Source organism: Oncorhynchus nerka, linkage group LG2 (genome assembly GCF_034236695.1).
Source record: "Oncorhynchus nerka isolate Pitt River linkage group LG2, Oner_Uvic_2.0, whole genome shotgun sequence".
Lineage (NCBI taxonomy): Eukaryota > Metazoa > Chordata > Actinopteri > Salmoniformes > Salmonidae > Oncorhynchus > Oncorhynchus nerka.
In genome coordinates, this window is record NC_088397.1 from 27,859,274 (window position 1) to 28,003,452 (window position 144,179).

The window sequence follows — 144,179 nt, forward strand, 5'->3', positions numbered from 1 at the left end:
GTACTGGCTACTGTCTATTGTGTCGACTGTCTCCATGTTCAGTTTTGAACCAAGGAGTGGGAAATACAACAACGTACCATTTATATTGTGGCGGGGATTTCTGTACTTTACTTTTCTAGGTAAGTGTAACATGAATTTACAGGCCAATTTGAATTCAAATCGGCCTGGCACTGTATATGAGAGAGCTAAAACAACGCAACCTCATTTCAAACATGTCATATTCCACGAGAAAAAACACCCACGGTTTGAAATAACTCACCAGACAGCAATTCTGTAAAAAAAAAAAAAAAACAATATTGTATTTCATAAAAATGTACAAAATATATATACATATCCAACACAACAGAGTTGCATGGAAGTATACAAAAAAACTTTGATTCCTAATACTCTATGATATCTTATTATCGTCGTCATCATCAAGGACTGGAGAAAAAGTCATTTGACACTGAAAAGGAGGATCCTTTTTCCCTTTTCGATTTTATCCTAATTCATCACCAAGCGTTAATGGCAATGTTATCACCCCCAGAATACGTATCATATCAAGTATTTGCATATTCTTTTGAAATGGTTGCTTAATTCCAGTCACAACTTGTCCCCGACAATGAGACGTCACTGTTCATCTCAATAGTCCAACTCAACCAAACAGACAAATAAGACAATGGCTCATATCGAAGACACTGTATGGAAATAGACCTGACATGACTAAATAGATTAGAAATAGATTTCTTCTGACTCTATTGAATTATTTAATCATTTTTCTCCCATATTTTTTTTTTTTTTTTTTGCAATTTCACCGACAGAATGTTTTTTAATGAGTTTCAAATAAGATCTGAAAGAAAGAATCAAATCATTTTAGATCAAGTCATTTACACTATTTACATATATACGTGTGTCTTTAAGATCGAAAAATCACAAATCCGTATCATACAGAAGGACTTGGTTGCGTTTCAACGTGAACTGTGTCATATGCTCGTCTTGCATATTCTGCGGCATAGCCAGGCACTTGGTAAACTTGTTTTACTGCAGAACTGCACACTATCTCATGTACAACATTAACAGAATTGTGCTGTGGATTACATTATACTTACTTACTCATCTAAGGCAAAATATGGCTTCTCAATAGATATGAAATCGCCATATTAGCTTCATAATGATACTGTACAGGATAATACAATAAGTAGCACAAACATAGTGGTGTTTCAGCATGAAGTCTTCAGAATCTCAGAGGTTCCTTAGTCTCTGGTGGTCGTCAAAGTTCTCCAATGAGGTGCTTAGTGTTCAATCACATGGTCAGGAGGACCTCTGCAACAACTAGTAGGTCCCCCTCTTGTCATTCATACAGTCAGTTTAAACTCTTGGTGGTAGATATACTATCGTTCATAGAGCTTGGGTCACAATAGGTCATTTCTTTTAACATACGTCCTGGGCCAAATACACCAAGGTAGGTACCCTGGTTTTACCTGTGTCTGCCTTCAGTGTATTTGGGATCGTCCTTATGACATCATGTTGAGGAACTTGTTCTCTTCTGCAAGCGCGGTGAGCAGGGAGCTCATATCGCCGATGGCCATGTTGCTTCCCCCTGCAGGGAGGGGCAGGGAGGGCAGGGTGACAGAGTTCCGGGGGGTGGTGAGTCTGGAGGAGGTCTGGGACAGACTCTGGAGGATACTGGGGCTGATGGTGCCTGACATCAGGCTGGAGTGGTCCCCGTCATCCAGCATGGTGTCAAAGTCAATCTGGGGCTCCTCTGCCCCTGTCCCATTGGACGAGTCCACCGTACTGGAGACCTGGTTGCTTACTCCCGGTGAGGTCATGGCGGTCTCAGTGCTGTCTGAGGGACATTGAAGAACGTCCACTACTGATGATGCCATCATCTGCATGTTGACGTTTCCGTTTGGCTCAAACACGTGTATCTGTCCTGTGTAGTACATAACATTGCTGTCCTTGTTGTTGCCATTGCTGCAGTGATTGCCAATTGAGCTTTGTCGCTGCATTGTCATTGACCCTGAATGCTGTCTGCTTAGAGACTTAGGTTCTGTGGGTGGCCTTGGCTGGAGGAGTATTTGACCTCCATTTTGGATGGGATGCTGAACCTGGGACGCTATATTATACTTCTGTGAGATCATCCGTGAAGAATTCACACCGATATCCTTAAATGTGACTTGAGACAATTGACTCCCCCCTGGCTGTGCCCCCAGCCGGCTGTTCTGCTTCATGTCTACAGTGTGCACCGTCTGTTGTTGTTTACTGTTTTGGCTCAACATACCCAGAGTGCCACCAACTGCCATACTACTACAGGAGGACCGCTGGTTAGCGTTAGCGGTAGCATCGCTAGGACCAAGACCCTGGTTAAACCCATGCCCGAGACTCACTGGTTCATTGAGGTTAGCATTAGCGGGCTGCTGTTGCTGTAGGCTCTGTTGCTGGACACAGCTCAGCCTCGAGTCCGCCTTCTGCAGCTCTATGTATCTCCCCTGCTGGGCTGCATGAGCCAGGTTGTGGATCATCTGTGCAATGTGTTGGTTGGAGTTAAGATTCTGATTCTGGAACGAGACAAAGTTCTGTTTCTGTTGGACCATGGCGAGGTTTGGGTTGCTTCGACCGAACGCCAGCTGTTGACTTGGGTTGTGAAGAGCTTCCACAGTACCTGAGCTGACCTCGTTCCACTGCACCGGCATGGTGCTCGTCTTACTGGGTAAGGAGGGGAAAGATTGCTGCGGATGGCCTGAGCTTAGGGCACAGAAGAGGGGCATGGTTTGTGGTGCAGACGAGGGGTTCATATTCATATTGGTGTCCACCACAGCCATCCTTTGCTGGTGGTAAAACTGCTGTTGCTGCTGGGGGTTAGGGTTTATTGTGTTTCCATGGAAACCACATTGTGCTTGTCGGTTGTACCCGTTGGCACAGTCTGACTCTCCAGCTCCGCCCTGAGAGGTGATGTAGTGAACGACGTCATCCGGAAGTACCATCATCTCCTCCTCACTGTTGTTGCGACTACCGCTCATGTCGCCGGCCATGGTCTCCATGGCCACGTTCTCAGAGATGCTGGGCGGCCGGGGGCAGTAAGGGTATCGCTGCAGACTGCTGTCGGAGCGCGGCTGGTGGCTCTGGGGCGCCAGGTGGCGCCGCTCGGCTGCAGACGGGGCCTGGTTGGGCTGGGAGGCGTGTGGGTGGAGATTCTGCATGTTGCCCGTGCTGTTGTAGCGCTGCACCTGAGGCTGATGGGACAGCGGGTCCAGGGGCGGCGGTCGGGGGACGGGGTCGCTAGCCCGACGGGGAATGTTGGACGGAGCTTCGTGGGGCATCATGCTGCGGCCGTTATAGCCTCCCATATCGCCGCTGCAGCGCCTGGGAACACCACTGGGGGCAATGGGGTTGAAGGAGGAGTAACCAGACGACGAGTCTCCCTGGGAAGCATCCCTGTAGAGGGCCATGCAGGTCTTGAGACTCATCCTCTCCATGTTGGGTAGAGGTGTGGGTGGGGCTCCGCCTGTAGCCGCTGCATATTTAGCCTTGAGGTGGTAGTGCTGGGCAGGGGTGAGGCTGAGGTGACTGGGCAGCCCTCCCCCTCCTCCACTCTGGCTGGCGGTGCTGGACCTCCGGGACAGGTCTGTAGAGATGGGGTCGTAGGAGCCGGTGGAACTGATGTTGTGGTGGCGGTGGCCACTGAACGTGGAGGCGTCGCTGGAGCGGCGGCTGTAGTGGCAGGGGGAGATGCCAGAGGAGCGCCGGCTGATGTAGGCAGAGGAGACGGTGCTGGTGGCGCTGTCCCTGCGCTCCATCAGATGGTCCAGCTGGTCCAGGACAGTCACCTTACTGGAACACAGCTCACTGAGGCTGAGGAACGATCCAGGCCCACCATCCATATTTCCTCTCTCCAGAAGGGACCCTGAAGAGAAGAAAAATGGATTTCACACAGGAGAAATATAGTCTGAGTGGTTTTCTGAATGTACTGAATACTCAAAAAGGATAATTATGAGAACACTGGTTACTTCTTTCTTTTTACGGTCACTCACCGCTTACTGGTATGGGCGGTAGCTTGGTGTTCTGGACTGGAGGAGATGGATGATGATTAGCCCACTGGCAGGAGTCCCTCACCGTCTTCAGTTTCTCCTTCTTCAGGTGTTCTAGTCTGTGGATGTGGCTGAGGCCTAGGTGTTGACGGAGGTGGAGGCCCACCCCGACCCCTGCTGTCCCAGACCAGAGGCCAGAGAAGGAGGAGTCCATGAGGGGCCCTGAGGGGTCGTCCAGCCCAGTCAGGTCCCCCATGCTTCCCCCGCTGCTGTGGAGGGCCATCTCTACTCCACTGTCATGGTTGGTGGAACTGCCAAGTGGCGACGGCTCGCTGCTACATGACGACTGACCACCAGGGCTGGACTGATACATCTAGAGAGAGAGAGAGAGAGAGAGAGAGAGAGAGAGAGAGAGAGAGAGGAGAGGGAGGGAAGGAGAAAGAGCGAGAGAGAGAGAGAGAGAGAGAGAGAGAGAGAGAGAGAGAGAGAACATGTTTATAAACTATCTAAAAAGGAAAGGGATCGCCATCTAACGAAGAGAAAGTGGAACAGTGATAACAGAACAACATAAGGAGATGTACAGTGAATCATGCAAGTTCTTTTCTCCACAACTTTAATTGTGAATAACGAGTGTTGGTTGGGGTGGCTACAGATTACAGCTCCCTTAAGACCGTCTGTGAATTAGAAATGGGGGAGATGAAAGGATGCTTGAGTACGTGCTAAGCCAGCACAGAGGGCTATGAATCTATGGCTCTCCGGGTTGTTGGGTTCCCCAGTCCCTCTTTATGGTGTACAGTACGTGGGACTTAAAATTCTGTAATAACTATTATACACATTTTTGGACTGTGCTCCTTACTGGCTGTGGCTTGTCATACAGCAGTAGTGCATGAAATGATGAAAGATATTCTGTATTGAACTGAAGCTCAAACTGAAGCTGTGCTCACCTTAGTAATGTCTGTCCTTAAGGAAAAGTTAAAAGAGAAGAGAAATGGAAAGGAAATGTGCAGAGAGTGTTAAATAGGAAGGATAAAAGTTTGTTCGGTAAGATTTGCATGCCATTGTTAGTAGGGGCTCAGACTGAGAAAGTAGAAGGGCATTATCTGACTGCACAAATCTATAAAGTGGCTTAACCATAGATTGGGAGGCACACATTTTTTATTTAACAAGTCAGTTAACAACAAATTGTTATTTACAATGACGTCCTAGGAACAGTGGGTCAACTGCCTTGTTCAGGGGCAGAACGACAGCTTTTTACCATGGCAGCTTGTGGATTCGATCTAGCAACCTTCCGGTTACTGGCCCAAATCTTTAACCACTAGGCTACTTGCCGCCCCCGTATGGTAAACATAACCGTATGGTAAAACTGTCTGTTTCCTGAATTATACTTCTACTCCAAATGATCTCTCATTGGATGATAGCCTGCAACACCAAATGATCTCTCATTGGATGATAGCCTGCAACACCAAATGATCTCTCATTGGATGATAGCCTGCAACCCCAAATGATCTCTCATTGGATGACACGCTGCAACCCCAAATGATCTCTCATTGGATGATAGCCTGCAACCCCAAATGATCTCTCATTGGATGACACGCTGCAACCCCAATTGATCTCTCATTGGATGATAGACTGCAACACCAGATGATCACTTACCACAGAGTTCTCTGTCTTGATAGACGTGGCCTGGAGGTAGTCCTCCGTACCTCTCGAGGTGCTGTCCATTTTCTCCTCCATGCCCCGGCCTGTCTCGTTCTCTCCATTCTCTTTGGGTGGCATGGGTCTGCTGGGCGGCAGGTCGCTGCGCTGTTTCTTGGTGACGTGGGCCTCTGGTCCGTGGACTGTCTTCACGTGCTTCCTGAGAGAGCTGGGGTCCGTGTAACGCTTCGTACACCCGGGGACTTTACACACGTAGGGTTTCTGTGGACACAAGTGTATTTATTTCACCTTTATTTAGAAAGGTTATACTCAGAGAGATAAAATACATTACAATAGAGACATGTCATGTACATCTACAGTTGAAGTCAGAAGTTTACTTACACTTAGGTTGGAGTCATTAAAACTTGTTTTTCAACCACTCCACAAATTTCTTGTTAACAAACTATAGTTTTGGTCGGTTAGGACATCTACTTTGTGCATGACACAAGTAATTTTCCCAACAATTGTTTACAGACAGATTATTTCACTTATAATTCACTGTATCACAATTCCAGTGGTTCAGAGGTTTACATACACTAAGTTGACTGTGCCTTTAAACAGCTTGGAAAATTCCAGAAAATGATGTTATGGCTTTAGAAGCTTCTGATAGGCTAATTGACATCATTTGAGTCAATTCGAGGTGTACCTGTAGATGTATTTCAAGGCCTACCTTCAAACTCAATGCCTCTTTGCTTGACATCATGGGAAAATCAAAAGAAATCTGTACAAACAATAGTATTCAAGTATAAACACCATGGGACCACGCAGCTGTCATACCGCTCAGGAAGGAGACGCGTTCTGTCTCCTGGAGATGAACATACTTTGGTGAGAAAAGTGCAAATCAATCCCAGAACAACAGCAAAGGACCTTGTGAAGATGCTGGAGGAAACAGGTACAAAAGTATCTATATCCATAGTAAAACGAGTCCTATATCGACATAATCTGAGAGGTTGCTCAGCAAGGAAGAAGCCACTGCTCCAAAACCGCCATAAAAAAGGCAGATTACGGTTTGCAACTGCAGATGGGGACAATGATCATACTTTTTGAACAAATGTCCTCTGGTCTGATGAAACAAAAATAGAACTGTTTGGCGATAATGACCATCGTTATGTTTGGAGGAAAAAGGGGGAGGCTAACAAGCCGAAGAACACCATCCCAACCGTGAAGCACGGGGGTGGCAGCATCATGTTGTGGGGGTGCCTTGCTGCAGGAGGGACTGGTGCACTTCCAAAATAGATGGCATCATGAGGGAGAACAATTATGTGGATATATTGAAGCAACATCTCAAGACATCAGTCAGGAAGTTAAAGCTTGGTCGCAAATGGGTCTTCCAAATAGACAATGACCCAAAGCATACTTCCAAAGTTGTGGCAAAATGGCATAAGGACAACAAAGTCAAGGTATTGGAGTGGCCATCACAAAGCCCTGACCTCAATCCTATAGACAATTTGTGGGCAGAACTGAAAAAGCGTGTGGGAGCAAGGAGGCCTACAAACCTGACTCAGTTACACCAGCTCTGTCAGGAGGAATGGGCCAAAATGCACCCAATTTATTGTGGGAAGCTTGTGGAAAGCTCCCTGAAACGTTTGACACAATTTAAAGTGAAATGCTACCAAATACTAATTGAGTGTATGTAAACTTCTGACCCACGTTGAATGATTTTAAATCTTTTTAAGCTGAATTAAATCATTCTCTCTACTATTATTCTGGCATTTCACATTCTTAAAAGAAAGTGGTGATCCTAACTGACCTTAGACAGGGAATTTTTACTAGGATTGAATGTCAGGAATTGTTTAGAGTTTAAATGTATTTGGCTAAGGTGTATGTAAACTTCCAACTCCAACTGTATTTAATCTGAAGCGATTTACAGTTCAGTGAGTGTATACATTTAAATGTGGCCCCAGCGGGAAGCAAACCGACAACCCTGGCGTGGTTACCACCACACTCTTACCAAGTGAGCCACACAGGATCCAGAGGGAGATTAATATCATGCAGTTCATATTCTGTTTAATAACATTCAAATACATGACTGGGAATTAGAATATCCATCCCCTCCTACTTACTCAGATTAGCTGTGACTAGCAGTAGTTGTAAACACGCAATTAGAGTGTATAAATTATGTATGTAAGACCAGTGACTTGTTGGTTCTGCTTACAGCCACGGAGTATCACTAAGATTTATATGGTTTCCAGTAATAAAGTTAGTTATATTGGTGGGATGGATCCAGTCTTATTTTTCATCCCGAGGGGTAGTGTGTGTGTGTGTGTGTGTGTGTGTGTGTGTGTGTGTGTGTGTGTGTGTGTGTGTGTGTGTGAGTGTGTGTGTGTGTGTGTGTGTAGATCCATGGGATGCTGTGCTCTCCCCCTACACCTCCCTCCTCTATCTCCTGATGGATAGGCCAGTAGGAGGCTTGAAACGGTTCCAGGGTTCATTTTGTATTGGTGATCTGCAGGTGGTCTGGGTCTCCATTAGGGATGCCTACGCTTGATTCACACTAATCCGTTGTGGGGCTGCCACGCTCATTAGTTCTGTACATCATTATTTACTCATACACACGCCTGCATACACACACACACACACAAACACAAACACTTAGGAACACACGCACGGCCGTGGTTTAATGCGGCAAGTATAGACATCCAAGAACAATCACTGTGCGTGATGAGAAAAAGTCCACACATCTCATTTCAGCCTGAATATGTAAAAGGCTAGCAGACAACAGATTGAAGATATCTACGTCCGTTCTCATTTTCTTGATGCCACAATCTTTTGGCCCAGGACCTTACAGTAAGTCACAAAAGGTAGAAGAGTATTGATCCTATGGATGTCTGTCTAAGAGAATATCTAATGGGCTCTATAAGTGAGTCTGTCTGAAGTCTTGGCAGGGCAGAATGGAGCTGCAGTGCCGTGTAGTGTGGGAACGTGTCTGCATCCAAAATGGCACCCTATTGTCTGCATAGTGCGCAGTTTTTGACCAGGGCCCTGAAAGTAGTGCATTATGAAGGGAATATGGTGGTGTTTGGGAGGCTGCCCCAGTAGGACCTCAATGAAGTGTGTGTGTGCGCGCGTGCACACCTCGTTGGAGTGTGTGCGGTTCTGGTGCTTGGCTCTGTCCGAGGCGTTGGAGAAGGCTTTGTTGCATCCCTCGTGGTCACACACATATGGTTTTTCCCCGGTGTGAGATCGCAGGTGGGTCTTCAGATTCTCCAGGCGAGAATAGGCCTTACAGCAGCCCTCAAACTGCAAGAGAGAGAAAGGAAAACACCAAAGCAGTCAAACACAGGATCTTTGTACAGTTTATTTCACATCTATCCTTGTTTTCCATTTCCGTTTCATTTCTATAAAGATGTCCTTTGCAATTATTGTGTAATGAATGACACTCTGGTGTGGAGGCATGTGCAGCGCATTCAGAAAGTATTCAGACCCCTTGACTTTTTCCACATTTTGTTACATTACAGCCTCTCAGCTCCTCTTCCTGTTCGGGCGGCGCTCGCTCGGCGGTCTACTATCTGCCACCGATTCCCTTTTCTTTTTTCTGTTGGTTATGTCTTTATTGGTTTCACTTGTTTCGGGGTTATTGCAGGGCTATTTTAAGCCTGTTTGGGGGCTATTGAACATCCTGTTTCCATTGATCATCCTTGAGATGTTTCTACAACTTAATTGGGGTCCACCTGTGGGAAATTCAATTGATTGGACATGATTTAGAAAGGCACACACCTGTCTATATAAGGTCCCACAGTTGACATGGCTTGGCTTGTCCATAGAGCTCAGAGACAGGATTGTGTCGAGGCATAGATCTGGGGAAGGGTACCAAAAAATGTCTGCAGCATTGAAGGTCCCCAAGAACACAGTGTCACGTCTGCTCTCACGTTCCTGCCGGTTCATTGGGCTTCCATGCCCCAAACGGCTTGCCCAGCGCCCATGACTCGGCCGGTTCGCCCCTAGAAGGGGGTGTACTGTCACGTCTGCTCCCGTATACATTTGCAAAAATGTCAAAAAATCTGTTTTTGTTTTGTCATTATGGGGTATTGTGTGTAGATTGATGAGGGGGGGGAACTATTTGAATACATTTTAGAACAAGGCTGTATCGTAACAAAATGTGGAAAAAGTGAAGGAGTCTGAATATTTTCTGAATGCACTGTACATAGTCACCAATCCAAACTTCAGAAACAAATCTCCCCTTGACACCAGTGCATGATTTATGTGAAAAGTTAAGGATTTGGCCTGAAGAGAGAAAATCTTAGATGTTGTACATGAGGGACTTACAATACAGTACCGTAGAGGATATATCTAGGTCTTACTGTAAGAAGGACCCATTGCCCTTACATGATATAATGGTAATAACAGCTGGAACTACTAACATACACCCTACTAACCAGCTTAGGGACATCCTCTATGCGAATATGTAATGTAATCAAACTGTGAGCACATTTTTCCTTCTTTTCTAGAATGATCACGTGAAATATTGAGAAAAGCCCAAACGGCATTTCTATATTTGTGTGTGTGTGACGGTACACTCTGCAAATGTTTAGAGAGGCAAATGCGAAAGGCCGAGCCTGGCGACGATCAGTTACTCACGGTACACTTGTGTGGCTTCTCCCCCGTGTGTCTCCTCATGTGAACCACCAGCATGTACTGGGCCTTAAAAGGCTTCTGCTCCCTGGAACACTCATCCCAACGGCACACAAACTCCTTCTTCTCCCCGTGGATGTGGTCGTTGTTGATGTGCTGTGGGGGAGACATGCCCGGATGAGACTGGATCTCTACAGCCTGTGAGACTTGCGGACCTGTCCAGTAACCACCCCTAGCCCCTAAACACTTGTGTCGATCTAAGGGATTGGATAGGTGTAAAGCAACAGTCATTCGATTGTAGTAATTATTTTACATCAACATAAGTGCCTAAGGGGAAGGGGGCGGGGTTTTCTTTCTGTGCATGGCCTGCAACTTCTCCTGTTGTTAATAAGGTTTACATAATGTGGACATATTTTTGCATTACTCATCTTATATGTACAGTTGAAGTCGGAGGTTTACATACACCTTAGCCAAATACGTTTAAACTCAGTTTTCCACTATTCCTGACATTTAATCCTAGTAAAAATTCCCTGTCTTAGGTCAGTTAGTATCACCACTTTATTTTAAGAATGTGAAATGTCAGAATAATAGTAGAGAATTATTTATTTCAGCTTTTATTTTTTTCATCACATTCCCAGTGGGTCAGAAGTTTACATACACTCAATTAGTATTTGGTAGCATTGCCTTTAAATTGTTTAACTTGGGTCAAACGTTTCGGGGAGCCTTCCACAAGCTTCCCACAATAAATTGGGTGAATATAGCCTATCAGAAGCTACTAAATCCATGACATAATTTTCTGGAATTTTCCAAGCTGTTTAAAGGTACAGTCAACTTAGTGTATGTAAACTTCTGACCCACTGGAATTTTGATACAGTGAATTATAAGTGAAATAATCTGTCTGTAAACAATTGTTGGAAAAATGATTTGTGTCATGCACAAAGTAGATGTCCTAACCGACTTGCCAAAACTATAGTTTGTTAACTTGTAGAGTGGTTGAAAAACAAGTTTTAAATGACTCCAACCTTAGTGTATGTAAACTTCCGACTTCAACTGTGTATATGCCATATTCTATTCTACTGTATTTCAGTCTATGCCACTCCGACATTGCTTGTCCAAATATGATATATTCTTAGTTGCTTTACTTTAGATTTGTGTGTATTGTTGTGAAATTGATAGATATTACTGCACTGTCGGAGCTAGAAACACAAGCACTTCGCTACACCCGCAATAACGTGTACGTGACCAACACAATTAGTTTTGTTTTGATTGAGCGTTTCTCTCCCCACAGAAGTCCCTCTGAGGTTGTCTTTTTTTACTAGGCCTCTAGTTGTGTTCTGTTCTGTCTGTCATTGCATTTGTACTACTTCGAGAGAACACACTATCACCTGGAGACAGAGGTTTTCTCCGTGACAGAGGTCCGTTAGAACAAGTCCGTTTCAGCTTGTGACAGAGGCGGAGCAGCCATTTGCCTTTCGAAGAAATTAGGAGTAAAGCCATCAATCAAAGTTTGCCGGTAAACTTTCCGTTTTGTCAGACAGTGAAGAAAGACGACGTGATTGTGTTGGTGGGTACGCACTATTTGCAGTGTGGCTCCGTTAGTCTTTGATAGATGAGTTCCACTGGTCTACACTCTTTCCACAAGAGGGGTTCTACGGTTAGGGAAATGAAATCAGTCGTCAAACGGGCAAATGCTCTTTTGCTCCACTCTGTTTGTATGTGTCTAAAGGGGCAGCCTCTCAACACTATAATTTAATGGAATTGCCCCGTGACAGATTTCCAACTCTCTTATCCAAGATTGATGTGGCATCCCGCTGGCTGGCGTGCATAGCCTAGAACAAATGGGTCTGGACAGGAATTGTGCTCTTCCCTCATTAGGGCTGTAGTTTTTAAGTGCAGGGGCCCAGTGAGCGTGGGGGGATTACATCTCAAACACCACCGTTTCCTGGGATCCCTTGATGAGCACATCTGCAGAAATAGACCCAATACCCTGAGAACATCAGGAATTACTAACAACCAGGTAACCAATAGGAGGCGTGGGTTTCAACCATGCAAGCTTATAGAGCTAACAAGCATGTATGCATTCACACACACACACACACACACACACACACACACACACACACACACACACACACACACACACACACACACACACACACACACACACACACACACACACACACACTTCAGTGCCAAGGACCATCATTGTGGTAGCTACTCTCTCTACTTGTTAGTTTGATGTCTGGCCCATGATAATTAAGCCAAAGACACGGTTGAGCGTGCGTTGACTGCTCTCTCAGACAAGCAGCTCTTTGTCCGTAACTGCCTAACCTAAACCATCCTGGCCTATCATTAGGAAGGTGTTTGTGTGTGTGTGTGCCTATCATTTAGGAAGGATCTCCGAGAGGTTTAACGTTCAGCTGGAGTGTAACTGTTGGTGACTGAGGGAAACAATGAGGACAGATAATGGAGGCCTTAGTCTGAGCTCTGCGTCACAGTGCCCCCCCCCCTCTCTCTCTTCCTCTCTCTTTTATCTCTCTCTCTCTCTCTCTCTCTCTTCATCTTCTCTCTCTCTCACTCCCCCCCCTCTCTCTTTCTCTCTGCCACCCCTCTCTTTCTTTCTCTCTCAGTCTCTCTCTCCGTCTGTCCCCGTCTCTCTCTGCTTCAGTGACGGCCTGGAATGCCCCTGCTCGTCCAAAACCCTACATGCCAAAAAGTCCAATCGAGTAAAACAATCCCAGTCTCATGGAAGCTAAACACTTAGCGAAGCTTACTTTATGTGAACAACCAATGAATCATCTGACTCTCAGTATCTATCTGGAGGAACGCATAATAAAACAGGAGCCCAGTTGAAGTCCATTGACAAGCCTCAGTCTTAGAAAGCACTGAAATATGGACTCTTAAGGATGTTAGAGGTTACTGTGGAGACAGGGAAATCAGGGAGGGGTTAAGGGTTTAGTGTTCCTGGCTGGACGGCTTTATGTTGGGCTTCAGAGGTCAGAGGTTAGGGAGCACATATAGACCAAGAGGTCAGTGGGATTTATTCTGCACTTATTCCAGCTGCACTGAAAGGCAGACCTCCTCTCTCTCACCACACACTGATCAGATAGCGACCTTCCTCTGCTCTTGGCCCAGGGCCTGGTTTCTTCATTAGAACCACAGGTAATATACTTAGCCGTAAGGTGCTTTTAGGAAACCGGCTCCAGGTTGGTTGATTTAAAACAGGCAGGAACATTTTCTGAGCTAGTTAAAGATAAGGAAATTCCTGTCTGATGCCTGTCCCCTGTCCCGTGTCCCTGTCCCCTCCTGTCCCCCGTCCCCTCCTGTCCACCGTCCCCTCCTGTCCACCGTCCCCTCCTGTCCACCGTCCCCTCCTGTCCCCCGTCCCCTCCTGTCCACCGTCCCCTCCTGTGCACCGTCCCCTCCTGTCCCCCGTCCCCTCCTGTCCACCATCCCCTCCTGTCCCCCGTCCCCTCCTGTCCACCGTCCCCTCCTGTGCACCGTCCCCTCCTGTCCCCCGTCCCCTCCTGTCCCCGTCCCCTCCCCCACCGTCCCCTCCCGTCCCCCGTCCCCTCCTGTCCACCGTCCCTCCTGTCCCCGTCCCCTCCTGTCCACCGTCCCCTCCTGTCCCCCGTCCCCTCCTGTCCCCGTCCCCTCCCGTCCACCGTCCCCTCCCGTCCACCGTCCCCTCCTGTCCCCCGTCCCCTCCTGTCCACCGTCCCCTCCTGTCCCCCCGTCCCCTCCTGTCCCCCGTCCCCTCCTGTCCCACGTCCCCTCCTGTCCCCCGTCCCCTCCTGTCCACCGTCCCCTCCTGTCCCCCGTCCCCTCCTGTCCCCGTCCCCTCCTGTCCACCGTCCCCTCCTGTCCCCCGTCCCCTCCTGTCCACCGTCCCCTCCTGTCCACCGTCCCCTCCTGTCCCCCGTCCCCTCCTGTCCCCCGTCCCCTCCTGTCCCCCGTCCCCTCCTTACATGGACCAGTTGTTCCTGCGTGTCATACTCCTTGGAGCATCCTTCCCAGTGGCAGTTGGTCTCATACACCATCTCTGGCTCATGCTTGCATTCATCTTTATCCAAGTCCTCCTTCATGTCCAGCATCCCACCTAGATGATCCTGTTACGAGAAAAGAAAAGAGGAAGACTTTATAGTCCATTCTATCTTACTGTCTAGGAAATGTGTATTTCATTTTCATTTTAACCCAACACAAGCCATTAACACTATTAACTGTTACTGATGTGGGGAGGGGACACTCTGGCATTATCTGAGAGAGCCCAGATTGACTTGACTGGAGGAACAGACCGATGTGTTCATTTTGTTTCTGACCAGGCAGGGATTCGTTGACACGGCTAAGACAGATCCCAGGCCTGCAGGCCGTGTGACGTGCAGCACATCCCCTAGTCTCTTCTTTCCCTCTCCACAGCGCCAGCCTCCCACCCTTCCCTGCTCCAATGTGCTGACTGCAGCATGTTTATCTCTCCACCTCGCCACTATCTTCATCAATTCTACTGGCCCCAAGACGACTATGTACACCGCCATCCCCATGCATCAAACCTGCCTCTGAGTCCAAGAGGAGGGCTCCGCAAATTTGTCAAAAGAGAGAGAGAGAGAGAGAGAGAAAGAGAGAGCGAGGGAGAGAGAAAAAAAGCACCTCAGATGACAATAACGTGGGGCCAATATTTCATTGAAATGAAGTGCTGTGGCACAGTTTACAGCGGCCAGGGAGAAAAGAAGAGAGGGAGGAACAAACGAATGGATGCAAAGCTCTTATCACACAGAGTTTTTCTTCTTTCAGCCGTAGCAGAGAAAGAAACGGGGTCAGGGGACTGGCTGGTTCCCAGGGGTCTGTGTCAATTCAGGACAGAGGAGTATTTGGGCAGAGGAAAGGAAGTAAAGGAAACAGTTATTTTTTTCTTGATCAGTTGCAAAGGATTGATCGTTTTTTAATTTTTTAATTGAGGGCAATTAAAAAACGATCAATCCTTTGCAACTGATCAAGAAAAAAATAACTGTTTCCTTTACTTCCTTTCCTCTGCCCAAATACTCCTCTGTCCTGATCCTATCAGCCCGTACGTCTCACTTCCTGTACAGGGCAACAAAGTTCATCATGACAACTGATTTATAAAGTAGTAGATCCTAATCCCATTCTTACCGGAGAACATGGGGACAGTGGCCTCGGACACTCCACCTCTGTCTTCACCTTTGACCTCTTGGTGATCATGGGATTGACTGTACTGCTCACTGCCGAGTCCCCACTTGTGTTCTGGAGTAGAGGAGCGGAGAGAATAGGAGAGGAGACGAGATGAGAGGAGTGGAGAGAAGAAAAGAAAAGAGAAGAAAAGTTAGGGGTTAATACAGGGCTCGAGTCAAATAGACATTCATATATCAGAGTTGAGTCACCACAGAGACTAAACAATTTCAAGTGTTTTATGATGAGAGGGTGGAGTACAATATGAAAACATCCCATCCATCTACAGAGTGAGACCACTGCCCGGGGCTTCAGTGTAAACCTCAGGTGACTCCTGGAGAAACGAGAGTAGGCACACCCCACCACCTACACAGTTGATGCTTCACAATAAGCTGACATTGGCCGTATCTGACAGTTGACTTTAATAGTCATGCTAGACTGTGATTCTGGGATTGCACTAAACCACAGCAAAGTGTTCCTAATCAAAGGAAGACTTTGCTTCTCCTCAGCATCCCACTGTGTTTACTGTGGTCTGTAACAGAACCGTGGGGTTGGGATCGTGTGTGTTTGGAGAATGAGGGTTTAACGTCCCCAGTCCCCTTATTCATGGGTATGGAGTTTACCTTACGGAGGGGCATTTCAGTGAATGGTATGATAAGAACCACAGAGACGACCACAAACCACAGTGGATGTATACAATGGGATGAGGGAAAGGGACAGCAGTATTTATGTTTTAAATCATCTTAAAACAAGTTCACTGACAATGCAAACAAACAGAAGAAAATTGTACGGCTATAGATGTCATGCTGGTTTGATTTGAGCGTCCCACACACTACCAGGATTTCCAGAAGGCCACAGGGCAAGGCTCACATTTGGCGGTTATGGATAATGAGAAGATCTACCTCGTACCAGACAATTTAGGCACAGTTCAGGAAGAAGATTGACAAACTGGAGGACAAAGTCTACGCACATCAAAGCTGGTTTGCATACCACCGTTACCAAAGAAGAAGAGCAGTCTCACCTTTGACTGTGAGCCATTGTTGTGGTTGTGTGAGGCGGGGGGCAGAGAGGAGAGACCCAGGGCAGACTGGCGACTGGAGAAGGTGGGTGGGGGCTGGATGAGAGGGGGGGTGTGGCCGAACACACTCAGGCCTCTCTGCTGGGACAGGAGCTGCTGGTAGGCCATGGGGTTGATGTGATGGGGGAAGGTAAAGGACGGACTGGAACACAAGACATTAACGCACATGAGAGATGTGTCTCTTATCTCCAACTGTGACACAAAATTCCACTTTCAACCCAGGTAGCCTAGAGGTTAAGTCTCTTGGGCCAGTAACTGAAAGGCTGGTTTGAATCCCTGAGCCAACTAGGTGAAAAATATATCAATGTTCCCTTGAGTTAAGGCACTTAACCCTAATTGCTCCTGTAATTCAAGTGTCTGCTAAATGACTCAAATGTAACTCACACGTCACAAACCTTTCACCTGAACCCAATGTTAGTCATGTATAAGACTGTGGCAGCCGTGAAGTTCTGTCAGCTGGTGATTGTCAAGCAAATAACTGTCGGTCTCACGGTAATTGAACATGAATTAACATAAATACTTTTAGCATCTCCTGGCTTCCACACGCAGCCTACAAGCCACTGATGCAGACCTTTGGAACATCTACATTTTAAAATGTCTAATACACCCATGTAATATAGTGTACACCTTCACAATAAATCCATTATTTATTTTAGACAGGTCTAAAGAAACATGATATTATCAAGGAAAAGTAGTCTATTTCAGAAGAACAGAATAGCATACTCTGAGTTGTCCTGATGCTAGGCCCTGATGGCTCTGGGCTACACTAGTTCATTTAGCAGACAAGATTTGCTTAGAATTCCATAGCATTTTTTATATTATTTTATAGTATGAAGAATACAATTGAACATAGCTGAATAAAATAGAAATGATAGTTTCTCCAAACAATCTGAGGGAGTGCAAAAGTGGCTATTCTGTGTTGAGTTGTTAACAATGAAACAGGTCCTCCCATATGCTTAATTTAGAGTTACATTAGTTGTGATACAAACATTGGGCTTTATGTTTGGATTTTTAATACATTCTAAGGCTGCATGATGCAACTCTAATGATGATTTGAAAAAACTTGCATGAAAGGCATGAGCTCGGCTTTGTTTTTTTTACGCAGGTTGTACACACTTCATCAGTCTCTCGTTCACAATTTGACAAGAACTTGATAATGCCTTACATTTCCTGGCTGCATCACCTTTGTGTGGCCATAATGCCCCCTAACAAATCCATGCCTTTTGTGGCCGTTGTGCCGTTGGGCTGAATATAATAATTATAATCCCCTTCTCCCGGCTCCTTGCTGAAGCACCTCTCACTCACATGGCTCTCTGTCAAGTAATCAGGTCTTTCTCACAGGCTACAAGTGAAGACAGACACATCGGGGACTCAACTACGCGCGTCCTTATCCAATTCCGAGGCGCATATTGAAGATATTGGAAGAACTGTCCACATTTACTTTTCGTCAGCCTAACGAGTACTGAGTAGGCCTAACAAACAGCAAAAGCACTAGCCTATGTCAATCTACTATCCCCCATAGTACAAAAGTTTACATTCTATTCTGTGCGAGAAATAAATATTCCAAACATAGTCTTGGACATTAGCATAAAGAAACTGTTTAAGCAATGAGCATTATGCAACAGATGAGAACGTTAGCCTAAAAAAGGCAATTTCTTCACATTATAAGCGCAGCAATATGCACATGGCAGTAGGCTATAAGCGCGAATGTTCCATAGGCAGGAAAACACCATTCTCAAAAGTGTCCACAAATGCCATTATGCATGTAATGCTTTTATCATCAAGGTGCATTGTTATGGTGAAAATTATCTTCCCCAAACTTGAAACTATGCCAGTTAGGCTCTACACCCATTGTAAAGCGGATTCATGTGCTTCATTTTATGACGTTATTTGGCCACTTTAGTTGTGATACAATCTTTATCAAAATACAGTGCTTTGCGAAAGTATTCGGCCCCCTTGAACTTTGCGACCCTTTGCCACATTTCAGGCTTCAAACATAAAGATATAAAACTGTATTTTTTTGTGAAGAATCAACAAGTGGGACACAATCATGAAGTGGAACGACATTTATTGGATATTTCAAACTTTTTTAACAAATCAAAAACTGAAAAATTGGGCGTGCAAAATTATTCAGCCCCCTTAAGTTAATACTTTGTAGCGCCACCTTTTGCTGCGATTACAGCTGTAAGTCGCTTGGGGTATGTCTCTATCAGTTTTGTACATCGAGAGACTGAAATTTTTTCCCATTCCTCCTTGCAAAACAGCTCGAGCTCAGTGAGGTTGGATGGAGAGCATTTGTGAACAGCAGTTTCAGTTCTTTCCACAGATTCTCGATTGGATTCAGGTCTGGACTTTGACTTGGCCATTCTAACACCTGGATATGTTTATTTTTGAACCATTCCATTGTAGATTTTGCTTTATGTTTTGGATCATTGTCTTGTTGGAAGACAAATCTCCGTCCCAGTCTCAGGTCTTTTGCAGACTCCATCAGGTTTTCTTTCAGAATGGTCCTGTATTTGGCTCCATCCATCTTCCCATCAATTTTAACCATCTTCCCTGTCCCTGCTGAAGAAAAGCAGGCCCAAACCATGATGCTGCCACCACCATGTTTGACAGTGGGGATGGTGTGTTCAGGGTGATGAGCTGTGTTGCTTTTACGCCAAACATAACGTTTTGCATTGTTGCCAAAAAGTTCAATTTTGGTTTCATCTGACCAGAGCACCTTCTTCCACATGTTTGGTGTGTCTCCCAGGTGGCTTGTGGCAAACTTTAAACAACACTTTTTATGGATATCTTTAAGAAATGGCTCTCTTCTTGCCACTCTTCCATAAAGGCCAGATTTGTGCAATATACGACTGATTGTTGTCCTATGGACAGAGTCTCCCACCTCAGCTGTAGATCTCTGCAGTTCATCCAGAGTGATCATGGGCCTCTTGGCTGCATCTCTGATCAGTCTTCTCCTTGTATGAGCTGAAAGTTTAGAGGGACGGCCAGGTCTTGGTAGATTTGCAGTGGTCTGATATTCCTTCCATTTCAATATTATCGCCTGCACAGTGCTCCTTGGGATGTTTAAAGCTTGGGAAATATTTTTGTATCCAAATCCGGCTTTAAACTTCTTCACAACAGTATCTCGGACCTGCCTGGTGTGTTCCTTGTTCTTCATGATGCTCTCTGCGCTTTTAACGGACCTCTGAGACTATCACAGTGCAGGTGCATTTATACGGAGACTTGATTACACACAGGTGGATTGTATTTATCATCATTAGTCATTTAGGTCAACATTGGATCATTCAGAGATCCTCACTGAACTTCTGGAGAGAGTTTGCTGCACTGAAAGTAAAGGGGCTGAATAATTTTGCACGCCCAATTTTTCAGTTTTTGATTTGTTAAAAAAGTTTGAAATATCCAATAAATGTCGTTCCACTTCATGATTGTGTCCCACCCCACTTGTTGTTGATTCTTCACAAAAAAATACAGTTTTATATCTTTATGTTTGAAGCCTGAAATGTGGCAAAAGGTCGCAAAGTTCAAGGGGGCCGAATACTTTCGCAAGGCACTGTATATATATGTTTGAAGCCTGAAATGTGGCAAAAGGTCGCAAATTTCAAGGGGGCCGAATACTTTCGCAAGGCACTGTATATAGGATAGGCCTATGGGATAGGCCTTATGGGTCTCCCGGTCAGGACACAGCCTGAGATAAAAACCTGGGTCTGTAGTGACGCCTCTAGCACTGCGATGCAGTGCTTTAGACCACTGCGCCACTCCGGAGGCATGTATAACTTTATATGACTTAAATGGAGTTTATAATCATGTGACCAGTATATCAGTTAACCCTATCCAAACATCTTTATATCAATAGTTTGAGCAATCAGTTATTACTACATATTGACTAGTTACTGGCTAGGGTACCTGATGCCTCCAACAGAGAGGTGTCCGTAGGAGCTGCTGGCTGCAGAGCTGGAGCGTGAGTTGTTGATGTAGGCCACCAGAGAGTTGGGTGAGGTACGGATCATGGTCTGCAGGTCGATGCTGGCATCCGAGAGAGGAGAGATGGACAGGGCTCGCTTTCTGTTCAGCCTGGGGGTCAGTCTGGGACTGGAGAACCGTGACACTGTGGAAAAGAAAAACACACAGACATATACAGACCGTTAGTCTGACAACCTCTGAACTTCTCCTCTCAGCTGGGCATAGTTGCATTTGATTCACGTATGCAGAGACTTATTGTCATAGTTTGCATATACTGTATACATACGTACATGTGTGACGCACACAAAATGTATGGTCACATTTGTGTTTATGTATTGTTTCTTTGTATTGGGGAAGAATACTTTTACTGAATTGTCAGTCCTCCAAGGTTTCGCCATTGCTATGCGTTGATACTACTGTTGGCCAGTAGGGGGCAGTGAGACGTGTTCGCTTCGCACTGGAACTATATGCGATCCTGCACCTGTGTGTTCTAATAATCAGAGGTGGAAAAAGTACTAAATTGTCATACTTGAGTAAAAGTAAAGATACCTTAATAGAAAATGACTCAAGTAAAACTGAAAGTCACCCAGTCAAATACAACTTGATTCAAACTCTAAAAGTATCTGGTTTTAAATGTACAGTGGTGGAAAAAGTACTGAAGTGTCATACTTGAGTAGAAGTAAAAAGTAAACGCTATACATCAAATTCCTTATATTAAGCAAACCAGACGACAAGGTTTCCTTACTTGTATTTGTTTTTTGACAGCCAGTGGCACACTCCACCACTCAGACATCATTTACAAACTAAGCATTTGTGTTTAGTGAGTCTGCCAGATCAGAGGCAGTAGGGATGACCAGGGACGTTCTCTTGATAAGTCCGTGAATTGGATAATTTTCCTGTACTGCTAAGCATTTCAAATTGTAACGAGTACTTTTGGGTGTCAAGGAAAATGTATGGAGTAAAGAGTCCATTATTTTATTTAGGAAGGTAGTGAAGTAAAAGTAAAAGTTGCCAAAAATATAAATATTAATGTAAAGTACAGTTACCCCCCAAAAATGACTTAAGTAGTACTTTAAAGTATTTTTACTTAAGTACTTTACACCACTGTTCATTATTGAGAGAACCTTTGAAAGAGAAGCCACGTTCTCCTGTTTCATAATTTATCCTGTCAGTAAAGTGCAAAAATACACTGAATATCACAATATAGTTTTGTAACTTGTCCGTTGAAGTGAATGTAATGATTTTGAACAACATAGTAATTGTGTAACTTTGTACAACTTTGTACTAGATAGAAAACGCATGTTGAAGTGAAATGATGGCGGGGAATTCCTTTGGTCTAGAAGAAAACAAATAGTTAACTCCTGAACATTTTTATATAAAAAAAAGACACTCCTGACAATATCCTAAGGATTTAGAGAATGTAATGTTGCAACTGTGAGGTTTAATAAATTTGTAATTGTTGTACTGTAAATGTTAGAAAAGCTGCTAGCTTAGAGCTAGCTCCGGTTACCTTTTGGCTAGTTCCGGTTAGCTGTTTGCTAGCTCAGGTCAGTTGGTTGCTAGCTTCTAGCGCTGTGCTAGCTTGTTCAGTCATTTTTCAATAATTAGCATTAATCTCAGTTGCAATAGTATTGTCTTTCTATTATCCCTTCTTACACTTGGGTGAATGTATTTTGAGCATGGATATAAAGTAACTTCTAATGAGTTATACCAGTCTTTAAAAGTTGTCATGCTTTAGAGTCTCCTATGGGGCTATAGTGAGCAACAGTCAACCACATAATTATAACCTAAACAAGTGAATTCCAGTTAAGAGTAAATGTGTGTGGGGTATAAATGTAAGGAATTTTTGGATTGAAATTCGATTGGAATGTAATCATTTATGTGTGAATTTATGTATTTTTGACATGTTTATGAAATAATATGTCAGGGATTTATGAGACAAATTATTAAATACACCTTAAAGAAAACAAAAAATGTAAATGCAATGAAAAGACAGAAAAAGACGATTTGTACTTGAGAAAATGTTGAATAAGATAATTGAGAGAACCTTTGAAAGAGAAGCCACGTTCTCCTGTTTCATCATTTATCCTGTGTTACAGGAACGATTATCTGCTCCACCAGTCCCAAAACTGGGACCTGTAACACATGCATTACATACAGTATATATACAGTACCAGTCAAAAGTTTGGACACACCTATTCCTTCAAGGGTTTTTCTTTATTTTTACTATTTTCTACATTGTATAATGATAGTAAAGACATCAACACTATGAAATAACACATATGGAATCATGTAGTAACCAAGAAAGTGTTAAACAAAGCAAAATACATTTTAGATTTTAGATTCTTCAAAGTAGTCACCCTTTGCCTTGATGACAGCTTTGTACACTCTTTGCATTCTCTCAACAAGCTTCACCTAGAATATTTTTCCAACAGTCTTGAAGGACTTCCCACATATGCTGAGCACTTGTTGGCTGCTTTTCCTTCACTCTGCGGTCCAACTCATCCCAAGTCATCTCTATTGGGTTGAGGTTGGGTGATTGTGGATGCCAGGTCATCTGTTGCAGTACTCCCATCACTCTCCCTCTTGGTCAAATAGCCCTTACACAGCCTGGAGGTGTGTTTGGTCATTGTCTTGTTGAAAAACAAATGATAGTCCCACTAAGCGCAAACCAGATGGGATGGTGTATCGCTGCAGAATGCTGTGGTAGCCATGCTGGTTAAGTGTACCTTGAATTCTAAATAAATCACGACAGTATCACCAGCAAAGGACCCCCACACCATCACACATCCTCCTTCATGCTTCACGGTGGGAACTACACATGCGGAAATCAGACCAAAGGACAAATTTCCACTGGTCAATGTCCGTTGCTCGTGTTTTTTGGCTCAAGCAAGTCTTCTCTTCTTATTGGTGTCCTTTAGAAGTGGTTTCTTTGCAGCAATTCGACCATGAAGGCCTGATTCACACAGTCTCCTCTGAACAGTTGATGTTGAGATGTGTCTGTTACTTGAACTCTGAAGCATTTATTTGGGCTGCAATTTCTGAGGCTGGTAACTCTAATGAACTTATCGTCTACAGCAGATGTAACTCTGGGTCTTCCTTTTCTGTGGAGGTCCTCATAAAAGCCAGTTTCATCATAGCACTTGATGGTTTTTGCGACTGCACTTAAAGAAACTTTCAAAGTTCTTGAAATGTTCTGTATTGACTGGCCTTCATGTCTTAGAGTAATGATGGACTGTCATTTCTCTTTGCTTATTTGAGCTGTTCTTGCCATAATATGGACTTTTACCAAATAGGGCTATCTTTTTTACCACCCCTCTACCTTGTCACAACACAACTGATTGGCTCAAACGCATTAAGAAGGAAATAAATTCCACAAATGAACAAGGCACACCTGTTAATTGAAATGCATTCCAGGTGACTACCTCATGAAGCTGGTTGAGAGAATGCCAAGAGTGTGCAAACTGTCATCAAGGCAAAGGGTGGCTGCTTTGAAGAACCTCAAATATAAAATCTATTTAGATTTGTTTAACACTTTTTTGGTTACTACATGATTCCTACATTATTCCTTATGTGTTATTTCATAGTTTTGATGTCTTCACCATTATTCTACAATGTAGAACATAGTAAAAATAAAGAAAAACCCTGGAATGAGTAGTTGAGTCCAAACTTTTGATTGGTACTGTACACACACACATATACATATATATCCCACACCATGCTTGATCTATAATGGCTATCAGTTTAACCTTTTATGCCATGTATGTAGCCTGCTTACTGCTCCTCCCCCTATCACTCACTCCAAGCCAATTTAAAAGCCCAGTGTCTCTCTCTCTCCCTAAGGGAAGGCACCCACTTTACCACTGTGAGATATTACGAATGTTTGCAAATATTTGTGTTTATTTCATACAGGCAGAAATAATTATATCGAGTCAATATTTTCTTTTCCTCACTATCATTGTGTCATTTCCTATCCTGCCCAACTCTGTGCTATTTCTGGAGCTCCAGCGAGAGAGACAGACCTAGAGGAATGCTCCAGCTCAGCCTAGCCTCTAGCTCAGCCTGGGACTGGGTGATGGATGCTAACGCAGCCTCCCTCCGACACCCAAACCCCCTGGTAAAAGAGCAGCACTATCAATAAGTGCTCAAGATTGATTCCCAGCTAATACAGTAAACAATTTGTCTGAGGTGATGGAAACCGAGCCTGGCAGAAGATATTGTTGCAGTAAAATAAACTCATCTCTTATCCGGTGCTGGAATTATAGCAGGGGAAGGAAGTAAAGCAGAGGACGGATACTGGGATGGAGATGAAAGATGAAAATAAAAAACCTAAAACAACAATCCTCAGACAACTTTAATGTGCCCTAGTGACACACATTTTCAGCGTACACGGTCTAAAATTTCAATAATACAAAATGCTCCAAACAAACGGCTTCTATTCTGTTTGAAAAGATCTTAGCTCTGTTGTCTTTCAAAATCGATGCATCGTAAATGGCAACCTATTTCCTACATAGTGCACCACTTTTGACCAGGGCCTTATGAAGGGAATAGGGGGTTATTTGGGATGCACCCATAGGCCACAGTGACCTCATTAAGATTCAGTGTAAAGGATAATACATCTAAGCCTAAATAATGTACTTTAATTAAAACAGATAAAAATCTCACTGTGATCGAAATAACATTCTGTACTTCACTTTGGTAAATGAGGCCAATTTAGAGAATTGATTTCAACTGAAATGCATGCAAAGTGTTTTTGATCGCTCTTATGTTCATGGTTTATAATGTGCATTTTGTCACAGTTTATTTGTATACGTCTCTAAGCTACCTGGTCATACTTTGAAAAATGACAAGGTAGGATAATAATTACATAATAACAATCCAATAATTACTTAATGAAAAAGTGCCACTGTGTTTAATTTGCTACTAGCCAGGTACAGCAGTTACTGTAACCAGCTGTTTAAACATATTTTAAGAATAAAAGCCTTAAACTGTATCGGTAATGTGGCATTTTGTAAAAATAAATAAATAATTAAACCCCCAAATCACAGGTGAAATTCATAAAGCTGGTTATCCTCTAATTTCCTATGATATGTAACCGGTGTGCTTCTGGAGTCCGTTGCTCTAGGGGGGCCAGTGATGTCAGCAGGAGAGCCAGTCAGCCAGTTGTTCAGGGCTCAACAGGTGCTAGACATTAGCAGTGGTGTTAGTGGAGCCAGTCCAGAGTAACAGTGTCATTAGGACCTGTGGGATAATAACCAAAGACACTGCAACCGGACGTCCATAATGGCTCTATAACATGTGTTGCCAACACCAGGCACTGCACCAGCAGCTCTACACAAACAGTGCCTCGGCTGATTAAACTCAGGCTACTGTACCACCACAGAGAATAACATGCTGAGCCATTATTCTTAGCAGAAGCTCTAATGGCTAGCTGTCATTTTTACATTTGATCTCCAATACAGTAACACACACGTGCTCAGTTTGAGTGTTTTGGGACTTTCGGAAATGTCCTGGGACATAATGACCAGGGCTGGGGTCAATTCGAATTGAAGGCAGTCAGTACAGGAAGTAAACTTGAATAACAACATTTTTTTTTTTTAAATGCATCTATTTTCAATGACTTCTCAATAAACAGATGAGTAGAAGATATTTATTTTTAAAATTTACCATTTACATAAAAATAAAAATAAATCACTTTTAAATTAAAATGGATCTCAGCCCTGAAAGGGACTCCACCACTGTCTCTCAGGGGATATTTCTGCTGTCAAACGTAGTATAAAAACATTTCTCACATGAGCTGTTAAAGACATTGAGCACACGATCGAGGGAGGGGGTTCGCATTGGAGAATACGTGTTGTAATTTAGCGGTAGTTAACTAGTTAATAACTCAGGTTCATCCTAAAAAAAAAAGCTGAGGTGAATTTAGCCCTTAGTATTTACATTGCATTACTGGCTCTATAGTTTCAGTGACTGGGACAAGCCATTCAGAAATGGCAGCCTTATTTATCTGTGTTAGCGGCTCACCTCAGGGGAGATGTGTTTATTAATGTGCCACTTCCCCTGATAAATGAGGTAATGGAAAGCCGGGCCTGGCGCTCACCACACCTCTCCTCGTCCCCCCTCCCCTCGCAGCACCTCGCCTCCCTTTTCCCCTGTGATTTATGTCAGCAAGCCAGGTACCAGGCAGCGACCGACCGACTGCTAGGCTGTGTGTGTGGACAACCGACTGCTAAGTTGTGTGTGTGGACGACCGACTGCTAGGTTGTGTGTGTGTGTGTGAAGTGGACCCCTCCTCCTCCAGAGGCTGAGCTGGCCTTGAGTCCTGAGTGGCCATGTCACTAAATAAGGCTGGCTCTCACACTCACAGCCTGCTCTGGCCAGGCCTCCTGGAGAAGCTGTGTGAGCCAAAGTGTCTGTGGTCTTACTTAAACTTTTTCTTCTCCTGGTAGTTAAGGTCCATTGTGTCTCTGTGTAGCATAGATATTACACTACTAACAAGCCAAATGCATCATACAGTACACAGCATTTGTCTTGGGAGCTGGGCTACAGAGAGGCCTGCTCAGTGTATTTCACTGTTTGGGAATTAAGTTATGACAGTTTTTATACGCACAGCAAGCTGAGGCCTTTGGCTGCGTGCCCCTGGTTGGCCTGAGCAAGCAGAAGCTTGGCCCAGACACAATGCAGCACAACAGCTCATTCAGAACCCCGGGCCTGCTGGATGCTGTACAACTCAGAGACTGGAGGACAATGTTTACTCTCTCACAGTACACCCAGGTAGACCGACTAGCCTCAGAGCAATAATTTAACTTGTACAGGACAGGTAGCAAAACTCACTGTCTGTGTGTCAAATCAAACCCTACCCTTCACCTGGGGCAGGGGCCCGATCTCTCTTTCTCTGAGTGTTTGGAGCGAAGTGTGAGCTGCTTGAGGCGACATCTATGGGGTGAGTTGTGTGTTTTATCGGAAGAGGAAGCAGTAGTGGTAGTAGCTACCATAGCAACACCGGTAGCAGTGAGCCTCATATGGTGACGGATCAGGGCCGACAGTGTCTCCTATTGCCTTAACGTCTTTCGGGATTCCTGTAAATGTCACGCAGCGATACAGTAAAAGGCAAGTGAATATCAGTGGCTGTGCTAATCTGAACCCATCTGTTATATAGACACAGTCAACTCGTTTGATATCCACGCTTCTGTATCGGGTGGTTTTTATTGTCGTGTTCCCTCACACCACACTACAGCCTAATGGGTAACGCCACTGCACGGTAACACTATCCCTGTGTATAATAGTCCGTCTCCCCCTTAGACACCACTACCCTTTAAAGGTGACAGAGGTAGTTGAGGATGAAAGTAGGCATTCATTACATTAAAACATATTTCTGACTCAGGCGCCCTCTGCCTCACCCCTCCTCCCCCTGTCCCCCTCCTCCCCTCTGAATGAGCAACCTCCTCCAGTAAATGTCGTCTCGGTACAATCAGGTCTGTAGTTTATGGAATGTCCTGGCACAGACTTGAGAGAGGGAAAATACTTACTGAAGCTATACTGTGGTTACAGTACCTGAGGGCTTCTTGCCCGCCCTTTGAAGTTGTTTGTAATGAAAAATGTATAAAAGCCTCTTTTTTTTTTTAATGTTCTGCTGCCTACAGTTCCATTGATCTGGGGTTTCATCATTCTCCTAAGGTGAGGTCGTTGCAATCTCAGGGTTGCTTTTAAAAGGTAAATACCTTCCAATACAAATGCCACCATATCATAGTCTTAGAGTACACACCGGTACCAACAGAGGAAGGGGCAGGGGACACAAAGAAAATCGTTCCCCTAAAATGAATGTTACAATTCATACCCACACACTTCCACGGGTGGAAGTCTGGGAACTGGCGAAGTCTGAGAACTCCCCACTGTAAATCAGGAATTGAGTGAAAAAATACTCGTAAAAATGTTTCCCCTTTTGTTCCCATGCATTCCAGCCCTTCCCACACAGACAGTATCAACCTGTTGTGTAGATACAACAGATATACGGTAAAGAGGAGTGGGCCTCTGTGGTCCCAGTCTAACTCACCATCCATGGGGGTGATGTAGTCTGGCAGGTGTGCAGCTGCCGCCCCACCCCCCTGCATCAGCAGCTCTCCGTAGGGGTTACGGTGGCTGGCCATCAGGTGGTAGTACTCAGCAGGGCTGGCTCCAGGAGGGGGAGGGGGCAACCCAAACAGACCCCGCTCTTTCAAGTGTTCATGCGCCACTGCAGGGGGAGAGGAAGGAGGAGAATGAGGGAGGGAAGACCGACATTAAAGGAGAGGAAGGAGGAGAGGAGGGTGAGAGAGTGAGTGAAGGGAGGAAGGAGGAGACGAGGGAGAGAATGAGTGAGGGGAGGAAGGAGGAGACAAGGGAGAGTGAGTGAGGGGAGGAAGGAGGAGACCAGGGAGAGAATGACAAGACAAGAACATTGCAGGGAGAGGAAGGAAGGTTTAGGGGGAATGAATGAGATGAAGAGAGAGAGATAATGAGTGAGGGGGGAGAAAGACATTCCAGATTCCAGCCCCGGTTGGTCTACTTGGTCTCACCACATGCTGCCAGAGCAGTTTGAAAAGGGTTAGGGTTAGGATTGGCGACATCGTGGCCCTGTCCTAAGGAGACATTATCTACATCCCAAATGGCACCCAATTCCCTATATAGTGCACTACTTTTGACCTGGGCTCTGATCAAAAGTAGTGCACTATATAGAGCATATTGTGCCATTTGGAATGCAGTCATTGATGCAGGACAAGAGGAACGGGAGGGAATGGGAGGGCTAGGCTGGCTGGGCAGTGAGGTTAGTGATGTGCAGTGAGGCGTGTCAGAAGTCCTGCAGATTAAGGAGAGAGAGAGCGAGAGAGAGTGAGAGAGAGTGAGAGAGAGAGCGAGAGAGACAGTGAGAGAGCGAGAGAGAGAATGAGAGAGAGCGAGAGAGAGAGAGAGAGAGAGAGAGAGAGCGAGCGAGAGAGACAGCGAGAGAGAGAGAGAGAGAGTGAGAGAGAGAGTGAGAGAGCGAGAGAGAGAATGAGAGAGAGCGAGAGAGACAGCGAGAGAGAGAGCGAGAGAGAGAATGAGAGAGAGCGAGAGAGACAGCGAGAGAGAGAGAGAGAATGAGAGAGAGCGAGAGAGACAGCAAGAGAGAGAGAGAGAGCGAGAGAGAGAGCGAGAGAGACAGCGAGAGAGAGAGAGCGAGAGAGAGAGAGAGAGAGAGACAGCGAGAGAGAGAGAGAGAGAGTGAGCGAGAGAGAGAGAGAGAGAGTGAGAGACAGCGAGAGAGAGAGAGAGGGCCCCACTCAATATTCCTGCACATTTCCTCCAACTCAGAAACAAAGTAGTGCTGGGGTTTCTCTCTTTGAAAACACACACACACACACACACACACACACACACACACACACACACACACACACACACACACACACACACACACACACACACACACACACACACACACACACACACACACACACACACACACACACACACACACACACACACACACACACTGAAGGAGCACCCTGAATCCTACAGTGACAATGGTGTTAGTCTGTTAACAACTACACCCAGTAAAGCCCTTTTAAAAGTGTCAGGGGCAATAAGAGTGGGATATGGCCTATAGCTGCTGTTGAATAGCAGCACTCTGTCCCAGAGGCTTCCAAAGTCCATCTGTTTCTCCAGGAATTTAGAAGGAAATATCTGCTCTGTTTATAGTTTGGGTCAGGGTCCAGAGGAGGAAGAGGACCAGGACTCCCCTCTTTTTCTCTCCCTCTCGCTCCCCTCTCTCTCTCCCCTTAATGTGTCACCTCTTCCACTGTAAGTGATCTTTCAGAGACAATTAGGCCGTGCTGCGCTAAAAGAAAACAGACATGTGCTTGTACTGACTTCATATAGCAGAACCAGACCGTTATTTTCTCCTTCTCTCTCTCTCTCTCCTGGATCACATAACCACTTAAATGGAGGGAGTCACTTTGGATCAGCACAATGAGGAACATATCTTTTGAAGCAGTCCGATGAAGGCCCGAGCAGAGCTGAGCCGTCCCTGCAGTGCAACTGTTCTTTTTTTCCCCAATCAAATGAACAGAAAGTCCATAGAAAGAGAATGTGAATGACGAATAGAACACAGCAGACTGGGCCCAAAGGAATCCTGAGGCCTGTCAATGCTAATGTCATGCTAATGGGATGTAGCGCAGGAACGGCAATAAGAAAAGAGCAGCAGAAACTCTGCCTGTTCTACCCCTGTTCTACCCCTGTTATATGCGTTGGCCAGCAACTAAGAAGAGATTTTCCTGAACCCATTTCATTTCTATGGGTAGTGTTCTATATTAAATCAGTTTTAATTGAAAACTAAAGGAACAAAATCCAGACTGAAACACGGTTGCCCTATTCTAGAAGATATAACAGTTGTTTTTGAAATGGCTCACATAGGAACATCAAACGTCAAACTAAATGTCCGCCGTCTCTCAATGAAATCCAAGGCCGTCTCTCCTCTCTCTCCAAACCACCTATTTGCGTCCCCTCAACTGAAAATAGCCTCCTTCATTTGCTCCCTCTTTCCCATGGCTTTATCACTGCGAGATCTCCAACCCTGCACTGCTTATTTAACTTTAAAAGCAGGACCACATTACTGTTGACAGACTGTAAAAGGTGATTTATTTCCTATTCTGGCTCCTCGCCTCCACCCGTTATTGTAATTCAGCTCTGAGGTAAAGGGGGAAAGTTGGGGGGAGTTCCATTGGGACTGTTTTGTTTGATCAATTTCCATGGCTTTCCAATAACCCCCTTGTTATATTGAACACGTGGTGAGAAGAGGGAGGTCAGAGCTTCACAAAGAGCAATATGTAGCATATATGACTAATTTATGCAACGATGTAGCACCGTCTCTATGTGTCTAACCTAATCTGAATGCCCACTCAAACATGCTGTTTACTGACAATCACAACAGCAAATCCCCTCTCCGCACTGAAAACAATTGCGTAACTCTTCAGAAGTGAGAATCCTTCAATTCTCCACCAAGCTTTCAGTAATAGATCAATGACACAATTCCTTCTGTTGGGATCCACATTGTAAGGTGATGCTCATGGCAGTGAATGACCTTGGATGTTGCACAATCTAGGCATGCAGTTGAACTCACAGTCTGCAGGGCTGAGTCCGCGGGCCGCAGAGATCATGGACAGGGTTGGGCTGCTGTGAATGGAGCGGAGGTAGTGCCCCATGTGAGGGTTGAAGTAGGGGTGAGCGGGGCTGAAGGGGGACTCCCCCGTTCCGGCTGCGTGGGGGGACAGACGGATCAGAGAGATGTCTGACATGACCGGGCTGCCACCTAGTCCAGGACTGGAGAGGAAAGGAGAGGAGAGGAGAGGAGAGGAGAGGAGAGGAGAGAGAGAGAGAGAGAGAGAGAGAGAGAGAGGAGAGAGAGAGAGAGAGAGAGAGGAGAGGAGAGGAGAGGAGAGAGAGAGAGAAAGAGAAAGAAAGAGAGAGTGTGTTATTATCTTAGTTCACGTACACTGTGGTTCATGGCGTATTTAGACGGAAACTATTGAACAGTTTCTTGTATCTCAAGTTCCTGTGATTTTCTTTAAGTTACAATGGAAATAAAAACAGTTACAAATGAAAGTAAAACAACGGGACCCTCTGCTGCATCTCACCTGACCTAAGTCCTTACATGACATAGCCTAAGGCCTAACCATTTCCCCATCTGATACTACAGAGCGGTGCAGACCGCGCTGCGCGATGCAGTCAGAGCACTCGTTCACACACACACCTGAGACGTTTGTATAAGTGTATCAGCCAGCCAGGTCTAAGCCTGAATAATGAATCTAAGGTGAATCTGATACGCTCTGTCTCCTTGCTCTGTGTCTATAGACTGGAATGAGAATGAGATCACGTCTAATATCATGGCCTGCATCCCAGATGGCACCCTATCCCCTAGTGCACTATAGGGCCCTGGTCAAAAGTAGTGCACTGTATAGTGATTAGGGTGCCATTTGGGATGCAGGTCATTCCACATCCTATCAGGGCTTTGATCTGGAAATACGTTGCAACAGAGGTTTCCTGTGAGATGGGGTCATGGAGCAGACTGTGTGTGTGTGTGTGTGTGTGTGTGTAACGCAGCCATGCAATGTAATGATATTACAGCCCTACGGCATTACCTGATGTCGCACTAATTTACCTCATCCACAGACAAATATACTGTAACATCAGGCAGACAGGCAGGCAGTCAGGCAGGCAGACAGATAGACAGATAGACAAAAGGTTCAACCCTCAACATTAAAAGACGTTGGTCTGGCTCTGGCACTGTAGCTGGTTTCAGCATTTCACCTGTTATTGATCCTTTAATCCCAGACAGGGATGATATTGAAGATATATCAGACACAGTGTGACTGATATGAGTTCTAACCTGACCCGGAGAGGAGAAAGTGAGGAACTCATGGCATGTCAATGAGAGGTGTGTCTCCTGCCTGGTTGCTGCTAGCTGTACAGATAGATCCTCTGACAGGCTGAAGATCAGAGGATACAGTAGCACACACCAGGTAGTCTCTTCCCATAGCCACTGTATGTCTGAACCTCTGGGGTTGGAACCATGAGTCTGGAAAGCCAGACTACGCACTATGCAGGAGATACCAGACTCATTTTCCTTCAGCACACCAGAAACTAGTACATACTACCTCCATTCAAATATAGATATACCCAGACGGAAGACTTAAAGCAGGTTGAGTTTCTAGAGTTTCTCTAGTTACCCTATGAGAAATGAGTGTACAGTTTAGTGTCTGAAGCTGGAATCTTTGTCTGTTTGTACTCTTTCTCTGAGACGCTTTTTGAATACAGACCCATATTGACCTCAATCTCTCAGTTATCCCCAGTACTGTCTGTCTCTAGGGGCCGGTTGGTCTGTGCTTGACCCAAAGTGAGTCCACTCCGTTTCCAGTAAATGCCCCCCAGACGACCAAGGCTTGTCTCAAAGCCAACTTTCTGCCATGGGACTTAGCTAACAGATGACCATAAAAGGGCTCTGTCGTTGGCCTGAGAAGAAACAGATATTCCATACACAGAAAGCCTTTAGATTACTGGGCAACTTAAAACTTCAACTTGATATTATCTGCCTATAGCTCAGTCAGTCGCTCTAGCCACAGACCTTTTCATCTCCCTGAGTCTACCTGTACCATGGGAAGGAGTCTACTAGGTCCAGAGAGTAAAAAGGAATCACCAAAGTATGTGGACACCCCTTCAAATGAATGGATTCTGTCACGCCTGCTCCCGCTCCCCTGCTCTGGTGCTCAAAGGTGCCAGGCTGCCCATCATTGCTGTCACGATCGTTATAAGGAGTGGACCAAGATGCAGCGTGGTATGTTTCCATCCTTTATTATTGAATAGAAAACTTAAAGAACAAAACAACACAAACAACCGAAACGTGCCGCTAATAATATGCTCAACAGGCAACTATACATAGACAAGATCCCACAAAGCACAATGGGAAAATGGCTACCTAAATATGATCCCCAATCAGAGACAACGATAAACAGCTGCCTCTGATTGGGAACCATATCAGGCCAACATAGATACACAATTCCCCTAGATAACCCACCCTAAATCACACCCCGACCCAACCAACATAGAGAATAAACAGCTCTCTATGGTCAGAACGTGACAATTACGCACACCTGTCACCATCGTTACGCGCATCAGCACTTCTTTGGACTCACCTGGACTCCATCACATCTTTAATTGCGTCCCCTATATCTGTCACTTCCTCAGTTTCTTCCCCGTGTGAGCATTAATGTTGTTTTGTTTCCCTTGGCCAGACGCTGGCTGTATTTTGTTTCATGTCCGTTATTTATTAAATATTCACTCCCTGTACTTGCTTCTCGTCTCCCAGCATCTGTCCTCACAGATTCGGCTATTACAGCCATACCCGTTGCTGACAGGTGTATACAATCAAGCACAGAGTCATGCAATCTCCATAGACAAACATTGGCAATAGAATGGCCTTACTGAAGAGCTCAATGACTTTCAACATGGCACCGTCAGAGGATGCCACCTTTCCAACAAGTCAAGAGGTCAAATTTCTACCCTACTAGATCTGCCCCGGTCAAATGTAAGTGCTGTTATTGTGAAGTGGGGCAACAACGGCTCAGCCGCGAAGTGGTAGGCCACACAAGCTCACAGAACGGGACTGCCGAGTGCTGAAGTGCGTAGGGCGTAACAATCGTCTGTCCTCGGTTGTAACACACACTACCGAGTCCCAAATGGCCTCTGGAAGCAACGTCAACACAAGAACTGTTCGTTGGGAGCTTCATGAAATGGATTTTCATGGCCGAGCAACCACACACAAGCCTATGCTCACCAAGCGCAATGCCAAGCATTGGCTTTAGTGATGTAACGATTGCTGCCATTGGACTTTGGAGCAGTGGAGACGCGATCTCTGGAGTGATGAATCACACTTCACCATCTGGCAGTCCGACAGACAAATCTGGGTTTGGTGGATGCCAGGAGAACCTGCACCAATGCATAGTGCCCACTGTAAAGTTTGGTGGAGGATAAATAATGGTTCGGGGTTTTTCATGGTTCGGGCTAAGCCCCTTAGTTCAAGCGAACGGAAATCTAAATGCTACAGCATACAATGACATTCCAGATGATTCTGTGCTTCCAACTTTGTGGAAACAGTTTGGGGAAGGACCTTTCCTGTTTCAGCATAATATTTCCCCCGTGCACAAAGCAAGGTCCATACAGAAAAGGTTTGTCGAGATCGGTGTGGAAGAACTTGACTGGCCTGCACAGAATCTTGACCTCAACTCCATCGAACACCTTTGGGATGAATTGGAAGGCCGACTGCAAGCCAGACCTAATCACCCAAAATCAGTGCACTAATGCTCGTGGCTGAATGGAAGCAAGTCCCCGCAGCAATGTTCCAACATCGAGTGGAAATCCTTCCCAGAAGAGTGGAGGCTGTTATAGCAGCAAGGGGGGGACCAACTCCATATTAATGCCCATGATTTTGGAATGAGATGTTCGACGAGCAGGTGTCCACATACTTTTGGTCATGTAGTCTATGTAACATTGTGACTCGAGAGAGAAGCCAACGGTCGTATTCTATTGCAGCAATACAGTGTGATTGCGTCACGAGTGAAGCAAGACCTATTGTTGGATTTGAAGGAGATAACGATCTGATTGATAGTTAAAATGCCTCAACGTCATTAACCCTCGCAACATCATGAACTATTAACACGTCATCTGCATGAACTGACAAGACCTTGTCATAGAATACCCCGGGGTTGCCGGGGTTACAGTAAGCTATTTGCATAGGACCTGAGATGTTTGAAAATCATAACAATAGCAAGCACCTACATCAGGCATCAGTCCCTTCACAAGATCATAGACCTGAATAGATTTAACTGACTTTTAAATATGAATCACATAAATATTGATTTCTTTAGCCAGCAGTCATGCAAAAAACGAGAAATACTTAACTTAAACAAAACCCTCGTCCACAAAGAAGAGTAAGGCCTTTACTTAAAATGATACAATGTAGAGAGAGCAGCACCCTAAATAAGTAATACAATATTCAAATGTTAAAGGCCCTCCCGTGGAATGGTTTCATCATTACTCTGCGGAGGCCTGGGCTTCAGAAGCGACGGGAGCTTCAAACATACAATGCCAGGCTGTGGAGCGTATCTGGGCCTGGCGCCCGGTGGGTGTGAGATCAGGGAGGTTGTGGGGTTCTCAGTCGCTCCTCCAGTCCTACCCTGGCTGTTAGGACTAGACCAACGAGTTGCTAGCCTAGCCTATACAGTTGTATACTTGTTCTAATTTGTCCACTTAGTGTTCTGTCTGAAACACTTTGGGTAATTGAACAGTGTATGTTATCCCCCCCGGCTGTTCAGTTGACGGTGGTTTTATATAGGCTGTCTGGATTTAAAAGTGTGCTCAATATGAGATATCAGTTGTATAATGAGGTGTGGATAATAATGTGTGTGTGTGTGTATGCTTTGTGTGTGTGTGTGTGTGTGTGTGCGGGTGTGTGTGGTGCATGTATGGCTGGTGTGTGTGTGTTTGTGTGTGTCATCACCCTGCGCTGGGCCTCTGCGGTGAGCGACACTAGAGATGAATTACACTGTGACGGTGTCTCCTCTGTAGCTACCTCAGGGCTGGAGATGTGATTTAGATAAATCACATCGTCCACTTCAGGGCTGGAATGAACTACTGCTGTGGATTTATATGGGCCTGGACTGCAACATAATATGGATGATTTGGGCTTAAACTTAGCATGCAATACTTTCAGCAGTTCCAAGAGGGGGGGGAATTACTTACAACAAACAGTTGGATTGTGGGGTTTGAAACAATGGAATGTTAACATATCACTATTTCTGTGGACACAACCATCCTTTGTTGACTCGGGTCAGCACGGTATTGCTCCCAGTGGCGGTCAGTGCCGTTTATGATGAGGGAGGACAATTTGTATATATTATTTTTACAACATAGGTGCGCACAGGTCAAGAGAGCTTATCTTCGGTGTAATCATTAGTCCAACAGATGCAAACGAGAGTTTCTATTGGACGAATTCAGTTGTTTTTTTTTTGCTTCCGTTTAAAAAACTTTTTCCAACAGAATCGGTGTAATGAGTACACCCCTGATTACACGTAAACACAGTTCACTTTCATAGCATTCAAGGTGTATTCCTTGGATGCTATGCTTTCAGTACTAGATTCATTCTGTGATCCTTTGATTGGGTGGACAACATGTCAGTTCATTCTGCAAGAGCTCTGAAAGGCTTCCTCTGGAAGTTGTCATAATTAGTGTCTATGGAAGGGGGTGTATTGAAGTCAATGGACCCAGAGAAGGAAGGAAGCAAGCTCTCCTCCAGCTACACCATGGTGCTATCCTACAGATTGCTGTTGAAGTTACAGTAGACCTTCATTACAAAACAGAGTGTTTTAATCAACTATTTGTTGACATGGGTATATATTTTGCATAGTTGTATCTAAAAAGTAACTTTTTAAATGTTTTAAAAATGTTATTTGTATTAAATTCACTGAGGAGGATGGTCCTCCCTTTCTTCCTCTGAGGAGCCTCCACTGACTTCTACCTACTAGGAAAGCTGGCCAACCTGTAGCATTATTTGCCGATTGTTAAAACATCTACTAATTGTTGTGTTTAAAACTAGAGCTGACAGGTAAAACTGTAGAAACAGTACTGCCGTAATAACATTAGAAATAGTCTTGCTTGCCTGACTCATAGCGATCCACTGTGGGAAGAAACTACACGATTCGCCCTTTTTAAAAATGTACCTTCTGGGCTGACAACACTTTACCAATCAACCAAACAAGTCATCTCTGCAGAGTTGTTCCTGACAGCTCTAAACAAACAGATGGGAAATGGGAATGAGACAGCGATTATAGAGTCGTTAGAACTGAAGTCACAGAGCAACAGAGCCAGAAGCTACAGTCTTAGGATATTAATGGGAGTGTTGCACTCACTGGCAGCCTCTGTCAATGACTTGATCTGATCTTATAGCCCTGGGCAGTTTAGTAGACGCAATCCGCCTCATAGATAATAATGGGCAGACTGAGACACTGTTATTCCCCCCCCCCTGGTCTGGGATACTCAGGATGGGAGCAACAACATCTAAAGAAACTGAACCACAACTTGTGCACTTTGTTTTAATGATCATATTGATAAAGGTTAAAAAAAATAATAATTAAATTCTCTCTGGGAATAATGCGTGTTAAAATGATATCATATTCTCTCTGGGAATAATGCGTGTTAAAATGATATCATATTCTCTCTGGGAATAATGCGTGTTAAAATGATATCATATTCTCTCTGGGAATAATGCGTGTTAAAATGATATCATATTCTCTCTGGGAATAATGCGTGTTAAAATGATATCATATTCTCTCTGGGAATAATGCGTGTTAAAATGATATCATATTCTCTCTGGATTGTCCTTCGTTGGAAAGTACCTAACTATGCTGTAGCTGTGCTCAGATCTTACAACAGGTCTTCGGGTGAAAAACTACTCCTAAAAAGTTTTGGGAGGTTTCTAGAACAGCCATGATTTGTCATAGTGTCATGAATGCCGGGACAGCTTGTGTCAACGCACACACTCCATGCGGGTGGTTTATATCACAGCTTCAGTCCAAGCTCCTGCATAGCTACCCGGCACAGCAAAGGAGGTTAGTATCCCCATCCCTACTGTTCTCGGTCTCTAGCTGAACCACTGCTTTGAGCCCAGGACTGCTCCTGTCCTCTCATTTGACAGTGATTAAAAATCTCTCCTCCATACAGTAGAAAAACCCCAGAAGAAGAGACTCTTCCCACTTCCTCCCACTGCCGCCGCTTCCTCCCCACTTTATGACAGCTGTGACAAAATAACCAGCCCTCTCATTATGTTATATGCAAACAATGATAAAGGGGACTGTATGGAGATGTCATGTTCGACAATCAAGCAGGGGACCTCTGACACGCAGCCACCAGCGTATAATAAAGTGGGCCTGACTGCCGCGTCTCCTCGACAAATGACACCACACTTAATTTGCTGTGCAATGTTCCTGTAATTAGAGTGAATTTGGCACAGGCACGGGGAAAGACAGCTAGATCAAGGTCTTGATGAATTAGGGGTCCACTGTCAAGATCAAATCACATTAATCAAGGTGGCCGTGTGTAGAGACAGATTTTCTTCCCCCTCTACTTCCCTGGTGCTGTGATAAATAGCCCTGCTGAAGCCAGGCAAACAGTATGTATCACCATCAAATCTACTGAATTGAAATGGAAATTAAGCCGAACACTATTTCCAGAATTCTATTGACTTTTTTGTGTTTTACTACTATCGTTGTTAAGATAAAGATAACGTCGTTACTATAGCAAAGTCAAAAAACGTTCTGGTTCAAAGAACTGAGATGTTGCTACCAAACCAATCATGGCCACTACTAAGCAAGCTAATTATCCAACGGACAGCACAATAACCTGAAAGTTGAATGAAGGTACATGTAAGCATCATAGAACCAATTACCATACTGTATTGGAGACCTCTCTACTTGTACTGTGTGGGAGAGTAATGATGTTGTTTTCTTGGGACCAAACAGATTAGGTCCACTATGACACAGTAAGGAACGTAGAGGACTGTTGTAGGTAGAGGGGGAAAGGTTGTGTGTGTGTGTGTCAAGTCATTTGTGATGGATCCAGCCCTGTACAGCTAACTAATGGAAAGAGGATGTGTATTGGCTGGCCACAGGCTTGTAGGTTGATACCTGGCAAAAAAGCAACGCTGTCCCCCATAATCATCAACTGTTATAGGAAATGAGAGATGTAAGGAACAATGTTAACATTCTGTATGAAATGACATTGGATAGTAATTTGTAAAGATAATAATATTTCACCTGTTATATTAAATCTGGCCAACACTTTTGCTCTCATCCTTTAAAGGGAAGGTTGCCCTTTAAATACTATGCAGTGATGGCTAAAACAAGGCCATCTAATAGCTCATTTCTATCTATTAGTGTAAACAGCTTGTGTATACAGTAGAGACCAGCCTGACTTACCCATGCATGGCATGTAGGGTGTGTGGTTCATAGAGGTATCTTCCCTCATGGTGACGCATGTCAATCGGGATGGGCGTGTGGAACGTCGGGAAGACGTGGTGAGGGGCTGCAGAACAGAGAAGAAGAGGGCAAGACGGAGAGAAAAATTGTTCAGACTCATAAATAAGAGCTGGGCTTTTCAAAAGCTTCGTTTCAAAGGCAAAACGGGGCTACAATAAAGCAACATGAATTTCAGTGCACGCTGAGCAGTTTCGCCTAAAATATTGGCTCTATCGCACAAGAGGAGTGGAATAAATAAAGAATCAAAGTCATCCTAAGAAATCCTACATCTTGAACATAAAAGATCTCCAACTGGGCTTTTGACAAAGACCTGCAGCTAGTCAGTCTTTGAACTAAGAGGGATGATGGACTGCATCAAGGAGAACTGGAGTCCCGACGCAAACCGGGCCTGACAGCATTGGGAAGAGGCTTCTTCTTCTAGCCCCCTGCAACAACACTACCCATCCAAACAGTAACAGCACCTCTGACGTCTGAGCAGGCGGTAGACAGTAGACACCGTAGACAGCACTGACTGGGTAGTATAGTGTACCCAGCTACTCACTCAGTCACACTCTAGTCTAAAGCTTGTGATTATGACAGAATCAAATTCCCGAAATGGCACAGTATTATTTAGCTGTGAGACAAATTATTATTCAGGGTTATTACAGGATTACAGCTCAGAGTCAGAGCTCAATGAAACACACATGAAATAAATGGTCCATTTAATTTACTTAAGATATATTAGTACATTTACAAAATATGTCTTAGTAAATGCTTAGTAATTGAGGCCGCTTTCTCAGCAAGGCTGTTGGAAGAGACCTAATTTTTGTTTAAGACACACCGATCATTTTAAGATACTTTTCAAAGTCACGTTAGTGTATTAGGGTTAGCATGAAACGGCTTTAAAAACAGCTTTACAGTCTCTTAACCAAAACCAGACTCAAGGACACAGGAATTGTATTATTTATGTCCGGAAACACAAGAGAGCACAGCTGGCCACGCATGGAAAACGGAAAAAAGCAAGGAAAAAAATGGAGGTTTTATGAGGGTCGGGTCATTTTTTATAAAACATTGGTGTTAGGCATTTCAAGACAAATTTGAGGGCCCCCAAGCAGACAGTCAAGGAGCAGGCCGGTCTCCAACCAAGGAACTCCCCCCTGCTAAGGCACCGGTCAGTCTTGGATCCAAACTAACAGGAGGCATCCCTCCGCATGCGGCATCCCACAGCAGCTGGTCCTAATTTATGTTTTACAAGAAACTCCCTGGCTGAGATTGTTTCTCCACCCAGAACCTGTTGAAGTGAACGCTATGCTGCGTCAACTGTAACAGCATTGCCGTGTTTCACAGCAGAGATTTCGAAAGCAACCCTGGATGACTCTGGCCTGAGGGTGATCAAATGGAATTCAGTGAGGAGTTTAGAAGCTAAAGTCTATCACTATCTCTCTCCTGACCACACCTCTTTAATGGAGAGAGTGCTGGGCAGGCAGGTCACTCCTGAGGAGCTGAACAAGTTCTTTGTGTAGAGAGGGCAGAGTTTGTATAAGCTAAGGACACAGAGGTCAGAGGACAATGTGGGCGGAGAGGAGCCGGGCCAATCCTCTTATACTAGCATTCACAGAGGAGACCTCTGGTAATCTGGGCTGAAATAGGAGCTGTTCTGTCCACCCACCACCACAGAGTGGTTTCTGTAGTGGCCTGTTTGAAGGGCTTAGTTGTAGTGGAGCTTTCCATTCTGGGAAGACTTGGTGCTCTTTCTAAACATCCCTGTATGAAAGCCAGTCGAGAGGGGACCTGCTTTACATCACAAACAGCAGTGAAGTACCTCGGACAAAACAAACAGTGAGAAGTCAAACCACCAGGCAGCACTAGTAAGGTCACGGGATATGTGTCATGAAGACCGTTGCCTTGTTTGCAAATACAGAAGTTATAGAGTTGCACATTTCACTTGGCAGGTCATGGATACTGGGCAGCGTCCCATCGAGTCAGAAGAGACTGTTTATAAAGTGCTGAAAGGACAGGGCCGTTGGAAGACCGGTTCTATTTTAGCGTTGTTAGAGGGATCAGACTAGGAAGCAGGAGAGGAGTGGTGAGAAGCGCGAAGAGGCAGGAAGCGGGGGCTATTTCTGGCTCACAACCATCCATCACCGACAGGGCTGTATACAATGAGGAGAAGAAGAGGAGAAGAATGGTGCATCATTCATAAACAGTCCCAGCTTCGTTATTTAGTTCCCCCTCCTTTCAGTAACGTCCCACACCATGGAAAGAGAACACTCCGATTGCCAGACTGCGATCCAACCTCATCAAGACGCCACTTCACACCATTAAATCAGCTGACATGGTCACAGCTATAATACACAGTCTTATATACACGCCGTCAAACAGTCACTCGTTTTCAGTTGTTCTCTTCAGAGCTCGACAATATGTTTTTCCCCCTTTCTGTTTGAGATGAACTAGGACCTTGTTTAAAGGTGCCGATCTAAATGGGCCTTTGGAGTAATTCCCCATTCAGCTGGTACCTACACCCTTCACTGAGGTGTAATCCAAGCCGCCCCCTGTAAAGTGTTCCAGTGGGGTAATATGAATGTTGGCAGGCGAGCACTCTGACAGCCGCGGCAGCGCCATATTTAATGTATTGTATTTGAATTATGTCCCTCATTCACCAGGTACACAATCTTCCTTGGCTTTTCTCGACAGTCTCCTTTTTCTTTTTATCACTGGGCTCAGTCGTAAAGATAATAAACTTCTGGTTTAAGGTAATTACTTAAATCAGGACAAACCTGTGTGTTAAGCAGTGCTATTAGGCGGTGTGGTGATTAATCAGACCTGTAGCGATGGTGTGATGCTGCTGGGTGATTACATCCACTGTGTAATCAGTCTCTGGGAGACCCTTGCAGTCGTTAAGTACCTAAATGAACACAAACAGCATGCTAACAACACGCCGCTTATATCGGGCCGTGGCGGAGGACAGAGGCCCATCAGGATGTTTGGTAATGCCAGCCAGGTAGCCACCAGCACAACGCAGCACAGTGATGCATGGAGGTTATTGGTAGGTGACTCAGGACCCAGCTGGCAAATTCTGATAACTTCCCCCTTCTCTCCCTGTCCGGCAGCTCATGGTGGGGTAGCGTAAATATTACACTGAAGGTAACAATTCAAATTGACCAATAACAGGAAGGACATGGTGGAGCTTTTGGTGTAATTCCTTATAATCACATTTGTATTTTCAAAGCTTTAAAATTGAGAGGCTACTGAGAGCTATTCCGAAAGCCAATCGGAAAATCTAAAGCCGCTTGTTCCCCTGTCATCTCCCAGAGTGCCGTGCAGCATGAGGCCCTGTGTGTAACAGCAGTTGGCATGGGGTTTTGTAGTTAGGACCCCAGGCAGATTGTACTGGAGGTATTTCCTGTCTGAGTGAGGCTAATTTCCCCCCATCATTCTGCTAGTAAGACAGAAAAGCTTTTAATTTCACTGCTGAGGTCTCTCCTCCCAGGATATCCATTAATCCGAGTGAGCCTATTACGCCCTCCAGATCTGGGATCAGTTTGGACCTGAAACAAGAGGGATTTATTTTTGCCTGTATAACAGAAAAGCAATAGGACTGTCAACACCTGATGTAAGTATACGCTGACTTAAAGACAGACACAGAATGGATTCCACTTCGTATAATTGTGGGAATGTCCCTAAGTGGATGGATCTCTGTGTGAAATAGCATGAAGAGTTGGAACGTTTAAAAAATAAAAGAGTTTTCCACCATCAAATGTGTTAGTGCTCCAGGCCAGTTCAGACAATGCAATGTACAGTCCGGTCCCATTAGAACCCAGTGTTTCTGCATGTGTGCGTGCGTGCGTGCGCGTGTGTGTGTGTGTGTGGAAGGGTGTGTATGTGACTATGAGAAAGTGAGAGGGCCTGCTGCGGTGCTCCACCAGATGTAAAAACAAATGTTATCACCCAAAGACTAATAGATGTGAGGGCCTAAGCACCGGGACATTCCAACACTGTTTCCCCCATGGGGGGGATTGGGCCCAGTCAGTGAATCAGGTGAACACATGCAGCCTCCTGAACTCTCCAGAGCGCTCGCCTTTTGTTCTCCCCCGCTGCGTGTGAACAATGGACCTGTCTGGGTGATGGAATAAACCCTGCTCAGGGTTGGTCAATCCCCCCACTGGTCCACTGAGCTGACTGGCTCAGGACGCCCATGCTGCCTCTTCAGCCTGCCTCGGGGCTCTCTCAGGGCTACGCTACAGACAGCGTCCCCCCCCAGTGGTGAAGCCTTTTTGTTGACATGTGAGAAATGTAATAGCAGGTATCCGTAAGGGATGGAATTAGTGGCTAACACTGTATGCACGCTTGTGGAATTAAAATAGCAGCTTGCAGTCTTTTTCATTGTCACAGTAAAGTCACTTTTCCGGAATAGGTCAGTGAGTGTTGAGTGTGGTCACACCATGGTGTGGTGTTGGGAGCCTGTTCGCTCCGTCATGTTTAGGTGACCTAGTTCTGGCTACTCTTTGTCTCCTGTCCCACCTCGACCCCTCAACCCCTCGCTCCCCTATTATCCCCTCCCATAATTCACCCCCAACCATTATTAATGGTGCATTAACTTGGCCGGCACATTGAATGAGCCTGTTTGGTTTGCACCCACTCAACCACCCTAAGCAGTCACACAAAGAGGGCTATTATTCTGGTGTCAAAACATCACTATGGTGGAAAACGCCTGTCCCACACACAGGGGAGAAAGACACAGAGGCCGGTCAGATAGATCCACTGCTACAGACTACGGAGAAGACAGACAGTGATCTGCTGAGGGGATGAGAGTTAGTTACAGCAGCAACGCTCCTCTGTTTTCCATGTTGTGTTTAAAAACAGCTGTGGAGCATTATTGTTGTGCCTGCCTGCCTGCCTGCCTGTCTGTCTGCTGGAGTTTTGAATGTCAGGTGTACTTTGTTTTATGAGGTTTTAGATAAATTAAACAGAACCCCGGGCATGTTTCCATGACGAACACTTCAGAGGCGGAATATGACTCAGGCATGAGTCACTCACACAACAGCTTTAAAAGGCCCCCGCTGTGGTAGAACGCCACTAGAAGCCCCGCAGTACAAAACATTACTGAACACTACAGTAACTATGCGCTGTGGCTGTAGGACTGAATCGTGTTTTCAATTGAAAAGCAATGACTTAATATGATCAATCAGTCAAGTTACCATCCTTATTCTAGAACACAATCACATTTCTTAAGCCATATGTTTTTTCACCAGAGCATGCATTTTTGTTGCTAGTCTCTAAAACTAAATAAAGCTCAGACACCAGAGAGAGGAAAGGTAAAAACAAACATTGGCCATCTTGAGACAAAGCATATACCCTCAAATAACCACTTCTCTTAAATCACAATACTCTGTGGCATTGTGCAGACCTGCTGGAGTGGGGCCATTTCCTGTGTCGTGGGGACGGGCCTGTCCATCATGTTGTCAGACTACAAAGTGAGAGGAATGGCCTTGGAATGCTGACTCACACAGGTTCTGTCCCTACACTGTGCTCTGTGGGGCCCCGGCCCGGGTCCCAGAGGCCCCTAGTGTGCATGACAGGTACAGATAACGATCTGTGGCAGTGACCTCTCTGACTCTCTGCTCCCTGCGTTCCCAGGTCACCCTATAACGCGACTCCCGCTGGTACCCCCAGGGCGGGGCTCGTGATGCCCAAAGACTTTTTAATACGATTCAGAGATCAGCTGGCTGCCCTTCCTAGATCTCCGCTCGGTGCTGTCCTCTGCTCTCCTCTCAGCAGAAGAACATCACACAAGTTTACAATTAGAAGGTACGAACGTAGCTGAACATGGGATGGAAACGTTCCAAGTTCGTAAACAACTACCTCGATAAGGAACAGGAGAATAAAGAGAGTTAATGCCCTCATGGAACGTTTTCAAACATAAAGGGCAGAGTAAAGAGAACAAACACACACTGTTAATGAGAAATAAAACTCTGTTAAAACACATAAAGACCCAAAACTTGTTATTCATATGGCACAAAAAAAACAAAAGAAAAGAGGCTCGCCTGCACCACACGTCAGCTGTTATCACAACAGTTAATGAGGAACGCCTGTTGTTTTTATTAAAGATGACCAACGCCAAAACATTTTCTACTAAAGGATTATTTCCCGAACATATGAAAATTGCCACAAAAGAGTTTGCATGAACAGGGAAAAACCACTGAATACAGCCTTGCTGTAAGGAGTCTGTACTGGCAGCAGAGAAGTCAGACGCAGGAGAATGAAAACAGTTTCCGAACGGCGCAGTTTAATAACAACAAAACCCCACTGGAAAACAGAACAATCAAATGGGTATATAAACCCCGACGCACACCAGGACAGCCGTGAACAAGCACTTACAATAAACAGTCACCGACAAGGACATGAGGGGGAACAGAGGGTTAAATACACAACATGTCATTGATGGGATTGGAACCAGGTGTGATGGAAGACGAGACAAAACCGAAGGAAAATGAAAAGAGGATCAGCGATTGGTTGGAAGGCCGGTGACTTCAACCGCCGAAACTCCGCCCAAACGAGGGAGAGGGACCAACTTCGGCGGAAGTCGTGACACTTGCTTTTTATGGAGAGATGACGGCAGGAGCCTGTAGCCTCACTAGCCTGTGAATCTCAGACCAGTGTTTCTGACTAGGACCAAGTATCGCTCTCCTGACCCTGCTCCGCCACTGCCTTGCTTTCATCCCCCTTCCTTTGGACATTGCGACGGGAGCCTGCTCCATTCTTGCTCCAGCTCTGTCTGTGTCGTGCTCACTGCTGTCGCTCTCACTTCAGCATTAAGCAGCAGGCCAGGCCACACATCGAACCAGCCAACGGGGCTCAGCCAGGAGGATACCTCCACTCTAGTCTCAGAACCCTGGCCAAGAACTTCAGTCACATCCTTTGACATGTTCTGTAGTCTGTCTGCAGTAGCAGCTGCTTGTCTCTGTGTGTCAGTAGGCTACATCCCGCCTAGCTTTCCTTTGGTGGCGCACACTAGACTATTCAAAACCTCTAACATTCTGGCAAATATTGTTGAACAAGCCCTGTGCACACTTGCAACATTATGGGCCTGGATGAGGCTGGGGCCAGGCCTTTATTAAGACTGCAGCAGTGACTTGACTCCACCACCCTCTCCAGCCATCCCTCTCTTACACATCCCCAATAGGACACCCCTGACCCCCGTAATTCAGGGGCTGAATACCAATGGCAGGGGCACACAAACCAGGCAAATAGAGCAGTGTGTAATGACAGTGCTTAGTCTGGGAAAGTGGCTGGCCACACAAAGAGAGAAGAGTACACAGTCAAAACACGGAACCCAAACCTCTCATCTAAGCGCGTATAAGATTAACAGAGATCTCAACAACTCACAAATCAGATGGGGGATATTTTAACAAGAGATTCAAACAATGGATTTTGTATTTATTTTTATTAAGCAATCAACTAAAGCAGTGGTAGGTAAAGCATGTTACACCAACAATTAGTCTACAGAAGGACCATTGGCCTACTGAGAGCATCAGAGACAGTAATGACAAACACAACACTCATTTCATCCATTTGTCGTATACCTTAATTAACATGCATACTGTACAGAAAGAACATTGACATGTATAATCCAATATTCAAATAAAAGCCCATTAGAGAATTGTGCTACTCTAACCTTCTACTGCAGTGGTCTAAATCAGGGTCACACAGAGTGATACTCGGTAGTCTTCACACACGTGGTTATGGGCTTAATAAAAGAAGACACCTGTACCATGTCAGATATAGAGTTGAAATGTGTTACATTTTGAGTTTGCATCCCAATATTACACTTTATATACATCACAGAAGGCTGAAATATAACAAAATGGTTTGACATTGAAACCCCAGATTTACGTTGTTTAAATTATTTTTTATTAATTATGAATAACATTCCACCCATGAGGCCAAAGAAGGCGCTTTTGGTCATTGACTGCAGTAAAGGGCTACAATTGAGAAACCTCATTCTGTAACGTTTGTCATCGGAAGGAGACCAAGGTGCAGCGTGGTAAGTGTTCATGATTCTTTAATTACTCAGCACACCAAACAAAAACAACAACGAACGTCACGTTCTGCAGGCTTCACAGCACTAACAAAAAAAAAAAAAACAAGATCCCACAAACACCAAAAGGAGAATGACAAATTATATGTGATCCCCAATCAGAGACAACGATAAACAGCTACCTCTGATTGGGAACCACACTCGGCAAAAAACAAAGAAATAGAAAACATAGAAATAAATAAACTAGAATGCCCACCCTAGTCACACCCTGGCCTAACCAAAATAGAGAATAAAAGCCTCTCTATGGCCAGGGCGTGACACATTCAAGTTTTCCAAATAATACTACAATCTTGAGCTGCACTCTCAAAAGAAAGAACAGAACAAGTGAAGGTTTTTACCGACTGAGACCCTGTTTGTGAGTTGTCCTCAGACTCAGCTACTATCAATCTTACCAATCTTACCACTTTCTCATAATTACATGGACTAGAGCTCAGTGATTCCAATATAATTTGAGAGAGGAAGGGAGGAATCCCCTTGATTGTGATACGAGGGGAGAAATCATGGGTCCTGCTGGTTAGAGAGCGAGGCTCACTAAACCCTGCTTGCTGCATCACACCAGTGTGTGTGTGTGTGTGTGTGTGTGTGTGTGTGTGTGTGTGTGTGTGTGTGTGTGTGTGTGTGTGTGTGTGCATGACTATGGGGCCACAGCCAAAGCAGAGAGAATGCTGCTGTGCAGGACTATCAGTTCTACTCTGGTTACACCCCAGACGCTGGGTCGGCTCTGTACAACTACAACCTCCAACCACTACAAGGTAATAGAGCTGACAGGTTGTGAGATATGATTGAGTTTAGCCTTCAATGAGAAATGTGTCATTACACCCACAGCTCAGAGACGAGTTTTTCCAAAATGTGTTCCCGCTGTGTTTTTAGTTGAGTTCCAACCACATGTGGTAGAGATAATATTTAAATGAAAAAGCCAGCGTATCAAGTAAGTTAAATCATACAGATTTTGTTGGTCAAATTATTTTATTTTGTTAAATATGCGTATCAGTATTTGATCTTGAACTCGAGCCAATGTAGAAAAGGTCCATCCATCCCTGCCCTGTTTTTAGCACACTGTTCAGTGAAACCTGCAGGACTGCTAGCCAAGTCATTAGCTAGTGAAAACAGATCAATCTCTCACTATTTAGTCTTCTTTCACCTTCTGACTTTCTACATCCTCCACCACCGCGATCAATGGAAACCCTGTGTGCGACCCAAATGGCACCCTACTACCCTATGGGCCCTGGTCAAAAGTAGTGCACTAAATAGGGAAAAGGCTGCCTTTTGGGATGCAGCCCCTATGCCTCGGTTTGCCCTCCCTGCCACTTCACTCAAGGGCCACTGGGTATTTTGACTTTCTCCATTGGAATCCCCTTCCCCTTCCCTTCTCGTCCCAGGCCTTTTTTAGGCAGGCAGACTGACTGATGATGGGGGATCAGGAGGAGTGGCAGTGACGGGGGGAGGAGAGGAGAGGGAGAGAGGGAGAGAGAGAAACCCCCATTTGGGGGAAGTACAAAGGGTCTCATTGAAAGGCAGGTCTTTCGTCAACCCTGAGGGGAAGAGACGTTCATTACCGGAGGGGAATATGGTCACCTTCGTTGGGCCTAGATTTGTCAGTTCCACTGAAGGTTTGTGGGACTTCCCAGCTCTACTGGGGTCTAGCCGGAATTTTGGAGGCTGACTGACTTGAAGTTCCAACATTTGCAAGGGTGTACTTGTTCTGTGTTTTATGGACTATAACTCGATTGATTTAACTAAACTATTTGATTATTGCTTTCACATTATCAGTGTACATTATACACGTATGTATTTACTCGAGGGGTGTGAGAGCGTTGAATCTAATGCTCAAGAAATGTATAATACATTTGGATTTGGTCTGGGTTCACACTCCAACTAAGAGCCTTTAATTGGAGTCTTTTTAATTCTCTCTGGTTCTCTCGGAGAGAGAACAAGGCTTGCTAATAGGGGCCCGTTGACTTCACTGTGTTTATGAGGGAAAATACGGCTCAATCAGGGAATGAAACCACCTGCACTTGTTTAATAGTCATTAATTGTTGGCCATGGGCCACTGGTGATGTGTGGACTGGATGTGTTATAGGTTATACAGTAAAACAAAACAAAAACAGAGGTGGAACACCTAAGGTTTATTTTCAAACCATAAATGTACTGTAAGAACCTGGTCTTTTTGTAATGATTCATAATTAGCAGACAAATACACTGCTGTGGTGTTTTATCCTCCATTTGAGCTTTGATTTGTGTATTAAACTCTTGACAGTTTTAATGAGATGTTATTGCTTCATCTCCAGCTGTTTGTCTCCGTAGTTACAGGGCAATTAGTCCGCCTTCTCTTATTTCAAATCCCCTTTAAGCAGTGTGATAATAGGTAAAACTTTATTGCACTACTAGTAAAGCAGTTAAATATTGTAACTGAAATACAAAAGGGGACAAATTATTACTATTTTGTATAAAAAAAAGGTCCCCCACATTTCTTTTCTACAATATTTATTTTCCTATGAATGGTAATGCCTCAAAATCAGATCAAAAAATGAGTTTGAGGGAACTGAGGTGGCTAGGAGTTGATGGTAAATGTCTCAAAAAATGACCTTATATATATATATAATGAAATATCAAATATCCCACCTCATAGCTCATATTTTCCCTTTTGATAACATTACAAAGACAAATTGCCTCATAGAAGCTGCATTTTCCCCACTGTATGGGGGTGAATACGCATGGGGAACGCTGGTGTTACCACTAACCAGTCTTAAATCCCCCCAAAGAATCACATGTCATTATGATGGACAAATGAAGCAGGAGGCTTGAATAGATGTGAGAGGGTCTCATTGTTGATCCAAACGGAACCCCCTCCGACTCACCACCCTGCTCAACACCCACCCATCCAGTCTCCTGTGTCTCCCTCTGCCTCTCTGCTTCAGCCCACAGATTCCTCATGTCCTGTCCCCCTCCTTTCTTCCATTTCCCTCCTCCTTCTCTCTCTTTTGTCAGATGGAGTTAGGAACGGGCCCATGCTGGGATGGGAAATATTTCCACATCAACTCTTTGGGCCTTTATTATCATTGCTTAAAGTAGCATTTCTTATTTGTTCATTATACTTTTAGAAAAATAATTGGGGGATGTAAATCAACAACTTGGGTCAGGCCACAAGCTATTCAAAGTACCTAGTTATCAAGTGAATTTAAACTATTTCAGGTCCAGTTAACAAAATGTAGGGACCCCTAATTCATTACTTGCATTAATGTGATACATATTTCGATACATGTTTAGTCATGAAGGACTTCCTCCCCTCACTGTACTGTATAAGCCTCAATGTTTGTAGGGTGCCTGAAGGTGTGAATGGATCGACTCCACACACAGCATTGCCAGACTGATCCCACCAGCACCACCAGGCAGAATGACGTGGGAGGACGGGGGCCTGTTTTTGGGTTTGGCACAGCCGTGACGGCCCTCACAGATCCAAGACGCCTGGGAGTCTCCTCTCCTCGTCTCCCCCAGCAGGGTGAGGCTTGCCTGACTGACTAACGGGGGAGGGAGGGTTTACCTGGAGCCCAGGGACAACTGGCTGCCAGCCAGACTACCCTTGGCAGGGTAATGTCTACACAACGCAACACGATCGAGTGAAGAAAAACAGAGGAAGAGAGAAAAACAAAGCAATATTACACCACAACACAAATACTCTGATAGTGTCTCGCATGGGCCAGTCAGGACTCACCCAAGGGTGTCCTCTTGTCTCCTCCACTCCTCCCTCCCTCCCTCTCACTCGCTTCTTCTTCTCCTCCCCTTCACCTGTTTATCATCCCCTCATCATGCAAATGAGCACTGTGTGCAGCAGGGCGAGCACCAGCACACGACTAAAGCGCCTGAGACACAGACTCCTGCTGCAGCCACAGTGATTTGCAATGCTCAATAACTCTTGATGTGTTCTTTTCTGGATGGTTGAGTATCACAGATCAGTACCACATGAGTACATCTGCTGTCCTGTTGCCTGGTGCTCCAGTCGTGACCCTAACAGTTAACTACTGAACAGGCGGAGAGCGAGCTCTGAGAGGCTCTGTCTGGGGAGAGGCTGAGAGAGGTGTAGCCTCAGCTTGTCTCTTCTTTGAGCAACTGACCCAGCCCACTGCAATGAAGACTCCATGTTTCAGATAAACACACAGCGTCATGGTAAAGTGAACCTCAGTTGACCGTATGAGGTTACGTGCTAAACGAACACATACACACACGTGTTGTGTTTTAATTCTGCAGAGGGCAGATGTGTCTAAGCTGAGGTCCGTTATGAACATTTTAGTCAGTCTGGTTTGAGCCCAGATGACCCGTCCACCCCTCGCTAGGGTCCCACGCCCTGACCTGTTTACACAAGTGCACCATGCTAGCTGCCCTTGTTCTGTGTGTGTGTGTGTGTGTGTGTGTGTCGTGTCCCTTCCCACGTGCTCCCCTTCCCCTGTCTCTGTTTATTATGGTTTGGGTAATCCACAGGCCCTGTGGCTACGCTGTCAGACAGTGAGCTAACAGTGGCAGTCTGGGGATGGGCTAGATCCCTGACTTAGAGCAAGAGATCACTGGGGCGCTGGTAGTGGCAGCAGATTCCCATGTTCTGGACTGCAGACCCCTTTCCTCTCTGTCTGAGAAGGGTAGCTCACTGGGTCTGTATTGCAGCCTACAAGAGCAATATGGTGATCTGAAGAGGACAATAGAAGGCAACCAACCTGCCCCAAAACTCAGACATGGACACAACCCTCTTCAGAGACGACAAGGAGTCATTTGAATTTATAAGAACACAACACAACACACGACAGTGAAAGCAGCGCTAAATCAGAACCTGCTGGGGTATGTCGCTTCTTGAAGAAGAAGATGAAGGGAAAAAAGAAGTGGGGGGTTAGACTCTTAATCCCCTGAAGCATCCAAATATCGCTCTCTAAACCTCTCTCAACCTCTCCAAACCTCTCTTCCAACACTTGTAAATCTCCAGGAATGTAGCATGTTGTTTTTGGGGCTCAGTGCATGCCAACTCAGTTTAATGGTTTTGATAGATTGATGTTTCTAGACGTTGTTGCCCAAAGCTCACTATTACATTAGACTTTGAACTTGGAATAGAAGTAAACCAATGGGACAAGTATTGTTTGATACCCATTATTACAGGGATTGTTTAGAAGGTCTAGAAATCTGCTCTTGATTCACAGTGATGAACCGGAAAACCAAGACTTCAGCTAACAAAACATAGATTTATAGTTTACTATAGTCACCTCGGTATAGGGATATTTTAATAACAGGTCCCACCTTTTGAAATAATTCACAGTCTTAGAAACTCAATACAGCTGCAGTGGCTATGGTTTTTTCCCCATTAGTTGTTTTGCTTGAGGAAGACAAAAATCACGCAACATAAAATATATCTGATATCTTGAGTATCTGGGCCATTCATCTTTAAACTTTAACTCTCTCTAATCACAAGGATATCCCAGCACAACAAGAAACGACTTCTTGAGAGAGAGAGAGAGAGAGAGAGAGAGAGAGAGAGAGAGAGATTTTAAGTATATATTTATCTGGGCAATCAATTGCCCTGCCTATAAATGGACAGCAAAATTAGAAAAAACTTCTGTTTTCACTTAGTCTACCTAATCTTAATGGCTGCCTCCAAGCTAGCCAGTCCCCCAAGTACAAGTTCAGATAAAAGGGAGAAGGAAGAGGGCATCTTGGAAAGCCATCTAGCTAAATGTTTACAAAAAAGCCACAGAAATGTATTTGTGCGGAAAGAAATCCCATTACCAAGCCGATTATTCTGTCCTCAGAACAACCGAGTGTTTCCATGTGGAAAGACTTGTACGCTCTATTGAAAGACTACAGCCACTACTACCTGAAAGCACAGCAGCTACAAATGACCTAACTGGAACTAGAGGAAATCCAGTTGAAAATGTGCAACTGTAATTCATTCCATTGACTTCTTAATCAATACATGCTCATATTAGACACTACTGACACAGTATGCCTCTATGGTTCTTTATCCTCTCTCAAATGCACAGTATACTGTTAATTGCATTTTATATCCAACTTTTTGGGATTTAAAAATGCCACAAGGCTGTTAAGAATGAGAGATTCCAGTCTGCCTTAGTTCCCAGTGTCAGCGGGCTCGCTTCTCCTCTCGTTTCTCCTCTCGTTTCTCCTCTCGTTTCTCCCAAGCCCTGTGAACCCTCCCTGAGAAGGCCTCATTTAGACAGAGAGAGAGACAGAGAGAGAAAAAAGAAAAGAAAATTCCCTTCTCAGGAAGATTAGTGGCCGTCCTTTTGGACTAGGGGATGCAGAGGCTTTTTCTGCTGCATTTCTCTCTGCCAGCGGCCTGACCCCCAAGTGCTCCCTGCCTGTCCCCCAGTAGCTCATGTGCTGCTGCTGCTGCAGAGGGAGCCAGTGGTGGGGGCCGGGGGCCGGGGGCTGGGGCCCGTACATCCTCGATCCAGCCTCAGCCACCATCAATTATTCCCTGCTGTAGCCAGGCAGCCCCGGCCCTAGGACCAGACATCAAGGAGGTGATAAAGAAAGCGTCCTTATCGCTAACACACCTCTCTTTAAAACACTATTTACACAGCCCAGACCCATCCTCCATCTCCATCCATCTAGCGGAGGACCCAATGACCAGGGTCTGGGATTCCATTCCTCCCAGCCAATCAAAATAATGTTACTGTACTGGCTAAGGCATGAGAGGACCTAAGCACTTTAACAGCCAGCAATGTTTAGCCCGGTAAAGATAGCTACGACAGTGCCGCCCGTCATTGATCATTACCTCTGTTTATTACCTCAAGAATAACATAGGCATAAGGCATCGTCTAAGAGGAAACAGGCTCAGAAGAAAATATATCTCATTGTTTTGTCCCTGGTCTCTCCTCTCCCTCTTCGCTCCTCTCCCTCTCTGCTTCTCTCCCCTGGCGCAGTGGGACTCTCTGAGCCCTTTTAGGCTTGGCCTGTGGGGGCTGTGGGACTCTGTTTAGGCATGGTCCCGGGTCCAGGGGGCCAGACTGGGAGGTGCTAAGTACTTGGCATCCTCCCTACGGGCGGCCCGACTCAGCAGAAAGAGCCAGAGCATTGCAGGGGAGAACCAAGGGGCCCAGAGGTGCTCGCCGGGCCACATCAATCACACTCTACAATGACAAACTCACTCTCAACAAGATGTACACTACCGTTCAGAAAGGTTAGGGTTTGTCCATTAAAACAACATCAAATTTATCAGAAATACAGTGTAGACTGGCTGCTTCATGAAATAGTATCCACAAAACACCAATTTCAACATCAACAGTGAAGACTCCGGGATGCTGGCCTTCTAGGCAGAGTTGCAAAGAAAAAGCCATATCTCAGACTGGCCAATACAAAGAAAATATTAAGATGGGCAAAAGAACACAGACACTGGACAGAGGAACTCTGCCTAGAAGGCCAGCATCCCAGAGTCGCCTCTTCACTGTTGACATTGAGACTGGTGTTTTACGGGTACTATTTAATGAAGCTGCCAGATGAGGACTTGTGAGGCGTCTGTTTCTCAAGCTAGACACTCTAATGTACTTGTCCTCTTGCTAAGTTGTGCACTGGGGCCTCCCACTCCTCTTTCTATTCTGGTTAGGGCCAATTTGCGCTGTTCTGTGAAGGGAGTAGTACACAGCGTTGTACGAGATCTCCAGTTTCTTGGCAATTCCTCGCATGAAATAGCCTTCATTTCTCAGAACAAGAATAGACTGACGAGTTTCAGAAGAAAGTTCTTTTTTTCTGGCCATTTTGAGCCTGTATTCAAACCCACAAATGCTGATGCTCCAGATACTCAACTAGTCTAAAAAGGCCAGTTTTATTGCTTCTTTAATCATCCATCACAACAGTTTTCAGTTGTACTAACATAATTGCAAAATTGTTTTCTAATGATAAACTTGGATTGCTGATGGTTGGTTGCTGATAATGGGCCTCTGTACGCCTATGTAGATATTCCATTAAAAAATACAATAGTCATTTACAACATTAACAATGTCTACACTGTATTTCTGATCAATTTGATGTCATTTTAATGACCCCAAACTTTTTAACGGTAGTGTGTGTCACCAGCCCACCAAAGCCAGTGAATCAAATCATTACCAGCGAATAGCACCAGACTCCCATGGCCTAGGTTAGAAAACATGAATAGACAGGTGAGAAAGGAATTCAAATAGCTTAATCCTTTGAAAACAAATGTTGCCCCTTTCCGGTTTCTCAACCCCTGTTACAGACCTTCCTATATTTCACCCGCTTACAACTTTTTTTTTATTCAAAGAACAAAATAATATTCACCAGCACATATCAATAAGGGTTGAATAAAATTATAGCAAATATTCACCTCTTCCGAAAATCTGAGTACAATTTTGACAATGTATGATGTCTATAAATGCTTTCCAAATTATGAAACGGATTTGAAATCATAAAAGTCATGCATGAAACCCCATAAACCTATACACCCGGTCTGCCTGGGCCCGCAGCCTTTATAACCACTAACCAGACAGATGCGGGCTGTCACAGAAAATACAGGAGCTCATTTCAATTCATTAAAGGGAACCAAAACCCTGTGCACGGCCCAGTGGTGAGGGTTAGCTGTGCTGTGTCCAGGCCCAGCAGTTACCAATGAACACACACATACAGACACACAGAAAGAGAGGCCAGCCATGCTTCAATAAGCAACGTGGGCTGCAGTCCGGAAGTCACAGGCCAGACTTTTTATAGGTCCAGTTAACATCACCTTCCTGGTCCTTCCACCAATATAAATGACAGATTGAGGACAGGAGCAGCAACTAAAGCTCCATCCATCCACCCACGTACTTACACACACACACACACACACACACACACACACACACACACACACACACACACACACACACACACACACACACACACACACACACACACACACACACATCATCAACAGGACCAGACAGGCTAGTCGGTCGGTGCACCTGGGCCCCCATTTTAAACAAAGTGACTCCTACTTGAGTCCAATGTGTGCACGCGTCGACTCCACCCCCCCCCATTTCCATAGACCTCTGGGATATGAGACCAGACCTGGGCTGCCTGCATGTTCACATCAAATAAATGACCGCTCCATGATAAATGGTTCTATTAGCAATCCAGATTGTTAAACTCTGATATAAAAGATGGGAGCGGCCCATTCATTTCACCCCCACCCTTCCGGTCTACACACATAGAGCGCTTGTTTTGTTTTTTTTACGCGTAAATAACATATTAAAACTCTGCATTAGCCCTGTCCTCTGATAGAGAAGATATTGTTGTGAATAAATAACACAGACAGGAGAATAAAACAGGGGGGATTCTATAATGGAGCTGGTCGGCCATGTCTGGTCCTCTGAGGTGGGCCCGACTTAGCTGACAAGGATCCACCAGCCCGTAGTAAACTACACACTGACAGTAAAGCTACAGCGCCGGGAACAGAGGCGGTATATTACAATGGTCTACTTTTCATTCCAAAGCAGGAGGCGGTTCTGCTCGGGAATGTGCTTTTTAAGTTCAAGGACTTTGTCTCTTTTGGCTGCACTCTCACTGCATATTCACTTATCTGTGTCTGGCAAACAGGAATAATAATGCATGTTATTGAGATAAGTAATTGCCCTGTCTTGGTGTGCTGGCAGATTTTAGACCTATGAAGCTGCGACTCTATAAGCTGGTTCTACCCAGACCCGATTCTATTGGACTGAGGGTGTGAGTGTGTGGTGTTATTAAGATTAAAATATGGACGGTGACACTATTCTAATAGTGATAGGGTAAAGGAGTTATGGGACGAGAGAAGACGATGGATGCGAGTTTAACACAGCAGCTCCACTTTAGGTGGTGGGGACAGAGCAACACAAGCCTGGAACACAGCACTTGTTCTGGGCCAAGCAGACCAGGCAGAGACCCTGCAGAACCAGAGCCATTGTAGACCAGGGAAAAGCATAGTTATAGCAGGGCAGGGAGGAGACAGAGGGTGGGGTGGCACAGGGGGCCTGCCTTGTTACCCTGCGCCTGGTAATCAAGATTCTCTCTCCAGGCCCCTTTGAAAGTTAAATCAACCTACTTTAAAAAGACCCTCTCTACAGGGCTGAGGGGGCTTATCCACAGAAGACGATTGGCCCAAACAGAAGGGCCTCTCTATCGCTCGCTGCGGCCGAGAGTATTTCCACATATGACCTCAGCGTGTGTGAATTGGCACCATTGAGGAAGGCATACTGAGATTAAATTAGAGAGGGTGATCACATTAACAGATTCGAATTTTAGGTTCGTAGGCAGTCAAATGTTTTCTTAATTGCCAGAAGTCTCAGGTCTGGAAACATATTCCTTCACGACAAAAGAACCATTGTTCAGACATTCCAAGCTCCATATTAGAAATGCTTATTCATGGCCAGTTATATGATTGAAGTAATTGTAGAGTGATAAAAAATTAATGAGTTAGCTGGAAATAAAATGGTAGGTCAATATAATTGAGTTAACGATATTGATGTCGACATGAAACAAGTTATTGAAAACAAAGTCCCGCTTGATTCATGTCCCATTTATAGTGTATGTAAAATACGTCCTAGATTCATTTAGCCTAATAAACAATTCGTCTTTCATTTCTTTATCATGGCAGGCCACCAAGCCCTTCATTAAAGAATGAAAATGTCACTAAAATCACAAGAAGTTGTATTACCATTTCAAAGGTAGCCGTCAATCTGCATCTCTGTCAATCTCTGAAGGAAGGTCCGTCTCTCCCACTGAGCTCTGCTCTACCAGCCATTTTTTGTAATTCATCAGTGTGATACTCTGGAGGTAAGAACAAGGTCTTTCAACCTCATTATACTGGCATTCACTGACATCTTTAAAACATGCATTCTCTATCTGTCTGTTTCTCCTCATTGTGGTGGACACTAGTCTTGAATGTCATTTCAAAGACAAACTATCCTCGTGTCATCATACACGTGTATTAATTGAAGTTATCAGTGACATCTTGAAATTGGTCAAATTAACTAATTAGCTTTGGCCCTTCTGATAGGTTAAGGAATTAGGGTTCACTCTGAATTAAATTAGGAGAAAAACTGCTGGATTCTGTTGCAGGAATTCCTAGTAGACATTTAAGACATCACAGAATCGCCCCTATAGACACCTACCATTTTACTCTTTGTCAACTCAAATTGTCTTTCCTTATTCTTACACAAAATCATTAATTTATTGTTGGACTAACGGGCATTGCGCTGCAAGCTCCACAAGGTTATGAAAACAAACTTGAGGTCTATAGAAGGTTTAAAATAAAATTGGGCCTGATGTCAATCGTTAGGGACAGAAAATGTATGGCCTATTTTTTTATCTTTGTTCTTCCTTAAACAATTAATGGATATTTCTTTATCATGGCAGGCCACCAAGCCCTTCATTAAAGAGTAAAAATGTCACTAAATCACAAGAAGTTGTATTACCATTTCAAAGTTAGCCGTCAATCTGCATCTCTGTCAATCTCTGAAGGAAGGGCCGTCTCGCCCACTGAGCTCTACCAGCCATTTTTAGTAATTCATCAGTGTGATACTCTGGAGGTAAGAACAAGGTCTTTCAACCTCATTATACTGGCCTTTCATCACACATTCACTGACATCTTTAAAACATGCATTCTCTCTCTGTCTCTCCCGGCCGCCCTATGAAAGAGGCACACTGCTACTTTTCATTAATTTCAACAAACACAGCCATTTTACCTTTCCCAGGCCAGCCCCGTGTAGTTATATGAACCATTAATCAGAGATTATGCCGCCAAATCGAGCAACGTCGCTGTCTTTAGTCTTTATGAACTTCTCCCTGTGACAGAAGCGCGCTCGCGCACACACACACACACACACACACACACACACACACACACACACACACACGCTGCAGTACCTGTTCAGTATTAATGATGCTCTTTAACAGGGCCCTGCGTTACATTACTGATTCCCATCAGCTCTACTGTAAGTCACCTCTGACTGCTCCAGGTGCTACAGGAAGAGCCTTATCAGGGACGATTAGAGCCCAGAGCAACTTCTCCCAAGACCGCGTTTTTATCTTTGATATGTATATTTCATGTGCATGTTCTCTCTCAAACCTTCTCCTTACCCCCGGCCCTGTCAGTCTCTAAGACCTTGGCTTGTGTGACAGTCTTACAGTATGTAGGGATGCAGGGACCCTTATCCTTACAGTAAAACCTGTGTCGGCAGGAGAAACCGACCTGGAGTGGATGTGCACAAAAGAATAGAGACGGATCCTTATCCTTCCAGTAAAACTAAACCCCCCCCCTTCTTTAAAGTCATTGAAGAAAAGTGGACAGTACCTCTGGTGACAGCTGAAGGTGAGAGTTTCTTCGGGAGGTCAGTGAAGCCGTTTCCATCCAGACCAGAGCCTTTCTTCTCTGTGGTCGTCGGGGCAGAGGTCTCCATTCTGGACATCAGAAGCTCTGAAGGAAACGACATGGGGTGGCATCGTCATTATCATTTCATTATGTGACATGTATACAGTAGGCCAATGATATGTATACAGTAGGCCAATGATATGTAGGCCGCATCCTCTGAAGAGATCCAATGTGTTTTCTCAGCACGTTTGAAGATATAAGGGTGTATATATATATATATATATATATATAAGGGTGTATTATTCTTAGCAAGCGAGGCTGAACAATCAGTTCAAATAGCGCTGATAAAAAGATCCACAGTTAAATAAACTTGGATGCCAGCCAGGCTCGGTTACGCTAAACCACCTTTGGAGACAGCAAACCGTAGCACGAATCACTGGGGTCCTGGAAGAAAGCAGCAACTCAAATTAGATTTCTTTCAGGACAAAACCACTACACGTTTGCACTGCAACCAAAGATAAGCGGCTAGGTTCAACAAAGATAAACAAGCGACGCGCTTCCTGCCAAGTCATTCTTCGTTTAGGTGGCTGTTTGAGTGTGTTGATGGCTGTTTGAGACTGCAGGCTGGGCTCAGTTCAGTTGATATTATAGTTTGCTACACGTGCTTTACACAATATAGGGGAGGTTTTTCCTTGAACCTGTTGTGAAGGCCGGGCTTAGTGTATCTATCTATCTACCCTATATTGTGTAAAGCAGGTGTAGCAAACTATAATATCAACTGACCTGAGCACAGTCATCAACGTCCTCAAACAGCCATCTAAACCATTTTTTCCTTGAAGGTGTTGTAAAGTCTGGGCTTAGTGTATCTAGATCATAATGGGTGTCTTATTAATAAGACTAGCCTCCAGCCCAGACTACATGCAAGTGGGGTATGTGGAGATGGGGGAGGAGGAGCGGTAAACTGTCCCTCCTCCTCTGAAGAGCTGCGACACATGGTCATATCTTCCCCCGGACAGGAGACAGGAGACAGAAGAGCCAGAGCTATGGGACACTACAGGTGTCAGACACCACACTGACCGATGGAAACCAAGGTAAACAAATGACCAGGGGCACGCTTGATCTCTCCTGTTGGTCACCAGGGCTCACTCCACTTTTGTCTGCTCTTGTCTGCTCTCCTCTCTCTTGTTCCATGACACTGATGAGGAGGGCATGTCAATAAGATCCACGGATAGTTTAAAGACTTTCAACACTCCGTGAGACTAATCCCAACCTCACCTAAATGTGTGAATGGCACATATTATTACTAAGGTGTAATGAATGACCAGAAGGGGGATTGAGCAGCTAAAATCTCTAGCCTGACTGATGTTTACTAATGAAAACCAAAATACACCAAAGGACTGGCTGACTGGGACATGAATGAATGCCACGACACTACTGTCTCATGTGCCACATTTACCAACTTCCCCACAGGGCAGCGTCGGTAGAGAAAAAGGGCCCCTGGCCCCCCACACCTGCTAGGCTGTCTCAAAGAGACACCACAACAGTAAAGACAGTAGACAAAGCTGTCCATCAGGCTTTTACATCCTGCCAACCCTCCCAGCTTGTTCAAGGGGCAGTAAACTGTGTTTTAACAATGTAGACCTACAAATTCACTCTCTGTTCGGCGTGTTTAACTGTTTCACTCTGTTAACTGCTTGTGACTCAGTCTGTGAAAACTAAATGGGTTCTCAAGAATGACACAAGAAGTTCAGTTCATGTCAAGTGTGTGTGTGTGCGTGTGTGTGTTTGTGTGTGTGTGTGTGTGCGTGTGCGTGCGCTCGTGTTCCTTTTGTGTGTGCCTTTGTGTCAAGATATGAATGTCTTATCTCTGAGAGTCATAGCTAAATCTATTGATGGTAGAAACAATAAATCATACCTTTATTAAAGTTGAAAAGCGAAATAAATAAACGCGAGGGAATAGACAAGTATTATTTTAGTAGCTAAGGAGATGGTTAATTACCATGATAATAAACCCAGCAGTAGATTTAGATACACAGCTGTGAGGAATAATGAACTTCTACCTCCTATTGTTAACCGCCATTACCTTTAAAGACGACACCCAATGTTCCATTTAACCGTGAAAACGAACAATGCAAAGCCTAACAGAAAAAGGTTATTTATGACAGAAGAACAACTCCTCCTCAAACGACTTTTCTCATTCAGCCTCTGTCTGTGTGTTGAAACCAATGCCTGTTTGTTTTAGAACCTCGGTCTTTAACTGATGTTCCCTCCGATACGGTTCAGCTCTCCTTTCCTTTCCTCTGAGAGGAGAAGAAGCTCAAGCCTCTTCCCGGCTTTTTTTTGTTTTTGTTTTAGGTATTGCAATTTTGTACAGGGTTTATCCCATGTGCCTCTAAACCACACCCTACTAGAGCTACAAAGGTAAAGATTTAATGCGCTGTATTCTGTTCCTACTCTTCAACTATTGTATATTTAACATGGCCTCGGTACTTATGAGTCATTGTAGTTTCAGGTCATTAAAGCGTAATAATCAGGAAACTGTCTGAATAAGATAGGAATGGAAAGATGTTCCTCATCCCTATGAGACTGAGAAGTGATGGAGTACAGTTATCCAGTTAACCCACTGTCCAGTCCACTTCCTGTGTGCAAACTCAAGTAGAGAAAACACAGCTTAAACATGCAAAGCCAGCTTTAACCACTCATAGCTAAACCAATGGAGACTTTCCTCTTGTTGATCTAATCCTCTTTTCACCAACATCCTCTTAATTCCAAGGGCAGAAATGAACTAAACATTAGCCATGATCGTTAGACCGCGAGACATAGTTGTATGAAAAAGAAACTTGGACAAAAAGTATGGAATCATATGGTTAATTATGAGCAACAAAAATATCTGGGTGTAGTTCTGAGTTACTCTGACATACATGTATTATTCTTGTAAGAAATGTCCTAGGATTCAAAATGGCCTGCCGTGAGAGAGAAGGGTATTCCCAGTGTCTGGGAAAAATGTACGTCTCTGCATTCCAGGTGCTGGTCTCCTGCTTTACCGGGAGCAGAATGCAGTTTGGCACGTCACAGAGTATTACTTACAGCTTCCCACAAACCATCACCACGCTTAGTTATTACACCGCGAGCTGTCGGCCAAACAAATGACTGTGACTGAACACTGAAAGGTCACAGCAGTGCAGTAAAATCACAGAGCAGAGTCAGGCCCACTACCGAGCCTCTCTCTGAAGGGATTGAGGCCCGGGTGTCGGGCACTTTCTGGAATTTATGGTTACGTGTGTCCCCCCCCTTCTGAAAAATTGTAGTCACGTAAAAGCAGCCCACATACTGCTTATGACTATAAGCACAAGTAGGGAGATCACTTGTGGTGTGGCGTTTGAATACGAAGAATCTTTACCATTCGGAGTACTGTTATGTGTGCAGAAAATGTCAAGTTAAACAAGGTTGTTGTGCCTAACAATTTGAATAGGTGAATCATTTCCCTCTCAAAAGGCCCACCAAGGGTCTCCTGAGAACACACTCTGAGGAGTGTATTAGTCACTGGACGAGTCTCTAGCCTAGAAACGTTTCATCACAACAAGGGCTATCGTTGACACAAGAGCAGTGGCGTGTATTCATGGATGCCAAGGGAAGCCGGGCATCCCTAAAACATTTACCATGAAAACATTCGCTCGTCTCTCTGTGTTTCATAATGTTCCTTCAATATGCAATAGGCTGAATGTATCTCACCGGAGAAAGCATCCGAGTGAGAGAAACAGCACCCCTCTGTCTCTGTATGTGTAGCCCATCTATATGATGCTGTCTGGGAAAAAAAGAGTATGACATTGCTGCTGCCCATAGCATTGAATGCAAGGGAAGCCAGCGAGAATTTGGCTTTGAGCTAAATTGAGTGAGCTGAGTGAGCTGAACTGTGAATGGTCCTGGCTCACCAAAAAAATGTGTCAAGGGAAGCCAGTTTGGATTTGGCTTCACTCCAATCACATCACATCGAGAGCAATACATCATTGACAGAATCAACTTGAATTGTAGCATCTCGTTGTGTTGTTGTCCGGTGGCTAGCTAGCTAGCTAAAATTGGCCTTTTTCTAAATTAGCTATGTCTGGAGATAGGGATTTGGACTTGTGGTTTTACTTAATTCTCCATACTGGCCAATGATTATAACAGTGATTCTGATCCAACCATAAAGTCATAGATTGTGGCCCTGGCCTGAGAGAATGGAAGTTCAATATGTAGCTAGATGTAGAAGGCTAACATTAACTAGCTAACGTTGCCCATAAAAAGGGAGTTAGGCTAGTGAGCAAGTATTTTAGCCAGGTAGCCTAGGACAACAAAAAATAAAAGTGTGTACTCTATGATAGTCATAGATCGTTCCGTCAACATAAAAAAGAGGATGCCTGTCAACATGTTTTTTCTACTTGCAAGAAATGCACGCAGACACACACACAGAAATCAGAACCATGGACAGCCACATCATATTTAGCTTACGTTGATTGGACTAAATCGTTCTTGGTATCTTTTAGTTGTCACTGTACTAGACTAAGCAGAGGTGATTTGATGATGTTGTAATGGTGCTGGAATAGTGGAGGCAGCTCCTGTTTTCTTTTGCAACTTGCGGTAACTCCCCGTGGTTCTAAATCAGTAGTTGTTTAGTGGTCTTGAAAATGTCGGAAACATTAACTTGCTTGACCATGCTGTACGTCATGTAACTAACTGTCTGTTACATGCAATATGCTTAGTGGACTACACAGGACAGAGGTTACTCTCCGGTTTTGTGACGAAACAAAGGTGTGGTTGAATTTAATCTCGGCCTATATTTCACGGCGGCAAGGCAGGTTATAGAGCAAACAACGCAATTATCACAATTATCATGGCTTGGCGTCCACAGTGATTCTTACCCACGCACCACTACCGCATAAGAGCAGACCGGAGCCTTGGAATCCACACTGAAGCACGCTATTCACTATCACCCGATCCATATCATTATTATTTCACTTCAATTAGTGAAGTGAGACTGAGGGGTCTCTCTCTTTCACCCTCTCTCTCTCTCTCTCTCTCTCTCTCTCTCTCTCTCTCTCTCTCTCTCTCTCTCTCTCTCTCTCTCTCTCTCTCTCTCTCTCTGAAGATTGGTTGGATGGCTTGTTGTGGACAGACAAAGCAGAGAGGAGGCGAGACGAAGAGAGGAACCCATCCCCTGCCTGTAAGTGCAGTATCCTGTGGGTGATCTCTTCAGGTCCTGGCAGATATTGGGCTTACAGCTCCAACTCCACTTCAGGGGAGAAATCACCTACTAGAGGATTTAGCCTGTCACCCTGACTCAGCCCAAATAATGACTGCTCCTCTCTCGTCTGCTAGAGATATAGGCCTCTTCAGGCAAAGAGGAGATTCACAGTAGCAAACAGGGCTCGCTCCGCTAAGTGTATTGCCCAGAGCAACGAGGGTTACACCCTGGCCCTTCATATCCCTGATCAACAGTGAAATGGCATGTGGGCATTTATTAACCGCTATGCCTTTTTATCCGGATGCCAAATGGTGTGTTAAACAGTGTTACACACCTCATGTTTTACAGGCACAGTTTGGACTCCTTCCGTCATCTCTGCTGTTGGCAGCTGAGGCTCTAAAAGGGTGAGTAACTGTTTATCCCCAAAACGCCACCCTGATCAGCAACGCCCTGATCTCCCCATTTAGCACAACATTAACCTCTTAACCAACCAGTAAGCTCCTGCTCCGAGGAAGCTGTCGCCATGACAGGGAAGCACCACAGCCAGGGGGATCTCTTCAAACACCCTTAAGCCATGGCTGTAACCACTCTCCAGTCCACCAGCCACAGCTGCCAAACAGCGGCATAACAGAGTGAAACACACACAGCTCACCTTAAAGCCATGCGGTACTAATGGCTACTGACACAGTGGAAGGCCCAGTGACCCCAGCGAGGCTCTGTTGCTCAATGTGAAGGCATGAGGGCCCACAGGATGAAGACTACTACTGCCTCTGTCAGTCCTTGCCTGCGTCCCAAGTGGGACCCTACTCCCTATATAGTGCACTACCCTATGGGCCGTGGTCAAAAGTAGTGCACTAAATAGGGAATAGGTCACCCTTTAGGATGCAGTCCTTGCCTTCAACAGGGAGGGGTGAGGCCTCAGAGGGCCCACGGAGAGCCCCAACCATGTCCTGACCCTGCGCCTGATTGTAGGAGCTGGGAGCTGAGTGTGCTGCCTTGTGGGGGGAAGAAGGCAAAGGGGATTGATTGCTAAGGGATAACACATGGGCTGGGTGTATACCACATGTAAGACAAGCCCTGTCCTGGGTTCTTTAGACTGTCAGTAAGGAGTCTGTGGCTTGGCAGCATTTTAACTCTGATCTAATACAGAACCCCTACAGGCAGGATTTGGGTTGCCTGCTTTGAAGCTATTCAGCGCTGACAAATAAGTTATCACATCTCAAGTTTCTTGCCTTGCCATGGCCAAATCATGAAGGCATTTCTTTATGCGAAATCAAAACGACCCCTTACCCTCTGACACCATTCAAAGTCCACTGATTCCCTGGCACCCGTCACTGGTTTTGGGCTGCATTTGAAATGGTTGGTGTTGTTGATACTGTTTACATCTTTTCACTGCACGAGGACATTTCTATTACTGATATCACGCACACACACACACACACTGTTGCTGTCAAAAAGAGTCAGAAGAGATCGTCAGGGCTATAGCGTCCCTTCAGGAATTAATTAACTGGTGAATCAAAGCAGAGCCATACTACATTAAATACAGTACTGAGGACGAGGAGCAGAGGAGGAGAGAGGCCCATGTCCCCTGTGGCCCTCTGGTCCGGACCTTTGATTTCTCATGTCTCTTGGTGTGTGTGTGTGTGTGTGTGTGTGTGTGTGTGTGTGTGTGTGTGTGTGTGTGTGTGTGTGTGTGTGTGTGTGTGTCTGTGTGTGTGTGTGTGTGTGCTTACGAGCGTGCATGCGTGTGTGATGTATCTTGGTCTGTGTGTAATGTCTTGTCATGTGTGTGTAATCTGTGATGCCATTGCATGAAATGGAGCTCTGTTTTCATCATGTATAATTGCATTTGCGTTAAAATAGATCTTTCTGCATATGATGCAGTATCTTAGTATGAGGGGCACAACTGGTTGGGATTGATGAATAACAATTACAATCTAGATTATGCAAAAACAAAGATGAGAGAGAGAAAGAGAGAATAATAGAGGCAGTCTAGCTGTGAGACCAAACTGATTCTGGAGTTGAGCTCTGTGTCGTTGACGTCTGACCCTGCTCCTGTGGAGTGCTGAGAGAGAGAGAGAGAGAGAGAGAGAGAGAGAGAGAGAGAGAGAGAGAGAGAGAGAGAGACCCTGCTCCTGTGGAGTGCTGAGAGAGAGAGAGAGAGAGAGAGAGAGAGAGAGAGAGAGAGACCCTGCTCCTGTGGAGTGCTGAGAGAGAGAGAGAGAGAGAGAGAGAGAGAGAGAGAGAGAGAGAGAGAGAGAGAGAGAGAGAGAGAGAGAGAGACAGAGACAGAGACAGAGACAGAGACAGAGACAGAGAGAGAGACAGAGAGAGAGAGAGAGAGAGAGAGAGAGAGAGACCATGTGCTGAGAGAGAAAACACAACTCACTGTTTGTTTGATCAAAATAAATGAAATAAATATGACCTGTAGATATCCTCAAACACAGTGGTTGAGCTGAGCCCCTTAAAGCTGCAATTGTAATATATTGTTAAGATGGTCTTATAATGCAAGATACATCCCAGCTAGCACATTTGATTCCTTGGAAGTTGTGGGAACGTACATTTTAGGTTTCCCATTGATTCTGGGAATGAAGCCATACGTTTCCTGACTGGTAAAAGGGAAAGTATTTCAAACGTTCTGAGAACGGAAGTAAAAATATGGCCTGTTCTGGGAAAGTTCATTTTTAGGTTGCAGGGAGGTAAGATCGTTTTACTGTGGTTCCCTGAAAGTTTTCCTCTGAGGTTGTATTAATGTTCAGAGAACTAATATTGTAGTTTATTTGAATAATGATTTAATGTTCTTAGAACATGTTTCAATAAGACCTAAAAAATACTGCTAGCTTGAGTTAACAGTTTTGAACTCCAACAGAAATGAATTTGCTTAGGCATTCATTCATTTGCTTAGGCAATCATGCAAACACGTTTCTTTTTCATTGTGGGAGATTTCAGGGGGATTCAAACCTATAATCTTCAGCTTGCATGCCATGTGTTTTTTTTTTACTCATACAGAGCTGGTCATTTTTGTCTGTTCAAACAGACCTCATTTCAAAGGAAACAAAGCATTTATTAGGACCAGGTGTGGCCAATTAGTGGGCGTGGCCAACACCCCTGAACACACTTAACAAAATAGAGCATAGAGAGCGATTTGTTTACGCTGAGAACGGAAAGTATATGTTTTTAAACAACATTCTTACAACGTTCTTTGAATGATACTGTTTTCTTGTGGTTAAATAGAACCATGACGAAACCTATAGAAAACGTTATGCTGAATTACTCAAATTGCCGCAGAGGAACGCTCTCGGAACAATTTGAGAACATTGCTTAAATAGAACCACGAGGAAACGCGTAAGAAAGGTTATGCTGAAGTCCTGAAATTCACACCTAAGAAACATGAATGTTATGCGCTAGCTGGGTACCCTGCACCATTCCCAGAACATTGTGGGAAGGTTGTATGCAAAATAACCATAGGACAACCACACTCTCACCAAGCTCTAATAAACATATGGTTCTCAGAAATATTATGTGCTGGCTGGGATATTGGCCTCTTTTTTTGTTAACATTTTTGCAAATTAAACAAAACTTATATTAGACAAGGTAGTGTAACGAGCAGATAAATAGTTGATGGAGGCGAAGTTAAACAATGGAATTAACAACGTTTGATTAATATTCCAATTCCCTCCAAAGATAGCATTTGGTTTGACCTGAGCCAGATGTGATGTGGTGTTGAGAGGAATAGTGCAACAATGTTCACGCCTTTGTCTGAGCCAAAGATGTAGAAACAGCCAAGCTGGATAACTGTAGAATACCGTTTACATGAAGGTGAAAATTCATGGTATTAACAGTGACAGTTTCAAACTTTACGGTCATAGTTTTTCCTCTGAAAAACGTCTAGCTAAGCAACCTGACAAAATTGACTCACTTCACATGATGTAATCCATAAGGACTATTCCATAAGAAATATGTGAGGTGAGCCACTGTTTTCTAGTGGTTCTAGTGTCGTCCCCTTAGGACAGAGACAGTTAATGCTGCCTTTGTCGATAGAGCCATAGCACGCGTGCACACAGAACGCACGCACGCACAGCCTCCAGGGCAGACTGCTGTGGTCAGGGGCCTCTCTGAACAAACCAAAATATTAGTTTTCTGGAGGGTATGGCAGCAATTACTGCTCTTTTCTGTGTGGGAAAGAGAGAGAGAGAAAGAGAGAGAAAGAGAGAGAGAGAGAGAAAGATAGAAAGAGAGAGAAAGATAGAAAGAGAGAGAAAGAAAGAGAAAGAGAGAGAGAGAAAGAGAGAGAGAAAGAGAGAGAGAAAGAGAAAGAGAGAGAGAGAGAGAATAAGTATTCCATTGTTAGTCTACACCTGTTGTTTACGAAGCATGTGACAAATATAATTTGATTTGATTTGAGAGAGGGAAGGAAGGGGTTAGTCATGTGACCTGATTAAGTGTAGTTTGATTGTAAATGGACACTTCTTAACAGTTGGACATCAGATAACGTTAAAAATGTGAATACAATTAAAGATAACTGTGTATACTGTAGGTATCTCATACTAATTTCTCATATTTTCAAACAGGCAGAAATAAGAATAAGATAGCATCCAATAGAAAGTGTATTTCGCTACATGGTAATGCCAATGGTTTAAGCCTTAACCAACCTGTTATTTCTAGTGTTTAGCCAGTGGCATTTCCTTTCCCCTGCCTGAACGACTTCCTAGGCCAGATAGCTTAATTGGTGCTGTGTTCTTGTTTATGGGGGATAAGATACTTTTCAATCCTCTCAGTGGGGAGTTTGACTCACTTTTCATTCAGACATCTCCCCTCCTCCTCTCTCTCTCTCCTGAATACCAGACTCAACTTCTATTCCACTTTTTCAAACACTTAAGAAACCAGGAAGTCCCTCTCTTTTTGTCTGTGTTCTCTGGAGAAGAGAAAAGCTAGCAGAATCAATAAAGGCATTCGTGGAGTGGGCCAGCGGTGTGAAAACGGCTGCAGAATGGCTCTGCTTGGTGAGTGGCCACGTCCCAAATGACACCATATTCCCTATATAGTGCACTGCTTTTGACCAGGGCTGGATAGGATGCCATTTGAGAGGCTGAGATGAAAGTGGGGGTAGGTTGATGACCGCAGCACCAAGCCTCAGTCCCCTTTGAATAATGTGAAAGGCCCATCATTTCTTTAAATCTTTTCAACTCTTCGCAGCCTGACTGCTGGAACTCTTCATCCTGCACAATAGAAAATGCACTAAAACTTTTTTCTAATGCAAATGAACTAAACCAACCAACGGGGCCATTCACATAAAAATACACAGACGTCCCATGCCAGAACCAACTCTGTTTGGAAACAGAGAGTGGTAACATAGTAGAGGAAGGTATTGATTTATTTAGAATCTTTTTTGATATTACTCATCTTCGTACATTTTGATTATAATGCTTATCTCTACTAACAACCACCCCAGCTTATTTTCTCTCAAATAAAGATGACTATTAGCAAATGCATACTCAAATGTTGTTTCATGTTTTGATTGTAATTTATTCACACATTGATAACACACCAGGGAAACATTAACAATGCATATTAATTGCAGCCATTGAAATGCACAGCAATGTACATTTTCCTGCATTGGGTGTGACTGCTAATGACTCTCAGTAGCAAACACACTAACTTTTTGCGAGTTGGATACCTTTCAGATTGAGGGGATTTTAGGAAGGGTCTCTTTCATTCAAGCAGCCTAAACTCACGAAGGCTCAAGTTAAACCTAGAATTCTTAATTGAAACAATAACAAAGCGAACATCCAGCCTCTGTTTCGGTACAAAGCTGAGGGATGGGCCTGGAGACATGTAACCACGCTCAAATTCATATGCATAGCTATGGATGCAAGGACTGGCCCTCCATGGTATCGAAATGATCATTTTAACCATGTTTTGAGGTTTTACAGCGTTTGTTACATTTACAAATATTGGACTAAAACAAGCTTATATTTGGGGTTATGATGGGGTACGACAGTTGAACTAAACTCATAAGGCATTCATAAGTTATATTCTTCAAGAATCAATGGGTATATAATACATTTTTTTAAGTTAAAAAAAAGATTTACTAGCCCTATTCATAATAAGAATAATCTTCTAATAATGAATAAGAACGATGATTTCCAGAGTTCATCATCACATGCATGTCCAGTCCACCTACCTCAGTGGTGATGCCTGTGGTCGGTATGGTCCGAGTCTGACCCGGTGCGTCTCCCTCCGTTCTGTTTGTCCACTAGTTCTGTACAAGTTTCAGCAACGCTATCGAAGATTACCGTTAGGTCTAACTTTCTCCGTCAAAAAGCAAGAAGTAACAAACTCCTTCCAATGCAAGGATGAAATCCATAAAGTATATTCTAGTAGCCTAAACACGATCAAGACTAACTACATTCCTCTTCTCAACTTCTCATAAAGTTCACCGTAGAGTTTATGAGCGTCGTCTCAACTTTTACAATCCATCACCGAGAATAACGAAACAAGTTCTTGAAATCGATCCTCCCTTACTTACAAGACATTGCAGGATATCGAACTTTGTAGCCTAAAGAGGTCTGAAAGGTTTGAGGGTGGTTCGTTCTTCGTCAGAAATGTGCTTTTGAGACGCCAGGCTGATATGTTTTCAATCTGGTCCCCCTCATTCTCTCTCTCCTCTCTCTCTTCTCTCACTCCTCGCTAGCTCTCCGGTGAGTATTTCCATTTGCTGTACCAGATGGGCCGGTCTAGCCAAACCAACTAAGGCTCAAGGTTTAGGGAAAAGTTGTGTAAACGTTTCACCATTGTTTAATATTAGGTGATTGACCTGTATCCAAGCTCCCCATACGATGTTACTGTCTCAGCCAATTAAAATATACATGTTTTAATTGTAATGTTTTATTTAAAACATATTAGACTAGTTTGTATGTGTAGGATATGGTATGTGTAGATAGGCCTTAACATTAAGAAATAATTGCATAATAATAACATTACATTTAGATAAATGAATAAACTGGAGTCATTCTGTGGGCTGAAATGTATGCAATTTATTTATCCTCAATAGTAAACAACCAACGTCCTTGCCACCCGAATTCCAGCCCTTCTTATTACCTTGAAGTGCATTTACATTTACATTTAAGTCATTTAGCAGACGCTCTTATCCAGAGCGAAGTGCAGACACTGAAACGTGTGTAGCCCAATTTAACGATTTATTAAATGAATTACATAAACTATAACAAATATGATCATTAATGCCTATTTGGTGTATTGGAGCCAAGAAACCAAATCTGCCATAACAAGGTAATTACCCTAATGTATGCTATAGGTATTTAATCTTACTCTAATTTATTAATAATGTATTCATTTGGACAATCATATCAATCCACGGCATGTTGTCTAGCCCAAATCTCTAGAGCACCTGTGTTTGGATTATTTTTTTCGTTGCGCGGTTATTAATCAATCGAACTAACGATTTTGGACATTTGTAGAATATAGGTTTGTTTCATTTCTAGAATGGATTCTAACAACAAAAAAAATGGATGATGTCCATTGCTTCTTAGACCATTGAAACGTTTTATTTACATGGCAGAACTGTATTTGTTGTGTACAGGCCTGGTGGTGATTGACACATTTTGAAAGGTCCTCTTCCAGTAATTGCCGTGATTGTTGCAGACAGCACAGCACGGGCCCTTCAGACTAGTTCCGGTTTAAAATTCAGTTAGTGTTTCAATACAAGCATATAGGTAGGCCTACGGTCTGTCACTTCATAACTCAGTCGTTAAAAATATGTTAATATATTAATAATGTATGTGGTGAGACACCAATAGAACATAACTGTGTTGTATTTAACCAATAGTCCAGTAGCAAGGCTGAATATGGTCATTTCATATAAAATAACGACATCTAGTGGAGCAATGGATAACTTGCAAGGACAAAGACATTTAGAGAGCTATCAACAGGCCTTCCTTAGGCATTTAGAGCACCCGTAGCTTCCAGGTTTACAATGCAGAACATTTGAAATCAAATACAATTTATTCTAAGTAACCCCATCCATCATGGTAGAGATCGGTGCATTCTACAACGCACATGGCACATTTTAGGACTCATGGAGGCCATAGCAGTGCACTCTGTGTCCATGCCTGTTTTTAAAGGTTTGTTCACAAGTGCCAAGTGACATTCGCCTTGTTCTTGTGCCAGAAGATCGTAAAGGCAGGAATTTTAATGAGTATCTTAGCATCCTGTCATCAGAAGAAAATAAAACAAGAGAGAGGAGGGATAGAGGCCTTGGGAGGAAGAGGCAAAGAGGTGTCAGAGTTTGGTTGTGGTTGGTGGTTGCACAGTGAAGTTATTGTGAGATCATACTTGTGAGATTTTTTCATATGATCTCACACAGTCCTAAATCAGCACCACCGCCTGCTGTATACCGACAGAGCCAATGAAGCCATTGTTGCGTGCAGCTGTGGGTTTTCAAAGTCCGTTGTTTTGTGTGTGTTTAGCGTGTATTAGAAAACAATTTGAAAATGAGGATGGTGAGCAAAAGGGTTTCTTTCTAGCACTGCATAATAAATAAATAAATATTTTTTTCTTGTGAATGAAACATGATGAAATCAGTCTTTTTATCGGAAAATGTTCAGTTTTCGTTCTAATTTCCTGCCGTCCACCATGCTATTCCATATTACACCACATAGTGGCAGTAAGTCTCCTGTTGAGATATTCGTGACCATATTTCCATGTTTGAGTGCGTTACAACTGCTTCAGTATCTGCTCCTCTGTAGCTCAGTTGGAAGAGCATGGCTCTTGCAATGCCAGAAGTGGGTGCAATTCAAATGTATGCACCTGTTACTGTTAGTCGCTTTGGATAAAAGTGTCCTGCCAAATGGAATATATTATTATACAGTGCCTTCATAAAGTATTCCAACCCGATGACTTTTTCCGCATTTTGTTATGTTACAGCCTTATTTTTTAAATGGATTAAATAAATAAAAATCCTCAGCAATCTATACACAATACCCCATAATGACAAAGCGAAAAAACACGTTTTAAGAAATGTTTACAAATGGATATATAGATAAAAAAATACATAAATACCTTATTTATATAAATATTCAGACCCTTTGCTATGAGACTCGGTATCGGTTTCCATTGATCATCGTTGAGATGTTTTTACAACTTGATTGGAGTCCACCTGTGGTAATTTCAATTGATTGGACATGATTTGGAAAGGCACACACACGTCCCACAGTTGACAGTGGATGTCGACAGTACATGTCAGAGCAAAAACAAAGCCATGAGGTTGAAGAAATCCAAGACAGGATTGTGTCGAGGCAGACATCTGGGGAAGGGTACTGAAACATTTCTGCAGCATTGAAGGACACCCAAGAACACATTGGCCTCCATCATTCTTCAATGGAAGAAGTTTGGAACCACCAAGACTCTTCCTAGAGCTGGCCGTCCGGCCAAACTGTGCAATCGGGAGGTGACCAAGGGGACCAAGAACCCGATGCTTACTCTGACAGAGCTCTAGAGTTCCTCTGTGGAAGAACCTTCCAGAAGAACAACCATATCTGCAGCACACCACCAATCAGGCCTTTATGGTAGACTGGCCAGACAGAAGCCACTCCTCAATAAAAAGCACATGACAGCCCGCTTGGAGTTTGCCAAAAGGCACCTACAGGACTCTCAGACCATAAGAAACAAGATTCTCTGGTCTGTTGAAACCAAGATTCAACACTTTGGCCTGAATGCCAAGTGTCACGTCTGGAGGTAACCTGGCATAATCCCTACAGTGAAGCATGGTGGTGGTAGTATCATGCTGTGGGGGTGTTTTCCAGTGGCAGGGACTGGGATACAGACTGGGGCGAAGGTACACCTTCCAACAGGACAATGACCCTAAGCACACAGCCAAGGCAATGCAGGAGGGGTTTCGGGACAAGTCTCTGAATGTCCTTGAGTGGTCCAGCCAGAGCCCGGATTTGAACCCCATCGAACATCTCTGGAGGGACGTGAAAATAGCTGTGCAGCAACGCTCCCGATCCATCCTGACAGAGCTTGAGAGGATCTGCAGAGAAGAATGGGAGAAACTCCCCAAATACAGGTGTGCCAAGCTTGTAGTGTCATACCCAAGAAGACTCGAGGCTGTAATCACTGTCAAATGTGCTTCAATAAAGTACTGAGTAAAGGGTCTGTATACTTATGTAAATGTGATATCTGTTTTTTGTTTGCAACAAATTAGCAAAAATCTCTAAAAACCTGTTTTTGCTTTGTCATTATGGGTAATTGTATGTAGATGGATGAGGAGAAAAAACAATTGAATCCATTTTAGAATAAGGCTGTAACGTAACAAAATATGGAACAAGTCAAGGGGTCTGAATACTTTCCGAATGCACTGTCTAGTGTTGGGTGGTCCTTTGCATGGGGGGGGGGGGGTAAGTTTCCTTTAACAGTCAGTCTTCCAGATGGATGACACAAACACAGGAACCTTGGTATAAAACTATTTAGTAATAAAATACAATTGCAAACAGAGATTCACATACAGAGTACCTCAGTAGTCTATAGTAAACATCTGTGTGGCGAAACAGGAGACAGCACTCTTTATACAACCTACCGTCAATCATATCTTAACATTGTTGCATTGGATTACATGCAAAGTATCTAAGATGAGAAAAACATGTCTAGACTCTGGTTTTTCACTCAACTATCTTGGCCTTGAGCCCGCGTGACTTATCAGCAGCTGCAGGAAATTCTCAGCCTGAGAACTAAAGCAGTACATGTCCATTTACCCAGTACTTTTCCATTATTGCTTGTTGCTAGCATACAGAGGTTATCACATATACAGTTGAAGTCGGAAGTTTACATATGCCAAATACGTTTACACTCAGTTTTCCACAATTCCTGACATTTAATCCTCGTAAAAACTCCCTGTCTTAGGTCAGTTAGGATCACCACTTTATTTTAAGAATGTGAAATGTCAGAATAATAGTAGAGAGAATGATTTATTTCAGCTTTTATTTCTTTCATCACATTCCCAGTAGGTCAGATGTTTAAATACACTCAATTAGTATTTGGTAGCATTGCCTTTAAATTGTTAAACTTGGGTGAAACGTTTCGGGGAGCCTTCCACAAGCTTCCCACAATAAGTTGGGTGAATTTTGGCCCATTCCTCCTGACAGAGCTGGTGTAACTGAGTCAGGTTTGTAGGCCTCCTTGCTCGCACACACTTTTTCTGTTCTGCCCACAAATTTTCTATGGTATTGAGGTCAGGGCTCCAATCCCTTGACTTTGTTGTCCTTAAGCCATTTTGCCACAACTTTGGAAGTATGCTTGGGGTCATTGTCCGTCTGGAAGACCCATTTGCGACCAAGCTTTAACTTCCTGACTGATGTCTTGAGATGTTGCTAAAATATATCCACATCATTTTCTCATGATGCTATCTATTTTGTGAAATGCACCAGTCCCTCCTGCAGCAAAGCACCCCCACAACATGATGCTGCCACCCCCGTGCTTCGCGATTGGGATGGGGTTCTTCAGCTTGCAAGTCTCCCCCTTTTCCTCCAAACATAACGATGGTCATTATGGCATTTATTTAACCAGGAAGGGTTCATTGAGATTTAAAATCTCTTTTTCAAGAGCGTCCTGGCCAAGATAGGCAGCACCAAATCATTACAAAAATTACAGACAGACAACATGAAAAACTACAAGTTTTCTAGTGAAAACCATTGAATTCACAAGAGTATAACAAAATCAAAAACCGCATATTAAAAACATTGACAGGTCAGGGAATCAGCCTCAAAATCCTTCATCAATGATTTAAAAACACCAATCAGGACAAGTTCTTCCAGTTTAAATTTTGTAAGGCGTTCCAAGACTATGGCACAGAGTACATAAAAGCCCTTTTACCTAATTCAGTTCGGACATTTGGAACAGTTAGCAGGATAAAGTCCAGCGAACGAAGAGAGTACCCACCACATTTCTGAACAATAAAAATGCCCAAATAAAAAGGTAGTAAACCCAAAATGGCTTTGTAAATAAAAGTATACCAGTGACTGAGCCTACGAGTGACTAGAGGCCAGCCAACCCTGGTATACAAAGTGCAGTGGTGCTTAAGGGTTTTGCAGTTTAAAATAAATCTCAAAGTGCCATGGTAAAGAGTGTCAATTGATCTCAAACACTGAGCAGAAGCATTCATATATAAAATATCCCCATAGTCTAGTAAAGGCATAAATGTAGCTGATACTAGCCTCCTTCTGGCTTCAAAAGAATAACAGGCCTTATTCCTAAAATAAAATCCCAATTTCAGCTTCAATATTTTTGTAAGTTGTTGAATATTCAATTTAAAAGAGAGGCCGTCATCAATTAAAATTCTAAGATATTTACATGAGGTTACAACCTCAATGTCCTTCCCCTGACAGGTAGTAATAGGTGAAAGGTTCAGAGGTCTATTTCTTGCATTAGAAAATACCATTAGTTTAGTTTTGTCAGTATTGAGGATAAGCTTCAATTGACACAAGGTATGTTGAACAGTATAAAAAGCAGTTTGCAAGTTCTGGAAAGCTTTTGTAAGAGACGAGGCACAACAGTAAATAACAGTATCATCAGCATAAAAATGAAGTTGTGCATTTTGGACATTTTTGTCTAAATCATTCATATAAATAGAGAATAAGAGAGGACCAAGTACAGAGCCTTGGGGCACACCATTAAAGACAGACAATTTAACAGACATAAGCCCATCAAATTGAGTGCACTGAGTTCTATCAGACAGATAGTTAGCAAACCATGCAACTCCATGCTCCGAAAGACCTACACTCGACAATTGGCCTATAATTATTTAAAAGAGTTGGATCTCCCCCTTCTAAAAGAGGTAGGACAAATGCTGATTTCCAGATCTTTGGAATTTCATTACATTCCAGGGTTAGATTGAACAAATATGTAAGTGGTTCAGCTATGAAATCAGCTGCCAGATTTAAAAAGCAGGGATCCAAAAGATCAGGACCTGCAGGCTTTCTCTGATCTAAGGATTTCAGGGCTTTATGTACCACCTGCACTGAGAATGGCAAAAAGCAAAACGTTTGACCAGCTCTCACTGGTTCATCCACACAGGGTTGTACAGAGACAGAGGACACTGAATCAAACAGCCTACCAGATGATACAAAGTGCTCATTGAAACAATTCAGCATTTCAGTTTTGTCATATATAGCAACAGAGTCCTTCAAAACACATTACTGTTACCAGACATAGACTTAATAACCTTCCAAAACTTTCTAGGGTCATTCAGGTTATCAGTGGTAACAGACATAAAATATTCAGACTTGGCCTTCCTGAGAAGAAAATAATACTTGTTTGGGAACTGCCTAAAATAAGCCAATCAGCATCAGAACATGATTTCCTTGCCTACAGCCCAGGCTAGATTACGGTCGTGAATAATACAAGACAGCTCAGAAGAGAACCATGGATTATCCCGCCCTTTAACCCTGAACCTGCGGAATGGGGCATGTTTGTTTACTATTTGGAAAAAAGCATCATGAAAGAATTTCCAGGCAGTTTCCACATCAGGGATAAGCTCAATCTAACTCCAGTCCAAATAAAACAAATCATGAAAGAAAGCCTGCTCATTAAAACACTTCAAATTTCTCTTACGAATAAAACGTGGGATTGTCTTTGGAACCTTAGTATTTCTAACAGCAACAACAGCACAATGGTCACTTAAATCATTACAAAAAACACCATGTTGATATAGAACTTGTTTTACTGTGGATATAGATACTTTTGTTCCCGTTTTCTCCAGCATCTTCACAAGGTCCCTTGCTGTTGTTCTGGGATTGATTTTCACTTTTCGCACCAAAGTAGGTTCATCTCTAGGAAACAGAACACGTCTCCTTCCTGAGCGGTATGACGGCCGCGTGGTCCCATGGTGTTTATATTTGCGTACTATTCTTCGTACAGATGAACGTGGTACCTTCAGGCATTTGAAATTGCTCCCAAGGATGAACCAGACTTGTGGAAATCTACAATTTATTTTCTAAAGTCTTGGCTGTTTTCTTTTGTTTTCCCCATGATGTCAAGCAAAGAGGCACTGAGTTTGAAGGTAGGCCTTGAAATACATCCACAGGTACACCTCCAATTGACTCAAATTATGTCAATTAGCCTATCAGAAGCTTCTACAGCCATGACATAATTTTCTGGAATTTTCCAAGCTGTTTAAAGGCACGATCAACTTAGTGTATGTAAACTTCTGACCGACTGGAATTGTGATACAGTTATAAGTGAAATAATCTGTCTGTAAACAATTGTTGGAAACAAAGTAGATGTCCTAACCGACTTGCCAAAACTATAGTTTGTTAACAAGACATTTGTGGAGTGGTTGAAAAATGAGTTTTAATGACTCCAACTAAGTGTATGTAAACTTCCGACTTCAACTGTATACAGTAACCATGGCACTGGTGTAGCCCCACACCCGACCCCCAGGGTAACCCCCAACATTACTCCCTTTGAGGCTACCTAGACTTTTATAACCTAGTACAGAAATTGACGTTAAACATCTGGAACTTTTAACCATTCACATATAGGTAGTATAGAAATCATCCTCTGGGTCAGTTGGGCAAGCAGGAAGGTCGTAGTTGGGGTCAACACCAGTGGCATCGTAGTATTCATCATAGGAGGCAGGTAAAGCCAATACCATTAAACCAGGCATGGTCTTCTTTACAGCCCATTTACCAAGACAACAAAAATCTAAACACAACAAAAGTCTATCAACACAGGAACTACAAATGATTAGATCGTTCATCATCGTCACTGGGGCTGAGAGTATTAGAGAGCTTAGACATATCAAGCAGAACATTCGTCAAAATTAACACCACAGTCCCGTTTGGGGACACTTTTATACCTAAGTCTCGAACAAACTTTACCCACGCGTTCACCCACACAACAAGTAGTGTGGATAGAGCCAACACAGTCAACCACCAACGACCACATGATGTCGTCTTCCCTCTCTTATACCTCCTAAGTGTTTGTTTATTTACAACATAACCTTGCTGATCATGTAAAACAGTTGGTTCTTCAGGGCTTTGGTCTTCCCCTTCATCTTTTTCAAGTCTTTGGTCTCGACTCACATCTGCTTCTGCCTCTTGTTTCAGGCTGTATCTGGCTCCATCATCTCCTGTGGGCTGAGCACCTTCTGGCAGTGGGGCAGGTGGTGTCAGCCGGACCTTTCCTGAACTCTGACCGACATTGGTGTTGCCATGGCTACCTTGAATAGCCCCATCCATCTTGGCTGGTCCCATTGTCTCTTGTGGACCCGGATTTTGACCCAGTCTCCAACCTCCACAGGCAGGTAGTCGGGGTCCTCACCTGGTACCTCCTGAGCTTTACTAGTGTGAGAGTGGAGAGATCTGACAATAGTGGTTAGCTCTTTCATGTACTCCAAGTGTTCTACTTCAGTTAGAGTGATGTCTATTTGTCTGTCAGTCATGGGTCTGTGTGCGGGAACATTCATGTGTCTTCCTGTCAACATTCCATGTGGTGTACACCCAGGCCTTTATTAACACAACTGGGCATTTTCATTAACACCAGTGGTACACAATCCACCCAAGATTTCTTGGTGGAGTGGCATGTCTTAGCTAATCCTTGTTTAATGGATTGGTTAGCTCACTCCGCAACCCCATTACTCTGGGGGTGGTAGATGGACACAAACGTCTGGTCCTCTCCCATCATTATGGCTACCTGCTTCACTACATCACCAGTGAATTGAGTACCATTGTCTGCAGATAAAACCTCAGGAACACCAAATCTAGGTATTATCTCCCTCACTAGTAGCTTTGCTACTGTCTCAGCATCACAGTGTGTGGTGGGAAATGCCTCCACCCACCTAGTGAACCTGTCAGTAAGGACTAAACAGTACCTTTTCCTTTCTTATCTTTCTGTAAGATCTATAAAATCCATGGCAAGATGGACAAATGGTCCTCTTAGCGTAGGGAAATGACCTGGTTTCAGAGGTGCTCCTTTGGCAATGTTAAATTGAATGTAGCACATCGAAACAGAAACTGTTTCACATGCTGAGTCAAATTTGGACAAAACCAATCCAAAGAAATTGCCTCCATCATATCCCCCCTTGACAAATGGGCCACACCATGGGCCACCTGGCAAACAAACGAGACAAGACAAGCAAGCAGACACGGTCCGCCAGACAGAGTCCGTCTCCAAACCTTAGAAACGGGGTCAAGTTTACAACCCCGCTGTTGCCATGCCAAATGAGGACCAACATCCAAAGCCTGTTCAGATGCCAAATCATCTGTGTCTTTCCCAACAGTAGCAGAGAAGAACATGGAGGGCTATGACAATTTGAGGTAGCCAATTTAGCAGCCTCATCTGCCATGGCGTTACCCATATTCACAAAATCTTTCCCCCCAGTGTGACCAGCAACCTTCACAATAGCCAAAGCAGAGGGCCGCATCATAGCCTCCAAGAGAGCTAAAGCCATAGTTATATTATGAATAGGACTTCCACAAGCATTGTTAAAATCCCTACTCCTCCAGACACCACACCAGGAGAGACAAACCCCTATTGCATATGCAGAACCAGAGAAAATTGTAACCCTTTTCCCTTCTCCCGTTTTACAGGCAGTGGTTAGTGCCAAAAGTTCAGCCTGTTTGTTGAGAAAGTATCTGGTAATGGTTGTTGTATGTGAGTGGGCCTATCATTTATCACAATACCAAACCCTGCATGTTTCTCCCCTGTAGTTTGATCTATATATGCAGAACCGTCAAAGAAAAGCTCCAAGTCAGCATCAGTCAGGGCAGTGTCAGAGAGGTCAGGCCCAGCCTTCATTGCTGTGGGACCCACTGTCTCTGCACTGCCTTTGGTTGAAGCTGTCATGGTGCCCCGTGATTTTGGTTTAATCATGTTCTATGTAATGTGGACTGAGTTACCTATCTGTATGTAGAACAACCTAGTTCTATCACCGTGTACGGGTAGTAGAACCTAACATAGGATGACATTCCCAACACAGTTCTATCACCGTATACGGGTAGTAGAACCTAACATAGGATGACATTCCCAACACAGTTCTATACCCGTATACGGGTAGTAGAACCTAACATAGGATGATATACCCAACGCAATTCTATACCCGTATACGGGTAGTAGAACCTAACATAGGATGATATACCCAACGCAGTTCTATACCCGTATACGGGTAGTAGAACCTAACATAGGATGATATACCCAACGCAGTTCTATACCCATGTACGGGTAGTAGAACCTAACATAGGATGACATTCCCAACACAGTTCTATACCCGTATACGGGTAGTAGAACCTAACATAGGATGATATACCCAACGCAGTTCTATACCCGTATACGGGTAGTAGAACCTAACATAGGATGATATACCCAACGCAGTTCTATACCCATGTACGGGTAGTAGAACCTAACATAGGATGACATTCCCAACACAGTTCTATACCCGTATACGGGTAGTAGAACCTAACATAGGATGATATACCCAACGCAGTTCTATACCCGTATACGGGTAGTAGAACCTAACATAGGATGATATACCCAACGCAATTCTATACCCGTATACGGGTAGTAGAACCTAACATAGGATGATATACCCAACGCAGTTCTATACCCGTATACGGGTAGTAGAACCTAACATAGGATGATATACCCAACGCAGTTCTATACCCGTATACGGGTAGTAGAACCTAACATAGGATGACATACCCAACGCAGTTCTATACCCGTATACGGGTAGTAGAACCTAACATAGGATGACATACCCAACGCAGTTCTATACCCGTATACGGGTAGTAGAACCTAACATAGGATGATATACCCAACGCAGTTCTAACCCCTCTTCTCCTTTAGTTCCACTACATTTATTCACTAACCGCGCTACTGTAAATGGTTCCACATATGTGTGGTGTGGTAAATAGCCACAATTGGTTTCAATTGTATTTTAACTTCAGTACGAGGGGTCTCTCTGTCTCCTCTCTTGTGGATGTAATGGAAGAGTAAACTCACGTCTTTCCCAATACGCAATTCACAAATCTATCCCTTCTTGTACTAGTCTTAGAGACTTGTTGTCTATACCAGTCTAGATCTATTTAAGTACATAGAAATTCTTAATATTGCCAAGTATATATCCATTCACTGTTATCAAATGCACTAAACTCACACAACAATTGTCCCACAACAAATCTATAATCCCACCAAATATAAATATATCAAAACAAAACCAGTGTCTTCCCTCAGGTAAGAACACCATACATAAAACCAGTGTCTTCCCTCAGGTAAGAACACCATACATAAAACCAGTGTCTTCCCTCAGGTAAGAACACCATACATAAAACCAGTGTCTTCCCTCAGGTAAGAACACCATACATAAAACCAGTGTCTTCCCTCAGGTAAGAACACCATACATAAAACCAGTGTCTTCCCTCAGATAAGAACACCAGACATAAAACCAGTGTCCTCCCTCAGGTAAGAACACCATACATAAAACCAGTGTCTTCCCTCAGGTAAGAACACCATACATAAATCCAGTGTCTTCCTTCAGGTAAGAACACCATACATAAAACCAGTGTCTTCCCTCAGGTAAGAACACCATACATAAAACCAGTGTCTTCCCTCAGGTAAGAACACCATACATAAAACCAGTGTCTTCCCTCAGGTAAGAACACCATACAAAAAACAGTGTCTTCCCTCAGGTAAGAACACCATACATAAAACCAGTGTTTTCCCTCAGGTAAGAACACCATACATAAAACCAGTGTCTTCCCTCAGGTAAGAACACCATACATAAAACCAGTGTCTTCCCTCAGGTAAGAACACCATACATAAAACCAGTGTCTTCCCTCAGATAAGAACACCAGACATAAAACCAGTGTCTTCCCTCAGGTAAGAACACCATACATAAAACCAGTGTCCTCCCTCAGGTAAGAACACCATACATAAAACCAGTGTCTTCCCTCAGGTAAGAACACCATACATAAAACCAGTGTCTTCGCTCAGGTAAGAACACCATACATAAATCCAGTGTCTTCCCTCAGGTAAGAACACCATACATAAAACCAGTGTCTTCCCTCAGGTAAGAACACCATACATAAAACCAGTGTCTTCCCTCAGATAAGAACACCAGACATAAAACCAGTGTCTTCCCTCAGGTAAGAACACCATACATAAAACCAGTGTCCTCCCTCAGGTAAGAACACCATACATCAAACCAGTGTCTTCCCTCAGGTAAGAACACCATACATAAAACCAGTGTCGTCGCTCAGGTAAGAACACCATACATAAAACCAGTGTCTTCCCTCAGGTAAGAACACCATACATAAAACCAGTGTTTTCCCTCAGGTAAGAACACCATACATAAACCAGTGTTTTCCCTCAGGTAAGAACACCATACATAAAACCAGTGTCTTCCCTCAGGTAAGAACACCATACATAAAACCAGTGTCTTCCCTCAGGTAAGAACACCATACATAAAACCAGTGTCTTCCCTCAGGTAAGAACACCATACATAAAACCAGTGTCTTCCCTCAGGTAAGAACACCATACATAAAACCAGTGTCTTCCCTCAGGTAAGAACACCATACATAAAACCAGTGTTTTCCCTCAGGTAAGAACACCATACATAAAACCAGTGTTTTCCCTCAGGTAAGAACACCATACATAAAACCAGTGTTTTCCCTCAGGTAAGAACACCATACATAAAACCAGTGTTTTCCCTCAGGTAAGAACACCATACATAAAACCAGTGTCTTCCCTCAGGTAAGAACACCATACATAAAACCAGTGTCTTCCCTCAGGTAAGAACACCATACATAAAACCAGTGTCTTCCCTCAGGTAAGAACACCATACATAAAACCAGTGTTTTCCCTCAGGTAAGAACACCATACATAAAACCAGTGTCTTCCCTCAGGTAAGAACACCATACATAAAACCAGTGTCTTCCCTCAGGTAAGAACACCATACATAAAACCAGTGTCTTCCCTCAGGTAAGAACACCATACATAAAACCAGTGTCTTCCCTCAGGTAAGAACACCATACATAAAACCAGTGTCTTCCCTCAGGTAAGAACACCATACATAAAACCAGTGTTTTCCTCAGGTAAGAACACCATACATAAAACGAGTGTCTTCCTCAGGTAAGAACACCATACATAAAACCAGTGTCTTCCCTCAGGTAAGAACACCATACATAAATCCAGTGTTTTCCTCAGGTAAGAACACCATACATAAAACCAGTGTCTTCCCTCAGGTAAGAACACCATACATAAAACCAGTGTCTTCCCTCAGGTAAGAACACCATACATAAAACCAGTGTCTTCCCTCAGGTAAGAACACCATACATAAAACCAGTGTCTTCCCTCAGGTAAGAACACCATACATAAAACCAGTGTCTTCCCTCAGGTAAGAACACCATACATAAAACCAGTGTCTTCCCTCAGGTAAGAACACCATACATAAATCCAGTGTCTTCCCTCAGGTAAGAACACCATACATAAAACGAGTGTCTTCCCTCAGGTAAGAACACCATACATAAAACCAGTGTCTTCCCTCAGGTAAGAACACCATACATAAATCCAGTGTCTTCCCTCAGGTAAGAACACCATACATAAAACCAGTGTCTTCCCTCAGGTAAGAACACCATACATAAAACCAGTGTCTTCCCTCAGATAAGAACACCAGACATAAAACCAGTGTCTTCCCTCAGGTAAGAACACCATACATAAAACCAGTGTCTTCCCTCAGGTAAGAACACCATACATAAAACCAGTGTCTTCCCTCAGGTAAGAACACCATACATAAAACCAGTGTCTTCCCTCAGGTAAGAACACCATACATAAAATCAGTGTCTTCCCTCAGGTAAGAACACCATACATAAAACCAGTGTCTTCCCTCAGGTAAGAACACCATACATAAAACCAGTGTCTTCCCTCAGGTAAGAACACCATACATAAATCCAGTGTCTTCCCTCAGGTAAGAACACCATACATAAATCCAGTGTCTTCCCTCAGGTAAGAACACCATACATAAAACGAGTGTCTTCCCTCAGGTAAGAACACCATACATAAAACGAGTGTCTTCCCTCAGGTAAGAACACCATACATAAATCCAGTGTCTTCCCTCAGGTAAGAACACCATACATAAAACCAGTGTCTTCCCTCAGGTAAGAACACCATACATAAAACCAGTGTCTTCCCTCAGGTAAGAACACCATACATAAAACCAGTGTCTTCGCTCAGGTAAGAACACCATACATAAATCCAGTGTCTTCCCTCAGGTAAGAACACCATACATAAAACCAGTGTTTTCCTCAGGTAAGAACACCATACATAAAACCAGTGTTTTCCCTCAGGTAAGAACACCATACATAAAACCAGTGTCTTCCCTCAGGTAAGAACACCATACATAAAACCAGTGTCTTCCCCTCAGGTAAGAACACCATACATAAAACCAGTGTCTTCCTCAGGTAAGAACACCATACATAAAACCAGTGTTTTCCCTCAGGTAAGAACACCATACATAAAACCAGTGTTTTCCCTCAGGTAAGAACACCATACATAAAACCAGTGTCTTCCCTCAGGTAAGAACACCATACATAAAACCAGTGTCTTCCTCAGGTAAGAACACCATACATAAAACCAGTGTCTTCCTCAGGTAAGAACACCATACATAAAACCAGTGTCTTCCCTCAGGTAAGAACACCATACATAAAACCAGTGTCTTCCTCAGGTAAGAACACCATACATAAAACCAGTGTTTTCCTCAGGTAAGAACACCATACATAAAACCAGTGTCTTCCCTCAGGTAAGAACACCATACATAAAACCAGTGTCTTCCCTCAGGTAAGAACACCATACATAAAACCAGTGTTTTCCCTCAGGTAAGAACACCATACATAAAACAAGTGTTTTCCCTCAGGTAAGAACACCATACATAAAACCAGTGTCTTCCCTCAGGTAAGAACACCATACATAAAACCAGTGTCTTCCCTCAGGTAAGAACACCATACATAAAACCAGTGTCTTCCCTCAGGTAAGAACACCATACATAAAACCAGTGTCTTCCCTCAGGTAAGAACACCATACATGAAACCAGTGTCTTCCCTCAGGTAAGAACACCATACATAAAACCAGTGTCTTCCCTCAGGTAAGAACACCATACATAAAACCAGTGTCTTCCCTCAGGTAAGAACACCATACATAAATCCAGTGTCTTCCCTCAGGTAAGAACACCATACATAAAACCAGTGTCTTCCCTCAGGTAAGAACACCATACATAAAACCAGTGTCTTCCCTCAGGTAAGAACACCATACATAAAACCAGTGTCTTCCCTCAGGTAAGAACACCATACATAAAACCAGTGTCTTCCCTCAGGTAAGAACACCATACATAAAACCAGTGTTTTCCCTCAGGTAAGAACACCATACATAAAACAAGTGTTTTCCTCAGGTAAGAACACCATACATAAAACCAGTGTCTTCCCTCAGGTAAGAACACCATACATAAAACCAGTGTCTTCCCTCAGGTAAGAACACCATACATAAAACCAGTGTCTTCCCTCAGGTAAGAACACCATACATAAAACCAGTGTCTTCCCTCAGGTAAGAACACCATACATAAAACCAGTGTCTTCCCTCAGGTAAGAACACCATACATAAAACCAGTGTCTTCCCTCAGGTAAGAACACCATACATAAAACCAGTGTCTTCCCTCAGGTAAGAACACCATACATAAATCCAGTGTCTTCCCTCAGGTAAGAACACCATACATAAAACGAGTGTCTTCCCTCAGGTAAGAACACCATACATAAAACCAGTGTTTTCCCTCAGGTAAGAACACCATACATAAATCCAGTGTCTTCCCTCAGGTAAGAACACCATACATAAAACCAGTGTCTTCCCTCAGGTAAGAACAGCATACATAAAACCAGTGTCTTCCCTCAGATAAGAACACCAGACATAAAACCAGTGTCTTCCCTCAGGTAAGAACACCATACATAAAACCAGTGTCTTCCCTCAGGTAAGAACACCATACATAAAACCAGTGTCTTCCCTCAGGTAAGAACACCATACATAAAACCAGTGTCTTCCCTCAGGTAAGAACACCATACATAAAACCAGTGTCTTCCCTCAGGTAAGAACACCATACATAAAACCAGTGTCTTCCTCAGGTAAGAACACCATACATAAAACCAGTGTCTTCCCTCAGGTAAGAACACCATACATAAATCCAGTGTCTTCCCTCAGGTAAGAACACCATACATAAATCCAGTGTCTTCCCTCAGGTAAGAACACCATACATAAAACGAGTGTCTTCCCTCAGGTAAGAACACCATACATAAAACGAGTGTCTTCCCTCAGGTAAGAACACCATACATAAATCCAGTGTCTTCCCTCAGGTAAGAACACCATACATAAAACCAGTGTCTTCCCTCAGGTAAGAACACCATACATAAAACCAGTGTCTTCCCTCAGGTAAGAACACCATACATAAAACCAGTGTCTTCGCTCAGGTAAGAACACCATACATAAATCCAGTGTCTTCCCTCAGGTAAGAACACCATACATAAAACCAGTGTTTTCCCTCAGGTAAGAACACCATACATAAAACCAGTGTTTTCCCTCAGGTAAGAACACCATACATAAAACCAGTGTCTTCCCTCAGGTAAGAACACCATACATAAAACCAGTGTCTTCCCTCAGGTAAGAACACCATACATAAAACCAGTGTCTTCCCTCAGGTAAGAACACCATACATAAAACCAGTGTTTTCCCTCAGGTAAGAACACCATACATAAAACCAGTGTCTTCCCTCAGGTAAGAACACCATACATAAAACCAGTGTCTTCCTTAGGTAAGAACACCATACATAAAACCAGTGTCTTCCCTCAGGTAAGAACACCATACATAAAACCAGTGTCTTCCCTCAGGTAAGAACACCATACATAAAACCAGTGTCTTCCTCAGGTAAGAACACCATACATAAAACCAGTGTTTTCCCTCAGGTAAGAACACCATACATAAAACCAGTGTCTTCCCTCAGGTAAGAACACCATACATAAAACCAGTGTCTTCCCTCAGGTAAGAACACCATACATAAAACCAGTGTTTTCCCTCAGGTAAGAACACCATACATAAAACAAGTGTTTTCCCTCAGGTAAGAACACCATACATAAAACCAGTGTCTTCCCTCAGGTAAGAACACCATACATAAAACCAGTGTCTTCCCTCAGGTAAGAACACCATACATAAAACCAGTGTCTTCCCTCAGGTAAGAACACCATACATAAAACCAGTGTCTTCCCTCAGGTAAGAACACCATACATAAAACCAGTGTCTTCCCTCAGGTAAGAACACCATACATAAAACCAGTGTCTTCCCTCAGGTAAGAACACCATACATAAAACCAGTGTCTTCCCTCAGGTAAGAACACCATACATAAAACCAGTGTCTTCCCTCAGGTAAGAACACCATACATAAATCCAGTGTCTTCCCTCAGGTAAGAACACCATACATAAAACCAGTGTCTTCCTCAGGTAAGAACACCATACATAAAACCAGTGTCTTCCTCAGGTAAGAACACCATACATAAATCCAGTGTCTTCCCTCAGGTAAGAACACCATACATAAAACGAGTGTCTTCCTCAGGTAAGAACACCATACATAAAACCAGTGTTTTCCCTCAGGTAAGAACACCATACATAAAACAAGTGTTTTCCCTCAGGTAAGAACACCATACATAAAACCAGTGTCTTCCCTCAGGTAAGAACACCATACATAAAACCAGTGTCTTCCCTCAGGTAAGAACACCATACATAAAACCAGTGTCTTCCCTCAGGTAAGAACACCATACATAAAACCAGTGTCTTCCTCAGGTAAGAACACCATACATAAAACCAGTGTCTTCCCTCAGGTAAGAACACCATACATAAATCCAGTGTCTTCCCTCAGGTAAGAACACCATACATAAAACGAGTGTCTTCCCTCAGGTAAGAACACCATACATAAAACCAGTGTTTTCCCTCAGGTAAGAACACCATACATAAAACCAGTGTCTTCCCTCAGGTAAGAACACCATACATAAAACCAGTGTCTTCCCTCAGGTAAGAACACCATACATAAAACCAGTGTCTTCCCTCAGATAAGAACACCAGACATAAAACCAGTGTCTTCCCTCAGGTAAGAACACCATACATAAAACCAGTGTCTTCCCTCAGGTAAGAACACCATACATAAAACCAGTGTCTTCCCTCAGGTAAGAACACCATACATAAAACCAGTGTCTTCCCTCAGGTAAGAACACCATACATAAAACCAGTGTCTTCCTCAGGTAAGAACACCATACATAAAACCAGTGTCTTCCTCAGGTAAGAACACCATACATAAAACCAGTGTCTTCCCTCAGGTAAGAACACCATACATAAAACCAGTGTCTTCCCTCAGGTAAGAACACCATACATAAATCCAGTGTCTTCCCTCAGGTAAGAACACCATACATAAAACGAGTGTCTTCCCTCAGGTAAGAACACCATACATAAAACCAGTGTCTTCCCTCAGGTAAGAACACCATACATAAATCCAGTGTCTTCCCTCAGGTAAGAACACCATACATAAAACCAGTGTCTTCCCTCAGGTAAGAACACCATACATAAAACCAGTGTCTTCCCTCAGGTAAGAACACCATACATAAAACCAGTGTCTTCCCTCAGGTAAGAACACCATACATAAAACCAGTGTCTTCCCTCAGGTAAGAACACCATACATAAAACCAGTGTTTTCCCTCAGGTAAGAACACCATACATAAAACCAGTGTTTTCCCTCAGGTAAGAACACCATACATAAAACCAGTGTCTTCCCTCAGGTAAGAACACCATACATAAAACCAGTGTCTTCCCTCAGGTAAGAACACCATACATAAAACCAGTGTCTTCCCTCAGGTAAGAACACCATACATAAAACCAGTGTTTTCCCTCAGGTAAGAACACCATACATAAAACCAGTGTCTTCCCTCAGGTAAGAACACCATACATAAAACCAGTGTCTTCCCTCAGGTAAGAACACCATACATAAAACCAGTGTCTTCCCTCAGGTAAGAACACCATACATAAAACCAGTGTCTTCCCTCAGGTAAGAACACCATACATAAAACCAGTGTCTTCCCTCAGGTAAGAACACCATACATAAAACCAGTGTTTTCCCTCAGGTAAGAACACCATACATAAAACCAGTGTCTTCCCTCAGGTAAGAACACCATACATAAAACCAGTGTCTTCCCTCAGGTAAGAACACCATACATAAAACCAGTGTTTTCCCTCAGGTAAGAACACCATACATAAAACAAGTGTTTTCCCTCAGGTAAGAACACCATACATAAAACCAGTGTCTTCCTCAGGTAAGAACACCATACATAAAACCAGTGTCTTCCCTCAGGTAAGAACACCATACATAAAACCAGTGTCTTCCCTCAGGTAAGAACACCATACATAAAACCAGTGTCTTCCCTCAGGTAAGAACACCATACATGAAACCAGTGTCTTCCCTCAGGTAAGAACCCCATACATAAAACCAGTGTCTTCCCTCAGGTAAGAACACCATACATAAAACCAGTGTCTTCCCTCAGGTAAGAACACCATACATAAAACCAGTGTCTTCCCTCAGGTAAGAACACCATACATAAAACCAGTGTCTTCCCTCAGGTAAGAACACCATACATAAAACCAGTGTCTTCCCTCAGGTAAGAACACCATACATAAATCCAGTGTCTTCCCTCAGGTAAGAACACCATACATAAAACCAGTGTCTTCCCTCAGGTAAGAACACCATACATAAAACCAGTGTCTTCCCTCAGATAAGAACACCAGACATAAAACCAGTGTCTTCCCTCAGGTAAGAACACCATACATAAAACCAGTGTCTTCCCTCAGGTAAGAACACCATACATAAAACCAGTGTCTTCCCTCAGGTAAGAACACCATACATAAAACCAGTGTCTTCCCTCAGGTAAGAACACCATACATAAAACCAGTGTCTTCCCTCAGGTAAGAACACCATACATAAAACCAGTGTCTTCCCTCAGGTAAGAACACCATACATAAAACCAGTGTCTTCCTCAGGTAAGAACACCATACATAAATCCAGTGTCTTCCCTCAGGTAAGAACACCATACATAAATCCAGTGTCTTCCCTCAGGTAAGAACACCATACATAAAACCAGTGTCTTCCCTCAGGTAAGAACACCATACATAAAACCAGTGTCTTCCCTCAGGTAAGAACACCATACATAAAACCAGTGTCTTCCCTCAGGTAAGAACACCATACATAAAACCAGTGTCTTCCCTCAGGTAAGAACACCATACATAAAACCAGTGTCTTCCCTCAGGTAAGAACACCATACATAAAACCAGTGTCTTCGCTCAGGTAAGAACACCATACATAAATCCAGTGTCTTCCCTCAGGTAAGAACACCATACATAAAACCAGTGTTTTCCCTCAGGTAAGAACACCATACATAAAACCAGTGTCTTCCCTCAGGTAAGAACACCATACATAAAACCAGTGTTTTCCCTCAGGTAAGAACACCATACATAAAACCAGTGTCTTCCCTCAGGTAAGAACACCATACATAAAACCAGTGTCTTCCCTCAGATAAGAACACCAGACATAAAACCAGTGTCTTCCCTCAGGTAAGAACACCATACATAAAACCAGTGTCCTCCCTCAGGTAAGAACACCATACATTAAACCAGTGTCTTACCTCAGATAAGAACACCATACATAAAACCAGTGTCTTCCCTCAGGTAAGAACACCATACATAATACCATTTTTTTCCCTCAGGTAAGAACACCATACATAAAACCAGTGTCTTCCCTCAGGTAAGAACACCATACATAAAACCAGTGTCTTCCCTCAGGTAAGAACACCATACATAAAACCAGTGTCTTCCCTCAGATAAGAACACCAGACATAAAACCAGTGTCTTCCCTCAGGTAAGAACACCATACATAAAACCAGTGTCCTCCCTCAGGTAAGAACACCATACATAAAACCAGTGTCTTCCCTCAGGTAAGAACACCATACATAAAACCAGTGTCTTCCCAGGTAAGAACACCATACATAAATCCAGTGTCTTCCCTCAGGTAAGAACACCATACATAAAACCAGTGTTTTCCCTCAGGTAAGAACACCATACATAAAACCAGTGTCTTCCTTCAGGTAAGAACACCATACATAAAACCAGTGTCTTCCCTCAGGTAAGAACACCATACATAAAACCAGTGTCTTCCCTCAGGTAAGAACACCATACATAAAACCAGTGTCTTCCCTCAGGTAAGAACACCATACATAAAACCAGTGTCTTCCCTCAGGTAAGAACACCATACATAAAACCAGTGTTTTCCCTCAGGTAAGAACACCATACATAAATCCAGTGTTTTCCCTCAGGTAAGAACACCATACATAAAACCAGTGTCTTCCTCAGGTAAGAACACCATACATAAAACCAGTGTTTTCCCTCAGGTAGGAACACCATACATAAAACCAGTGTTTTCCCTCAGGTAAGAACACCATACATAAAACCAGTGTCTTCCCTCAGGTAAGAACACCATACATAAAACCAGTGTCTTCCCTCAGGTAAGAACACCATACATAAAACCAGTGTCTTCCCTCAGGTAAGAACACCATACATAAATCCAGTGTCTTCCCTCAGGTAAGAACACCATACATAAAACCAGTGTCTTCCCTCAGGTAAGAACACCATACATAAAACCAGTGTCTTCCCTCAGGTAAGAACACCAGACATAAAACCAGTGTCTTCCCTCAGGTAAGAACACCATACATAAAACCAGTGTCCTCCCTCAGGTAAGAACACCATACATAAAACCAGTGTCTTCCCTCAGGTAAGAACACCATACATAAAACCAGTGTCTTCCCTCAGGTAAGAACACCATACATAAAACCAGTGTTTTCCCTCAGGTAAGAACACCATACATAAAACCAGTGTCTTCCCTCAGGTAAGAACACCATACATAAAACCAGTGTCTTCCCTCAGGTAAGAACACCATACATAAAACCAGTGTCTTCCCTCAGATAAGAACACCAGACATAAAACCAGTGTCTTCCCTCAGGTAAGAACACCATACATAAAACCAGTGTCCTCCCTCAGGTAAGAACACCATACATAAAACCAGTGTCTTCCCTCAGGTAAGAACACCATACATAAAACCAGTGTCTTCGCTCAGGTAAGAACACCATACATAAATCCAGTGTCTTCCCTCAGGTAAGAACACCATACATGAAACCAGTGTTTTCCCTCAGGTAAGAACACCATACACGAAACCAGTGTTTTCCCTCAGGTAAGAACACCATACATAAAACCAGTGTTTTCCCTCAGGTAAGAACACCATACATAAAACCAGTGTCTTCCCTCAGGTAAGAACACCATACATAAAACCAGTGTCTTCCTCAGGTAAGAACACCATACATAAAACCAGTGTTTTCCCTCAGGTAAGAACACCATACATAAAACCAGTGTTTTCCTCAGGTAAGAACACCATACATAAAACCAGTGTCTTCCCTCAGGTAAGAACACCATACATAAAACCAGTGTCTTCCCTCAGGTAAGAACACCATACATAAAACCAGTGTCTTCCCTCAGGTAAGAACACCATACATAAAACCAGTGTCTTCCCTCAGGTAAGAACACCATACATAAAACCAGTGTCTTCCCTCAGGTAAGAACACCATACATAAATCCAGTGTCTTCCCTCAGGTAAGAACACCATACATAAAACCAGTGTCTTCCCTCAGGTAAGAACACCATACATAAAACCAGTGTCTTCCCTCAGGTAAGAACACCATACATAAAACCAGTGTCTTCCCTCAGATAAGAACACCAGACATAAAACCAGTGTCTTCCCTCAGGTAAGAACACCATACATAAAACCAGTGTCCTCCCTCAGGTAAGAACACCATACATAAAACCAGTGTCTTCCCTCAGGTAAGAACACCATACATAAAACCAGTGTCTTCCCTCAGGTAAGAACACCATACATAAAACCAGTGTTTTCCCTCAGGTAAGAACACCATACATAAAACCAGTGTTTTCCCTCAGGTAAGAACACCATACATAAAACCAGTGTCTTCCCTCAGGTAAGAACACCATACATAAAACCAGTGTTTTCCCTCAGGTAAGAACACCATACATAAAACCAGTGTCTTCCCTCAGGTAAGAACACCATACATAAAACCAGTGTCTTCCTCAGGTAAGAACACCATACATAAAACCAGTGTCTTCCCTCAGGTAAGAACACCATACATAAAACCAGTGTTTTCCCTCAGGTAAGAACACCATACATAAATCCAGTGTTTTCCCTCAGGTAAGAACACCATACATAAAACCAGTGTCTTCCCTCAGGTAAGAACACCATACATAAAACCAGTGTTTTCCCTCAGGTAGGAACACCATACATAAAACCAGTGTTTTCCCTCAGGTAAGAACACCATACATAAAACCAGTGTCTTCCCTCAGGTAAGAACACCATACATAAAACCAGTGTCTTCCCTCAGGTAAGAACACCATACATAAAACCAGTGTCTTCCCTCAGGTAAGAACACCATACATAAATCCAGTGTCTTCCCTCAGGTAAGAACACCATACATAAAACCAGTGTCTTCCCTCAGGTAAGAACACCATACATAAAACCAGTGTCTTCCCTCAGGTAAGAACACCAGACATAAAACCAGTGTCTTCCTCAGGTAAGAACACCATACATAAAACCAGTGTCCTCCCTCAGGTAAGAACACCATACATAAAACCAGTGTCTTCCCTCAGGTAAGAACACCATACATAAAACCAGTGTCTTCCCTCAGGTAAGAACACCATACATAAAACCATTGTTTTCCCTCAGGTAAGAACACCATACATAAAACCAGTGTCTTCCCTCAGGTAAGAACACCATACATAAAACCAGTGTCTTCCCTCAGGTAAGAACACCATACATAAAACCAGTGTCTTCCCTCAGATAAGAACACCAGACATAAAACCAGTGTCTTCCCTCAGGTAAGAACACCATACATAAAACCAGTGTCCTCCCTCAGGTAAGAACACCATACATAAAACCAGTGTCTTCCCTCAGGTAAGAACACCATACATAAAACCAGTGTCTTCGCTCAGGTAAGAACACCATACATAAATCCAGTGTCTTCCCTCAGGTAAGAACACCATACATGAAACCAGTGTTTTCCCTCAGGTAAGAACACCATACACGAAACCAGTGTTTTCCCTCAGGTAAGAACACCATACATAAAACCAGTGTTTTCCCTCAGGTAAGAACACCATACATAAAACCAGTGTCTTCCCTCAGGTAAGAACACCATACATAAAACCAGTGTCTTCCCTCAGGTAAGAACACCATACATAAAACCAGTGTTTTCCCTCAGGTAAGAACACCATACATAAAACCAGTGTTTTCCCTCAGGTAAGAACACCATACATAAAACCAGTGTCTTCCCTCAGGTAAGAACACCATACATAAAACCAGTGTCTTCCCTCAGGTAAGAACACCATACATAAAACCAGTGTCTTCCCTCAGGTAAGAACACCATACATAAAACCAGTGTCTTCCCTCAGGTAAGAACACCATACAAAAAACCAGTGTCTTCCCTCAGGTAAGAACACCATACATAAATCCAGTGTCTTCCCTCAGGTAAGAACACCATACATAAAACCAGTGTCTTCCCTCAGGTAAGAACACCATACATAAAACCAGTGTCTTCCCTCAGGTAAGAACACCATACATAAAACCAGTGTCTTCCCTCAGATAAGAACACCAGACATAAAACCAGTGTCTTCCCTCAGGTAAGAACACCATACATAAAACCAGTGTCCTCCCTCAGGTAAGAACACCGTACATAAAACCAGTGTCTTCCCTCAGGTAAGAACACCATACATAAAACCAGTGTCTTCGCTCAGGTAAGAACACCATACATAAATCCAGTGTTTTCCCTCAGGTAAGAACACCATACATAAAACCAGTGTTTTCCCTCAGGTAAGAACACCATACATAAAACCAGTGTCTTCCCTCAGGTAAGAACACCATACATAAAACCAGTGTTTTCCCTCAGGTAAGAACACCATACATAAAACCAGTGTCTTCCCTCAGGTAAGAACACCATACATAAAACCAGTGTCTTCCTCAGGTAAGAACACCATACATAAAACCAGTGTCTTCCTCAGGTAAGAACACCATACATAAAACCAGTGTTTTCCCTCAGGTAAGAACACCATACATAAAACCAGTGTTTTCCCTCAGGTAAGAACACCATACATAAAACCAGTGTCTTCCCTCAGGTAAGAACACCATACATAAAACCAGTGTCTTCCCTCAGGTAAGAACACCATACATAAAACCAGTGTCTTCCCTCAGGTAAGAACACCATACATAAAACCAGTGTCTTCCCTCAGGTAAGAACACCATACATAAAACCAGTGTCTTCCCTCAGGTAAGAACACCATACATAAAACCAGTGTCTTCCCTCAGGTAAGAACACCATACATAAAACCAGTGTCTTCCCTCAGGTAAGAACACCATGCGCATATAACACTTTCAATCACTTGTCACCCAGTACCTCAGTACTGACTTGGTTCATCCTAAACTACAACCAAGTTCCTCACACAAGGTTCCATTAGACCCCCAGGAACTATTACACCTTGGGGTTCCGTGTCATTTATCACATATACATCCTATATGGGCGTGTGCATAAATGTAGGTATCGACTGTTCCTGTAATTATCAACCCCATGAGTGAGGTGCCACTTACGTACTGGAACGAGTCATCAACCACGCGGTGCTTTTTCTCATTTCAGACTTCTGGTTTTACAGGCGTCTGCTTACCTTATAATTTGCTGCGCTGCACAGTGGGACGAAGATCATCCAGACGCGGTGGTCACTCTCTCCTGGCGAGCTCGCCACATGTTGGGGGGTCCTTTGCATGGGGGGGTTAAGTTTCCTTCAACAATCAGTCTTCCAGATAGATGACACAGACACAGGAACCTTGGTATAAAACTCTTTAGTAATAAAATACAATTGCAAACAGAGATTCGCATACAGAGTACCTCAGTAGTCTATAGTAAACATCTGTGTGGCGAAACAGGAGACAGCACTCTTTATGCAACCTGCCGCCAATCATATCTTAACGTTGTTGCATTGGATTACATACAACGTATCTACGATGAGAAAAACATGTCTAGACTGTGGTTTCTCACTCTACTATCTCGGCCTTGAGCCCGCGTGACTTATCAGCAGCTGCAGGCAATTCTCAGCCTGAGAACTGAAGCAGCACATGTCCATTTACCCAGTACTTTTCCATCATTGCGCATTGCAAGCATACAAAAGGTTATCACACATATACATAATAATCATGGCACTGGTGTAGCCCCACACCTGACCCCCAGGGTAACCCCCGACACTATTATGGTAGCCTAGAGCGATCGTTTTTAGAGGCCATGGTGAGAGGGTGAAAGGGATAGATGAGCTATCTTAGTAATGCAGCAGAAATCCAGACAGGCTATTATAAGATCTGTGAAATGAATAGTTCCTGAAATCCTTTCGTAAGTCTCCGTCTAGTGGTATGACAACCCCTCACGGTACACAGAGAAAGGACACTAATGGCAATAGGTGTACAGTACGGTGAAGATAATGTACGGTTGATGTAAATTGAACGGCATCATTTCAAAGTGGATCTTCGATAGCTAAGGCTTTTCAGACGATAACTTTAGTCCTTTAAACACGTTTACTAAATGTTCCAATTCACATAGAAAAATGGCAATCAAATTAAATAAAGGTGGATCTGTGATCAAAGATGTAAATCTGTAATGAATCTTGGCTAATTTACCTGATGGATGGGTAGAGTTTAGCCTTCAGTAACCTTAGAACCTGAACACATGCTAGATGACCTCTGACCTTTAATATCCGCAGAGGTTCCTTTGTGCCCCTAAAAGACACACACACACACACACACACACGCACACACGCCGTGGCCCAAGTGTGTTTTGTATCAGATATGCTGCCTGGCCAGGTTGCATGAATAACACCCTGTCTTACTTGACCCCACGTGACCTGTACATTTTCCTTGGTAATTGACTAAGAGCCCAGACTCAGCCATGTTTGTTATGAGTGAGCCACACTGTTGACCTTAAAGCTGGTACAGGATTGAGATTGATCCACCATGAAGCAGTCCCACAGCACAGTACCATTTGATTGTGTGGTATCATTTCACCAGGGTGGGATGACGTTACGTCACTGTGAAAACAAGATACAGAATAGGGAAATCTGCTGAATGGGTACCTTCTTTGACAGGGTTCAAAGACACAAGGAATGAATGCATCCTTCATAGTCCAGTTTACTTAGTTCTGTTCCGTCCTCTTTTGTAAAGTAGAATGCAATTAGTACACTTTCATTATATATTTTGTATTAGATCATTACGCTCAGATGAGTAACGCACAAAACGCACAGAAATCTCACTTAGATTTATTCTTACAAAAACTCCAGATCAGGCTGTTCAGCAACGAAGATTCAAAATGACGCATTGGTGTCCTCAGGGGTGTGAAAGGAGTATGCCCTCCTCTGCCATCATTTATTCAGCTTCCTGCCAGCCCTACAGTTCCCACAGATCACAGAGAGCACTCTCTGTTTTCCCCCTGAGTGTGTCGGCTGGCGCCACGCCAGGACGGGCTGAGCTGCCACTCTGAGGGACGAGGACAAGGGACGGCAGGCCCAGCCCAGTGAGACCAGAGACAATGGGTGCTGACACACCGACTGACTGACTCAGCCTGGCTGGCCTGGGCTCTGTCACACACACACTCTGTTTCCTCTCCTTCTGTCTTCTCTTTCAGCCTGCTAGACCAGGTTGAGGCTGCAGTCTGCAGGGACAAGATGGGGACTACTGTATGAACGGTTTTAATGACGTTGTACTCGTGAGATGGCGCTTTGTCCTTCGTACTGTATCTTCGACCAGCACCAAGTAGGACATCGTTTTAAGTCCTTGTGTATGTACTGTGTTGGTAACCAACAGGCATTTTCAGTGGCATTTCAGTTGTTTAAACATACTTGAACACCATAACTTGAGGTGTGGACTGTGTTAGAGTATTGTGGCTGTCATATACTGTATCCATGATTCATGATGTTATCCTCAGCCAGTGGTTTTACAATGCTCAATAAATCAAATTCATTTCTAAAGCACTTTTATCATCAGCAGATGTCACAAAGTGCTAGACAGAAACCCCAGCCTAAAACCCCAAACAGCAAGCAATGCAGATGTAGAAGCACGGTGGCTAGGAAAAACTCCCTAGAAAGGCCGGAACCTAGGAAGAAACCTAGAGAGGAACCATGCATAGATAGATGATGGCATCAAGTTCACCTGTTGCCGACCTCTTGATGGACCCTGCCCCTCTAATGTGCTCTTTTGTTCCTGGTACTACAGAAAGAGTCTGTTTCGAGTGCTACAGAGAGTCTGTTTCTCCATGACACTCCAGAAGGCTGTTTATTAATTCACATGCATTGGCAACACGTTGGACCACTTGTCTCATCCCGTTGCATACACGTGTTTCGGTGTGAGAACCAGCGACCACCAGACAATCCATGTCAGCGTTATTGTCCTGAACTGAGAGTCTGAGACACCACACTGGGCCCAGGGAAAAGGGAAAGTCACACTTAAGTGATCTCCATGTAGCTGAATGTGAAGTCCAGATGAGTCCTTTTGTTTTGGTCCAGTCACATCTCAGTGGACTAAGACGTTCCAGTCCTTGTCCTGCCCCCAGAAACACTCAGTAAAAGGCCTGCCTGCCCAGAGCTTCCAGTGAACTCCCTCCTCTCTATTCTGTCTCAGGCTTAGGCCTGTGTGCTGCTAATTCAATAAGTGTTTATTTGTCGCATTCAGGAAAGCAATAAATGCCTCGTTGTTTCATTTAGTCTTCATTTATTCAATTGCCATTCCCCCTGCATTCATTCAGAAAAGCCCTCGCTCTCTCTCTCTCTCTCTCTCTCTCTTTGATATCAATAAGCAGCTCTTCTGTTGGGCAGACACAGGACACAGAACTTGAACCGCGGGCCATTTGACAGAGGCTTGTTTTAGGGATGGGAAATTCGCTGGCGTTATTAGCGCCATTGTGTGAAGCTAGCTGCATCGTGGGCTGTGGCTGCGGAGGGGCCAGGCCCTGAATGGTGCGAGGCGAGCCCACAGCGAGGGAACGACCCGGGGGAGAGAAAGGGGATTAAAGCCTGTAGAAAAAGACAGGTTTCTGGTCATTGTGCGCCGACGTAGGGGTATGGCTTCCACACAGCATTGGGAGATCTTCCGGCTGCTCATTGTTGAGAGGAGAGTTGCACGTCCTGAGAGGCTTATAGCATCAGGAATCCTTTCGGCGACAGAGCTGACCCTGTGACTTCATTCTACTGACACACTGCTGTCAGGATGTGTCTCCCCAAATCCAGTCAGACTCCACTGTGAGCCCTTAGAGTTTGGCTGCAGACTGCACCAGGCTACCTCATTTTCTTACTTCAGGGTATTGGGTAGGGCACTTCTTGGTGGTGCTCTGAGTGTAATGTAATATTGTTGTGTTTGGGTAGAACTGCATAATTAATGCTGAGATCTGTGAAAGGTGAAACGTTGCCACAGGTCACCCCATGCACATTTGTTATTGTTGTTTTTGTAACGGAGGAGTAGAACGCTCCGCCCGAGGGAGTAAGACGGTGCTTGTTGTTTGAAGTCATTTCCTTGTTGTAATATCACAAACAACTGTGGCAGTTTTACCGCAACAAACTCCAATCACACCAATAGGGTGTGATTGCGGCCCCCAATTCGGGGCGTTCCTGCATCCCATTGGTTCCTGCATGAACGCCCCCCCTTCCGAGCACAAACCTCATCATGCTTGTGTGACGCTTTTTATTTTCTGGATTTCCCCTGATTGTCGATGCAATTAAAATGTGGGTCACAAAGGAAAATCAAAGTATTATCAGAGTTTTTTGGTGGCGAAGGACACTGTCTACCCGTGTCCTAGCTAGCTAGCTACCGCTGTCGCCCCTGCCTCCCTCCTGCTGTTTACCGGAGTCCTAGCTATCAAACACAGTTCTATGAACGATGCGGAGGGCAGGACACTGTGCTTTGCTTCCGCCTGCCGAACACCTGCCCAGGCCGTCGTTAACAGAACTGCGGGAAAGCAGTGCCTGACAGTGCCTCTTCTTCTTCTGTGGGGTTTATCGGCAGGTGCCATCCAATGTTATGGTGCGTTACCACCACCTACTGTACTGGAGTGCCCCCGCCTCCCACCTGTGTACCAGAGTGATTAAAAATGGACCAATAGAAGTATAAAGAGGGGTTCCTGCAGATACAGGAATGCCCGAAATTGCACCCTTCTCTTCACACTAGGTATCACTGTTATTGCATATTTTGAGCTGTAGGGGGAGACATAACTCAATAAGTTTAGTGTAGTAGAAGTATTTTACACTGAGCGATTCAAAAATAAAGTATCAAACTAACAAAAAATGCCCGTCACAATGGTGCTTATATAAGCCGAGCAGTAAACTATACATTGAAAAAGTATTTAATTGAAGCTTTTCAGACAGTGCCTTCCTATCTGTCAACCCTTAGGGATAGTCGAATAGTTATGCGTTGTTGACACTATTAAGGAGCAGTTATGCAGATTTGAGTTGGTTTTAGCTTTGGTAATGGTCTGAGTTCTGAGGCCCATTCAACAGCAAGCCATCATAGCATGAACACCAATGATGCTATCACAAGGTAAGTACAATTGGCGTACAATTGGCCCAGCTTCTTCTGGCTGTAAAATAAGAATTTGTTCTTAACTAACTTGCCTAATTAAATAAAGGTTTAAAAAATAAATTAAATAAAAGTCTGAAACTTTAACTACAAGGACTTACAAAGATAACCTTTTGTTGACTACTGGATTGAGATATAGAGAGGCTTACTGTACATCAAGTTATTATGTGGTTATAACGGGGCATATACACTGAGTATAACAAACATTAGGAACCCACCCCTCCCCTCCCCGCCCCCTTCTGCCCTCTGAACAGCCTCAATTCGTCGGGGCATGGACTCTACAAGGTGTCGAAAGTGTTACACAGAGATGATGGCCCATGTTGACTCCAATGCTTCCCACAGTTGTGTCAAATTGGCTGGATGTCCTTTGGGTGGTGGACCATTCTTGACACACGGGAAACTGTTGAGCAAGAATATCCCAGCAGTGCCTGGCACCTACTACCATACACCATTCAAAGGCCCTTCTTTTGTTTGTATTGCCTATTTACCCTCTGAATAGCACACATACACAATCCATGTAGAAATTGTCTCAAGGCTTAAAAATCGTTCTTTAACCTGTTTCTCCCCTTCTACACTGACTGAAGTGGATTTAACAAGTGACATCATCAATAAGGGATCATAGCTTTCACCTGGATTCACCTGGTCAGTCTATGTCATGGAATCTGTTCTTAATGTTTTGTATACTCTGTGTAGAAGAAGCTGTTTGGAGCCAACTTTATTGACACTAGAGAGCAGTAACGAGCCATAGGACTCTGGCAACCAGAAGACATTGAACTTGACTTATTCTGTGTGGTGAAAGAATCTGATTATTTATGAGATTTCTAGATACACAACATGATCAACATGTGCACAAGACATTTTTCAAATCCATTTACAGGAGCGTTATAAAATGTTATCGAAGTAGAATTAGAATAAATGAGTGCATAGAGTGCATTCAGAAGGTATTCAGAGCTCTAGGTTTTTTCCACATTTTGTTACGTTACAGCCTTCTTAAAAAAAAATAATCCTCTACACACAATAGCCCATAATGACAAAGTTAAAACAGGTTTTTCAACATTTTTGCAAATGTATAAAAAAACAAAAACTGAAATACCTTATTTACATAAGTATTCAGACCCTTTGCTATGAGACTCGAAATTGAGCTCAGGTGCTTCCTGTTTCCATTGATAATCTTTGAGATGTTTCTACAACTTGATTGGAGTCCACCTATGGTAAATTCAATTGATTGGACAACTGTCTATATAAGGTCCCACAGTTGACAGTGCATGTCAGCACAAAAACCAAGCCATGTGGTCAAAGGAATTGTCCATAGAGCTCTGAGACAGGATTGTGTCGAGGCACAGATCTGGGGAAAGGAATTCTGCAGCATTGAAGGTCCCCAGGAACACAGTGGCCTTTATCAATCTTAAATGGTAGAAGTTTGGAAACACCAAGACTTCCTAGAGCCAAACTGAGCAATCAGTGGGGAAGGGCCGTGGTCAGGGAGGTAACCAGGAACCCAATGGTCATTCAGTCAGAGATCCAGAGTTTCTCTGTGGAGATTGGGAGAACCTTCCAGAAGGACAACTATCTCTGCAGCACTCCACCAATCAGGCCTTTATGATAGAGTGGCCAGACGGAAAGCCACTCCTCAATAAAAGGCACCTGACAGGCCTCTTGGAGTTTGCCAAAAGGCGCCTAAAGGACTCTCAGACCATGAGAAACAAGACTCTCTGGTCTGATGAAACCAAGATTGAACTCTTTGGCCTTAATGCCAAGCGTCACGTCTGGAGGAAACCTGGCACCATCCCTACGGTGAAGAATGTGGTGGCAGCATCATGCTGTGTGGATGTTTTTCAGCGGCAGGGACTGGGAGACTAGTCAGGATCAAATGAAAGATGAACTGAGCAAAGTACGGAGAGATCCTTGATGAAAACCTGCTCCAGAACGCTCTGGACCTCAGACTGATGCAAAGGTTAACCTTCCAACAGAACACAGTCAAGACAACACAGGAGTGGCTTCGGGACAAATCTCTGAATGTCCTTGTATGGCCCAGCCAAAGCCCGGACAAACATCTCTGGAGAGACCTGAAAATAGCTGTGCAGCGACACTCCCCATCCAACCTGACAGAGCTTGAGAGGATCTGCCGAGAAGAATTGGAAAAACTCCCCAAATACAGATGTGCCAAGTTTGTAGCATCATACCCAAGAAGACTCGAGGCTGTAATCGCTTCCAAAGGTGCTTCAACAAAGTACTGAGTAAAGGGTCTGAATACTGATGTAAATGTGATATTTTCAGGGGGGTTTGTTTATTTTTTGCTTGGTCATTATGGGTTATTGTGTGCAGATTGATGGTGAAAAAACTCAGTTTAATCCATTTTAGAATAAGGCTGTAATGTTACTAAATGTGGAAAAAGTCAAGGGGTCTGAATACTTTCCGAATGCACCGTATGTGGGGTGTGTTGAAACATGTTTTTACATTCAGCATCACTACATCAAGGGAAATATATTATTCTTTCTGACAAAGATATCTAAATATATTTCAGGATGTTGTGTATCCCTGGATATAGTCAGTATTCTTATAAACATAACAGTTTTGAAAACTTAGTTTGTCCAAAAAAAGTGGTCTCCTTGTTTATCTTACCCCGGTATGGGGTAAGTGGGCGATGGTGTCCTGTTTCAGTGGGTGATGGTGCTGGTAGGTCAAAGTTTAATTCATGGAATGGGGGGTGGTATATTGTATATCTTAAACGTACGCCTTTAAGACACAGACATTCAGATATACACTGAGTGTCCAAAACATTAAGAACCCCTACTCTTTCCATGACATAGACTGACCAGGTGAATCCTGCTCTTTCCATGACGGACTGACCAGGTGAATCCTGCTCTTTCCATGACATAGACTGACCAGGTGAATCCTACTCTTTCCATGACGGACTGACCAGGTGAATCCTGCTCTTTCCATGACGGACTGACCAGGTGAATCCTGCTCTTTCCATGACATAGACTGACCAGGTGAATCCTGCTCTTTCCATGACATAGACTGACCAGGTGAATCCTGCTCTTTCCATGACATAGACTGACCAGGTGAATCCTGCTCTTTCCATGACATAGACTGACCAGGTGAATCCTGCTCTTTCCATGACATAGACTGACCAGGTGAATCCTGCTCTTTCCATGACAGACTGACCAGGTGAATCCAGATGAAAGCTATGATCCCTTATTGATGTCACTTGTTAAATCCAATTCAATCAGTGTCGATGAAGGCGAGGAGACAGGTTAAAGAAGGATTTTTAAGCCTCGAGACAATTGAGACATGGGTTGTGTAACATGTACCTTTCAGAGAGTGAATGGGCAAGACTTAATTGCCTTTGAATGGGGTATGGTAGTAGGTGCCAGGCGCAGCGGTTTGAGTGTGTCAAGAATTGCAACGCTGCTGGGTTTTTCACGCTAAACAGTTTTCTGTGTGTATCAAGAATGGACCACCATCCAAAAGACATCCAGACAACTTGACACAACTGTGGGAAGCACTGGAGTCAACATGGGCCAGTATCCGTGTGGAACGCTTTCGACACCTCGTCGAGGGATCGAGGCTGTTCTGGTGGGCAAAAGGGAGAGTGGGGGGGGGGGGGGGGGGGGGTGCAACTCAATGTTATGAAGGTGTTTCTAACGCTCTGTTCGATATCACTTACTCTTCTATTTCTTGACCAGTTGTCTGGGACAGGGATGGTGTTTCAATTCGTAGGCAAGTTCACCGTATTGAAGGCTACTAAGCTCATAGAAATGGTCTGCGAGGTTCTTGATATGTTTAGCAAGCTCAGACTCCATGTCGTCAGATATGAACATGTGTGTCTCTGCTACTCTATAATATCCTCTCTTTCACACCAATACATGTTAGTTTTCTTTTTGTTATCAACGTAACTCTTCAGTGTCCTTCAGTCTATTTCCTCATCCCTTGCTGCTGCTCAAATGGACTTCTTCCCTTCTCTCACTGACCTGGCTGCTCTCTTAAGAACCCCAGGGGGGGGGCTAGGTTTAGGACTTCATATTGTGTCTTATAGAGACCCCAACGGATGTACAAAACAATCTTAAAACAATCTACTTTGGTTTAGATAAAAAAAAACTTGGCGCAGACGTCAATTCAGCATCTATTCTATATTGGTTCAACGTAATTTCATTGAAATAACATGGAAACAACGTTGATTCAACCAGTGTGTGCCCAGTGCGAAGCATCACGAAACATTAAATTAATTTGACTTTGTGAAAATCCGTTTTTTGGACCTATCATGCTTACCCATTTTTCCATGTGGTTTCTAACTTCACAGACTCCATGAAATGATGGCAACTTCCTAAATATTCAGTCATATTATTAATGTTGTATATGGCTTCCTAGAAACAAGGGGTGGCTCAATTAACCCTTTGACGTACCCTATTCTCCCCTAAAGCACTCTTGTGAAAGGACGTTGCTTAGACTTCATGCCAACATTTTCATAATTGATTGATCTATCTTTTTAGTGTGTACGTGCGTGCATGCATTCAAGTGTGTACGTGTCTATTTGTGTGAGAGAGGAAAAACAAAACAGGTGTAACTATTGAGAAACCCTACATTGAGAAACCCTACATTTTCAGGTGTAACTATTAAGAAACCCTACATTGAGAAACCCTACATTTTCACCTTGTTATTAATGGGCAGGAATGCACAATGTCCTGTGTCTCAACAGTTTCCCAAGGTACCTGTGTACCAAGGGGAACCCCCCTGACATAAATAGGATCATTGTACACCTCTGGAGTGATGTTTTCAGGACCCCTATGACTAAACAAATTGCTATGTGACCCCAGCGCCCCCATATTTACTTGTGACAGGTGTATTAATTACAGCCGGGTTCCCTCCCCACCCTCCTCATTACACCCTGCTCTCTGGGGCCTCTTTGTGAAGGGTTTTCCAACATGAGAGTGTCTAACCTTTGACCTTTAACTCTCGTATGGGTCCCCTCCCCTGGCCCCTGGCCTTGGTGGTCAGGGCCCCCAAACTGCCTTGTCTAAAGACGCCTGATTTATTTCTCAACACTCTAAGACTAAATTACTCCCTCTCTTCCCTGACCTCCCCCATTGTGCCGGATGAAGAGGCGAGAGGAGGAAAGGAGAGGAGGAGAAGAGGAGGACAGCTTTCCTTCACTCCAGGCCAAATACAAGGGAGGGAGGCTGGGATTGGCAGCAGAGGACATGCATGAAGCAACCACGCCACTGACCAAGGAAGTATTTGAAAATGAAAAGATGTTTCCCATCTGTGTCATCTCACAGTTTCTCAGAGGAAGAGAGGGTGAGAGAGAGAGGAGGGAGACAGAGCGAGTGAGAGAGTGAGAGGGGAGGGAGAGAGAGAGAGCATGTTTTTAATTATCACTGGTAAAAACTTTTTGAAGAAGATAAGGAAATATATTAGGAACAGCCAAGATAATCATCTGATAGTAAGAACAGAAAGCCACTTGATAACAAGTAACAGTACGTTCATTCATGTTACATTTTGTTTGACAAAATCAGTCTTGGTGTGAACCAGTGGACTGTGGTTGGGGTAATGAGTGACTCCCACCCCACAGGCTAATATCCCCCCTGTGTTTCAGTGTACGTGAGGGGAAGCATAGCCCTGAGGGCAGGATGTGGGGGTTGATGGGCTCCTCCCATGCCCCACCCGCTGTACCCCCACTCCCATGTCTATGGTATCATCAGCGCAGTGGATTTAGAGCCAGCGGAGCCCTGACCTCCCTCCCTGGCACACACACACACACACACACACACACACACACACACACACACACACACTCCCCTACACACATACACACTCCCATCCCACTGTGCTGCTCAACTCTGTCTGTCACAATGGAATGGCAGCATGGCCTGGCTGTCACAACCTATTATCACTGAGTCGCCCAGGACACTCTCTTTCGTTCTCTCTCTCTCTCTCTCTCTCTTTCTCCCTTCCTCTCTTTTCTTTCTCCCTTCCTGTTTTTTCTCTCTGCCTCCCTCTCTCATACTCTTCCTCTCTCTCTCATGCATCTCTCTCTCTTGCTCTCTCTCTGTATCTCTCTCTCTGTATCTCACTCTCTGTATCTCTCTCTCTCTCTCTGTATCTCTCTCTCTCTCTGTATCTCTCTCTCTCTCTGTATCTCTCTGTCTCTCTCTGTATCTCTCTCTCTCTCTGTATCTCTCTCTCTCTGTATCTCTCTCTCTCTCTGTATCTCTCTCTCTCTCTCTCTCTGTATCTCTCTGTCTCTCTCTGTATCTCTCTCTCTCTCTCTCTCTCTTTCTCCCTTCCTCTCTTTTCTTTCTCCCTTCCTGTTTTTTCTCTCTGCCTCCCTCTCTCATACTCTTCCTCTCTCTCTCATGCATCTCTCTCTCATGCATCTCTCTCTCTGTATCTCACTCTCTGTATCTCTCTCTCTCTGTATCTCTCTCTCTGTATCTCTCTCTCTCTCTCTGTATCTCTCTCTCTCTCTCTGTATCTCTCTCTCTCTGTATCTCTCTCTCTCTCTCTGTATCTCTCTGTCTCTCTCTGTATCTCTCTCTCTCTGTATCTCTCTCTCTCTCTGTATCTCTCTCTCTCTGTATCTCTCTCTCTCTCTCTGTATCTCTCTCTCGCTCTGTATCTCTCTCTCTCTCTGTATCTCTCTCTCTCTCTCTCTGTATCTCTCTCTTTCTCTCTCTGTATCTCTCGCTGTCTCTCTCCCACACACACACACGCTGGACAATGGATGCCTGCTTTCGTCTCAGATGCTGATATTTCAATCAGCCTTTGTTTACTTGGCATCATTCGTGGCCTTGGGAGATCAATTTCAGTGGTGCTCTTTGTTATCTCTGTGAACAGGCTGGAGGAGGAACGTGAGAAGAGAAGGAGGGGAGAGAAGGGAAAGGTGAGAGCGGAGGGACGTCCCGTAACATGGCTCCTCCCCCCACAGCCAGGCCCAGCACCATAGAGGAGACCTCAGAGACCAGAGGGAAGATGAAACCGCAGCACTAATCACTGGTCTTCTCCGTCACCTCTGTCTAACCTCTGGTCGGCTCTGATTTGCACGCCTCACTTTTCTCGCCCTGCAGTTTGAGCCTGACACCATGGAGAAAGAGACGGCATCGCTGATTGAAAACATGGGAGGATGATGATGGCACTAATGATGATGATGATTAGGATGATGAGGAGAGTGATGATGTCCAAGTTGATGATGAGAAAGATGATATTGACATTCACTTTTGCACGTACCAGAAAAAGGTTGCACTTATTTAGTGTTTGTGGTCCAAATGGCACCATATTACCTATGTAGTGCACTACATCGGGAATAGCCTGCTCATTTGGACGCAGACAGTGGAATTAGGTGTGATACAGGCTGAACTTCATGTGATGGCCTCGTACTGCATTCCAGACTGCTGGAGCGTCATCTAATAAGGTGGACTGCAGACCAACATCTTAATCCTCCACCGGGACGTCTGTAGAAGCAACAACACGGACAGGAAAAGGAGTCTCTTTCCGTGTGGTGGTGGCCGGCGGCCCCAGACGTACTTGTCCTTCCCATGATTCTCCACAGACTCGCTAGGTCAAGGCATTTCCCTTTCAACATGATTTGCATCTCACCCCAACCTTCACTCAACTTTGATATTGCAACGCCACTGTTGCTCTTTGCTGTAGTACGCATTAAAGTAGACCCGCAAGGTTACTCTGTCTGTCTGGAGCTCTGCACGACCACACGTCTGGAATTGTTCTGCGGTAAGAATGAATTTTCGAAGGAAATGAAGCGACGGTGGTATTTGAAGTTGACAAAGGATGGATACCGTCACCGTGAGCCGCGAGGCTCTGACATTCCTGCTTTAAGTCTCTTGTTTTGAGATAATAACTGGTGCATTTCTGGTGCAGACAGACAAAGGGGTTACAAAGAGAAAACAAATGCCAGCAATGGACTTTGAGCTGAGACGACAGAGAGAGAGAGAGAGAGAGAGAGAAGAGAGAGAGAGAACTTTTTCTCTATTTGCCCGGAGGAATCTGCAGCCTGGCCTCTCAATCTCTAGGGGTGGAGGTGGTGGAGGTAGAGGGGACTGGGGACAGAGGGGTGGAGGGAAAGGTCAACAGGGTCCCTTTTGTTTTTTCCTCTTCTTCTCTTCCCACACGGCACGCTAGTGGTGATGAATCAGACTCACACGGGCCTCCTCTGGCTCTCCTCTGGAACCTCTTTGAAGTTCATGGCAGGCGGCGGGCGAGCTCTTTCTCAGACGGATGCCCTTGATGACAAGAGGCACCCCCGTGTTTATAACACTACTCTGACAAGTCATAAAAGTCTGGCCCGGGCCAGACAGCCAGTGTGGGTCGAATAAACAGGCTCAGGCTGCCCACCCCTCCTCCGTTCTCATGATGCCAATGAGAAGTTTTGGTTCCACATCAACAGTTTTGGACAATGTTGTCTGATATCAGATGAGGGAGCGGCTGGGGGAATATGTGAGATTGTCGGACTGGGTTACTTTAGGAATGAGAAGCAAAGCTACAGTATATAGCACAGATAGATCAGCAAATGATTCACAAGAGGTTAACATTCAAAGGCCAAAGGTGATGTCTGCAAAGTCTCAGTTGAAGACGTTGCATTTAGACTTTGTATTTAGTCATTGCCAAGTGTTGTCTGCAGTACACAAACTATATAAACTGAGTGTACAAAACATTAAGAACACCTGCTCTTTCCATGACATAGACTGACCAGGTGAAAGCTATGATGCCTTATTGATGTCACTTGTTAAATCCACTTCAATCAGTGTAGATGAAGGGGAGGAGACAAGCTAAAGAAGGAATTTTAAGCCTTGAGACAATTGAGACATGGATTGTGTATGTGTGCCATTCAGAGAGTGAATGGATAAGAAAAAATATTTAAGTGCCTTTGAACAGGGTATGGTAGTAGGTACCAGGCTCACCGGTTTGAGTGTGTCAAGAACTACAACACTGCTGGGTTTTTCACGTTCAACAGTTTCAACAGTTTCCTGTGGTCCACCACCCAAAGAACATCCAGCAAACTTGACACGACTGTGGGAAGCATTGGAGTCAACATGGGCCAGCATCCCTGTGGAACACTTTCGACACCTTGTAGAGTCCATGCCCTGATAAATTGAGGATGTTCTCAGGGCAAAGGGGGGTGCAACTCAATATTAGTAAGGGTCTGAATACTTATGTAAATGTGATGTTTTAGTAGTTTTTTTTATAAATACATTTATAGAAACTTTTCTTTTGTTGATTTGTCATTGTGGGGTATTGTGTGTAGATTGATGGGTGGGTGGGGGAGAATCTAAGGGGTCTGAATACATTCGGAATACACTGTATATATACACTACCGGTCAACATTTTTAGAATACTTACTCATTAATGGGTTTTTCTATATTTTTACTATTTTCTACATTGTAGAATAATACTGAAGACATCAAAACTATGAAATAACACATAGAATCATGTAGTAACCAAAAAAGTGTTCAACAAATCAAAATATATTTTATATTTGAGATTCTTCAAATAGCCACCCTTTGCCTTGATGACAGCTTTGCACACTCATGGCATTCTCACAACCAGCTGCATGAGGTAGTCACCAGGAATGCATTTCATTAACAGGTGTGCCTTCTTAAAAGTTAATTTGTGGAATTTCTTTCCTTCTTAATGCGTTTGAGCCAATCAGTTGTGTTGTGACAAGGTAGGGGGGGCTATACAGAAGATAGCCCTATTTGGTAAAAGACCAGCTCAAATAAGAACAGCTCAAATAAGTAAAGACAAATGACAGTCCATCTTTACTTTTAGACATGAAGGTCAGTCAATACGGAACATTTCAAATCAATTCACATTTAATTTTATTTGTCACATACACATGGTTAGCAGATGTTAATGCAAGTGTAGCGAAATGCTTGTGCTTCTAGTTGCAACCATGCAGTAATATCTAACAAGTAATCTAACCTAAGAATTTCACAACAACTACCTTATACACAAGTGTAAAGGAATGAATAAGAATATGTACATAAAAATATATGAATGAGTGATGGCCGAATGGCATAGGCAAGATGCAGTAGATGGTATAGAGTACAATATATACATATGAGATGAGTAATGTAGGGTATGTAAACATTATATAAAGTGGCTAGTGATACATTTATTACATCACTTTTCCATTATTAAAGTGGCTAGAGTTGAGTCAGTATGTTGGCAGCAGTCACTCAATGTTAGTGATGGCTGTTTAACAGTCTGACGGCCATGAGATAGAAGCTGTTTTTCAGTCTCTCGGTCTCCACTTTGATGCACCTGTACTGACCTCGCCTTCTGGATGATAGCGGGGTGAACAGGCAGTAGCTCGGGTGGTTGTTGTCCTTGATGATCTTTTTGGCCTTCCTGTGACATCGGGTGCTGTAGGTGTCCTGGAGGGCAGGTAGTTTGCCCCCGGTGATGCGTTGTGCAGACCTCACTACCCTCTGGAGAGCGTTACAGTTGTGGGCGGAGCAGTTGCCGTACCAGGCGGTGATACAGCCTGATAGGATGCTCTCGATTGTGCATCTGTAGAAGTTTGTGAGTGCTTTTGGTGACAAGCCGAATTTCTTCAGCCTCCTGAGGTTGAAGAGGCGCTGCTGCGCCTTCTTCACAACGTTGTCTGTGTGGGTGGACCAATTCAGTTTGTCCGTGATGTGTACGCCGAGGAACTTAAAACTTGCTACCCTCTCCACTACTGTCCCGTTGATGTGGATAGGGGGGTCCTCCCTCTGCTGTTTCCTGAAGTCCACAATCATCTCCTTTGTTTTGTTGACATTGAGTGTGACGTTATTTTCTTGACACCACACTCCGAGGGCCCTCACCTCCTCCCTGTAGGCCGTCTTGTCGTTGTTGGTAATCAAGCGTACCACTGTAGTGTCGTCTGCAAACTTGATGATTGAGTTGGAGGCGGGCATGGCCACGCAGTCATGGGTGAACAGGGAGTACAGGAGAGGGCTGAGAACGCAACCTTGTGGGGCCCCAGTGTCGAGGATCAGCGGGATGGAGGTGTAGCGAAATGCATCTACCCTCACCACCTGGGGATGGCCCATCAGAAAGTCCAGGACCCAGTTGCACATGGCGTTGTTCAGACCCAGGGTCTCGAGCTGAATGACAAGTTTGGAGGGTACTATGGTGTTAAATGCTGAGCTGTAGTCAATGAACAGCATTCTTACATAGGTATTCCTCTTGTCCAGATGGGTTAGGGCAGTGTGCAGTGTGATTGCGATTGCGTCGCGTGTGGACCTATTGGGGTGGTAAGCAAATTGGAGTGGGTCTAGGGTGTCAGGTAGGGTGGAGGTGATATGGTCCTTTACTAGTCTCTCAAAGCACTTCATGATGACGGAAATTAGTGCTACGGGGCGGTAGTCATTTAGCTCAGTTACCTTAGCTTTCTTGGGAACAAGAACAATGGTGGCCCTTTTGAAGCATGTGGGAACAGCAGACTGGGATAAGGATTGATTGAATATGTCTGTAAACACACCAGCCAGCTGGTCTGCGCATGCTCTGAGGACGCGGCCAGGGATGCAGTCTGGGCCTGCAGCCTTGCGAGGGTTAACACGTTTAAATGTTTTACTCACGTTGGCTGCAGTGAAGGAGCCATGTCAGTGGCACTGTATTGTCCTCAAGGTGAGCAAAGAAGTTGTTTAGTTTGTCTGGGAGCAAGACATCCTGGTCCGCGACGGAGCTGTTTTTTCTTTTGTAGTCCGTGATTGACTGTAGACCCTGCCACATACCTCTCGTGTCTGAGCCGTTGAATTGTGACTCTACTTTATCTCTATACTGACGCTTAGCTTGTTTGATTTCCTTGCGGAGGGAATAGATACACTGTTTTGTATTCGGTCATGTTTCCTGGTCACCTTGCCCTGATTAAAAGCAGTGGTTCTTCAAGTGCAGTCGCAAAAAACATCAAGCACTTTGATGAAACTGGCTCTCATGAGGACCGCCACAGGAATGGATGACCCAGAGTTACCTCTGCTGCAGAGGATACGTTCATTAGAGTTACCAGCCTCAGAAATTTCTGCCCAAATAAATGCTTCACAGAGTTTAAATAACATACACATCTCAACACCAACTGTTCAGAGGAGACTGTGTGAATCAGACATTCATGGTCAAATTGCTGAAAAGAAACCACTCCTAAAGGACACCAATAAGAAGAAGAGACTTGCTTAGGCAAAGAAACATAAGCAATGGAAATTAAACCAATGGAAATGTGTCCTTTGGTCTGGAGTCCAAATTGGACATTTTCGTTTTTTGGAGTTTTTGGTTTCAACCGTGAGGGTGAACTGATGATCTCCGCATGTGTACTTCCCACAGTAAAGTCTGAAGGAGGAGGTGTTATGATGTGTGTGTGGGGGGGGGGGCTTTGCTGGTGACACTGTCTGTGATTTATTTCGATTTCCAGGTACACTTAACCAGCCCGGCTACAACAGAATTCTGCAGTGATACGCCATCCCATCTGGTTTGGGCTATCATTTGTTTTTCAACAGGACAATGATCCGACACACGTCCAGGCTGTGTAAGGGCTATTTTACCAAGAAGGAGAGTGATGGAGTGGTGCATCAGATGACCTGGCCTCCACAATCACCCGACCTTAACCAAATTGAGATGGTTTGGGATGAGTTTGACCGCAGAGTGAAGGAAAAGTAGCCAACAAGTGCTAAACATATCTGGGAAGTCCTTCAAGACTGTTGGAAAAGCATTCCAGGTGAAGCTGGTTGAGAGAATTCCAAGAGTGTGCAAAGTTGTCATCGGCTCAGACACGAGACAAAAATCAATTAAATCAATTTTAGAGTAATGTTGTAACGTAACAAAACGTGGAAAAAATCAAGCGGCCTGAACACTTTCCGAATGCACTGTATACACAACAGTGTACAAAACAGTTAAGACACCTTCCTAATATTGAGTTGCACTCCCTTTTGTTTGTCTCTTAGTTGTATCCCCTACAGCTTTCACCTGGATTCACCTGGTCAGTCTGTGTCGTAGAAATGTTTGTGTTCTCTGCATGTTGTGTAGAATTGTCTTTGAAGAGCAAGAACATGTGGACTATAGGCCGACACTGAGCGTTTGTGCTTCAGTGCTTGCCTCTCAAGTTCAGTGAACTGCCTTTTAAAGGGAGTCTGTTGGGAAAGTAGTACAGCAGAAAGCAAAGAAAGCCCAGCATACTTTTCCAGACACAAGGGGAACACTTTGTTCTCTCAGAGGCTGTGGAATAGCTGCCTTGACTAGCCTCACAGCAGAGTCAATGTACGTGTTTGAGATCGACTACCACAATCAGAATCACTACTCTACAAATCCCCTTGTATCCCAAATAACTATGTATAAGCGATTCTTGTGATTGAGATTGGCTGTTCGGTGCCTCGTCTTGCTAAAACAGATCCCCTCTAACACGTAGATTGTGATAAAGCCTCTATCTGCTCACAACACACCACCACCACCAGCCCACGGATCAGCCTTTGTCTTGGTGCCTGGACCAAGTCCATCTCTCAACTCTCAAGTCCATGTCCAAGGACCATGTCCATGGCTTGGAGGGTGTGAGGCGTGGGGGTAGCGGTGGATGATAGGAGTGGGAACCAAACAGAACACGGCGCACAGCGAGTAACCTGAGAGAAGTGACCTGGGCGTCGGGCCATATCGTCAGGGAGATCAGGCCTGGAAGTAATGCCTTCTCCAAAGCAGCTCTGGGGTTTATCAGTCCATCTCTGGCCCCTCTCCAGCCCACTCTGCTTGACCCCTGGCAGGCCCTGACCCTCTCATGTGCCGCTGTTTGTGTGTTTGCTGAGCACCTCAATGACCGTGGCCTTTGGTTTGGGTTCTCTGTGTATGCATGTGTGTGTGTGTGTGTGTGTGTGTGTGTGTGTGTGTGTGTGTGTGTGTTGAGAGGGGGTTTGATGTTGTCCAGGGCCTTTGCAAGACATAATGCTGTCGCTGATGTATTTAGGAGTAGGTGCTGTTCTGTGAGACAACACATTGTAGGTTTCAGATTCTATCAGCTCTAGATACTGAGCCTTCCTCTGACCTGACCTGTCCTTGACACCAGATACTCCACTGTTTGGATACCATTACATTTTTATGACTCTTTTTCGGGAAATGGAAACCTTTCCTCCTCCAACTCTTTTTTCCCTCTCTACCGAGCAGCAGGCACCTCATAGAAACCGCCCTGATACTACTGGACCGATTTCTGAAGAAGCGTTCTGTCAGAACCTCCCAAGGAGATGTCAAAATGTTGACGTTAAGTTAGAAAATTGTTTCCTCCGGCGTGACTTTAAAAGGGAAACATGTGTCTGGGCCTAAGAAATGAAGAGGTGATATATAAATGCAGATGCACTCAGCCCATCTCCAGTTCAGGATATGAATGAGTGAGATAAGAATGTGGAGTATTTGGCTGTGGATGTTATAAACCTGCACTGTAAACAGAGTGGGTGTGAGCAGCAGGCTGTGGCGTGGTGGTTGGTGCCCGAGGGTCCATGGGGGTTTGGGGACCCATCCTGGAGAGAGCCCTTCTTGGTGCAAGTTTACTAAGGCTGCTTTTGGCCTTTTGGCCACTCTCTCTCTCTCTCTCTCTCTCTCTCTCTCTCTCTCTCTCTCTCTCTCTCTCTCTCTCTCTCTCTTTCTCTCTCTGCCCCCCCTTCACTCTATTCTGCCTCTCCCTCTGCCCCTCTCTCTCTCTGTGTTCAGAAGAGGAGAGACTGTAATCCCACAGTGTGTGTAGAGCTTTCTCTCCCTCTCTTTGCTCTGATACTGCCAGGCCAGCTGCAGGCTGCAGGCATTCCACTCGTTACAGTGTGTCATCCAGCACCTCTTTAAACTGGACAGGCTCTAGGGGGCTGGAGCTGGGGCTGGAGCTGGGGCTGGAGATAGGGATGGGGCTGGAGCTGGGGCTGGAGCTAGGGCTGGGACTGGAGCTGGGGCTGGAGCTGGGGCTGGGGCTGGGGCTGGGGCTGGAGCTGGGGCTGGAGTTGGAGCTGGGGCTGGAGCTGGGGCTGGAGCTGGGCAGCATGCCAGGGCCTCAACCGCTACTTAACCATGCCTACGCACTTTATGGATCACCCCGTGGATCATTTTGAATTACCTTACGGAAGTAGAACAGGAATTAGACTGGACAATTAGATGGCCAAACAGATTAGGTCTTTGTTACATTGTAGTTGCTTAATCTTCCTAGCAATGTGTCATATCAGGGTTATGCTGTGCGGTAGAGGTGTCCTGTGGAGTCGGTGGATGTGTGAGACTTCTAACACGTGTTTGTATACTGTTTGGAGAGTTTCATGCACATTTCTACATCTAAATGACTCCATTGACATGTGAATATGTCCTAATATGGACACCGTACTGAAAGTCACACTGTATGAGTCCGTCTGGGACGTTTGTTGATGTGCCTGGTCACGCTCAACACATGATAGCTGTGTCACGGTTCTCTGGACAGACAGTTGCAACGCCAAGCGGCCAGAGAGGTCACGTAAAATAACAGCACAGCATCATTTGGCTGCTGCAGGCTGAGGCTATGCAGTTGTGTAACTATAGGTCTCACAAAGCTAGCTATTTAGCTGCTCTCATGCCCACAAGCTTAACAAACTGTAAATCTGTAGGAATCTCATTAAAGCAATACCGGAGTCTAGACTGGGGGGGGGGGGGGGGATCTTCAGGCACGAGCGTTTATTACCCTATAGCGGATGCTGCCACATCCAGCAAGTAAACAAAGCCTAATCCTCTGAAAATGTTACAGCTCACTGAGGCATAAATCTTCCACAGCCGCACAACATCAGTTGAACTGGGAGTCCCAAACTGTATCAATGTATACTGCAGTTCATATATCAAAGTAAGTAGGTATTACTAAGCATATGTCTGTCTCTATATGTTAAACAAAGTCATGTACAGTTTCATATTTTTGGGTCAGTGAAATGTATATTTAAAAAAAGATGATCTCATGTTTTGGCGTGAGTTGATTGTTCGTACTTCATGTTGGATATTAGAGCAGGATAAGCTTTACAAACAGTTGTTTCAAATGAAACAGGCTTTGCCTAAAGACTTTAAAATACAGTGCCTTCAGAAAGTATTCGCATCGCTTGACTTTTTCCACATTTGGAAGTGTACAGCCTGAATTTAAGCTGAGCTGAGCTAAAATACAATATTCCAGAAATGTTCCATATGCACAAAAATATTATTTCTCTCAAAATGTGTACATACATTTGTTTACATCCCTGTTAGTGAGCATTTCTCCTTTGCCAAGATAATCCATCCACCTGACAGGTGTGGTAGATCAAGAAGCTGATTAAACAGCATGATCATTACACAGGTGCACCTTGTGCTGGGGACAATAAAAGGCCACTCTAAAATGTGCAATTTTACCACACAAAACAATATCACAGATGTATTGAGGGAGCGTGCAATTGGCATACTGACTGGAGGAATGTCCACCAGAGCTGTTGGCAGAGAATTGCATTTTATCAATGGCAATTTGAATGCACAGAGATACCGTGATGACATCCTGAGACCCACTGTCGTGCCATTCATCCTCCTCCATCACCTCATGTTTCAGCATGATAATGCACGGCCCCGTATTGCAAGAATCTGTACACAATTCCTGGAAGCTGAAAATGTCCCAGTTCCTGCATAGTCACCAAACATGTTCCAGTTCTCTCCCTACAATATGCAGCAACTTCGCACAGTCATTGAAGAGGACGTGGGGCATCATTCCACAGGCCACAATCAACAGCCTGATCAACTCTATGTGAAGGAGGTGTGTCGCGCTACATGAGGGAAATGGATACTGACTGGTTCTCTGTTCCACCTTTTTAAAATTTTTAATTTTTTTTAGGACCAACAGATGCCCATCTGTATTCCCAGTCACGTGAAATCCATAGATTGGGGCCCAATTAATTGATTTCAATTGACCGATATCCTGATATGAACTGTAACTCAGTAAAATCTTTGAAATTGTTGCATGTTGCGTTTATATTTTTGTTCAAGTATATATTAAATTGTGATTTTTGTGTCACTGGCTTATACACAATACACCATAATGTCAAAGTGGAATTATGTTTTAAGAAAAAAAAAATGAAAAGCTGGAATGTCTTGAGTCAATAAGTATTAAACCCCTTTGTTATGGCAAGCCAAAATAAGTTCACAAATAAAAATGTGCTCAACAATTCACATAATACTCTGTGTTTCAATAATAGTGTTTAACAGGATTTTTATATACAATTATCTGTAAGGTCCCTCAGTTAAAGCAGTGAATTTCAAACACAGATTCAACCACAAAGACCAGGTTTTCCAACGCCTCACAAAGAAGGGCACCGATTGGTAGATGGATAAAAAATATAAAAAAACGGACATTGAGTATCCCTTTGAAGCATGGTGAAGTTATTATTACATTTTGGATGGTGTATCAATACACTCAGTCACTACAAAGTTAGAGGCGTCCATCTTAACTCAGTTGTCTATGAGGAAGGAAACCGCTCAGGGATTTCACCTTTAGGCCAATGGTAACTTTAAAACAATTACACAGTTTAATGGCTGCGATATGAGAAAACTGAGGATGGATTGACATTGTATTTACTCCACAATACTAAACTAAATGACAGAGTGAAAAGAAGGATGCATGTACAGAATAAACATATTCCAACACATGTATCCTGTTTGCAACAAGGCATTACATAAAACTGTAACAACAACAAAAATGCCAAAGAAATTAACTTTATGTCCTGAATACAAAGCTTTGAGTAACACTCTTCATATTTTCAAGCATGGTGGTGGCTGCATCATTGTATGAGTATGCATGTTATCGGGAAGGAATATGGATTTAAAAAAAATATATATATAAAAATAAAAAAATTATATATATATATATATATACAGTATACAGAATAGAGCTAAGCAAAGGCAAAAGAGGAAAACTAGAGGAAAGCCTGGTTCAGTCTGCTTTCCAACAGACACTGGGAGACAAATTCACTTTTCAGCAGGACAATAACCTAAAACACAAGGCCAAATATACACTGGAGTTGCTTACCAAGACGGCATTGAATGTTCCTGAGTGGCCTAGTTACAGTTTTGACTTGACAATTATAATATGCAAATATTGTACAATCCAGGTGTGGAAAGCTCTTAGAGACTCACCCAGAATCGACTCGGGGGTGTGAATACTTATGTAAATGATTTATTTCTGTTTTTCATTTGAAATAGATTAGCAAAAATGTCTAAAAAAACATGTTTTCACTTTTTCATTGTGTTTAGATGCGTGAGGAAGTAGGCCGGCCGTAGCAACAAAATGTGGAATAAGTCAAGAGGTATGAATACATTGTGAAGGCCCTCATCCTCATTGTCTGTTTGTTATGATAAAGTAATCCTTCTCACCCCCCCCCCCTTAAAAGATTTAGATGCACTATTGTAAAGTGGCTGCTCCACTGGATGTCATAAGGTGAATGCACCAATTTGTAAGTCGCTCTGGATAAGAGCGTCTGCTAAATGACTTAAATGTAAATGTTATGAGATGATGATTTATTGAGATATGCATAGAGTAGCCTTCAGAAATCTACACAGCACAGTCTTATACCGAGAGAACAAAACATTAGGGACACCTTCTTAATATTGAGTTGCACCCTCTTTTACCCCCAGAACAGTCTTCCACGGGGATGCTGGCCCATGTTGACTCCAGTGCTTCCCACAGTTGTCAAGTTGGCTGGATGTGCTTTGGGTGGTGGACCATTCTTGATACACACAGAACTGTTAAACGTGAAAACCCCAGCAGCGTCGCAGTTCTTGACACACTCAAATCGGTGCGCCTGACACCTACTACCATACCCAGTTCAAAGGCACTTAAATATTTTGTCTTGCCCATTCACTCTCTGAATGGCACACATACACAATCTGTGTCTCAATTGTCTCAAGGCTTAAAAATCATTCTTTAACCCGTCTCCTCACCTTCATCTACACCGATTGAAGTGGATTGAACAGGTGACATCAATAAGGGATCATAGCTTTCACCTGGATTCATCTGGTCAGTCTGTGTCATGGAAACAGCCGCTGTTCCCAATGTTTTGTACACTCAGTGTACTCTATGTGTCACCAAGAAGTGCCCGTTCACATCTTACAGCATGTGCATTGAATATCATCACATTGTCATATAACCAAACAGACAGAGGGTCATTAAGAGAGAAATGGCCTTCGAGACTTTTCCAGTCACCCAGGCAAGAGGCAAAGCTTCGTACTTATCCTCAATCAAACACCTCAAAAAAAAGCACTTGTGCAGCATTAAGGAAATCCATCGGATGAGAGCCAAGTCAGTGAGTCAATAGGCGACCGATACTTATCCAGCTTTTATTAGGCCAGTGAATGAAGTGGTTTCCCCATGAACAGCAATAGGTTCTTAATCACAGCTCTACCGTCTGCGGCAGTCAGAGCTTGATTCGCCCGGACGGAGGGACGAACTGTTATCTAAAGCAGATACAATTAAGTTCCTGGCATAGGATTAGTGGTCAGTAGCATCTGCTGACTACCGGCCAGGAGGGGAGTCGAGAGGGGAGTCCCAGCTAGGGCCGTATTCTGATTAAAAGGAGACCTTCTGCCCTCTCCAGTCCCTTCTCCCGTCTTGGCCAGGGCCAAAAAAAAGCATGGAGAGGCCTGGCCAAGGTTGGCGTGCTGGAAGTGGACACAGTACAGCATGCCTAATAAAACGCCTGGCGTTAATATGAACCTCTTCCTCTCCTCAGTCCACTCCTCATCCATCAGTTTTCAACTGGACTGGACATATGGGGTTCATTAGGCTAATCGACCGGGAGGGAGTAGAGCGGGCGTGAGGGGCTTACTTTGTTCGCATGCCACTCACCCTCCTTCAACCCCCCCCAACAGAAGGTATTTCGGTAATGAATTTGACAGAGGTCAAGTTCACGAGAACCATGGCGTGTGTGGAAATCCTGACTGACCTTGTGAGACGATGCAGAAGGGGTTAATACTGTGTGTGTGTGTGTCGGTGTGGGGGGGGATATCGTTAACCTACAGATATAGGATCTGTATAGCAAGTAAATATTTATCTAAGGTCAATGTTTCGGTCACATAGAGTAGACCGTTGTCTGTTCACGTCAACGTTCCCCCAAAAGTTTCTGAGATTGGCCCCACGGCATCTTTTGCGTAGTACCCACTTTGTGTTATTTGGCTATTTTGCGTGTTAAATTCAAGTCTTTATGTGTTCTAAGTTTAGTAGGGTAATGTGTTGAAACAGTGAGTCTACCCAACACTGGCTCTATGGGTCAACAGAGTCCAGACTGTATAAGGATGTGATAAAGTCGCACAGTTTCAAGATAAACTGAGATGAACACGGCAGCCAACTGTTGTCTGCTGTAAGGGATGTTGGGATAGTAGATGGTAGTCAGTTCTGGACGGTGGTGTGGTGCAGTCACTGACCAGGAACGCCATGAGTGTCTATCTGACGTCCCTAAGCCTCATGTCCTGCAGATGAATGTGCAATTTGTGTGGATGGATCATTGCTGTGGATTTTGCAGAGTCAGGGGGGCGAAACAGGCTTCATTTCTTGAGGAACATCTTGTGTCATCATGGTAAGTACCATGCCATTAACATGCAAGTCACACCCTATCAATGTTGACAACTTCTCTGAAATCTTGAGTCATTGGGTGTGTGTGTCACATGAATTGTGAATTAAAAGGGATTTGTTTATGACAGAAAAAAACATCATTGTTTTTCCAATGAAAGCGCCCAAAAAAATCTTGCAACGGTTTTGCCTTTGTCTTGGAAACCACAATGCCATTTGAGAGCACAGCTAACTCTGTCCAGCTGTGACGCTCACAAGTCTGTCCTGTTCTAGGAGTTGTAAATCAGGAAAGCTGTTCTCTTGAAGACAAATTGGATCTGGGTTTATCCCATCGATCAATGTTTGTACTCTGTGTGTGTGTGTGTGTCTGTGTGTGTGTGCATGCTCTGGTAGGGGTCTCCCCTGTGTGTGCCCACCACATACCAGTGTTCCCAGGAAATTGACCACAGCTTTGAAGATGCGGATCAAGGGATTTTTTTCTCCATTGGGGATCACAAGTTAGTTCTAAACCACATTGGTTTTGATTATGGTGACTGTTGATGCGTTTTGATGAGGGAACCATGCTTGTCAACATAGTTAAACATGTGGTAAATTGATGTTGGTTTGAACCCCACTTGGACTCCCGGATGTTCCAGCGATGCGTAGGCATGGGATGTGAGGTGAAATGTTTATGTCATTTGGCAGAAGTGAGTGGGGAAATCTTTGGATCGTGAATCTTGCTTTTAAAGAGAGTGATGGGTAGAGTGTATCATGATCAGTTCTCTACGTTGTCATGTCTGCCACAATCCCATTGTGATTAGGCCAAGCTAACAAATGACAACTCATTATTAAATGTTTCAGGAAGAGCCTTCGTAGGCTCAATGTCCATCGAAGCAAAATCAACATTCCTTTTGCACTTCCAAGCATTCGTTATTTGTCTACTTCATTCATTTATTTAATCAGCTAATTAATCATTTAAGCCGTTATCAGTTTATCAAGCCACTGTCATTCAATTGTACATGAACGGTATCAGAATATCTGTTATTGGTCAGAGTGAACACAATGCCCATCCAGAGAGGACAGTGTAGCCTACCTACTGCAGCGTGAGTACAGTAATATAACATCCAGAGAGGGCAGTGTAGCCTACCTACTGCAGCGTGAGTACAGTAATATAACATCCAGAGAGGGCAGTGTAGCCTACCTAGCTGCAGCGTGAGTACAGTAATATAACATCCAGAGAGGGCAGTGTAGCCTACCTACTGCAGCGTGAGTACAGTAATATAACATCCAGAGAGGGCAGTGTAGCCTACCTACTGCAGCGTGAGTACAGTAATATAACATCCAGAGAGGGCAGTGTAGCCTACCTACTGCAGCGTGAGTACAGTAATATAACATCCAGAGAGGACAGTGTAGCCTACCTACTGCAGCGTGAGTACAGTAATATAACATCCAGAGAGGGCAGTGTAGCCTACCTACTGCAGCGTGAGTACAGTAATATAACATCCAGAGAGGGCAGTGTAGCCTACCTACTGCAGCGTGAGTACAGTAATATAACATCCAGAGAGGGCAGTGTAGCCTACCTACTGCAGCGTGAGTACAGTAATATAACATCCAGAGAGGGCAGTGTAGCCTACCTACTGCAGCGTGAGGACAGTGTAGCCTACAGTAATATAACATCCAGAGAGGACAGTGTAGCCTACCTACTGCAGCGTGAGTACAGTAATATAACATCCAGAGAGGACAGTGTAGCCTACCTACTGCAGCGTGAGTACAGTAATATAACATCCAGAGAGGACAGTGTAGCCTACCTACTGCAGCGTGAGTACAGTAATATAACATCCAGAGAGGGCAGTGTAGCCTACCTACTGCAGCGTGAGTACAGTAATATAACATCCAGAGAGGGCAGTGTAGCCTACCTACTGCAGCGTGAGTACAGTAATATAACATCCAGAGAGGGCAGTGTAGCCTACCTACTGCAGCGTGAGTACAGTAATATAACATCCAGAGAGGGCAGTGTAGCCTACCTACTGCAGCGTGAGTACAGTAATATAACATCCAGAGAGGACAGTGTAGCCTACCTACTGCAGCGTGAGTACAGTAATATAACATCCAGAGAGGGCAGTGTAGCCTACCTACTGCAGCGTGAGTACAGTAATATAACATCCAGAGAGGGCAGTGTAGCCTACCTACTGCAGCGTGAGTACAGTAATATAACATCCAGAGAGGGCAGTGTAGCCTACCTACTGCAGCGTGAGTACAGTAATATAACATCCAGAGAGGGCAGTGTAGCCTACCTACTGCAGCGTGAGTACAGTAATATAACATCCAGAGAGGGCAGTGTAGCCTACCTACTGCAGCGTGAGTACAGTAATATAACATCCAGAGAGGGCAGTGTAGCCTACCTACTGCAGCGTGAGTACAGTAATATAACATCCAGAGAGGGCAGTGTAGCCTACCTACTGCAGCGTGAGTACAGTAATATAACATCCAGAGAGGGCAGTGTAGCCTACCTACTGCAGCGTGAGTACAGTAATATAACATCCAGAGAGGGCAGTGTAGCCTACCTACTGCAGCGTGAGTACAGTAATATAACATCCAGAGAGGACAGTGTAGCCTACCTACTGCAGCGTGAGTACAGTAATATAACATCCAGAGAGGACAGTGTAGCCTACCTACTGCAGCGTGAGTACAGTAATATAACATCCAGAGAGGGCAGTGTAGCCTACCTACTGCAGCGTGAGTACAGTAATATAACATCCAGAGAGGGCAGTGTAGCCTACCTACTGCAGCGTGAGTACAGTAATATAACATCCAGAGAGGGCAGTGTAGCCTACCTACTGCAGCGTGAGTACAGTAATATAACATCCAGAGAGGGCAGTGTAGCCTACCTACTGCAGCGTGAGTACAGTAATATAACATCCAGAGAGGGCAGTGTAGCCTACCTACTGCAGCGTGAGTACAGTAATATAACATCCAGAGAGGTGTAGCAGTGTAGCCTACCTACTGCAGCGTGAGTACAGTAATATAACATCCAGAGAGGGCAGTGTAGCCTACCTACTGCAGCGTGAGTACAGTAATATAACATCCAGAGAGGGCAGTGTAGCCTACCTACTGCAGCGTGAGTACAGTAATATAACATCCAGAGAGGGCAGTGTAGCCTACCTACTGCAGCGTGAGTACAGTAATATAACATCCAGAGAGGGCAGTGTAGCCTACCTACTGCAGCGTGAGTACAGTAATATAACATCCAGAGAGGGCAGTGTAGCCTACCTACTGCAGCGTGAGTACAGTAATATAACATCCAGAGAGGGCAGTGTAGCATCCAGAGAGGGCAGTGTACCTACTGCAGCGTGAGTACAGTAATATAACATCCAGAGAGGGCAGTGTAGCCTACCTACTGCAGCGTGAGTACAGTAATATAACATCCAGAGAGGGCAGTGTAGCCTACCTACTGCAGCGTGAGTACAGTAATATAACATCCAGAGAGGGCAGTGTAGCCTACCTACTGCAGCGTGAGTACAGTAATATAACATCCAGAGAGGACAGTGTAGCCTACCTACTGCAGCGTGAGTACAGTAATATAACATCCAGAGAGGGCAGTGTAGCCTACCTACTGCAGCGTGAGTACAGTAATATAACATCCAGAGAGGGAGTACAGTAATATAACATCCAGAGAGGACAGTGTAGCCTACCTACTGCAGCGTGAGTACAGTAATATAACATCCAGAGAGGGCAGTGTAGCCTACCTACTGCAGCGTGAGTACAGTAATATAACATCCAGAGAGGGCAGTGTAGCCTACCTACTGCAGCGTGAGTACAGTAATATAACATCCAGAGAGGACAGTGTAGCCTACCTACTGCAGCGTGAGTACAGTAATATAACATCCAGAGAGGACAGTGTAGCCTACCTACTGCAGCGTGAGTACAGTAATATAACATCCAGAGAGGGGCAGTGTAGCCACCTACTGCAGCGTGAGTACAGTAATATAACATCCAGAGAGGACAGTGTAGCCTACCTACTGCAGCGTGAGTACAGTAATATAACATCCAGAGAGGACAGTGTAGCCTACCTACTGCAGCGTGAGTACAGTAATATAACATCCAGAGAGGACAGTGTAGCCTACCTACTGCAGCGTGAGTACAGTAATATAACATCCAGAGAGGACAGTGTAGCCTACCTACTGCAGTGTGAGTACAGTAATATGACAACTGTAACCAGCTGGCTAAAATCAGTTACTGTCGCAGATACGCAGGTTAACCGATCAATTGAACGATCATTCCCGCTGTTTGGTGTATGAGATGAGATGACATCCTGTGACAATGAGGCTGTAGACAGCTGGTGTGTCTGATCAGCACAGATTGGTTTTAGTGGCACTAATAAAGCTGATTAGCTATTGGACCGCAGGCCCTTTAACCTGATACAGACACCATGTATGCTCTCAGTGTGTGTGTGTGTGTGTGTGTGTGTGTGTGTGTGTGTGTGTGTGTGTGTGTGTGTGTGTGTGTGTGTGTGTGTGTGTGTGTGTGTGCGTGTGCGTGTGCCACACTTCTTCAGACACTAACACACACAACGTTAAAAGGAAGAGTTTAGTTAATAAGATACCTCATAGATTAAATAGCTCACTTTCAGCAAAGTTGTCTGAAAGTGCAGTGCAGAAAATCCACTATCTGCAATGATTAGATTCCTGTGCCTGGTTGCATTAAACAAGCCTTGAGTCTAGCGACAGAGGTCTAGACAGAGGTGCACAGTGGCGCTGAGGTAACATGCTGTCTGGAAGGTACAAAGCCTCGACTGGAGGAGTCTAGGGAACGCCTCAGAACACACTGAGAAGACAGGAGAGTCCAAGCAGATAAAGCTGTTCAATATTTAATGCTTGGTTGGTTCCTCTCTTTCTCAAATGTCAAAGGAGCCCCCCAGAGTACCACGGACAATGCTGTGAAAACAAACATTCACTGGATGTTTCTCTTTTAAAAGGTCTATCTATGTTGACCTATCAGATATCTGGATATAGGAATTCCTGGCTGACTGAGCCTATGATAACAGTTATTGTAAAAGATTAGGAGTAAGGGAAGATGGGAGAGAAAATGGAAGAATCCGCGATTCAAAAACATCACAAATGGTAAATGATCTAAATCTTTGTTAGTGCGTTACTTTTGACAGCCAACAGTGCAATGTAAAGACATGCTGAGAATGTTATATGTTTGAAGAAGAGAAATCACTGAAAGCAATTCAATTCAAACGTTGGCTTCATGTAGTGATCATGGAGAATATAGTTTCCATTTTTCATACTGTTTCACCTCACATTTACAAATGACTCTAGGAAAGCAACATTGTCCTCACGTTAAGTCTCTAACCACAGTGTGAGGGCAATAATGATCTGATACCCGGACGTCTCAGGTGGAATCTAACTTCTGGGCTCTACAGAGCAGGTTGGCATTTATTGTCATTAATCTTGGCCTGGAGGCAGCTCTGCAGAGTATTCACTAGCTAGCACAGCCACAAAGTCATGCAATCTAACCCTAACCTTAACCACACTGCTAATCCTAATGCCTAGCCTTAACCTTAAACTAAAAGCACATTTTAGTTTTTGTGAATTTTTATGCCATAGTCAATTTTGATTTTGCAGCTGGCCCATTTAGCCAGCCATTTAGTTTTATCTCAATCTCTTCATTCAAAGACTCAATCATGGATACTCTTACTGACAGTTGTGGCTGTTTTGTATGATGTATTGGTTGTCTCTACCTTCTTGACATTTGTGCTGTTGACTTTGCTCAATAATGTTTGTATCATGTTTTTGTGTTTCTACTATGTTGTTGTCATGTTTTGTTGCAACCATGCGGTGTTGTCATGTGTTGCTGCCTTGTTATGTTGTTGTCTTAGGTCTGTCTTTATGTAGCGTTGGGTCTCTCTTGTTGTGATGTGTGTTCTGTCCTATATTTATATAGCATTTTCTATTTATTTTTTAAATCGCAGGCCCCCGTCCCCGCAGGAGGCCTTTTTCCTTTTGGTAGGCCGTCATTGTAAATAAGAATTTGTTCTTAACTGACTTGCCTAGTTAAATAAAATAAAAGTATTTTTTTTGTTTGTTGCTTGAATCGCTCAGTTCTGCCTCCAGGGCAAGATTCATGACAATAAACGTCAACCTGAGTCTACAGAGCTCCTCATTGTTTACTGTTCTGACTTGAGCCACCTCTTTAAAGGAAGTTAAAACCACCATGATAGCCCATGAAGATCAAATGACTTTGTACCCATCATTCCTTCACAAAGTGTTCAATTGTGTCCCGTTGTGGCTTTCTTCGACAGTGAACAAAGCTCCCTACAGTTGAACTGTACATGTTGTATAGGTGTACAGTGGATTATTTTTATTTTGCGCTCCATGGACTGTGAAAGCAATCTGGCATCAAAGGGAAGCCAAGATAGAGGTAACACAATGCTACATCAGTGACCATACAGTAGGACTGCTAAGGTGTGTTTTGTGTTCTCGTCTCTACACCCCCCCCCCCCCCCACTCCCCCCTCCCTTCCCACAGTGATGTAACATAACAAGGTTTTAATGTGCACGCTCAAATGACAAAGACGCTTTGTGAGCGCAAGGCTATGTACGAATCCATTGACCTTAGAGAAGTAGATCAGTGGATATAACAGCACGGCTCATTCGTTGTCAGAGAGTGACACACCAAATGTACAGATGAAACAGATAAGGGGGACTTTTTTATCGCCTTTGTCAGAAACAAAGACTTATAAAGTAAGATGATAAATGTGTGTTGTAAGGGGAAGAGCACCAAGTGATGTTTATTCTGGGCTGCAGGTGGGCGTGATTTCTATTCTGGGCTGTAGGTGGGCGTGATGCCCGACATTGAGGTCTGTTGCTTTTTCTTGATGAAGCAAATCGGGTAGTGGTTCCCAAGTTATATTTAGCTTTTAGGTTCGCTGTGAATCATCTGCCACGCAGCTCGTATGACAACATCATCTTTTCCGTTGTCATTTATACAGGAGTCAATTGACAATGACATTCAGTTATTGTTTTTGACAATGGTGAAGAGCCTCACTTCCACAATGGACCCTTTATCTGACGGTCGGAGGCAAAGACTGCTAATCAGGATTACGCTTGAGTCTTCATGGGACATAAATGAATTCCTAGACTTTGATAGATGATTACTCTGAGATGAGATTTTAATGGCTTAATGTTGCCAGCAATTAATCTTCTAAGAAGCTGCTGAGTCTTTGTGCTGATTTGACCAGCGGGACCGATACACTGCTGGGGACCGAATCTATTTAATTAATCCTTCAGTGTGTTTGTTCCACAGGCCAGTCAAACATGTTGCCTTTCAATTAGAAAAACAATGACTCATAATAACAGTTCTTCATGTGTAGTGTAGATCTGAAAGAGGAAAGGAGCACTATGAAGAATAGAATGATGAAAAGGTCAACTATGGCGATACTGTCAGGGATTAAAGGGGAGAGTCTAGTTGAAATGATGATCCCATTGGATCATTCTTAAGACAGGCAAAACAAACAGACACTAGAACTCCAGTGGCAGAACCACATGCTATAGTTTCTCGATGAAGTGATAACTAGGTTTTAGGGCTCATACGTAAAATCAAGGCAATTATGTAATCATATCAAAGGCTTAAGGTAATTACTGAAAACATAGATATGGAGTAAAGTTCAAGTTCGACTGAATATTTCATTTGGTTTTGGTTAGATGATGTCATATCAATATTTTGAGATATAGTCATAGTACCATGTGTAGATACGAACATTGAATAGATATTGTGGCATTGAATACTACTTTTATTTATGCATTTTTATTTAGTTGACATTTTTTTATTGAAGCCGCTCAACATTTACATTACATCAGTCATCTAGCAGACTCCCACCCAGAGTGACTCACAGGAGAAACCAGGATCAAGCTCCCCACCCAAGGGATTGTTGACAGATCTCCCACCAAGTCAAGTCGGGGACGCAAACCAGCGACCTATCGGCCACCGGCCCAAGCTCCCAACAGCTAGGCCACCAACCATCCAAGATCCCCCACAGTTCTCCGAGAGCTGCCTCTCAACCATCCAAGACCCCCCCCCCCCATTCACCACCCCCAAACACCCACCAAGCCACCCTCCCCCAATGCGCCAACAACCAACAAAATGAACAAAAGAGAAAAACTACGGAAAACAACAGAAAACAGCAACACAAAAACAAAAGACATCAAGGACAACAAAAATCATAACAGCAAGGCAGACTGTATGCGTTTGAGTGCCTGTGTGGCACTATTTACATATGTGTGTGTGTGTGTGTGTGTGTGTGTGTGTGTGTGTGTGTGTGTGTGTGTGTGTGTGTGTGTGTGTGTGTGTGTGTGTGTGTGTGTGTGTGTGTGGGGGGGGGGGGGCGTGTGTCCGTGTGTCCGTGTGTCCGTGTGTCTTCCTAAAGGCTTGAGAGAAGAGAGGAGGAAGGCTCTGGGGGGGTAAAAGCACCCTTCCCGGCTGTCCCCCTCTTTTTGGAGGGAGATAAATGTTTGCATGCGTGCAGGCGAGTCCAAGCAGGCCCAACAAAAGCCTCTAATACCGATTTTGTATCTCAACCCTTCGGCACATTTCTGTATGCTTTGACAGGTCAACTACCATGCAGCAATCTGTTCCCCAAATATTTGTTTTCCTCGACTTAAATCACTTATTACCTAGAGCGAGGAGGGGGAGGAAGAGGATGAATTGCACCAGTAGGGGGATATGTAGAAGCTGGAAAAGTTCTAGAAGCCCGTGTCTGTGACATTCATCAACAAGGAGCTCTCAAGTATGTAGTAATCACAAAGTATTTCCATTATATTTTGGCCTAGTTGCTAGTTCCTTTATTGGTATGCTATCTATGATAGATAATATGTGACTTGCTCATACTTCAATCACATGGACCCCAACATACAATTTGTTAAAACATCGAAAATGCCTTGGTTGAGCCCTCTACCTATTTGGCATCACAAATTACAATAGTTATGTTGAGTAATTTGCTTGCTACTGTATAATGATTGACCCAGTATATACTGTAGCTACTTACCGTGATTCGGGTTATACTGTAGCGATTTACCTTGACTCTGGCCACCTACTCACCAGAGAGATTTGACATGATGATACTGACAGATGTACGGTTGAAAAGAGGAGGCTAAGCTTTGACTAGATCATCTGCTAACTATCTTGTTAACTAGCTAATTTGTTTACAAACGAGTTCAGTTTGTGAGTGTGCTAGCGAGCTAAACATCTACAGTTGAAGTTGGAAGTTTACATACATACTCATTTTTCAACCACTCCACAAATGTCTTGTTTACAAACTATAGTATTGGAAAGTTGGTTAGGACATCTACTTTGTGCATGACACAAGTAATTTTTCCAACAATTGTTTACAGACAGATTATTTCACTTATAATTCACTGTATCACAATTTCAGTGGGTCAGAATACACTAAGTTGACTGTGCCTTTAAACAGCTTGGAAAATTCCTGAAAATGATGTCATGCTTTAGAAGCTTCTGATAGGCTAATTGACATCATTTGAGTCAATTGGAGGTGTACCTGTGGTATTTCAAGGCCTACCTTCAAACTCAGTGCCTCTTTGTTTGACATCATGGGAAAATCAAAAGAAATCAGCAAAGACCCCAGTAAAAAAATTGTAGACCTCCACAAGTCTGGTTCATCCTTGGGAGCAATTTCCAAACGCCTGAAGGTACCACGTTCATCTGTACAAACAATAGTGCGCAAGTATAAGCACCATGGGACCACGCAGCCATCATACCGCTCAGGAATGAGACGCGTTCTGTCTCCTAGAGATGAACGTACTTTGGTTTGAAATGTGCAAATCAATCCCAGAACAATTGCACATGTGGACAAAGATGGTACTTTTTGGAGAAATATCCTCTGGTCTGATGAAACAAAAATAGAACTGTTTGGCCATAATGACCATTGTTATGTTTAGAGGAAACACCAATTTATTGTGGCAAGCTTGTGGAAGGCTACTTGAAATGTTTGACCCAAGTCAAACAATTTAAAGGCAATGCTACCAAATACTAATTGAGTGTATCTGGGTTGTCGCCCCCCCTTGGGTTGTGCCGTAGCGGAGATCTTTGTGGGCTATACTCAGCCTTGTCTCAGGATGGTAATTTGGTGGTTGAAGATATCCCTCTAGTGGTGTGGGGGCTTTGCTTTGGCAAAGTGGGTGGGGTTATATCCTTCCTGTTTGGCCCTATCATCGGATGGGGCCACAGTGTCTCCTGACCCCTCCTGTCTCAGCCTCCAGTATTTATGCTGCATTAGTTTATGTGTCGGGGGGATAGGGTCAGTTTGTTATATCTGGAGTACTTCTCCTGTCTTATCCGGTGTCCTGTGTGAATTTAAGTATGCTCTCGCTAATTCTCTCTTTCTCTATTTCTTTCTCTCTCTCGGAGGAACTGAGCTCTAGGACCATGCCTCAGGACTACCTGGCATGATGACTCCTTGCTGTCCCCAGTCCACCTGGCCGTGCTGCTGCTCCAGTTTCAACTGTTCTGCCTGCGGCTATGGAATCCTGACCTGTTCACCGGATGTGCTACCTGTTCCAGACCTATTATTTGATCATGCTGACCTATTATATGAACATTTGAACATCTTGGCCATGTTCTGTTATAATCTCCACCCGGCACAGCCAGAAGAGGACTGGCCACCCCTCTGGTTGGTTCCTTTCTAGATTTCTTCCTAGGTTTTGGCCTTTCTAGGGAGTTTTTCCTAGCCAATGTGCTTCAACACCTGCAATGCTTGCTGTATGGGGTTTTAGGCTGGGTTTCTGTACAGCACTTTGAGATATCAGCTGATGTACGAAGGGCTATATAAATACATTTGATTTGATTTGTATGTCAACCTCTGACCCACTGGGAATGTGATGAAAGACATAAAAGCTGAACTAAATTATTCTCTCTACTATTATTCTGACATTTCACATTCTTAAAATGAAGTGGTGATCCTAACTGACCTAAGACAGGGAATTTTTTACAAGGTTTCAATATCATGAATTGTGAAAAACTGAGTTTAAATGTGTTTGGCTAAGGTGTATGTAAACGTCCGACTTCAACTGTTGCTACTAGCCAAAACAAAACGTTTTGAAAGTTTAATATTTGGCTGTGTTTTAGTCCATGTGATGTGGATATTTCTGCCTACCATATATCCACCTTGTGTGCAACCAGGTGTCCAGTCCTGATGATGTCACGCTGTGCATCCAGAGTGCTCAGGCGAACTCTGTTACAGAAGCCTATGTGGAGTTTTGTAGGTAGAACGGATGTGTTATTGCTCTTAAGTCCCATTGATACACATTGAAAGCCTAGAACTTCCAGCTTGTCTCACACGCCAAACAAACAAACAAGTACTATAGGCAATAACCTTATAAGCCAGGACAAGATGTCCACTGTAATGGCCAACTGCTCTCACTCTGGCCTCACACTGTAGGCTACTCAATTCCCACTGTATGTTGTCTCTCACCCTAAAGTGGTGGAATTTGAAATTTGAAATTCTCGCGGAACTAAAAATGTTGACCTTTGCTGATTTTATTCGTCTTTCAAAAAAAAGATGACAAAAGTTGAAAGCTGAATTAAAGAACAAATGAATTCCCCAGATCTAGGCCCTTAGTCACGAGAACACTGACATAACATACCCTATGTCTCCTCATTTGATTCACATTGATTTTTCCCTCCACCTAATGCGTCTAAGATATGAATTAAAATTAGATTATGCAGCGGCTCAGCAATTAAGCATCTTTACAACCCTTTGGTTTCCTAAGCTGCCCAACAGTTTACCTCCCTTTCCTCCTGACTGCTCCCCCAGAAGGTCCCGGGCCCGTGAAGCCCCTACCAAGCCCCTACCATTCCCACCTGTGGAGAGGAGAGCATAATGTCCTAAGTCCATCTTAGTGTTCTTCCCAAAGGCTTTGGCCAACAGATGGATCCTCAAATCCCCTGGTTTCCCCTGGGCTTGAACATGTGTTCATCATGCCCCCCCCCCCCCCCCCCAACAACAGATATGTTTTTCCACATTACATCTATTCTGACTGTGGTTCTGCCTGCCATGTATTTGTTCCTAACCGACAAGCAATATTTCGTGTCCAAAACTGAGCCATTCAATAAATGAACGTATTTTTCTCCGTTTCTATTGTTTGAAACATTGCTAAAAACAATCCTACTTAGATTTGTAATAGCTGTTTTAATCTCTTCAAGCATCTTTCTCAACCAAAGAACGCAACTTGTTGTGCTTATGCTGAGAAGAACACAAGTTAATATCTTAAAACTGTCAACTCAGTTCTTACTGAACGTTCTCTTACACTCACTCAATGCCGTGAAAGTGTTACGTTTCGGAAAAAGCATGTGTGAAAACTCCCTGTGAGAAGCCCACACTGTCCAAAACAAAGCTCACACTGTAAAATGACATTCGTGACAGGCCGGTGTCTTTTTCTAGTTGTCCATGTGTTCTCTTGACAACTGAAAAGAGCACGGTCCACCCCGATCATGATGGCCATTGTTCCTGCAGTCAGAGGCCATGATATCACAGTGGGACAGATTCCAGCCAGCCAACATGTCCCTTTGTCTCCAATTATGATAATGTAAAAGCCTTGGCTCCATGGAACCTGTCTGTGTGTGTGCCCAAATTCCCAGCGGACATTCCTGTTCTCCTCGTATGGAGGAGGGGGTCTATCAACCCTACGGTATGTCCTACGGTTTTGTATTCCGCTCTTGAGAATGTGATGAGCTCGTGCTGCCACATTTGGTAACACTTTATTTGGAGAGTCCCCTTACATATTCTCATCGATGTTCAACTGTTCAACTCATTGTTTAATTCAATATCCACTAACCCTAGGCCTATAACCGTAACCCTTAACCCTCAACCTAACCCGAGATTTTAAAATGCAGATGTACGTTCAGCCAGTGTAGAAGGTGATCGACCTTAGTGTTGCTGCCCACTAAGGCAGCGCTAACCCAGGGCAGACATCAGACAGAGGATGACAGGCATCTTTGTGGTGTGTGCTGCCTGCATGTGGCTCCGCTGGGCTCACGGAGAGAATAATGGCGGTGTTGTTGCCGTGAGCAGCCTTAATGGTTTGTGATTAAGGAGACACACCAGGTTGTGTTGCTAATGACAGGGTTCACTGACGACATCAGCCCTGTCCTGCCACTCAAACGGACCCACTATGAATGCCATCATTGTTCTTACTCAGACTCCGAGAGGCAAAAGTTGCCATTGTGTGCTTTTCTAGGTCACAGGATACATATTTATGTGGCTGAAAAGATTAAGTAAGAGAGAGATTTACTCATCGTCTATTCTAGTGTTTAATTTTGTCAGTGTGTTAGTTCTGCATTGATAAACTGATGCACAGTGGGATCCCCCTGTCCTCAGTAGCCAAGGATTTAATTATCAGTCTTAAAAGATTTGAGCTACTCATGCAAGACATATTGTTGTTTATTAATCACCACTTCCTTGTCATGTTAGATTGTGAGTTTCCCCACCACAACCTGCAGTTCATTATCACAAGATTTCACAATGGCATGTTTCCCCAATGACATCTATTAATCAAATCTCCCTCATGGGATCTTGTTTTAACAAGTTACAGATGTACGTTTGCTATGTTACGTCTAGTCTATGAGACCAGGCTTGCCAAACATAGCTACACTAACTGTCAACCGTGTGTGGCCAAACGCCTGGCCAGTGTTGTCATCGTCTATCCGATGCAGTGCGTGCGTCCGGCCATATGAAAAGCCAAAGCGATACACACAGTGAAATCGTTAGCGTGAAGAAGAAGACAAGAAGAAGACCGCAGGTGTTCTGAGCTCCCTAATTCCCCACACCTGTGAGGGCACATGGGCAGCGCCTTTTCACCAACACCTGTCAGCAGGCCGGCTTTTTCAAAAGGAACCTTCTATCCTTCTCAACGTCCTCCCAGTGCCCCAACAACAGCCATTGTTACCACAGCCCACCTATTGAAAGCAGGGCGGGGGAGCCCATCATTAATAAAAGCTGCTGTCAGTAGCTGTGAGGCACCGAGGATCAGCTCTAGTTTGCACCCCACAATCGCCCTGACCACATCTCTTTCAGGGCCAGAGGAAGGAAGGGATAGGTGGCCATAAAGGAATTCAAACGATATTGACATTTTTACACAATGTCTGTGAGAGGGGGCACAGATGGTCGGGGAGGGAGGGAGAAGTGGTGGTGAATATCCCGCTAGCGCTGAGGATGTATTATAATTTCCCTAAAGCCCTGCTTGAATATGAGGCGACATGTTGCGCTCAGCAGGATGCCATGTCCGCAGAGAAGCAATTTTTATTTCCCCTCCCATGCAGGCAGAAGCAGCAGCAGCAACACGACTTAAGCATGACCTTTTGTGTGAGCCGAGCGGAGCGCCACACTAAGCTACTGACCCTAAGTGCCACAATTCTCCGAATTCTCAATTTACCAAAAGGCAAAGCCTGTCAAAAAAATGTTACCGTTTGGCACAACCTTCGGCACATATTTTGAATTTGACTACAGGCCAAAGGAAGGGGATGAGTGCCGTGTTGTGCTGTGAGAGCCTGTCTCTGCCTATGCCTTGTGTGCCGTAATCAGAGGCTGTTTATTGTCCGTAAAGGGTCAAGGAGATGAGATTTGGAGTTTACTGCTGCTTGGGTGCGTCAAGTTGTTCACTGCTGACAGTAATAGGAGCCCAGCAGGGGACCACTCCAATGACGTGTGTTTGTTGGGCAACTGTGCCTCAGTGCTGCAGGAGTGCATTAAAATGATGACCTAAAGAGCACACACACACAATCAGTGGGCTACGCAGTGCATTCCTTCTGCTCTCAGGAACATCACTCTGGTCATGCAATGTTCTCCCTCTCACAGCATTCTCTATATCTTCAGTATTTCAGTCAGAGTGGGGCTGAGTGCACTATGGGGTGCAATGGGATGGTCTTGGTGAGTTTACTACACAGCTCTCCACACATTGCTGTAGTGATATGCCACTGGTTCAAAATGGGTTCAATCAATGCTGTTTCCATGTCATTTCGACAAAATAAACCTATGTGATGACATTGAATCATTTGCAAAGGTCATCGACATAAGGGGATTTAATCTTTTTTTCCACTCAACTTTTAACCGTAATCCAATGATGGTGATATTTGCTGTTGGTTTGACGTCGATTTCACCTTATTTGACAACTGAAGAAAATGCTAATCAAAACTAGGACGTTGAAATGACGTCTGCACTCAGTGGGATTGTTTGGGAAAGTGTGTGTGTGTACAGTACATGTACATTACATATGCATGTAATGTAAATGTGTGTCTGTGTACACACATTCTTCCTGGTTGCTTGTCTTCTCTATCCACACCATAGATAAGGTGCCTAGAGAGGTTGTCTGAGGTCAGTGTCCTCAGATGGCTTCGTTTCTGGGCTCTCTGCTCTCTGCTTAGACTCAGTGTTCAGTAACTGCTCAGTAAGCACAGCAGTTGGTAGTTTGGTCCCATCCCATCTTCTACTGGCATCACTTCACCACTTCACCACGTCAGCCACTCAGACAGTAGGACTGCTTTGTCACCGGAATGGCTTTCTGACTGAAAGCACATTTTTTACTCCGTAAAAAACAAACATGTAGCTTATACATTAAGCTCTTTTTTTTTTTTTTTGTCAGCTGGCTTCATATCTCTTTATCATTGGCCATCTGATAATCGAATGGAAATGTATTTGAATAGCGAGTGGTGCATTTATTTGATCTGAAAAGTAATGTTGCTCTCTTTAGATGATGTTGAAAGAGGAAGAGAGCCCATTGGAGCTTTAAACGCATCTGGTCTCTCTCTCTCTCTCTCTCTCTCTCTCTCTCTCTCTGTCTCTCTCTCTCTCTCTGGGCGTGGTCTGATCATCGCTCCTGCCAAACCGCCCTCTTTCTCACTCTCACAGAACTGTCACCCCCGAGCCGAGGCCCGACAATTTTCCGTAATAAATTGGCAGATAATAGGCATGTCCAGTGGCCATTGTTTTGTCGGGGGTAAAGTGTTTCAAATGATTTTAACCGGTGAGGCTGAAGAATACATTTCGTATTACGCATGTCAGTGATGTACAACGGCCCATTAGCAAAAAAAAAATGATTGGGTATGATGCCAAACTCTGTAATCAAGGCCTCTCGCAGAGCCTATGTGCCAGACAAAAGACTGCACAAAATCCCAAGCGTTAGCTATGCATGCTTTTCAGTTGCCGTGGCTAAGGGGGGTGTGCCACGCAGGGACAACATGCATGCGCACTTTGTTGTATTGCTCCTCCACAGATGCTTTTTTTGTTCACATTTTCAAGCTTTGTCAATTCTACTCTTCTCTCTCTGAGCCGACTGCCTCCCCAAAACCAGAGAGAACGTGACAGAGAGATGCCCTTCAAAAAAAGCTCTGTTAAACACAATTGTGACTTACTTTGGGGTCAGAGGAGGAGAAGGTTGGATACAGAGCTGGCTGAGCTGTAGACTTGGACGGGTGAATATACAATGGAAATGGAAAGTAAATAGGTAGCTGGTCAGTTGGCAATAAGGCCTTCTGTTCATCTTGGGGCAACCTGTAACCTCGGTGCACTGCCACGACAAGACACACAGGTCTGGTGTCCTTGACACAGATTAATTCAAGTTCAAGACTTGTCCTATATTTTACTCTGATTTTTAAAAAATCATAGTTGTAGTACGCATGGCTTTGACAGGTAGTATGGTGCTATTTGTACTGGTAGGTTCAAGGCCAGACGTTTGGGTCAATGAGCAGTAAATGCAAAGTTGTAGTGTGTTCGAGGTTTAAAAAGGCTTCAAAGTTTGGAATTTCCACTTTAAAATGTCAGACTTGATTTGCTCTAACGAAAAATGTATCACCCCCCACAAAAACAGTCATTGAATAGTAGTCCACATAATAATTAACGTTTCCTGTTTCTGCAGGATTATTTTCCTGCTGTAGCAAACTGGCTCAAATTAATTATTAATTTGTAATTAATAAAAAATTAAGATCCTACATCTGTATCCATAGTATATGATAATGATGAGGTAATGCTGATTGGACAGAACAATACAGCTAATAATGTGTTAAATAGCGAGGTCGTGGGAAAAGCACAGTCTTGCCAATTAGTGGGATAGTGCTGATTAACCCTCCCTATGCCACATTGTGTAGACCCTGGGGTGGGATTCAACAGGCCACAATAGACACCCCTCAACACAAAAACAAACCTCTAGCTCATCTTTAGGGACGTGCGTGCGTGTTTGTGTGTTTGTGTGTGCTCGGAGGGAACTTGTTGAGGTTAAGCTTTCAGTTTGTATCGCAAGCCTTAACCAACTCTACAGCTAACTAGTATATTTATATGAATGTCGGCCACGTTCATAAGAGACTTCATATTCATCGGTTAGAAGTTAGGTATAAAACATGACAAATTTCAAACAAGTTCAATTTAGCCCATAGGTGTTGTCGGACGAGGGTCCTGCAGAGGACAGATGGATGATCTATTCAACGCTCCTCTATGTGTCTGGTGTTTGATGGGCCACATGAAAGCAGAGTCATCAACATGACTCATTGTAGTTCCAGAACCCTGACAATTAATGTTTGATGTTCTGTTTCCAGGGCATTGGTTTCTGCGCTACATTTAAACACGGATGTGTTCTTGTCAAACGCTCTTGTGAATGCAACAGTGCATATCTGTTTTATAGCAGGAGATGCACCGGTTGTTTAGATTCAAATCGTACATTTTTAAAATGTTGATTTTTATGCGATTCACTTTTGCGGCGTCTCACATGGCATATTCCAGTTTGTTTATTCCAGAGAACAGATCGTGTTGTTTTTAGCTCGATGTTGCGACTACAGTACAGAGATACCTGTATCTGTGTGTAACCTCAAGAGATTTAATTGGCCATCTGCAAATGTGTTTTGTCTTTCTGTCTTTTTCTCATGCTCTAAATATGAGCGTTTCTCGGAGCAGCACAAACAACACATTTTATTCCAAAAACATTCACGATCATGGACCATCACTGCAATTCCAGAGACACATATCTTTGTTTACCCTGACACAACCTGTTTCTGAAAATTATGCTGCATTGTATATCAGTCTGAAGACATAACGTGAGTTTATTCCCATGGGAAAGAGCCCTTTAAATGGCCTTCTGTCGGTTGATGTGTCTGAGAGTCAGTGGCAACAATATTGCTCATATGCAGTTATTCCCAGGTCCTCCAACGAGATAGAGCTATGAAAGTGTGAGTACTCAGCTTTCTCCTGCTCCCTACCATGACTGAGAGATCCCACTGGGCGCACACTGGTTGAATCAATGTTGTTTCCAATTGATTTCAATTAAATTACGCTGAACCAATGTGGAATAGACGTTGAATTGACGTCTGTCCCCAGTGGGATGCTTTTCCACTGTAGAAAGAGGAGCAGTATTTGCACTATAAGTGTTCAGTGAGGGGACATAGAGATTTCGAAGCTACTCCGATGTGTAGAATACTTGGTAAATGCTTTGTAAATCATCCCCAAGTCTAGATAATGGCTGAGGAGGTGGCTGAGAAGTTGTTTGTTTTATGATAAGGATTCCTATTGTCACATGAGGTGACGCTGGAGAGACGAAGCAGGTACGGGGAGTAAAACATTTAATAAAGAACGGACATGGCATCGGCTCTGGGTCGCCACTGATTTTTTAATTTTTTTTTATTTAACCTTTATTTAACTAGGCAAGTCAGTTAAGAACAAATTCTTATTTACAATGACGGCCTAGGAACAGTGGGTAAACTGCCTGTTCAGGGGCAGAACGACAGATTTGTACCTTGTCAGCTCGGGGGATTGAACTTGCAACCTTCCGGTTACTAGTCCAACGCTCTAACCACTAGGCTACCCTGATTGAACCGGGGGCGCCTAAGCCAGCCCGTCGGGTGTTCACACCCTGGCTGGCTCAAGAGGTTTCCTTGCCCCGGTTGGCTCGGATGGCGCCCATCCCACATCGGGCCTCAGCCAGATCGTCAGTTCTTGTTCGCCCAGCCGGTCCAAGAGTTTTTTTGTTTGTTTTGTTGGTGACGTCGGGGTGGATTCCACCGTCGATGGAACCGGGGGTGTCTAAGCCAGCTCGTTGGGCTTTCACACCCTGACTAGCTTGAGAGTTTTCCTTCCCTCGGTTGGCTCAGCAGATTCCCATCCCACGTCACTCTCTAGCGGATCATCGGACTCCCTCTCTGCAGCGTGATCAACAGGCGTCTTGCCTCAGCCGGATCGTCGGGCTTCCATGCCTCAGCCGGCTCGCCAGGCTCTCACACGCCAACTGGCTTGCCCAGCGCGCATTTCTCGGCCGGTTCACCCAGGTGGGACGCCACCCAGGTGAAGCCTTGGGGGGGGGTTACTGTCTCGTCTGCCCCCCCCCTGGCGCTTGAGGGCGCCAGGCTGCCCTGCATCACTCACTCCTATCATCTATTATGCACACCTGCCTTCCCTCGTCACGCGCATCAGCGATATTGGACTCACCTGGACTCATTCATCACCTGTTTATTTCCTCCCCTATATTTGTCAGTTCCCCAGTTCTGTTCCCGCTGCTGCATTCATTAGTTTTTCGTTGGTGTTACTCGTTTGCTGACGCTGTTCCTGTCTCTTGCTGATGCTGTTCCTGTCTGTTCGTTATTTATTACTCCCAGTTTCTGCTTCATCTCTCTAGCGTCATCATATGTGACACCTATGGTCTGGAACCCCCTTTACTTTGGTACTCCTTTTATCATTTGTGTAGTGAGCACAAATAATTCTCGCTCTACGATAGTCTCAAACATACGGTAACAAGTGTGAACCTCACATAGCAGAACAATGAGAGCAAATCCCAACGCTTCTGGAAGATTGCATGTACAGTACACATTGAGCCCATTGCCACAAGTCACAGATATGGTTCTGTATAAGCTTTCTTGAGCCTGGGTAGATTTCCAGTCAGTAATGGTTTTGGACCCCATTAAGATCCAAGGGTTAAGCTGAAGGCCTAACGTCTTAGTGCTAGGGTCAATATTTCTTGACAAATGGTTGGAAGAGTGCTGGAAATGCAAAGGTCAGGGGTCGCAACCTTTTTGACCTCTCAACCAGTGGCCCTTAATACGTTTTACCTCTGG

General features: G+C 44.1%; 1 protein-coding gene across 1 annotated transcript; it reads right to left on the reverse strand.

Annotated features, from left to right (window-relative positions):
• Positions 1-275: 275 nt before the first annotated feature.
• Positions 276-72,399, reverse strand: LOC115133617 (zinc finger protein GLI2-like). The gene is made up of 14 exons (XM_065025532.1): positions 71,920-72,399; positions 60,497-60,619; positions 40,044-40,149; positions 31,640-31,839; positions 28,556-28,735; positions 20,446-20,647; positions 16,480-16,678; positions 15,423-15,533; positions 14,246-14,386; positions 10,284-10,433; positions 8,781-8,945; positions 5,664-5,927; positions 4,014-4,383; positions 276-3,886 (listed from the first exon to the last, which is right to left on the reverse strand). Exons 2-14 carry the CDS (start codon positions 60,609-60,611, stop codon positions 1,494-1,496), a joined length of 4,596 nt encoding a protein of 1,531 aa, XP_064881604.1. The 5' UTR covers positions 60,612-60,619; positions 71,920-72,399; the 3' UTR covers positions 276-1,493.
• Between the last annotated feature and the right edge of the window lie 71,780 nt (positions 72,400-144,179).

Bases quoted from the DNA above. Each gene is read 5' to 3' on its own strand.
- LOC115133617 (XM_065025532.1), bottom strand. From the start codon at position 60,611: ATGTCCAGAATGGAGACCTCTGCCCCGACGACCACAGAGAAGAAAGGC. The intron at 31,840-40,043 runs GTAAGTCAGGCT...TTTCCTCTCCAG, and splicing joins ACCCTACATGCCATGCATGG to TCCTGGACTAGGTGGCAGCC. The intron at 16,679-20,445 runs GTACCCTAGCCA...CTTGTGTTCCAG, and splicing joins CTCTCTGTTGGAGGCATCAG to TCCGTCCTTTACCTTCCCCC.